Consider the following 144,179-nt stretch of genomic DNA (forward strand, 5'->3'; position numbering starts at 1 on the left):
TGTGAGGAGAACAAACACTCTCAATATTTTCACAGGTGCTTCTTAGCTTCAATAATTCAATATCAGCTTGATTCACGCTTGACATATCTATTAAATCTATCTCTTCACCGCTACTACTTTTCTTCTGACACACAACTGCTGACACAAAACCTAATAAAACATTTGTTTTCCATTGGTTTGAAGCTTTTTCTTGTTCTCTAATTACCAGACAGAATGGCTGATTATATAAGAAGCACAAAATCAAGACAAAAAAGTCATTCAGATATATAAAGTGCACAGACACACAAAAACCTAACACACACAGCCTGTGTTGCACGTGAGTGTTGCTGCTACACTGAATTTTTCATTGTTGTTTCATGTATTGTTAATCAGCTATTTGAAGCAATTAATTATTACAGCATTATTGAAAAAATATAAGATCTAACAATAGAGGACAAACACCCTTTTGATTTTTTTATGTTGAAAAGTATGTGTGCCTGCATGTGGAGTACATTAATTGTATTCAGTACACAATACATCTTAAAAACAGAATGACTTTTTAGTAACATTAAAATAAATGCACACTAACACAACTATTAATATCTTCTTTCTGAAACCATAAGGTTCACAAGGATGAAAAGAACAGTAACAAGAAACAGAGGTGTTTAATATCTCAAGTAGTTATTTTATTTTGAAATCTTCATAAAAAATCTTTTATATCACAGATATCAGAAACTTTGATTTCATCATTGATTACACTATGTGATGCACGTGCAGAAAAGAGTAAGAAATTAAATATTTACACTTATTACAAAAATTATTTTACGGTGAACTTGCCTCTTGATTAAAAACTTTAAAACTGGTGTGAATTTCATTGCCCTATCAGCTTTTTTGGAGCCCACATTGAGGGTGTACCTCTGCACAGCAGTGGTTGAGTCTTATTTTATCCAATTTTTAAAACTGGAGTGGGAGGGGTTTTACCCGTCTCTGTCTTGGAATCGGCATTGGGAATGTTTGTATCCGAGAATGTTGAGGTACCCCCCTATCTCTCCACATCATTGCTATCAAAATGTACAGACCACCAACACACTTACTTAAGAAATCCATAATTCCTAAGAAGTAAGGAGTCAGTACTTGCAAAAGAATTGTCAGCTGATGCAGGAATTTCAAAGAAAAAAATCCCAGTAGCTTCACTAAATGCAGAAGCCCTGCTAGTACAGTAATTAAAAGCACTGTTATAAAACAAACTGTTTTACTAACATTTTCTGTCGTCAACTCTGAAGTTATTCTATTTACTAGATTTTTGGCAGTTCCATAACTGAAAAAGTCAACAAGAATTGACGAGACTGATCTCAATGAGTTGTCCTCTTCCAGTTCATCTTTAGTTTCATTACCACTATGTTTGTCCTTTCTGTAAAAGAAAACAAGTTTTTATTTAAAATATCTCACTAAAATTGAAAGATCAGTTTATATTGATAGATACACTTTTTTCTGGTTCCAAGAAAATACATGATAAATATTAAAAAGTCGACCATGCAAAAGAAGCCCCTTTCCTTGCCTATGTATCACATTCTGATGTTACAGTGATAGCAATAAATTAACTGATGCTTCACCAAGTTTCACAGCGTTTATATGCAAGTTGTTATTGCCATTTCTGTATTTGATTTTTGATATAAACTGTTTTGTGGAGCCTGCACTGAGGGTGTACCTCTGCACAGCAGTCGTTGAGTCTTATTTTGTCCAATTTTTAACACTGGAGTGAAAGGGGTTTCTGGTTGAATAAGTTCTAATGAATTTTTTTTAACAAATGAGAATAACAATCTCCTGCCCTAACCATTCAAAAAAACTTCATGGGAGAACTTGACTCACTTTCCCTTTCTTTATAATTATCTGCAAAATGTGCTAGTCTATACACTTCTTAAGAAACATATCACATAAAAGTAAGAGGCCAAAGACTCTTCATCCAAAAGAAAATGCAGCTCTTAAGTTTATGGGACAAGGAAAAGTCACAGAAGCATGTATACAGTAATCACCAAAGGCTGATGTGTCATCTCACCAGAGTAAAATTTCATGGTCTGTGGACAGCGTCTTATTTGGCTTGATACAGGTACCCCACAGCTACACCGCTGGTTTCACATTCTAATGCCTATTGTTCCAGAAACTCCTGAGCAATTTAAAATTGTCACCTGAATGAAGTCTGAAACCCAATACCTTGTCTTTCACGGGCAATCCTTTTACTGACTGAGCTATCTGGGCATGACCCACAATCTGCTCTCACAGCTTAATTTCCAACAGTACCTCTCTCCTAGTTTCCAAACTTCATGGAAGTTCTTCTAAATACATTGCTGGACCAGCATTTCTACAAGAAAGCCTGCTGTGAAAAAATGACTTGGGGGATAGTTTTATCTTTGATCAACCATTGCGTTCCTTGCAGATTTTACAAGATACATGAAACAGAACACAGACAGAATCCCTCATGCCTGAATAGGCCCAACACATTTAGGTGAGCAGTTCACCATGATGCTGACTGATAACAAAAGTTTTACATATTTTTAACTATTTTTGCCATTTGGAGTTTCAGGTGTTTAAGCTATGATCTCTGTGGTTGCTGGAGTGCACAGAGAATTTATGCTAACAGAAAACTAGAAACACTGACCAGCTCACAGCTCAGGAAACCTGGGTTCCACAATTCTGTATACATCCATATATCACTGAGTTGCTTTAGGTAATCTGCAGTGTTGTCACTGTGTGATAAAAGAAGACTTCAATATTGATAAGTCAATGATGTGGGGCAGCCAGTTTGTCTCATATTCAGAAGTCAATACGTACTGAGTAACCAGCTGAATGGTGGTCAGAACAAGGTGGTAATTTCTCCTTTCCTTAGTGTTATATGTGCAAGTTTTCCACCATTAAGTGACCTCTCTGTTTCCTAGTGCTCTAACAGTAAATGCAGCATGAGATATGCACATTGCTCAGTGAAGTCTAAATGTTCATTCTGCATTCTTTTTGCTGCAACTGATCCAATATTTAGGGTGCCCTCAACCACTACAAATGTTGAAACTTCCTGCCAGATTAAAACTCAGGCTGTATACATGAACAAGGAAAAAAAAAAAAAATCCCAGATTTTTCCTGGTTAAAGATACACTTCCTCCCTGGTAAAAATACACTTTTTTGTGTTATGTGACAGTATACTTTCCGTCAGGACTGTAAAACTTATCAATCCTTTGAATGGTTATGGTTTTATGCAGCAGTGTAGAATTTCCCAGCACTATAGAAAACGAAACTCATTGTAAAAAACACGATTTGGAAAGATCTTTGATGTGCAGTAACATGTACACTGCATATTTTCGTATGATTTAAATCTGAATTCCACTAAACACCGCATCTTACTTTCTGAAGCATCGAAATCCAGATTGTGATGTGCCTTTGTAAGCCAGTCATAGCTCATCTCACGTGATCTTGCCAGACGATGATAGCGGATACGGTTCCAGACTGGAGCGCCTAGAACCGCTCGGCCACATTGGCCGGCAAATGAGAGTCAAATGCTCTGTGATTTAAGAAATTTATCATACATTCTTGCAGATAGTTCATCCTGCGTAAAAGGAAATTTACTTTGAAAGTAACGCTTTTCAAACCGCCATTCGCAATATTTTCCCCGCAACCTGTTAGAAACAGGTTTGTTCCAGCAGTTGCCAGAGTGTCAGATAGACATCACTGGGCTTGCGCAGATACGATGATGTAGGAAGCCCGTATGTTCGTTCGTATGTGTAAAACATTAAAAGATCTTAGATTATGTCATAAAAGAAATAAGACCTCAGAGGCTACTCCAAAAGCATCAGAATTTTGTGAACCAAACTACAATGCATGATCTGGCTTAAAGTGCACATTTGTATGTCCAGATTCACAATGAATTAGGCCTTGACAATATAGCAGGCTTTTCAGTGTGCTTTCCGGGATGTAAATTTTCTTGGAGCACTGGTATTGTATTATCTCATGTTTGGTTCTTTATTATGGCATAATGCCATACGTACTAGAAGCTGAAAATGTGCACTTGAAATACTGCGAACAGTTGAATCTAGCCAATAGTGTCGAATTAAACACTTCGTTTCAAATAAATTGACTGCCTCAGCAGAAATGATTAATAAAAGCAAAATTTCTGTAGCAAACCGACAAAAAAAACTTCACTGTCCAGCTAGGTGATTAATGCTAATAACACATATTAGCCTTCAGTAATTATGTGAATGTATTTTAATTCACTTGATAGCTACTGGCCACAGAAATCCATTCTGTTTTTATTTGAGTTCAGAGCAGTACACAAAGAGGAAACAGCAAAATTACTTAATGTAAACATGGGTCAGGTAAAGACTACCCACCTCCCCACTACAACTCAGATTGCTCTGCACATCAGCCCCGGATTTACGATATTTCTGAACCAGAGCAATACTACACAGTGCCCCCACCCCCTCCCCCGAGCGTTTGAGATAGGACTTTTAAAAAATATGTTCATTTTGCAGCACACATCTTTCTGAAGTGTCTGATACATAAAACATATATATTTGAGGACATGTTACTTTGTTTTAGGTGTGAAAAAGAGCAGCGACAAGCCCCTTCTATTGCATCTCACTGAATTTCGTTCTGTGGAATTCAAACGTGTATATTTTGTAATGGATGCCATCAAACTATATTCAGGACAGGTTTTAAATCCTACCCCTCTTCAAAAAAAACCTCGCAATTAATACTGGATGAGATGATTTGTAACCAGGAGAACAATAACTATTCAGAAAATTTGCACTTTTTAATCATCTTGTGGTGCAGTTCTTCTTGTTGTTTCCGTGGTTGTAATGAAAATGGGATGAGAAGTTCCGCCTAATGCAAGACACCTTTTTTTCCTGTTTTGTTCCACCCATACATGTTTCAGCACATTTGTGATATCGTCAGTGGGCTTAATTTTTATTTTTAACTTACATGATGTAATTGTCCATTTATTTTAGTAACTATTCTGCTACACAATATACGACTTGTCATAGTTTTGAAGTTGTGGTGCGTTCTCCTGTTCTGTTGGCGAAGTAAATAGGCTTACTTTATGACATATGGTTGCTTAGCACTGCACTTTTTCGATTTCTCAAAACATAGGCAGAGTTTTTGCTGCTATTACGACCTGTGGTCGCTTGGCACTGCACAAATCGAAAAAGTGCAGTGCCAAGTGACCATTGGTCATGAAGTAAGCCTATCTACAGCAATGTATTTAGAAGAACTTCCATGAAGTTTGGAAAGTAGGAGAGATGTACTGTTGGTAATTAAGCTGTCAGAGCAGATCTTGGGTCATGCCCAGATAGCTCAGTCAGTTAAAGGATTGCCCATGAAAGACAAGGTATGTTCTGGGGAAAAAAGGAAAGTTAAAGAGACCTCTAGTGGAAATAGAAGCAACTGTGTGAGTATCAAGAGCTTGAAGGCAAGCCAGTACTAAACAAGAAAGAAAAGTTTGAAATGTGGAAGGAATAGTAGAGGATCTATACATGGGAGACAAAAATGAAGACTACATTACAGAAATCGAAGAGGAAGTAGCTGAAGTTGACTTTGGAGGTAAGATACTGTCAGAAGAATTTGACAGAGCACCGAAAAACCTCAGTTGGAACAAGGCCCCTGGACTACATGATAATCCCTCAGAATTATTGAGGTCCTCGGGAAGGCCAGCCATTACAAAACTATTCCATCTGGTAAGCACGATGTATGAGTTACAAAATACCCTCAGACTTCAGGAAGAATGTAATACTTCATATTCCAAAGAAGGCAGGTACTGCGACATTTTTTGCTGTGATTACTTGGAGTATAATAGGTTCTGTGTTGTGTGAGGTGCAAGGGTGTTGATGCCATTCCACCATTGTTGAGGAATTCTTTCACAGACAGAATTTAAGTCTGGGCTATGATCTAAAGTAGTAGTAGTCTGACATTATGAATCAGCAGGGTATGAATAGTCTCTGCAAATTCTAGAACTGTCTGCCCAGCCTTGCCATTGCATTCCAACTCGAGACTTTTCATATGAATATTGTGGTAGCCTATAGGCAACGGCCATATTACAACATCAGGGGTTAAATTAACAACACACTGTGCAAATGCTGCATAGAATCTCAGCACGACACTCAGTTTGGTGAACCTGTTGTCATTTTTGGTTCTCCCCGTCTTAAGCATGCTGCACATTAAAAACATCTTCAAGATAGATTAGATTAGATTCAGTTTTTGTTCCATAGACCCAAAAAATGAGTTGATTCTCATGGGTGTGGAACATGTCAAAAAAATATAACATAAGAACATAAATCATTTGAATATAATACTTACTACCCTGATCATTTATCAGGAGATTGTCGAAATACGTGAATACAATGCGGTAAACTGGAACGGCTAGTACTTACAGAATTAACACACGGTCAGAATGAAACATTGTTATGCACTATTAATAACTTTATCATACACAAAATACCTAATCTTGACTGTTGTGACCAAGTGCTGTCAAATCTGAAATATAATAGACATTTTTACTTAAGCTAGCTTATCAGTCTCTGTTAAGTATTCATCTATAGAGTAGAAGAAGTTGCCTATCAAAAAGTCTTTCAAACTCTTTAAACCATGCTTTAGCTGAAAACAAGTTTTTAATTGTTGCTGGCAATTTATTGAAAATGCCTGTTCCTCAATATTGGACCCCTTTTTGGCAAATGTAAGTGACTTTAGGTCTTTATGTAGATTGTTCTTATTGCTAGTATTAATACTATATATCAAGCTATTGGTTGTAAAAAGAGGTATCTTATTTGCAATAAATTTCATTCAGAAATAAATATACTGAGAAGCTGTGGTTAGAATACTAAGTTACTTCAACAGGTTCCTACATGATGTTCTTGAATTTGCGTGCTAAATACTTTTGCTTGGTTTGATGAGTTACCCCAGAATATGATCCCGTATGACATAATAGAATGAAAGTAAGCAAAGTATCCAAGTTTTTTTTATTATATTTATATCTCCTATATCTTACATTACTCTCACTGCAAATACAGACTTGTTTATGCAATTAAGCAATTCTGTGGTATACCCTTCCCAACTGAATTTAATATTGAGTTGTAATCCCAGAAATTTAACACCGTCAACCTCTTCGATCTGCGTGTCTTCATATGTTATACGATGCTGGAAGGAAATCCCTTACAGGTTCTGAACTGCATATAGTGGGTCTTATCAAAGTTTAATGACAGTGAATTAGCTTTAAACCATTTATTAATGTCAGTGAAAATTTGATTAGGAGCTATTTCTAAATCTGTACTTGACTTGCTACTTATTGTAATGTTTGTATCATCTGCAAACAAAACAAACTTAGTATCTGGAAATGTAACAGACGAGAGGTAATTGATGTACACAAGAAGGAGCAATGGACTCAAGATGGAACCTTAAGGAACACCACATTTAATTAATTCCCAATCAGATGAAACACTGCTTACTGCACAGGTATTTCACAATGACACACTTTGTTTCCTGTTACATAGATAAGACTCAAACCATTTCACGGCATTACCGGTGACACCATAATATTATAATTTACTTCAGAGAATGCTGTGGTTCACACAGTCAAAGGCTTTTGACAGGTCACAGAAAATGCCAATAGCCTCTAATTTATCAGCTAATGAATTAAGTACATTCTCACTGTAAGTGTAAATAGCTTTCTCTATATCAGAACCCTTAAGAAATCCAAACTGTGACTTGGACAATATATTATTTGCAGTCAGATGCTTAAGGAGGTGCTTGAACACAACCTTTTCAAATATTTTTTGAGAAAGCCGGCAAAAGTGAAATTGGTCGATAGTTTGATGGTACCTCTTTATCTCTCCTCTTGTAATGAGGCTTAACTTCAGCATACTTTAGCCAGTCTGGAAATGTTCTGTTGGTAAGAGACTGATCACACAAATAACTTAAGACAGAACTCAACTCGCATGAGCACTCTTTGATTAACTTTGTTGATATGTTATCATACTCACTAGAATACTTAGACCTGAAGGATTTTATGATGGATGCTACTTCTTTGGGAGACGTGAGTGTCATTTGCATTTTACTGAAGTTTACTAGTGTCGGCTACTCCATTCCACTGTTCACCGAACCTGATAACCCCAAGCTGTCAGTAACAGAAATGAAGCACTTGTTTAAGAGGTTTGCAACACTACATGCACTTGTTACCAAAGTCTCATTTATTTTCAGAGCTATCCGTTTCTCATACAGTTTTTATTTTGTAATTATCATTTCAAGCTGCTTCAATTTCTGGATTACTTGCTTCAGTATTTTCCAGTATTCTTTGTAATGCATTACAATGCTAACATCAGAGCTGTTCCTAGATAGTAGATACAGTCTCCTTTTTGTCCCACATGATATCTTTATTCCTTGTGTAATCCATGGTTTATTTTTGTACTTCTGTCTGATTTGAGTAACTTACAGGGGAAAACAATTTTCAAAAGAGGAGGTAACTTTATTAGTGAATGCTTTGTATTTTCCATTTGAGTCAGAAGTATTCTGAAGATCTATCAAGTTCATGTCTGAGCAATTTCCTGAATTTTTCAATTTTTGACTTATTTATTACCCTGCTGTACTAAGATTTAATAGATTTTTTATCCTGACAAGTTTCAAAATATAACATGAGATGCTATATGTCATGTCATTTTTTCAGATAGCCCATTTATTATTGGTTTTGTGATATGACCTCTTTCCCTAGATTTGTTTATAGAGATATTATCAATAGCAGTCTCCAGAGCGTTTATGTATCCTAGTTGCAAAGTTCACAGCAAATTGAATGATAGTGTTACTGACTGCAATAATTGTTCACTGATAGAGCTTTTCAATAAATCCACATTAAAATCACCAGCAACAACTATTTCCTTGTTTTTTACTGAGAGATGGGACAACAGGGCTTCCAGAGTTTTTATGAAGAGGTTAAAATTTCCTGAATGTGATCTGTATATACCTACCATTATAAAGGACTTCTTATGAATACTACATCTGTTGCACAAGCTTCTAAGTGCCGCTCCGAGCAAAATTTATTAATATAAATATTCTTGAAATCAAAACAGTTTCTGACAAATGTGGCAACTCCTCCTTCCTCTATATTTTCTCTACAGAACTTGGATCCTGTAACATTTAACATATCTATACCAATGGTCACATGATGTTCAGAGAGGCAGATTAATATTTACTGATTTGCTCAACTCTAATTCTTCAACACATATAAGCAACTCATTAAGCTTAACCCTTCATCCTCGAATATTCTGATGCAATAAGGATAACTGATTTTGTGCACTGGCTGAATTACAACTCGATGAACATAATTTTCCTGTCATGTTTTGAGTATCTCTAATTTCCATCAGGGACTGTCTGCATGAATTGTATACATTAAAATTTGTTTTCTGGCTGCCTGTTTTATCAATGTGAATATCATTTTCAGCCTGTCTCTGAACATCGTTTGTTTCTGTCCTCTCTACCCTAAGAAAACTGCCCTTCTGTCATTTGTAACCACTGGTACTTTACCTCATGTGACAGTTTTCCCTTCCCTTTCCTGTTGAGGTGAGGGCCATGCGCAGTATAGTCCCACATGCTGACAGAGTCAACAGGAACCACACTGATATGAGACCCCATACCTGATCCAAGCAGCTGGTCCACCTCTAAATTAACTCTCCTAACAGGAGAGTTTAAATGAGGCTGGTCATGGTGCCTCAGAACAGACATGAGCCCAATACCAGTATGTCTCATTGCTGAAGCTATCTTTACCAGATCACTCTCAGTTGAATAATTAGGGTTCCTATCTATGCTGTTGCCTGCCCCACCCACTATTACCAAGTTGTCTTCCTTTGTAAAGTCTTTGCAAAGTGAACCTACATCCTCTATCATCTGACCCAGACTTGCACTAGGTTTAAAAAAACTTGTGACCTGGTAACCTGACCCTAGATCAGCCTGCAACAGTTGGCCCACAAACTACCTAACAACAAAACTTACTTTCTTCTTCTTCTTCTTCACAACTTATTCTGATTTCTTACTTTTAAAACACTTTTTAAAAGTCTGTTGTGTCCTGTCTATCACTAAATCTATTGGTGGCACAACAGTTTCTAACAGTGACAACAGATCAAACCCATTTTCCACATTCACAACAACACTGTCTGAGAAAGTCCAATTCCTTGTCACTTCCTATGTCTCTTTTCCCTTCTCTCCCTTAACCTTTCCAGATCTTGTTTCTGTAGTGTTGGCAGAAGAGCGAACACCGTGTTACTAGGGGAGGCCGAAATGCACGCGTTTTAGCTCACGCAGGCTGGCGTGAGGAGTGAAGAACTATTACTGACGTGAGGTCTGGAACATGACAAGGATTTAGAATTCAGAAAGTGGACATAATTAGTTTCATACTTAACTTTAATCCATTAATGATGAACGTCTCTCTTGACGGTACATGATTCACAATATTATCTGTTCAGAATAGTAACTGAACATGGCGCCTTGCTGGGTCGTAGCAAGAGACGTAGCTGAAGGGTACGCTAAACTATCGTCTTGGCAAATGAGAGCGTATGTAGACAGTGAACCATTGCTGGCAAAGTCGGCTGTACAACTGGGGCGAGTGCTAGGGAGTCTCTCTAGACTAGACCTGCCATGTGGCGGCGCTCAGTCTGCAATCACTGATAGTAGCGACACGCGGGTCCGACATATACTAACGGACCGCGGCCAATTTAAAGGCTACCACCTTGCAAGTGTGGTGTCTGGCGGTGACACCACAGTTTCACTTTATCCAGTTCTGCCTGAAGGGCAGCAATCTTCTCCTACTGTTCCACTATCTTCCTATCTCTACAGCATATCCTACACAACCAATGAGCCTTGTTTATTTCCCCAATTCCCACGCTGCTACAGTCACCCACATGAAAGAAACTGCAACCCTCACACCACACCCTGGAACTAACAATCCTATGGCACGTCACACACTTCTCACTCATGGCAAAGAAATTTTAGCTTTAGTATAAGTTAAAACAAGAATAACTTCCTAAGCTACTCAATTAATATATTAAATTTCTTAGCAAGTTTAGGCTGAAAGTTGGGATACTAATTCAAAACTTCTGGAGAAGGAGATGAAAGGAAAGCAGTCATTGAGAAGGGAGTGAGACATGGTTGAAGATTATCCCCATGTGATTCAATGTGTACTTTAACCAAGATGTGAAGAAAGCCAATAACAAATTTGGAAAGGTTCAAGTTGGAGGACAAGAAATAAAAACTCTGAGGTATTCCGATGACACTGTAACTCAGTCAGTAGTGACAAAAGACTTGGAAGATCAACTAAACGTAATGGACAATGCCTCAAAAAGAGGTTGAAAGAAGAACACAAGCAAAAGTATAACAAGGGTAATGGAATGTACTCAAATTAAAGCAGGTTACATTGAGGGAATTAGATTACAAAATGAGACACTAAAAGTGATAGATGTATTTTGCTATCTAGGCAACAAAATAAGTGACAATGGCCAAAGTAGAGAGGATATAAAATGCAAACTGGCAACAGCAAACAATCAGTTTCTATAAAAGAGAAATTTGTTAACATCAAAGTAAAAATTCAAATGCTAGGAAGTCTTTACTGAAGATATTTTTATGGATCCCTTATATGGAAGTGAAACATGGAAAATACACAGTTCAGACAAGAAAAGAATAGAAGCTTTGGAAATATGGTGCTACAGAAGAATGCAGAAGGAGGAGGAGATTAGTGTTTAACGTCCCGTCGACAACGAGGTCATTAGAGACGGAGCGCAAGCTCGGGGGAGGGAAGTATGGGGAAGGAAATCGGCTGTGCCCTTTCAAAGGAACCATCCCGGCATTTGCCTGAAGCGATTTAGGGAAATCATGGAAAACCTAAATCAGGATGGCCGGAGACGGGATTGAACCGTCGTCCTCCCGAATGCGAGTGAAGAATGCAGAAGATAAGAATGATGTAGTAGATAACTAACAAGGAGGTAATGGATTGAATTTGGGGGAAAAGAAATTTACGGCACAGCTTGTCTAGAAGAAGGTACAAAAAATTCCATTTACTTATCTTGGTTCATGGATGACATATTTTACTGTGTACATGAAATGTATTTGCAGTTTTGAATATGGACAACCATCAGCCGTGTAATGGAATGACAACAATGAAAATTTGTGTTGGACTGGGACTCTAACGCTTATCGTGAGTGGTCGCCTTACCATTTGGCTATCTGAGCATGACTCATAGCCAGACCCAAATTTCAATATGTCATCAACAATGTATTTAAAACCTGCATTCCTACATCCATTATGCATATTCCCACACACGGGAGACATTTTACTTGAAAGTCATTTGCCCGGTGTCAGCACATAAATATATTGCATCATAAATTGGAATAACACAAGTACTACAATATCATATTTTACTGTGATCTGGTTTCAATATCACTATGTTCCAGTCAACGCACAAGACAAAAATTGGCCACCTGAAGATGGAGTGGCAAGTGATGCAATGACATACAGAGGAAAGATGTAGTAATTCAGAGGGATGGGGGAGGTTTGTAGCACTGTAGTAGTAGTTGATGTATGTGACATGGCTTAGTATGGTCCATAGCTGCTTCAAGTGTTGTTAAGATAACTAAACCAATGTGGAGCTTCACAAACCCTTAAAATCCAGGTCTTTCTGACCCCCACCTCCTCCCTCTCTTCCATCACATAAATGCATGTTAAGTGCCAGCAGCAACACATTCATATTTTGAACTGCGAGCCACTCATTTTCCAACAGTACATTGTTTTTCTCCTAAGCAGTTTGGCAACAACATGCACAGTAGAGGAGGGGAGTAGGATGGGCTGGTAACATATCAGGCCATATTATCTCTGTAAGATTTGGAGTCAGCATGCTCATTTAAGTTAATTTGTGACACATCCCAGCAGAGCATATCAAACAATAATATCATTTTATTCCATCATCTTTCTGGCATGCATGCAGGACAGAGTATGTCTTCTGACATTTTGGTTGTTAATTGTACAGCCATCTTCAAGGTGAGTGCTCAAGCATGTCTATTTACATGCTGAAAAGCTAGAACCTCTCAATACAATGGTATACTGTGCAGTGAAATGCACATTGTCACAGATAAAACTATGCAGGGGTCACAGATAAGACCACTGGAACAACATATACAGTTTAGTAAGCACCTAGTCAATAAATCCACAGTGCTTGCAAATTATATGATTAATTATTAAATTGGTGTCAGGGGCTGAATGCCACGCAGTGAAGATTCAGAACAATAATTCTTCTGATGTTGTGAACATGGAGTGAGTGATCCTCCTCATGTCAAACTAATACATCCAAAAATGGTAGACAGCCATTCTTCTCCCATTCCACGGTAAACTTTATTTTTCATCAACTGAATAAATACACTCAAGAGTCCCCATAAATTTATCCTCATTTTGAGGTCTAAACTAGGACATGTGTCACCACCATACTTCTGGCACACAGCCCTTTTAAAAACTATAGATAAGTGCTTTTTCTTCAAAATCCTCCATAAATAAATCAACCATCAGGTGTGAGAGAGTATGGTGACAATGATCACATTTACCCATAAAAGGTCTCAACAACAGGGCTAAATATTTAGTCATTCAATAAGCAGGTGCTTCTGTCTTACCCACTATCAGACTGAAAGTCAATACTTTTAGAATCTGCTACAAGTGTGGTTTATGATTTCCAGTTTCCTCTGAATCAGTGTTTTGTTTCTGTGTAACTTTGTGGACCTTGGGAAGGCCATATAATCCAGGAGGCACTGAGCTGTGCCCCTTCAGTCTGTTGGTAGCCTCCTTGGGTACAAAGCTGGAGTTCAGGAGCAAAGCAGTTTTTCTTTGAACATGGGTAGTGTTGTCCTTGTTGATATTACAATATGTAGACTCATCGAGTAGGTTGTCCACCTTCTCTTTGTAAACACCAAAGCCATATCATTATCTTTATCTGCAGGAAGATCCACCATCTGAGAATAATTTCAGAAATTACAGAGTGCAGCTCTCTCAGACAAGGATATGTTGCTTTTTGTGGCTGAGATCTTATAAGTGCTCGGCATGCATCAAGGGGCATTTCCTCAGCAGCATCACCAGCAGTTTTCTGACAGATTCTTCCATTCTCTGATAAAATATGTCAGTAGCGTGTGTTTCAGTGTAGGAGTAAAATTCAAACACTTCCCTAAAACAACTTCCATCACATTGTCTGGATTGTTATTTGTTAATTTAAAAACAGAACATTTAAAAGAAGTTTGTTGCTGTTGCAGAATAACAAAGTGGTATGCCATCAGCCCACTCCCAGGAAATAGGAGGGAGACTAGTTGCTTATCTTCAGATGTAAGTAATGTAACTCTCCTGTGATCAAATCCAACTTTTAATGGGTATACCCAGTTCCCTCTTTAAACAGTGTCTAGCTTGCTTTGCAAATAATTTTATTCACAGAAGCAGTCTCCATGAAATGTAACATTTTGCTAAATTCAAAGTAGTTGTTTCACTGATTGTTCCACAGTGCCATGAAATTATGGTGACTGAGGTCAGGCAAGACCTGTTGCAATTATTACACCATGAGCCAACTGTACAGACATCTCTCACTGGAAATCAATTTTGACCTCAGTTCAGATCATGAACCCAGTTAACAAATTCATTATGTTGTGTAACACTGAACTAGGAAAAACTGAATTAAGTTCACTGCTGACCTGAAACAGCACAAGACATGCTCGGCAACACCCTTGAATAGCTATCAACATGATTATCACACTTCAACTGCAGTTGTATATCATGCATTGTAGAAATACAGTATTCATTATGATTTTGTGTTGTAAAGATGAAGGTAAATGATTGGAAGAAATTTCTCAAACTGCTTCAAGAAACTTCTTAAGACCAAAATCATTGAAATTGCCATATATCTGTAAATTAAACAAAACATAATAATAATAATTTTCAGCACTTAATGCTCTTGAACAGAGAATGCTGTTCACCACAATGGCCCAGAACATTAGGAAAAATGGTGTATTCAGGTGGTGCGGTTTCAAAACACAGTGCAGTCATAATTATCTTTATAATTAACACCATCAAAAATACACCATTCTGCAGCTGATAATTACATCCACCTGACATTGGCCTGCAAACACAAATGGTAAAAGGCAGTTGCTTTGCATCATGGTTTAAGAAGTTTGCTGAACACAATAAAAACAAATATAGCACACATCAAAACTTCCTGGATCAAACCTGTGTGTGGGACTGGGACATGAAGCTGGGAGCTTTGCCTATCATACGCAACTGAGCTACCCCAGTAGGACTTGTGACTTGTCCTCACAGCTTTACTTTATTTATTTATTTATTTACACGTCAAGTTCTGTAGGACCAAATTAAGGAGCAATTTGAAAGGTCATGGAATGTGTCAGTACATGAAATTACAACAAAAAGTAATAACAGATAAAAATAAAATGTTTATGTACCCAAAAAAGTCAAGTCATATGGTTAAATAAATGCAATCAACAGTATAACAAAAATCAGCTTAATTTTTCAAGGAATTACTCAACAGAATAGAAGGAATGGCCCATGAAGAAACTCTACAGTTTCAATATGAAAGTGCGTGGACTACTGCTAAGATTTTTGAATTCTTGTGGTAGCTTATTGAAAATGGATGCAGCAGTTTCCTTTCTGCACAAGAGTTAAGGAAGTTCGATCCAAATGTACGTTGGATCAACAATGTAACATAAGAATCAGCTTCATTTTTCAAAGAACACCTCAACAGAATAGGAGTGACCTATGGGAAAACTCTTCAGTTGAAATTTGAAAGTGGGTGGAACACTGCTAAGATTTTTGAATTCTTGTGGCAGCTTTATATATATAAGTCACCTTCATTCTGCCAACAGCCTTGTCAAAGAGGGTGCAAGAGCGGACAGAGGTTCAGGGCACTGTCTTGTCCTAGGGATGGGGAACTGTCCCTAAAGGTGGAAGAATCATCAATGATCAATGGCATGAGGATGCAGAAGGCAATAGAAACCACTGCATTAAAGACATCTAACGTGTATCCACAGGACATGTGGCCTGTAACTGAAGAAGTATCATGATGATCTCTCCATTGGCAAAAGATTCTGGAATAGTCCCCAATTCGGATCTCTGGCAAGGGACTGCCAAAGGGGGAGGTCACCATGAGAAAAAGATTGAATAATCAACAAAAGGATAACATTCTATGAGTCGGGGCATGGAATGTCAGAAGCTTGAACGTGGTAGGGAAACTAGAAAATCTGAAAAGAGAAATGCAAAGGCTAAATCTAGATATAGTAGGGGTAAGTGAAGTGAAGTGGAAAGAAGACAAGGATTTCTGGTCAGATGAGTATAGGGTAATATCAACAGCAGCAGAACATGGTATAACGGGAGTAGGATTCATTATGAATAGGAAGGTAGAGCAGAGAGTGTGTTACTGTGAACAGTTCAGTGATAGGGTTGTTCTTATCAGAGTCGACAGCAAACCAACACCAACAACGATAGTTCAGGTATACATGCCGACATCACAAGCTGAAGATGAAGAGATAGAGAAAGTGTACGAGGATATTGAAAGGGTAATACAGTATGTGTCGGGGAATGAAAATCTAATAGTCATGGGGGACTGGAATGCAGCTGTAAGGAGAGGAGTAGAAGAAAAGGTTACACGAAAATATGGGCTTGGGACAAGGAATGAGAGAGGAGAAAGACTAATTGAGTTCTGCAACAAGTTTCAGCTAGTAATAGCGAATATTCTGTTCAAGAATCACAAGAGGAGGAGGTATACTTGGAACAGACTGGGTGATACGGGAATATTTCAGTTAGATTACATCATGGTCAGACAGAGATTCCGAAATCATATACTGGATTGTAAGGTATACCCAGAAGCAGATATACACTCAGATCACAATATAGTAGTGATGAAGAGTAGGCTGAAGTTCAAGACATTAGTCAGGAAGAATCAATACGCAAAGAAGTGGGATACGGAAGTACTAAGGAATGACGAGATACGTTTGAAGTTCTCTAAGGCTATAGATACAGCAATAAGGAATAGCTCAGTAGGCAGTACAGTTGAAGAGGAATTGACATTTCTAAAAAGGGCCATCACAGAAGTTGGGAAGGAAAACATAGGTACAAAAAAAGTAACTGGGAAGAAACCATGGGTAACAGATGAAATACTTCAATTGGCTGATGAAAGGAGGAAGTACAAATATGTTCTGGGAAACTCAGGAATACAGAAATACTAGTCACTGAGGAATGAAATAAAGAGGAAGTGCAGGGAAGCTAAGATGAAATGGCCACAGGAAAAATGTGAAGACATCGAAAAAGAAATGATTGTCGGAAGGACAGACTCAGAACACAGGAAAGTCAAAACAACTTTCGGTGACATTAAAAGAAAGGGCGATAACATTAAGAGTGCAATGAGAATTCCACTGTTAAATGCAGAGGAGAGAGTGGATAGGTGGAAAGAATACATTGAAAGACTCTATGAGGGGGAAAATTTATCTGATGTGATCAAAGAAGAAACAGGAGTTGATTTAGAAGAGATACGGGATCCAGTATTAGAATCAGAATTTAAAAGAGCTTTGGAGGACTTAACATCAAATAAGACAGAAGGGTTAGATAACATTCCATCAGAATTTCTAAAATCATTGGGAGAAGTGGCAACAAAATGACTATTCACACTGGTGTGTAGAATGTATGAGTCTGGCAACATACCATCTGACTTTCGGAAAAGCATTATCCACACAATTACGAAACCGGCAAGAGCTGACAAGTGTGAGAATTATCACACAATCAGCTTAACAGATATAGTTGCCTACAAGAATAATACACAAACGAATGGAAAAGAAAATTGAGGATGCACTAGATGACGATCAGTTTGGCATTAGGAAAGGTAAAGGCACAAGAGAGGCAATTCTGACATTGCGGTTAATAATAATGGAAGCAAGACTAAAGAAAAATCAAGACACGTTCATAGGATCTGTCAACCTGGAAAAAGCATTTGACAATGTAAAATGGTGAAAGATGTTCAAAATTCTGAAAAAAGTATGGGTAAGCTATAGGGCGAGCCAGGTCATATACAATATGTACAACAGCCAAGAGGGAATAATAAGAGTGAACTACCAATAACGAAGTGCTTGTATTAAAAAGGGTGCAAGACAAGGATGTAGCCTTTCGCCCCTACTTCAATCTCTACATTGAGGAAGCAATGATGGAAATAAAAGAAAGGTTCAGGAGTGGAATTAAAATTCAAGGTGAAAGGATAGCAATTATACAATTCGCTGATGACATTGCTATCTAGAGTGAAACTGAAGAAGAATTACATGATCTGCTGAATGCAATGAACAGTCTAATGAGTACAGAGTATGTGAAAGTAAATCGGAGAAATACGAAGGTAATAAGAAGTAGTAGAAATGAGAACAGTGAAAAACTTAACATCAGGTTTGATGGTCACGAAGTAGATGAAATTAAGGAATTCTGCTACCTAGGCAGTAAAATAAATAATGATGGATGGAGCAAGAAGGACATCTACATCTACATATATACTCCACTCGCCACCAAGCGGTGTGTGGCGGAGGGCACAATTCACGCCAAAGTCATATTTCCCCCCCTTGTTCCACTCGCAGATTGCACGAGGGAAAAACGACTGTCTGAATGCCTCAGCACGAGCTCTAACAATGGCTAAATGTACCAGTCACGAATCTTGGCACTCTTCTTTGGACCTTCTCAATCTCTTGAATCAGACCCAACTGGTAAGGGTCCCATACAGATGAACAGTACTCTAAGACATCAAAAGCACACTAGCAATGGCAAAAAGAGCATTCCTGGCCAAGAGAAGCCTACTAATATCAAATATCGGCCTTAATCTGAGGAAAGTATTTCTCAGAATGTACGTCTGGAATACAGCGCTGTATGGTTGGTTGGTTTGGGGGATTAAAGGGACCAGACTGCTACGGTCATCGGTCCCTTTTTCCAAAACTTAAAAACACCCACAGAGAATAAAAGTGAACAAGGAAAGGATGACAGACGACAAAGGACAAGAGAAACTGAGACAAAGACCAGACAAAACGAAGTAAAATCACACAGAGTGTGACGGTGGTTGGCCGACCATAGAGCCAACCACCGAGAAACACATTAAAAACTCAGTCTAAAACCGTAGGCTAAATGCCAGACTCAACACAAAAAAGGACAAACACTTAGATTAAATGATAAAAGCCCCCTGCCCGAATAAAATGCAAAATGAAGCCTGTCATGGCAGAGTCATCTTTTAAAAGGGCAGGGAGTGTATCAGGCAGCACAAACGTCTGCTTGACCACAGCTAAAAGGGGACAGGCCAACAAAATGTGGGCCACTGTCAAAGCCGCCCCGCAGCGACATAGAGGAGGGTCCTCCTGACGCAGTAAATAACTGTGCGTCAGCCGGGTGTGGCCAATGCGGAGCCGACAAAGGACAACTGAGTCTCTGTGATTGGCTTGCATGCATGACCACCACACAGTCGTCGTCTCCTTGATAGCATGGAGTTTATTGGGTGTGGTAGTGAAACATGGACTGTGGGAAAACTGGAACAGAAGAGAATCAAAGCATTTGAGATGTGGTGCTATAGACGAATGTTGAAAATTAGGTGGACTGATAAGGTAAGGAATGAGAAGGTTCTGTGCAGAATTGGAGGGGAAAGGAACATGTGAAAAACACTGATAAGGAAAAGGTACAGGACGAAAGGACATCTGTTAAGACATGAGGGAATGACTTCCATGGTACTAGAGGGAGCCGTAGAGGGCAAAAACTGTAGAGGAAGACAGAGATTGGAATATATCCAGCAAATAATTGAGGGCATAGGTTGTAGTTTGCAAGTGCTACTCTGAGATGAAGAGGTTAGCACAGGAGAGGAATTCGTGGCAGACCACATCAAACCAGTCAGAAGACTGACAGGGGGGGAGGGGGTGGGTGGGGGGTGGGGGGTGAAGAGAGAGAGAGAGAGAGAGAGAGAGAGAGAGAGAGAGAGAGAGAGAGAGAGAGAGAGAGAGAGGGGGGGGCAATGTTGAGAATACCCAGACTAGTGAACAGGGGTCAACAAGAGGTTCGCGAACTTACACCACTTACTACCCGAACAGCAGCCCATACCTGAGCCAAAAATATCCTTTTAAAATGGGAAGAGTTACTCCAAAACATAATACCGTACAGCATAAGTGAATGACAATAAGCAAAGGAAACTAATTTTCATGTCGAACGATCAGAGACATGGCTTAGCCACAGCCTGGGGAATGTATCCAGAATGAGAATTTCACACTACAGCAGAGTGTGCACTTATATGAAATTTCTTGGTTGATTAAACCTACGTGCCAGATCGAGACTCGAACACCACGTCTCCGCACTATCCTTTCTTCCAGGAGTGCTAGTTCTGCAAGGTTCGCAGGAGAGCTTCTGTGAAGTTTGGAAGGTAGGAGACGAGGTATGGTGGAAGTAAAGCTGTGAGGACGGGGTGCGAGTCGTGCTTGGGTAGCTCAGGTGGTAGAGCACTTGCCCACGAAAGGCAAAGGTCCAGAGTTCAAGTCTCGGTTCAGCACACAGTTTTAACCTGCCAGGACGTTTCATATCAGTGTACACTCCACTGCAGAGTGAAATTCTCATTCCACATGATTGCACTTGAACCTGATGTGATCCAGGAAATTTTTAAAGTCAAAGGTGATCCTAGTTCACAGTGATACAACCTGAGATTAATGTCTGAAAAATACAGATTTCTGAGTTCAGCTTGATTCAAGTTCATTTTTTATGTTAATCTAAGATCAACTGCTCTATACAATCAGCCCTGGATGGACTACAATGGTTACTGGAATTGAAGCTTTTTGTTGTTTTTTGATTAGGATAGAATATGAATAAGAGGAGTGGTGAAGAGGAATTGGAGGAGGGAGGAGGGGGAAGTTGAGGAGTTGGAAAAGAGTCTGCTTGTTTTCATGCTCATCAGCACCTTTGCACAAATTAACTGAATGAGTACAATTCCACATAAAAGGAAACTGTTTCAATTTATCTTTTATGTCATAAACAGTCACAGTTCCCAAACCATAGTCCAACATGGATGATATAATAGTTACCAATACTGAAAAAAAAACTGAGAAAAATACAAATTCAAGTTCAAAATAATGCACACCATCAGCTACAGTAGAAAAATTACTAAATCTCCATTTTGTTGTTTAATGAGTAGTTCAGAAAACACAAAAACCATCAGTATCTTACCTCCTGCACTTCCTCAAGCTAAAAATGAGGAAATGTCTCTGCCAAGCTAGGAGCTCAAGAATAAAACACACTCAGTTAATGTGTCCCTCCCCCCTCCCCACAAACAACAACAACAACAAATTGGTGTATCTCCCCTTTGCAGAAAGGTATAGGTCTGTGAAGAGTGTGTACACAGAAGTGTGTCAAGAGCCCAGCTGAGCAAGCCAACTGTTGTTTGCTTGATGAGAGAATTGCTTAGAAGGGAGAGTGGAGGGTATACCCAATATATATGTCAATATACACCAAGTAGTCTCTCAAATGCCATCTGGGAAGAGAGAGGATCAGCTGTTGTAGGATTGTGGGTATGTATCCTGCATCTGGTTGGTACTATTATTTGCTATAGAAGGCTAGGAATTGAAACTTTCCGCTTGTATTTAAAATGTGGATCTACTGTTGATGTTTTTGTACCCTACAGACAAAACAAGTAACATGTGGAGAAGCTATTATGACATAAATAAAAAAACATACATTTTTACTCATAATAAAGAAGAAATATTGTTCACTTGGGCCACATCATTTGAACTTCTAAGTAATGGCTACTGCAGTTGATCATAGAAATAAAAATAGAAGGTCAGAGTATTAGAGATCAGAAGCAGCCATGTTTTCATAATAACAAAGCAATGATGAGGACTGTGACTGCCAAACACCTTGACACAGAAATATGTTAGATGAGATGAATTTTGTAGTCAAAAGCATCCAATAAAGGATTTACAGCCAAAGAAGAAAAATGTTTCTTCACATTATGGTACAAGCAAATGAAATTAGAATCCTGCCAAAAAATGCCATTAATTTTTCTACTGCATTGGTAGTGGTATAAAATAAAAGGAACAATTTCTCTACCTATCTGGATGTTGAAATCAAAAGATGCCCAGCCACAGTTACTAAGTTAGTTGTTACAAGTTAAGCTGACAGTTTTAGACATCGCATGAACCTTAAAGATTAAAAACACGACTTTTTTCATTATCTTACAGGGTCATTCAGAAAGTGGTGGTCAAATACTTTATATTAAGCTCTGATAAATTATATTAACATTAAAAATATAAATGTAAACTTCAGTATTTCTTAAATTAATGAGAGAAGTTCAAATAACAATCTTACCTGACACGTTTCAAGCTAATAACAACTTCACAACTCTGGGAGATTTTGATATTCTTTATCTGGAACCAGTACTTTCCAAATGGCATTTCATGTAGTTTCACCCACACGGCATAACCATTTGGTGCACCAACCACATCTGGACCTTTACACAATGAAAACAGAATCAATAACTAACAATCTTACGATTACAGATACAAAATATTGAGATATTACATAATACCTACATTTCTACTATGAACTGCCCCCCCCCCCCCTGCCCGCCCCCCCCCCCCCCCCCCCCAAACCCCTCACTGACCAATCCCTTTAAATTAAAACAGTAAGTTTCAAAAGGAGGAAGGAAGATTAAGGTTTATTATTCCACTGATGACAATGTCACTAGATATACAATCTGATGTCTTCCTGGTATATTTTTAACTTGTAGAATTCTTGGGTGTCTTCCCAGGTCACAATGTCAGTTCTCCACAATATTTTGGCAAACCACACCACCTTAACACTACTACTAGGTTCAGTAAAGGATAATCTAGGCCCTCACAAACCAGGGTCTATCAAACCCCTACTAATGTGGCAAAGTGTACATTGGGGAAACCGTGCAGACAGTAGAAGAGAGGTGCTGTGAACATAGGCACCATTCTGAATTACAGCAGACCACCATATCATCCATGGATGACCATCGTATAAAAACTGGCCATACTATAGATCACAACAAAACAAAGATATTTAGGCAATGCTCTTCTTTCTGGGATTGCATGATTAGAGAGGCCACTAAAATTAGGGTCCAAGGTGGTCTAATTAACAGAGACAGTGGCCTACAATGAAATCAGGCACAGAACCCTGTACTGAGCTGAGAAAACCAAAAGTGTTCCCATACAGTGACGTTTGCGTCAGATGATGATAGCGCAGACACTGGAGACCATATTTTGCAGCCAGGCATCACCACTTCCACCAGCGCCACAAGCACCATCACACCAGATGCAGGAACTGCAATGGGAGCATAGTGATGGAGGAGTAACAGTCAACATATATAGGACACTGACAAGAGCTGAGAATCGGTCATCAGGAACCACCTGCAGATGACAAGATACTGTTTGCTGAAATATTATGGGGAACTTATGACATTACCCATACAGACATTTGAGAATTCTACAATCTCACTAGTGATGGAGCACAGGTATGAACAGGACAAAGATGTGGAAATAAATTGGCTCTGTGTGTGTGTGTGTGTGTGTGTGTGTGTGTGTGTGTGTGTGTGTGTGTGTGTGTGTGTGTGTGTGTTTTTTTTCACAGGGGGAACCAACCGGGAATTCAGATTAATTTATTTAGAAAAGCCACAGTAATTATATCTCAATGGCCACATGAAGTTTTGAATGATTCTACATATACATCTACATCGATACTCTGCAAATCACATTTAAGTGCCTGGCAGAGGGTTCATCGAACCACCTTCACAATTCTCTATTATTCCAATCCCGTATATCTCGTGGAAAGAATGAACACCTATATCTTTCCGTACGAGCTCTCATTTCCCTTATTTTATCGTGGTGATCGTTCTGCCCTATGTAGGTCGGTGTCAACAAAATATTTTCTCATTCGGAGGAGAAAGTTGGTGATTGGAATTTCGTGAGAAGATTCTGTCGCAATGAAAAATGCCTTTCTTTTAATGATTTCCAGCCCAAGTCCTGTATCATTTCTGTGACACTCTCTCCCATATTTCGCAATAATACAAAATGTGCTGCCCTTCTTTGAACTTTTTTGATGTACTCCGTCAGTCCTACCTAGTAAGGATCTCACACCGCACAGCAGTACTCTAAAAGAGGACGGACAAGCGTAGTGTAGGCAGTCTCTTTAATAGGTCTGTTACATTTTCTTAGTGTCCTGACAATAAAACGCAGCCTTTGGTTAGCCTTCCCCACATCATTTTCTGTGTATTCTTTCCAATTGAAGTTGTTTGTAACTGTAATAACTAGGTATTTAGTTGAATTTACAGCTTTTAGATTAGACTGATTTATCGTATAACCAAATTTTAACGAGTTCCTTTTAGTACTCATGTGGATGACCTCACACTTTTCGTTATTTAGGGTCAAACTGCCATTTTTCGCACCATTCAGATATTTTTTCTAAATCATTTTGCAGTTTGTTTTGATCTTCTGATGACTTTATTAGTTGATAAATGACAGTGTCATCTGCAAACAACCAAAGACGGCTGCTCAGATTGTCTCCCAAATCATTTATATAGATAAGGAACGGCAAAGGGCCTATAATGCTACCTTGGGGAACGCCTGAAATCACTTCTGTTTTACTCTACGACTTTCCGTCAATTACTATGAACTGTGACCTCTCTGACAGGAAATTGCAAATCCAGTCACATAACTGAGACAATATTCCATATGCACGCAATTTTACTTGTGTGGTACAGTATCAAAAGCCTTCCGGAAATCCAGGAATACAGAATTGATCTGAAATCCCTTTCAATAGCACTCAGCACTTCATGTGAATAAAGAGCTAGTTGTGTTTCACAGGAGCAATGTTTTCTAAACCCATATTGACTGTGTGTCAATAGACTGTTTCCTTCGAGGTAATTCATAATGTTCGAACACAATATATGTTCTAAAATCCTGCTGCATATCAACGTTAATGATATGGGCCTGTAATTTAGTGGATTACTCCTACTATCTTTCTTGAATATTGGTGTGACCTGTGCAACTTTCCAGTTTTTGGGTACGGATCTTTCGTCGAGCGAACAGTTGTATATGATTGTTAAGTATGGAGCTAATGCATCATCATACTCCGAAAGGAACCTAATTGGTACACAGTCTGGACCATAAGACTTGCTTTTATTAAGTGAATTGAGTTGCTTCACTACTCTGAGGATATTTAATTCTACGTTACTCATGTTCGCAGCTGTTCTCGATTCGAATTCTGGAATATTTACTTCGTCTTCTTTTGTGAACGCATTTCGGAAGGCTGTGTTTAGTAAATCTGCTTTGGCAGCACTGTCTTCAATGGTATTTCCATTGTTATCACGCAGAGAAGGCATTGATTGTTTCTTGCCACTAACATACTTCACATACGACCAAAATCTCTTTGGATATTCTGCCAGGTTTCGAGACAAAGTTTCATTGTGGAAACTGTTATAGGCATCTCGCAATTGAACTCCGTGCTAAGTTTCGAGCTTCTGTAAAGGATCGCCAATCTTGGGGATTTTGCATCTGTTGAAATTTGGCATGTTTGTTTCGTTGTTTCTGCAACAGTGTTCTAACACATTTTGTGTACAACAGAGGATCAGCTCCATTGTTTGTTAGTTTATTTGGTATAAACCTCTCAATTGGTGCTGATACTATATCTTTGAATTTAAGCCACATCTGGTCTACACTTATATTATTAATTTGGAATGAGTGGAGATTGTCTCTCAGGAAGGTGTCAAGTGAATTTTTATCTGCTTTTTTGAATAGGTATATTTTTCGCTTATTTTTTGAGGATTTGGGGATTACAATACTCAATCTTGCTACAACAACCCTGTGTTCACTAATCCCTATATCGGTTTTGATGCTGGTTATTAACTCAGGATTATTTGTTGCTAAGAGGTCAAGTGTGTTTTCACAATTGTTTACTATTCGCATGGGCTCATTAACTAACTGCTCGAGATAATTTTCAGAGAATGCATTTAGCACAATTTTGGATGATATTTTATGCGTACCTCCAGAATTAAACATGTATTTTTGCCAACATATCAGGGGTAAATTAAAGTCACCACCAACTATTATCGTATGAGTCAGGTATGTGCTTGAAATGAAACTCAAGTTTTCTTTGAACCTTTCAGCAACTGTATCATCTGAACTGGAAGGTCGGTAAAAGGATCCTATTATTATTTTACTCCGGTTGCCAACAATGACTTCTGCCCATACTAACTCACAGGAAGTATCTACTTCAATTTCGCGACCAGTTAAACTACTTCTAACAGCAACAAACACGTCCCTGCCAATCGTGTTTAGCCTATCTTTCTGGAACACCGATACGTTCTCTGCAAAAATTTCGGCTGGGCTTATATCCAGCTTTAGCCTACTTTCAGTGCCTATAATGATTTGGGCATCAGTGCTTTCTATTAGCGCATGGAGCTCTGGTAATTTCCCAACACAGCTACGACAACTTACAACTGTCATACCAGTGGTTCCTGTATCTATGGTCTTCCTGTGTTCAGCCTGTACCCTTTGTGACTGAAGCCCATCTTGTGTTTTCCCGAGACCCTCTAACCTAAAAAAACTGCCCAGTCCACGCCACACAGCCCCTGCTACCCGTGTAGCTGCCTCCTGCATATAGTGGATACCTGACCTATTCAGCAGAAACCAAAACCCAACTACCCTTTGGCACAAGTCGAGAAATCTGCAGCCTACACGGTCGCAGAACCGTCTGAGCCTCTGATTCAGACTCTCCACTCAGCTCTGTACCAGAGGCACGCAATCAGTCCTGTCGACTATGCTGCAAATGGTCAGCTCTGCTTTCATCTTGCAAGCAAGACTGGCAGCCTTTACCACTTCTGTTGGCTGCTCAAAACCACAGAGAATCTCTTCTGATTCAAAGCGACACACATCATTGGTACCGACATGAGGAACCACCTGCAGTTGGCTGCACCCTGTGCTCTTCATGGTATCTGGGAGGACCCTTTCCACATCTGGAATGACTCCACCCAGTATGCACACGGAGTGCACATTGGTTTTCTTACCCCACTTGTCAGCCAAGTCCCTAAGGGGCCCCATAACGTGCCTAACGTTGGAGCTCCCAACTACCTATGGTCCCACACTCTGCGATTGCCCGGATCTTGCAGGCTGAGTGTTTTCCTCTGAAACAGGACAGGCAACAGCACCCGGCTCAGTGATCATGTCAGCCACAGACAGCACCTGGAAGCTGTTTGTCAGACAAACCAGGGAGGACTTACGTGCAGCCGCCTGGGAAGTTTTTCGCCGCCTGCTTCGCCCCGGGGCAACCTTGCACTAGACCACAGGTGAGGGGTCAGCCTCAGTGCGAGGACCGATCGGAGGACTCTGACATGCTGGACATCCGTTGGATCCCCACGGCCGGCCCACAACAGTGATGCCCATCCACTGAAGCCTCAAGCTGTGTAACTGCAGCCATCACAGTGTGAAGCTGAGAGCGAAGTGTCACCAACTCAGCTCGCATCCGCACACAACAATCGCAGTCCCTGTCCACACCAAAGACTGTGGAAAACTAAACTATGCAGATAAATGGACTATCGGCACGTGCTGCGCAACTCTAATGTAGAAGCTGGCGAAAACGCGCGAACTGTGTCTAGTAATACGCAGATATTCAGAAACCTAACTACCAAAGCACTCAGGTGAAAATAAATAATTTGCCCCTGATATGGAACTTGTAATACATCACAAAATCAATTTACTTTCTGATTCAAACGAAAACACGAGAATTGTGGCTATTAGATTTTAAATTTACACGCAGAAACTCAAGAAACTAAACTATTAAAGCACACACATGATATAATAAAATTCGCTCCTGGTTAGGAACTCATAAACGTCACAAAAGCGGTTTACTTATCTGTTGCTGCGTCTGTTGCGGTCGGCTACTACTGCCTGACTGACTGACTGACTGCTGAATGCAAGTTCAGCAGTTTAACCACAGTGTGCTCTTGCTATGTCACTATACTCCTTCTGTGCCATGATAAGAACACACACACACACACACACACACACACACACACACACACACACACACACACACACACACACACACACTCTCTCTCTCTCTCTCTCTCTTTTGTAAGTGAAGCATGTATACAAACAAATCTGAGGAAAGAGTAGTTAAATACACATTTATCTAGTAGTTAGCTATAAAGGAAAATGGAGGGATTTGTCGGATTTCAATATGGTGCATTATGTGGATGCAAGTACAGTTGGCACCTTCCACTGATAAAGATCTGTAACTAACTCCGTCAAAAGTGAAAACCGTCAAAACATGCTGTTTTAGTGGTATAAACTGGAGCTACAGTGATCATATTGGGCACACTAGTATAAAGGGTGTCACCATGTCCAGTCATGGGAAGCAGACAAAACACGATTGACATCAGTAAATTGTAAGTAGTTGTGGTAGCAAGAGATGGGAAGGGTCACCTTGTGCACTAACTGTGTACGACTCAAGACCTCATTCAACACCCTCTACTCTACTCTACACCTACACCTACACCTATATACACACTCACACTCCACAAGCCACCATACAGTGCATGCTAGTTGGTACCTTCTACCACTGCTAGTCATTCCCTCCCTCATACCACTTGCAAATGGAGTGAGGAAAAACTGACACTCTATATCAGGGTTGGTCATGGCGTGCAAAATTTCACATGTGCACCATGTGTTGAACGTGTGTGGCTCGAGGACTCGTCCATCTTGGCACGTCTTGGCTTTGCTCAGTCCTTCTCAGAACTACTCGGTGCAGTGCAAAATTTCATTTAGCAGTGTGACCCGACATTGTTACTTCTTTCATTTACTTTCATGGTGTCTACACTGTACATCCTTCACTATTTATTGATGATATATGGGAAGTCCACAATTCCAGTGGTAGTTTGCACAAAAAAAGAGGCAATCTAGTAATCTGTTGCCCAACTTTTAAAAAATGAGTGGGAATCACAGACCAGAAGGATGAGAATTACACAGTCACATAATCAAAGGATACCTCAAATCTGCTATGGAATGGCATTACAACACCATGCAGAAAGAATTTAAGAATCTAGCTGATGACAAAACAGCAAAAATTAGAACAATTGACAGACAATTCGTACACGATTCATTTTTCTGTACATCAAAAACCGCTTTGTCCTAAATTAGTAGCCATGGACCATATAACAAAAATGCTGGTATGATTAGTAAATTTTCTGAAGTCACACACATTATTACATTGGCAGTTGCAACAGTTTTTTATGGAACTGGACGAAGACTATGTAGACAGTATGCACTGCTGCAAAGAATATTGGTTAAGACAGAGGACATACTTTGAATGCATTTCTGATTTGAGGCCTGCTATTGTTGTGTTTCCGAAGGGCAAAAGGAAACCAGGAACAAAATTTGGAACATCCAAAATGGATTGCAGACCTCTCACAGTAAGTAGATTTGACTGCAGTCTACCCACAGTAAGAAATCACAAAGTGAGAAACAACTTATTTCTGATTTGGTGGAGATGCATTTAAAAAGAAAACTGTATTATGAAAGGGGCAAATTCTAACCAAAAAAATCATCCAAATCCCCGTGCTCACTGGCTTTAAAGAAAACATGAAGATCAAAGAATTAATCACAGCATTCAGCAGACTTTTTCATCGATCTGCCGAGATCTTGAGGTGGTGTCAGGTAATGTGCCGGATATATCACCACCATTCTTGCATGATATTTTGACAATATGCCTCATTACCCTCATCATGTGCTACCTGAGACTGCTCACTGAATAAAATGTAAAATGTTGCCAATTTTGTTTTATTACAGTATATAATTAATGTTTTGTCTTTGCAGAGTCCAAAAAATGATACTTTGGCCTGAATTTCACAATCTGAAAATATTCTGTCATGAACTGAAAAAGGTTTCAGAACCCAGGGATGCCACCTTTCTCACTTGAACGAATTATTTTTTGAGGTTGTAATTTGTGCCCAAAATGTCCGATAAAGATTTTTCTACTTGTGGTTTCCAATAAAGCTGTGATTTCAGTCTCTAGATTCCGACCTATAACCCGATGATGATATTTTTCATCCTCGGCATGCCACATACTCTTTCTTTCTTTGACTAAACTTATCAGTTTCTCAGGGTTCATGTTTCATGCACAAGAATGTTAGCCGATTCCACTAAACAAAACAAACTGATCTGAATTTCATCGATTGTTCTCCGACATCTGTATGTCTGGGTGACAAGATCAGCTATATTGTCATGATACACCTACTGGCATACTTATTTGAAAACATCAGCTGTCTTCGGCCGATGTCAGTCATCGGCAGAATCCACTGATGTGAGAGCCACTGTGACTGTAACCGAGAAAGAGAGAGAGAGAGAGAGAGAGAGAGAGACAGAGAAACTGTGGAGCTAAATTGATTTAAATGACGTCACACTTCTGTCAGCCTCTCAGATAACATGTTGCTATATACCATGTGATGTGATCTGCAAAGATTTAAAATCTAAGTTGGAGTGTACAATTCCAAATGTCTAATCACTACCAAAAATGTGTCAGTACAGTGTAAACACTGATAATCCATGCACAAGGCAGAGGTGAGTTGGCAACAGCTCCTCTCCATATAAGAGCTCGAAAAATCCTGCTACTGACAGTAGTGGGAAGCATCTGAAATTGGAGCCACAACAGTCAGCACTAGTACACTGACAAGAAAATGTTGCTGGTGTGATAAATACGCAAGGTGGAGCTGCAGAGCTTGCTGTTGTGATGGTGCTGAGGTTAATACAAGAGTTATTAAATGAGCTGCTGAAGGTAGACCTTACTTTTCCATCAAAATATGATGTCAACACCAGCAGCTCTACCAAGGTTTTCCTCAGATGTATGGTGGATGTCTGAGCAGTCCCCCAAATTCTCCTAAACTTAGACATACAGCCCCCTCCTTTCTGCCATCCTCATTCTGTGTCACAGTCGAAGAGAAAAAATATAGTTGCAAACAGCTTAACCATGCACCTGAAAGTGCAGTTGGAGAAGCCCTGAAGCAGGTTGTTCTCCTGCAACAAGTAAATGAGTAAGTATGAGGGACATTAAGTAATTAACCCTTTAACTGCTCTGGACGTGTTAACACGCGCATCTTTGTACCTGTCCCTGTGTGCTCTGAATGTGTTTACGCGCGCCACCAGTTCTTCTGCCTGGTACTCTGAACATGTCCATGCGTAGACATGTTCAGAGTACCAGGTAGAAGGACTGGTGGAGTGTGTAAACATGTTCAGAGCACACAGGGACAGGTACAAAGGTGCGCGTGTTAACACATCCAGAGAAGTTAAAGGCTTAAAGAGACAAATTTATTTAGGAAAAACCTGTGTATTTTTTACAAAATGAGTCACTTACACTTCAAACATAATCCCCATCAATATTAATATACTTTTCCCAACAATGAACTAGTTTTTTTTAACCACAATGCAAGGAAGTCTTTGCTTTGTTGTTTGAGCCACTTCCTCACAAATTCTTTGACCACCTTGTTGCAGAACATTTTTCTACATAATGTCTCCTTGAGTGCACAAAAAAAAAATCTGAGGGAGACGAATTTGAACTGTATGGAGGACAAGATATCTCCCAGCCTACTTTTTGAATGGTTTCCTGGGTCAGCTGGGTGGTGTGAGGGAGAGCATTGTCACATAACTGTATCATGCTATTTCTTTGATATCCGTGACATTTTTCTCTTATTGCTGGCTTTAATTCGTTGATCACCATGTCTGATTAGTTCACACTATTTATTGTACACTAATCTTCCAAATAATCACAAAAGATGACACTTTGGGCTTCCCAAAAGATGGTCAACATGATTTTTCCTGTTGATGCTTCCCTTCTGAATTTCATTCAGATAGGTGAGCTGGTGTGCTTCTATTTCATGCTTGCTCTTTTGGACTCTGGTTCAAAATGGTGAACCCAAAGTTTCATCACAGGTTAAAATTTGTTTAGAAAAGGGGTCATCTTCCCTTTCATAGCTTTCTTTCAAATTAGCACATACTACGAGTCTTTTTTCTTGTGTCGTTGCATTAACTCTTTCACGATCCACCTTGCAATCCTTTTTCTGTACACTAATTAGCCAGAACATTATGATCACCTACCTAGTACCCAGTTTGTCCAGCTCTGGCATGGATAACAGTGGTGACGCATCATAGCATGGAAGCAATTAGGCATTGGTAAGTCGCTGGAGGGAGTTGGCACCACATCTCCGCGCACGTGCCCCCCCCCCCCCCCCCCCCACACACACACACACGTCACCTGATCCATGAAAATTCTGGGGAGGGCAGTGAAGAGCTCTGATGCCACATTCAATCCCATCTCGGGTGTGTTCGATTGGGTTCAGATATGGTGAGTTGGAGGGAGAGCACGTCAACTGGAACTCACCACTGTGTTCCTCAAACCACTCCCTCACACTCCTGGCCTTGTGACATGGCACATTATCTTGCTGAAAAATGCCACTGCTGTTGGGAAACATGATCGTCACAGAGGGGTGTACATGGTCTGCAATCAGTGTACGATACACCTGGGCCTTCATGGTGCCTTATGCAAGCTCCACTGGACCCATGGTTGTTCATGTGAATGTTCCCCAGAGCATAAAGGAACCACCACCATCTTGTCTCCACCCCACAGTACAGATGTCATGGTGCTATTCCCCTGGAAGATGACAGATTTGCGCCTTCCCATTAGCATGATGAAGAAGGTATCAGGATTCATCAGACCATGCAATGGCCATGTGCCCATTTCAGCCGTAGTAGCAGATGTAATGGTGTTACCATTGGGACATGAATGGGTTGTCGGCTTCCCAGCATTAAGGTCTGATGTTGGTTACACAACAGTTCACCACCTGTCCTCTTTTATCAGTCTTCACAGCCTATGACATCCGACATCTGTAATGAGGAGTGGCTCCCCAACCACACAACATCTGGATGTGGTTTCATCTTGGTTTCGCCATGTGTTGAAGACACTCACCACAGCACTCCTCAAACATCTGACAAGTGCTAATGCTGAGCCTCTGTGCCATCACAATCGGCACTCTGTTGAACTCAGATAGATTGCACGCCTTCTACACATGGACAGCATGCTCACTGAAACTACGTGCGCTGTGCGTCAGCATGCTCACTGAAACTACGTGCGCTGTGCGTATGTCTGACTAGTAGTCATTCCTTGCCAGGTGATGCTGCTTTCACCTGGATGGGTTTACATCGATAGAAAATCAACGGTCATAATGTTCTGAATGATTGGTGTACTTGACCTTGCCTCTGATTGTGTTACGAACTGTGCCAACACTTACTGCAATCTTTTTTGCTATATGTCCAGCTGTAATACGTCAGTCTTCTTCTTAATTTAAGTTTTATGTGAAAGAGTTGACACTTCAGCTGGCTGGCCAGGACATTGCTCACTAGTCACTGAGGTTCAACCATTTTGATTGTTCTACCCACTTACAAAAATTTATATTGTTCATATAACTTTCCCCATACTGTAAATTCATTCGAGAAAAGATTTTAGCTAGTTTTTCACCTTTAGAAAGCAGAAAATGAATCACTGAATGTTGTTCAACTAATGTGAAAACTTCAAACAGACATGCCATCATTAAATGCAATATTGAGGTTATAAAAAAAAAACAATTTTTATGCATCTACTGTTCTCTGCTCATACCAGTGATGCCTGCCTAAAGTCATGAAAGTAGAAACTCTTTCTATAAATTGTTTCATTTCTACATAAATTTTTCTCTTTAATTACTGAATTACCCTAATAAATACAAATAAGACAATGTTGTCTTTTTACGTATCACTTCATTTTTTACTGTTCTTCCTTTGAAAAGTTCCTGTAATCTGTCTCTTTTATGATACAAGAAATTATAAAAAATTCTTCCAGAAACACTCAACAAAATGTACACATCAGTATGTAACAAATCACTGCTGTCCAGTACTCTGAAGCTGTCCCAGTGGCATATTAAGCATGCTATTTTGGTGTTTTAACACGTTCATAGTGCAGCTGATGGAAATATTAGAGAGAAAATAAAGTAATTTTTTTTTTTCAGAGAGAGGAAAGAATATTCACAAAATGAAGACACACTCATTTTCAACAGCATTAAAGTCTTGTAAAAGGAATTTAAAGGAGAAAAATAGTTCCGTCTTCAGAAAAACCAGGACAAAACACATCCATGCACTGACAGACCTTTAATCTCCCATAACTTTGAAACAACTAACACCTCATCAATTGGGTGTTGTCTGGGATGCAGTTAGTACAACGCAAGTTCCCTACAGTTAAACCAAGTATTGTGTATGGAGGCAGAAGTCAAGCACCTGAACTACGTGGTGCTTTTGGTACACGCTAGAAAACGAGTACATAATTGAAAAATAGTTACTGAGGACAAACAGCTTGAACATAAACCAAAGTATAATATAAAACCAACCAGTTTACAAAATAGCAAAATGCTCACTCCAAATAAATGTCTGTCTAGTCTGCAGCTTGTAACATTTGCAGACAGATGACCCAAGTACAGTCACAAAATTTATCAACCAAAAAGCTGGGTTAAACAGAAGACTAACCTTCCTGCTACTTACTTGGTATGATATGGTATTGAATCACAAAATATCTTCACTGCACATTACAGTGGTCAGTTGCTTCATCTTGCTACTCCCTCTTGTCTGGCAGTAAATGGGAACATAAAATACAGTTCTTTAAATTAGTACTGAAACCCAATCTACACACACAGTTTTGTGCATAACTGTGAGGAGTTCGATTTATAGTGAATTTAACATTTGTTGTTATCACATCATCACCTGCCACAAAGGTGTTTGAATAATGATAAAAAATGAAGATAGCCCTGGTTATATTTTACATTTTAAACTTTTTATTTTTCTTTGAACGACACATTTAATGTCGTCAACAATTTATATACACTACTGGCCATTAAAATTGCTACACCAAGAAGAAATGCAGATGATAAACAGGTATTCATTGGACAAATATATTATACTAGAACTGACATGTGATTACATTTTCACACAATTTGGGTGCATATATCCTGAGAAATCAGTACCCAGAACAACCACCTCTGGCCGTTATAACGGCCTTGATACACCAGGGCATTGAGTCAAACAGAGCTTGGATGGCGTGTACAGGTACAGCTGCCCATGCAGCTTCAACATGATACCACAGTTAATCAAGAGTAGTGACTGGCGTATAGTGACGATCCAGTTGCTCGCCCACCATTGACCAAACGTTTTCAATTGGTGAGAGATCTGGAGAATGTGTTGGCCAGGGCAGCAGTCGAACATTTTCTGTATCCAGAAAGGCCCGTACAGGACCTGCAACATGTGGTCGTGCATTATCCTGCTGAAATGTAGGGTTTCGCAGGAATCAAATGAAGGTTAGAGCCACGGGTTGTAACACATTTGAAATGTAACGTCCACTGTTCAAAGTGCCGACAATGCGAACAAGAGGTGACCGATACGTGTAACCAATGGCACCCCATAGCATCATGCCAGGTGATACGCCAGTATGGTGATGACGAATACACGCTTCCAATGTGCGTTCACCGCGATGTCGCCAAACACGGATGTGACCATCATGATGCTGTAAACAGAACCTGGATTCATTTGAAAAAATGACGCTTTGCCATTCGTGCACCCACGTTCATCATTCAGTAGACCATCGCAGGTGCTCCTGTCTGTGATGCAGTGTCAAGGGTAACCGCAGCCATGGTCTCCGAGCTGATAGTCCATGCTGCTGAAAACGTCGTCAAACTGTTCGTACAGATGGTTGTTGTCTTGCAAACGTCCCCATCTGTTGACTCAGGGATCGAGACGTGGCTGCACGATCCGTTACAGCCATGCAGATAAAGTGCCTGTCATCTTGACTGCTAGTGATACGAGGCCGTTGGGATCCCACATGGCGTTCCGTATTACCCTCCTGAACCCACCGATTCCATACTCTGCTAACGAGTCATTGGATCTCGACCAACGTGAACAGCAATGTCGTGATATAGTATACCACAATCGTGATAGGCTACAATCCGACCTTTATCAAAGTCAGAAATGTGATGGTACGCATTTCTCCTCCTTACACGAGGCATCACAACAACGTTTCACCAGGCAACGCCGGTCAACTGCTGTATGTGTATGAGAAATCGGTTGGAAACTTTCCTCATGTCAGCACATTGTAGGTGTTGCCAAGGGCGCCAACCTTGTGTGAATGCTCTGAAAAGCTAAATCATTTGCATATCACAGCATCTTCTTCCTGTCGGTTAAATTTCGCGTCTGTAGCATGTCATCTTCATGGTGTAGCAATTTTAATGGCCAGTAGTGTATATTCACTGCTTCTATGTAAATAATGCACCACAACTATGGCACAATATATGGTTCTCTTTTCTAATTTTTTTTTTTTGTATTTTGGCAACCTTTTTAAAAATATGTATTTATTTAAATGGGATAGCTTGTACAACGATTCAGCTGAAAATTGTAGATTAACTATATATGTGTATAAGAATGTGAGAGAAAATGAGTGAGAATTGGTCAAACAACTGAAATGTTCAGTACAGATTTTAGCATAACACAGAAAAACCTTAAACCATTTCAGGTACATTCATCTCAAAATATTCTAGTACAGACACAGGTAATCACACCATTGACTGATACTTCTCTACTACTGATTGCTGTAGGACTATGTTGTGCTACGTAAGTATGTAAAACACACACACACACACACACACACACACACACACACACACACACACACACACAGTCAGTCAGCAACATGGTCCACAAGGACATTGAAATTTGCTGTGTTACAAATGAAACTAGCATTTTCTAAATGATATGACCAAGTCTTACTTTGTTGGAGAACCACGTATGTACCACCTCAGACATAAAACCTGGTTTCTGGTTTGCTGCTGCAGAGTCTGATTCATTCACTTAAGGTGGCCAATAAAACTTGCCTCCCCTCAGAATTTGAAGTTCAGCCATATGAACTATCTGGAAATATCGTAAGGTGAGGAAGTGTTTGGACAAAATATTTCCTTCTTCTCAAGCTGCTACAGTGCTGTATCAGGCCATTGTCTAGTGGTAAATGTCACACAATGTTGCGAGTTCAAGTCCTCAATTACCATATTTTTTAAACCACATTTTGGTTGTGTGCTCAAGTAATTTGTCTGATGGAACTTCAAAGATAATTCACTTCACTTTGTAACCCACTAATAATAGTAAAAACTTCCAGAAATGAGTCCACGAAAGAGCTTGGGGCTGTGTTGAGATTGGAACGGTTTACGTTTGAGAGTTTCCTCGTCCTACTGTGGCCACTGGTTACCAGATATAGACAACAGGCCAGACGATGCCACACATCACATGCTGTCTGATTAAGCAAATGTGGCGCATTTATCAACTGTCACTTCCTTGTTTGAAGTTCTGGTATTTATCTTACAGTTTTATATTGGATTTTGCATACTTCAAACTTTTAAACATTGTTTAAGTGTTGTAAAATAGAGACACAAGTGGAAATAGGTATAACATGTGTGTCATATTGTAAGGTTCGGGTTTAACAGATGGGTGAAAGCAGTGAAGGCAGCTTGAAACCGCAGTATTGCGGGTGGGGTGAGAGATTTGGGAAAACACATTGAAAAAGGATTTTTCTTGTTTCCAGAAATATATTTCCAGCATGAATGATTTCCCACATTCAGGAAGTCTCAGTAACTGACATACACGTGATAAACTGTGTTCATTGAACCATGATGTGACATTTACATTCAATAGGCAAGGTTCAGAAGTTAGGTGTAGGAGTATCACATGCTCTAATTCAAAGTAAAAGGGGGCGGGGAATGAAGGAATGAGTATTACTGTATTTTTGCCTGATCATCATCAGTTAGGTCACTGAGCATTCCTATGCAATTTTGTTACTGGTGATGAGCTGTGATGCCTTTATGATAACTTCTAAAGAAGAACTTAATGCCTGACAAAAGAGAGAGAGAGAGAGAGAGAGAGAGAGAGAGAGAGAGAGAGAGAGAGAGAGAGAGAGAGAGAGAATGAATCAGAGTGCAGTGTAAACATATATTTTCTATCTGGTGCCTCAAAAAAGGTGCTGTGCACTACGAACATCTCCCTATCATTGTGTTCCATCACAGCTGGTATTTGTTGCCGACAACTGTGACACACTTCGGTCGTAGTGAAATAAAAATGATCAATGAAACTGCATCACAGGTTGCTACTACATGAAAGTGCACTCTGCTGAATTCAAAAATAAAACTATCCAGGACTTAGTTTGGGAAGTCTCACCCCTCATGCACTTATTCCTCTTATGTTATACCCTCAAATATTTACTTTGTTCAAACAACCATCAAGAAAATTCCTTTCAGGACAAAATTGTATTTCATGCTTGTGTTGATGACATCTTTTAACTCAAAACTAGCAGGTTTCTACAGGTGTGGAATTGGCATATTGTCTCCACATTGTCAGACTGCTTTAGAAAATGTGAGACAATATACTGTTGATGATTAATTTCACTCTGATACTCACTGTTGTGTTCAATAAACTAATCGAAGACACTATTAAAAGGTGTAACGTACTAGTACAAATTAAATACAACTTACCACAACAAGCTTACAAAGAAAGTCTATTCTAATTAAACATAACAAGAGTGTGCCTATATCAGCGTGAATTAGTAAGGTATTATTCACTTTGGTCTCTGGAACAGTCTGTGTTTACTTACTGTCCTGTGGCACACTCCAGAAGTATAGCATCACAGCATTTCATAAACAAAATAAGGCAGCAGAAGTGGAAAGAGGTATTATCACTTGTGGACCATCGTAATTTTGTACCATTATGCTATGAGCTACTAGAAGTAGCAAGACGACTTTTGATGAAATATTCTTAAGATTTCCTTACTGATTTTTGATCTGGTTGCCTGTAGCTCTGTCACAGAGTGGCTGAAAATCTGGTCTTCAGAAAGACCAGAACCGTGAGCCAAAGTAGCCTTCACTTTACAGGTGACCACTCTGCCTCACAGACAGCAATACGCCGTGCCAGTCTTATCTCCCTTATTGCCCCAGTGGTGGCTAGGACAGGTAATTCGTAACGTAAAAGATGAGATTAGTTGCAGTTTCCAGGCGGAACAACTTTCTTGGACCATAAATTGATAATGTTATATCACACCGTAAGTGAAAATCACTCAGATTATTCAATGGAAATGACACAAAAAAATCAAGGGAATTTAACAGGATAATTCTATATTGTTGCTAACATTCACTTATACTACCAACAGGAAGACTACCACTCAATGTGTTCCTTGATTAAGCTGTGAAATGACTACAGCTTGATTCTCTAAGATGAGAATGCCAAGGGCTGGAATGTCCAAAATATATGTCAATGAGTCTTATCTGCATTTAGATAACTAGCTCTAGAGCCTATTGCATAATTACTAATAATGTTTACATTCACTAACCGCAAATGAAACATCATAAATCAATAATTGTCATTATTATTTGAGTTTTTCTGTCTTAAGCATAGTGAAAGCTAAAAAGCTCATTCACCATACACGATTTACAATCTTGGAGCATCTCCAGTGACTATGCTGTAAACATTATAAGTAGGCAACATTTCTTTTGTATAGTTATAAATTTAGAAAACTTTTTCTTCACTGTAATTGGTATTAGTGCCAAAAGAGATGCACACAAAATAACACACAGTACAGCATTAATTGCAGAATGATAATATCCACAGGCAGACTTCATAAGCTACAAAAAACATTAAGTTTCAAATCAAGAAAGGCTACTGTGCAGAAAACCTACACAATGACAGAAAATGAAACCAGTAAATGTGTGTAGTTCTAGTTTGATTACAGCTTCTTACAACACAAAAGGAGAAGCAGATGTTTTAGCGTATTGAACAAAGGAACTCACAACTATGGCAGTAATGTGTAGAATAAGCTATCCTTAAGCAAAATTGTTATCCAGTCTATAAATACTGAAAGAATGAGAAGTGAAAAGCATCTAACTGCAAATAACATATTGTCCAAGTCACAGTTTGGATTTCTTAAGGGTTCTGATGTAGAGAAAGCTATTTACACTTACAGTGAGAATGTACTTAATTCATTAGCTAATAAATTAGAGGCTATTCGCATCTTCTGTGACCTGCCAAAAGCATTTGACTGTGTGAACCACAGCAGTCTCTTAAGTAAATTAGAATATTATGGTGTCTCCGGCAATGTTGTGAAATGGTGCGAGTCTTATCTATGTAACAGGAAACAAAGGGTGTCATTGCGAAATACCTGTGCAGTAAGCAGTCAGTTTCATCTGATTGGGAATTAATTAAATGTTGTGTTCCTTAAGGTTCCATCTTGAGTCCATTGCTCCTTCTTGTGTACATTAATTACCTCTCGTCTGTTACATTGCCAGATGCTAAGTTTGTTTTTGTTTGCAGATGATACAAACATTGCAATAAGTAGCAAGTCAAGTATGGATTTAGAAATAGCTCCTAATCAAATTTTCACCGATATTAATAAATGGTTTAAAGCTAATTCACTGTCATTAAACTTTGAGAGGACCCACTATATGCAGTTCAGAACCTGTAAGGGATTTCCTTCCAGCATCGTATAACATATGAAGACACACAGATCGAAGAGGTTGACGGTGTTAAGTTTCTGGGATTACAACTCAATATTAAATTCAGTTGGGAAGGGTATACCACAGAATTGCTTAATTGCATAAACAAGTCTGTATTTGCAGTGAGAGTAATGTCAGATATAGGAGATATAAATATAATAAAAAAAACTTGGATACTTTGCTTACTTTCATTCTATTATGTCATACGGGATCATATTCTGGGGTAACTCATCAAACCAAGCAAAAGTATTTAGCACGCAAATTCAAGAACATCATGTAGGAACCTGTTGAAGTAACTTAGTATTCTAACCACAGCTTCTCAGTATATTTATTTCTGAATGAAATTTATTGCAAATAAGATACCTCTTTTTACAACCAATAGCTTGATATATAGTATTAATACTAGCAATAAGAACAATCTACATAAAGACCTAAAGTCACTTACATTTGCCAAAAAGGGGTCCAATATTGAGGAACAGGCATTTTCAATAAATTGCCAGCAACAATTAAAAACTTGTTTTCAGCTAAAGCATGGTTTAAAGAGTTTGAAAGACTTTTTGATAGGCAACTTCTTCTACTCTATAGATGAATACTTAACAGAGACTGATAAGCTAGCTTAAGTAAAAATGTCTATTATATTTCAGATTTGACAGCACTTGGTCACAACAGTCAAGATTAGGTATTTTGTGTATGATAAAGTTATTAATAGTGCATAACAATGTTTCATTCTGACCGTGTGTTAATTCTGTAAGTACTAGCCGTTCCAGTTTACCGCATTGTATTCACGTATTTCGACAATCTCCTGATAAATGATCATGGTAGTAAGTATTATATTCAAATGATTTATGTTCTTATGTTATATTTTTCTGACATTTTCCACACCCACGAGAATCATCTCATTTTTTGGGTCTATGGAACAAAAAATGAATCTAATCTAATGTAATCTATCTTGAAGACGTTTTTAACGTGCAGTATGCTTAAGACACGGAGAACCAAAAATGAAAACAGGTTCACCAAACTGAGTGTCGTGCTGAGATTCTATGCAGCATTTGCACAGAGTGTTGTTAATTTAACCCCTGACATTTTAATATGGACAATGCCTTTATGCTACCATAATATTCATATGAAAAGTCTCGAGTTGTAATGCAATGGCAAGGATGGGCAGACAGTTCTAGAATTTGCAGAGACTATTCATACCCTGCTGATTCATAATGTCAGACTGCCACTACATTAGATCATAACCCAGACTTAATTTCTGCCTGTGAAACAATTCCTCAACAATGGTTGAATGACATCAACACCCCTGCACCCCACACAACACAGACCTATTATACTCCAAGTAATCACAGCAAAAAATGCCCTTTGCTTCCATCTTTCTGCCAATGACTTAATTTCTTTCACAGCAGACTTTCATTCCATTGCGGTGGCAATAAACAAAGTGTTGCAGTCTAGCATGCCATCATTCAACCCACTCCCTCACCCCATCCCCAAAGCTACGACACTGAACACAGATTTACGTCTACACTAGCGTCTTGGCAGTGACTTTGCCTACATACTCATTACACACATACTGAAAACATTTCCCGCTTTCACCTCTCTCTGTCCATCTCCCTGTCTCTGTCCACCTACTCCTTCCCACTTTCTCTGACCATCACTTCCTCCCTTTCACTGACCACTTCCCCCTCCTTATCTTGTATCTGTCCACTTCCTCCTCCTGTCTCCTCTCTCTGTCCTTCTCCTCTCTGGTCTCCTCCTCCTCCTCCCCCTCCTCCCACCCCGACTCTGATCACCTCCTCCTTCTCAATCTCTCAGACCACCTCCTCCTCCTCCTCCTCCTCCTCAGTATCTCAGACCACCTCCTCCCCCAATTAATAATTCTTTTCGCCTGTGTCACTGCTTCTATGGCAGCTAGAAGTTTCTAACCCATCACAGTGCTGATTCCAGATAGCAAGTAGTATGTGTACCAAATGTGGCTAAAATCAATCCAGTGGTTCTGGAGGAGATGCTGGACACACATGCACACACAGAAATGTTCAACAAATATACTGCACCATCTCCTCCTTTGCCCTCCTTTATGTCCACCTCTTCCTCTCCCCTGCTCTTTGTTTAGGAGATGTGGTATGTACATTTATTCCAAACTGTAATTGTTAATGATTTGTGTATGACGACGATTATACCTGGGCATACAGTATTGTGTACAATACACACAGCTGTGAGGAATGAAAGACATTTGGATTGGAATGCTATGTTGGAAGAAATAAGCGACAATTATCTATTTGTTATTACCTTGGACATTATCCAGTTGTTGTCACATCACAACATCAGGTGAGACGAATTTGTGAACATCTCTATGGAAATGTCTTTGTGTTGGTGGTGCTATGACACAGATATTATTTTGATTTTGCAGTCAACAGCATTTCCCAGTTGAAAGCTGTATGAAGCATTACCAATTATGAGTAGATCTCCTTACACTGTATCAACTATTGGGGTGCATTTTTGCCACAGTATATGTATCCATGGTACATTTAATATTTGTAGCATGTGTCTGTCCATCTCCTCCACCCCTATCTTTCTACCCATTTCCCCATCCATCCTGTCTCTGTCTGCATGCTCCCCCATGTATGTTTTCATGTCCTCCAACCCACTCTCTATATCCACCTCCTCCTCCACCCATTTCAGACTACCACCACCACCACCACCACCCTGTCCTTTCAAACTCATCCTTCCTTTCTTTCTGTCCTTCCTCTCCTCCCCCTTCTGTCAGCCATGCCGAGTCGCTTGCATAGGCCCTGCCATACATGCTGATACTACCTGCACATCATGTCTGTGGGGCATGGTGGCCTAAATGTCAGTGACCTTTTTACTGGTATCTTCATTCCTACAGGAGCTACAAGATCTAACCCCTTCACATCTCCACCACATTAGTCTCGCAGGCCCACTCTCACTCTCCCTCTCCCATCTATCTCTGTGCATTTCCTCCTCCCACTCTTTCTATGTTCATCTCCTTCTCCTCACTCTCTCTGTCCTTCTCATCCTCCCTGCTCTCTAGCTGTCCATACTGTCCTCCTCCCTCCCTCTCTGTCCAGCACCTCCTCCCCCTTTTTCTGTCCACCTCTTCCTCCCATCTCTCTCACTATCCACCTCCTCCCTCCACCCTTTGCCCATCTGCACGTATACCCCTGCAAGACATGCTTATACTACGATCACAACACACAGGGCAGCCTACATGCCAAGGGTTGAAAACTGCTTTATCACCCATATCTCTGCTCCTATGGGAGCTAGGAGGCTCTAACTGCACAGGGATGATTCTCATGTAGCAAGCAGTAAGTGTACCAAATTTGTTATTCTATAGCCGTCTGCCCATATCTGTTATGGCATTATAATCCAATAATCTTCATATGAACATTGTGGTAGCCTAGACGCATTGTTCATATGAAAATTTCAGGACATAAATTAACAACACACTGCACAGGTGCTGCATAGAATCTCAGCACAACACTCAGCTTGGGGAACCTGTTATTTTGGGTTCTCGCTGTTTTAAGTGTATAACACATTGAAAACATTTTCAATGTATGCCCTTTTTGCTTTCACTGACAATGCATCAACAGTGGGTGTCTTGCAACCATATCGAGTACAGTATACTTGACATTCTTTCAGTATTAATAGACTGGATGACAGTTTTGCTTAAGCATGACTTATTCTGCACATTATTGTCATTGTTTTGTGTTCCTTGTTTGAAGTTCTGATAACAACTGCTACTCCTTTTGTGTTAACGGAAGCTGGAACTGAATTTTTTCAGTAATTGTTTACGATCTCCGCACAGCAGCCTTTCTTGATTTGGAACTTAATGTTATTCGTATCTTATGAAGCCTGCTTGTGGATACTCACTTTTACAATCAATACTGTGTTGTTCTCTGTTCATCTGTGTGCATCTCTTTTGCAGATAATGCCAATGGCAGTGAAGAAAAATATTTTCTACACCTATAACTATAAAGAAAGATGCATTGCCTACTTCTAACATTCACAGTACAACTACCGGAAAAGCTCCAAAAATGTAAACTGCCTCAGCTTTTTAGTTTTCAGTATACTTAAGACAGAAAAAAAAACACTGATTATTGTGACTTACTGATTTATGATGTTTGGTTTGCAGTTGATGCATAAGATTATTACTAGTAACAATGCTCTAATCCCTAAAACTAGTCACAGAAATGTGAATAAGATTCACTGACATACTTTGGATATTCTGGCCCTTGGCAGTCTCACCTTTGAATTGTAAGCTGTAGTCACTTTCTAGCCCATTGAACGAATACATTGACTGGTATTCTTCCTGGTGGTAGTATAACAAAATCTTGACAACAATGTTGAATTACCCTGTTAAATTTACTTGATTCGTTGTGTAATTTCCACTGTACAATACAAGTGATTTTTACTTAAGATGTGACCTAAGGTTATCAATTTATGGTTCTGAGTTCAAGAAACTTGTTTTTCAAGGAAAATGTACCTAATCTCATCTTTTATGTTGTGATTTATCTGTCATAGCCACCACTGTGGCAATGAGGGAGATAACGACTGCCGTAGCTCTTTGCTAGCTCTTCAAAAATCAATAAGGAAATCTTAAGAAAACTTCTATATCAAAAGTCATCTAAGTCCCTTGCATATAGATGAAAAACTTATGACACTGCACAACTGATAATGCCTCTTTCTGCATTTGCCAATATAACTTCATGTATAAAATGCTATTGCACTTTTATACTAATTGAATAATTCGTGGCGGGTCGCATCAAACCAGTAAGTAGACTGATGGAAAAAAAAAACTAATTGAGTATGACACAGAACAGCAAGTGAATACAGGCTGTTTTGTAAGACTAAAGTAAGTAAAATCTTACAAACTCATGCTGATATATGCACACTCATGTTACAGATACATCAAATTTTATTACTACAGACTTTCACCTCAAGGCTATCATGGTGTTACTTCATTTGTATTAGAACAGTGCATATTTTAATGTGTGTTATCCATTAGTTTATTGAACACAACAGTAAATATCAGAGAAAAATTATTCATCAACAGATGTAGAAACCTATTGGATATGAGTTAAAGATGTCGTCAAACCAGGTTTGAAATGCATTTTCGTCCGGAAAGGAATTTTCTTGATGGGTGTTCAAAAAGGAGTGGGAAAGTTTTGAGGGTATAACATAAGTACAATAACTGCATAAGCGATAACTTCCCAAGCAAACTCCTGGATAGTTTTGTTTGTGAAATCAGCAGAATACATTATCCCATAGTAGTAGCATGTGATGCAGTGTCGTCAAGCATTTTTCTTGTAGTGCGACCAAGAAGTACCTCAGCTGTTGGCAACAAATACCGCTGCAATGGACACACCCCTGAGTATGAATTCATAGTTCACAGCACTTTTTGAGCCACCAGGTGCAAAATATTATGTTCATACTGCCCTTTCCTCGAATATATGTCTTCTGTTAGGATTCAACCCGTAATTTCTCCTTAAGAGGTTAAAAATAAGACATCTTAACTCATCATATATATATTGCATAGGAATGTTCTAATAGCTAACTGATGACATTCAAGCAAAAATGCACTAGTACTCACCATTTTGATTTTTTTTGCTTTGAATTAGAGCACACAACACTCCTACACCATATTTCTGAACCTTGCCTATTGAATACAAATGTCACAGTTCATCACACAACAGTTATAGAGATTTCCTGAATGTGGAAAATCACTCATGCCAGAATGACCTTCCTCAAAACAAGAAAATCCATTTTCGATGTGCTCTGCCCAAAGGCACTTGCACTTGCCCCACACACAATAGAAAGGTTTCAAGCTGTGGTCTCTTCACTGTGTTCACCATTCTATTACATTCAAAGTTAACAATATGTCACAAATGTCAGTCATCTTTCCCCTTGTGACTATTTTGCAACACTTAAACAATTTTCATAAGTTTCAAATATGAAAAATCCAATACGTAACTGCAATTATGAAAATGAGAACCGATAAATACACTCATAGCTGCCTATGCTTTACTGCTCAGTGCTCGATCAGTTTATTGAACTTAATCCAGACAGAAAATCAATCTAAAATAATAAACAATTTTATGCTTACCAGTGCAAGAGAAAAGACACGTCCAAAGCATGCTGCACCATGTTCACCTTGTCGGATGACACCTGACGTTGGGTGGTCAGTGGCAGATGGCAGTTTGCTGCTGTAGAGGGAGAAAATGTTTCTGGAAGGTTTTGCTATTACTGATTGGTTATAAAGTGAAGCAAATTATCCTTGAGGTTCCATCAGACTGACAACTTTAGCGATGGTCAAGACGCAGTTTAAAAAATTGAGGAAGGGGTGGATTCAAACTTGAGACTGTGTTTACAATGTGTGTGACATTTCCTACTAGACCACGAGCTGATACAGCACTGCAACACATTGAGAAGGAGAAAACACTTCAATCAGATACTTACGCTTCCTATAGTGTTGCCAGATTGTGCATACAGCCGGACTTCGAATTCTGGGGGGGGGCGGTTGATTTTATTGTCTGTCTTAAGTGAACGATTCAGAGTTAGTCTCTGTGCCAGGTGTCTGGTGGCCAGGTTTTGTGCCTAAGACTGTACATAAGATGATGATGAGGTCCCTTACTCCGAGGCGTGTAGGGAATGATGCGGAAGATCCGCACCGCCGAAGGATGTGAATTCAGCAGCTATGTCTTTTATTGAGTTACTGTTACAGTATCATAAGTAGTTTTAGTCAACATTCCCAATAGCCTACAAACACTCAATTCAACAGGAAAATTTTCAAATTTACCATTCCAATACCACCCATGACATCTCCTATCATCATAGTCATAACTCATTTGAGTCAAATTTTCGAAGAACTCATGACACGTCACCTCCGATTGCCTAGATACATGTACTCTGGCTGGAAAGGGCATCAGGAAGCTATTGTATCCTCTCCTGAGGCAAGCTGGTCCGCAACTGTTGTAACTGGTCTTTGATATCCTGGATACTGGCACCAGGACAGAGTTGACATCTACGCTGGTCCTGCACATTTTCTATCAGGGACATATCTGTGAACCTTGCTGACCATGGGACCACCTCAACATCACACAGACATTTCATAGAGACACATGTCATGTTGCTGGGTCTTGTCCTGTTGAAAAATGGCACCACAATGCTGTTTCGAGAGGTAACACATAAGGACGCAGGATGTCCATGATGTACCGTCGAGCCATTAGAGTTCCCTCAATCACTACCAGCCATTGCCCATCGGCTCCCAACATCACGATACCAAGAGTAACACTACCATACCCCTCCAAAATACTGAAAGGATGAGACCTCTCCCCAAAGTTGCAGTCACACTCACCGACAGTGATCACTCAGGGTAGCACAGAACCACAATTCATCACTGAACACAATGTGACACCATTCATCAACAGTCCATGCTTGCCAGTCACAGTACCACTCTAGATGCAGTCATCTGTGTTGTTGTGGTAACAGCAGCCTACACATGGGACAATAAGTCCCTAGTCCACCTGCTGTTAGTTTCTGAATGATGGTGCAGGATGACACAGAATGTTGCAGGGAGTCCATTACTTGTTCTCGGGTGGGTCACCAAGATGTGAAGGGGTTATGATGTGCTTGGTGCACAATATGGCGGTCCTCCCGCATAGTGGTCAGATGTGGTTGACCATTACCTTGACAATGAGTATTCCTGCCCTCACGTTCCCACACAGTCCAACAGCAGACCACTATCATGTCTGAATGCTCCACAAAAATAGATACTGCATGATTCGACAAGGTGGTCAGATGGATGCCCACAGTGAGGCCCCTTCAAACTTTCACAGGTGCTGATAATGCTGTCTCATGAGTCCATGGCATCTCCATGTCCTTCATGGTGACCACTCACCATCTGATGCTGTTCATGCCCCTTATACACACAACAAGGCCTGGAAACAACACTAAACATGAACAAAATTATTGTGCTCTTGTGACCATTGTACCCATCACATGGAATTTCAACTCTATAAACACTTACATGCCCAATGATGGTGTCTACATCTAACTGACCATGTCTTTTGTGTGCTTCACTTTCTTTTGTCACACAGTGTAACATGACACTCAGCATAGTATCACCTTCTGCCTGTACAATCCACAAAATAATCGAAGGAGGCCTTATCTGAAACCTGACATGATGCCAATCTGCATGAACTGTGTGTTTCATTTATCTGTTGTGAGGTGACACAGTTACAGTGGATAGTGAAGGTAGCCCCTCACAAATGAATGTCCATATGCAATTTTTTGTACAATAGATGCTGTCAGTACACACCAAGCTCACAGCACTACACTAATACTGTGAGAATGTTCAAGAAGGAGCTGCATATTCGCTACTGGCCTGCAACTCAGATGTGTGTCGTATTACTGTGCCATCACATTTTCGGGTTCACTACCTGATTTTAAACTGATTTACATTTCCCAAGTCCCATGTTACCACACTGCACCACAGTCATGACCATATGGTCCACACAAGTAAGAATGTATAAATCAATAAAAAATAATTTTTCATTGAGGAGGACTGTTTGCTTCATGTACATCATGGATTTTATTGGGTAAAAGTCTAGAATAGGGCCAGTGGTGTACTTACGTATTTTGTGCAGGAATAATGTCAGCACTTGCCGTGAGGTATGATGGGAACAAAAGAAGGTGTGTCAGCTGTTTGTGTTATGCAGCCAATGAGACAGCAGCAGGCAGACAATGTGTTTCAAACTTCAAAGTAATACCAGAATGAGAAACATCCGCCAGGCTGTGGCTAAGCCATGTCTCCTCAATATCCTTTCTTTCAGGAGTGCTAGTTCTGCAAGGTTCGCAGGAGAGCTTCTGTAAAGTTTGGAAGGTAGGAGACGAGGTACTGGCAGAAGTAAAGCTGTGAGGACGGGGCGTGAGTCGTGCTTGGGTAGCTCAGTTGGTAGAGCACTTGCCTGTGAAAGGCAAAGGTCCTGAGTTCGAGTCTTGGTCTGGCACACAGTTTTAATCTGCCAAGAAGTTTCAAAGTAATACATTTGGAATAAAGTGTGAAACATTGTTGTAAAACAGGATTTTAAATTTAATTGCTCCTTGTTTGAGTTAAGGATACTTAAAACTGTGCTAGTGTTTGCAAACCAAGGACAGTGTAAAAATCCATGGCATATTAAAAAAAAACAGTGAAATACTTCTTTGCTCTGTGTTGTTACGCAGTCAATCTATTTGAGCGCACTGAGTAAATGGCTCAATGTTTTTAATTAAATCATGGGAGAAGGTAGATGTATCAATGTTTTTGAATTAAATCGTGGGAAAAGGCAGGTATTGAATGTGCAACTCTATTATTAATAAAAACTCATCCACCTTCCTTTTTCCACGACTGAATTAAGAAAACATTGACCCATTTACTTAAACTGGCTGCTCTTGTTGCACTTACAGATGATTCCATGCTCACAAACCTTTGACTCTTAAAGAGTCATTTCACCACCACATTTAATATAGTTTCATGTCTCTGCAACTAACCCATAAAACATGTACCAACAGGCAACATCACCATGCAGAACTAAATCATTTAAATCAGTCCACTTTATAGCACTCACTAGCACAACCACAAAATCTCTCTCTCAAAACTCAATAATACATTGAAAAACAGCAAGACAATGGTTTCAGTTTCAGCACTAGAAACACATTGCCTCTCATTGGTTATGTTGGCTACACAAAACTGACATGTTGCTAACCTATGTGCAGTAGATAAGCACTGCCGAGACTGCTGTTCACCCTGACCTAGACTTTAGCCAGTTTTACTGTAGACTTCTACTAATGTTGGTAATACATACTGTCTACATATGTTTGATTTACAGCTTTCCAATAATATACAATCATTTATTAAATAATTAATAACTGTTAAATTGATACAGTAGTCATGGTGGTCATATTCAGTGCATAGAGCTAATCAAAATAGGTAGTACATTTGACTCCTGAACTGACTTCTTTTTATAAGCTTCATGTAACCACATTGACAGTATTGTAATGTCTAGATATGCACATTTTTTTCCTGGATTTTTATTCAACTTCTTCTCCCATTCTGTTTATAATTTCCTTTAAATTTAATCTCTAGTAATTTCTCTATGGGGCAATGGCCTTGCCGCAGTGGATACACCGGTTCCCGTCAGATCACCGAAGTTAAGCGCTGTCGGACGTGGCCGGCACTTGGATGGGTGACCATCCGAGCCGCCATGTGCTGTTGCCATTTTTCGGGGTGCACTCAGCCTCGTGATGCCAATTGAGGAGCTACTCGACCGAATAGTAGCGGCTACGGTCAAAGAAAACCATCGTAACGACCGGGAGAGCGGTGTGCTGACCACACGCCCCTCCTATCCGCATCCTCAACTGAGGATGACACGGCGGTCGGATGGTCCCGATGGGCCACTTGTGGCCTGAAGATGGAGTGCTGCTTTAATTTCTCTATGGAGCTGTAATTTTATGAAATAGCATTATTTGCGTATATTCTCACCACAATATTGCCTAGTTCTTCTGAATAGTATTACACTGTCTTCAAAACCTGCATGCTATGGCTGTTAAGAATTGGTCTGCATTTAGAACATCACAGTAAGAACTTGTTTGTAGTGCTATAGTCCTAACTCTTGTTAGATAGGTACTAGTGTTCAGCTGATCCGAGGATATTAGCAAGCATATTACATAATGACAAGTATTAATCCTGACGACAATGACCTGTGTATTTTTTTATTTTATTTTATATGTCATGTTCCATAGGATCAAATTGAGGAGCAAGTCTCCATGGTAATGGACCGAGTCAGTACATGAAATTACACTGAAGGACCAAAGAAACTGATACATTTGCCTGATATCATGTAGGGCCCCACGAGAATGCACAACAAGATGTGACATGATCTTGACTAATGTCTGAAGTAGTGCTGGAGGAAACTGACACCATGAATCCTGCAGGGCAGTCCATAAATCCATAAGAGTATGAGAGGGTGGAGATCTCTTCTGAACAGCATGTTGCAAGGCATCCTAGATATGCTCCGGCTGTAACACTACGTTCAAACTCACTTAAATCTTGATAACCTGCCACTGTACCAGCAGTAACCAATCTAACAACTGTGCCAGACACTTGTCTTATATAGCACTGCCGACTGCAGGGCCGTATTCCGCCTGTTTACATATCTCTGTATTTGAATACGCATGCCTACGTGCTTCAGTGTATAATAGAAGAGTAATAATAGATAAAATGAAATGTATATGAATCCTATGTAGATGACAAGACATAATTTTAAATCATCATAATCAATGACGTAACACAGGAATTAGCTTAATTTTTTACTTCTTCCATGAGTTCCTTGTCAGAATAAAAAGACTGAACCATGAGGTAACTTCATTTTAGACCTGAAAGTGCATGGGTTACTGCTAAGGTGTTAGAAGTCTTGTGGCAGCTCATGACAGCTGCTAACTCTTGGGAATAAGGTGATATTGTTAACAACAAATGACATTAAAGAGAATATGTATTTAGAGACCAATTTTGGAATTCTCAGACCACTGAACAAGGGTTGACATGAGGTTTACAAATTTACACCACATATTGCTTGAACCACCTGTTTCAGGGCCAAAAATTCCCCTTTTTGAACCAGAAGAGTCATCCTAAAAATAATACCATATGTCATAAGCAAATGAAAATAAGCAAAGTAGACTACTTTTTGTGTTGTACTATGACTTATTTTAAAGTACTGTCCTAATGGTAAATAAAGCAGTGTTTAGTTTTTGAATGAGATCCTGAACATGGGCTTTCCACTAATCATATGCCCATCAGAATGTTAGCTTTTGTTGAATTGCATGTTAGAAACTGTAAAAATTGAGTAGTACTGTGATTTACCATCCGTTTATTTTCTACAAGCCATGAACGTGGACAGAAAAGAGAATACAGCATTTTCAGTTGTTAAACCAAACTCTACATTTGACAGCAAATTATGTGAATTGAAATGATCAATTACTCTTGTTTATACAGCCTTTTCAATGACTTTATCAAACACTGATGGCATAGAAATAAGTCTAAAATTGTCTATCATAACAATGAGAGTCCTTAGTGTTTAGTGATTTAATTCTTGACTTAATCTTCCCATTGTTAGTATCATGTAGGACTATTTAACATAAGTCTCGAAAGTCATTATAGTTATAAGATTCCCTGTAGCAACTAAGCTTCTATTTAGTTAATCTGCTATATTCAGAAAGTCATTATTAAATATTGTACATATATCCAACTTAACAATACCTGGAACATTCCTACTATGTACTGACTTTATGTCCTCGACCTGGTGTTGACGACCAACACCTCCTTCACAACTGACCATATAGTTAGGATTTTATCGTGAGAATTAGCTACTCTATTTGCATACCACATACTTTTTGCCTTCCTAATAACAATTTTAATCACCTTAAAATACTGTTTGTAATGGGCTGCTGCAGCTCGATTGTGACTCCTCCTAACAGTTAGAAATAGTATTAGGAAATATCACAGAATCATGTTTTATATTTTCAGTCATTACGTCAACAAATGTCTTTGGTACAGCCACTTTCAAATTCTTAATTTGTCCTGATTCTAAACCAGACTAGTGCCCAAAGAATAGAACAAACATGTGGGAGTACATATGCTGTTCCATAGTCACCCATACCTAATATGACATTTTCTGTGTGTAGCAAGGGCTCTATGCCCATATTACTATGCCTTAACTTCTCACATTTAAAATATTACAAGAGCACTGGAATGTATGGTATTGTTTTAATATTGACTATTCCACTGGTAATACAACTGAATAGAAACACTAAACCAAAAATTCAATGGAAATGCAGCCTTTTCATCCATCAATTTTCTGTAGGATAAGCCAACATTTGCCTGACAAGATTTGGGTAAAGCACAAAAACCAAAATCAGGGTGGCTGGGTAGGAATTTGAAGTGTGGCTTTCCTGAAGGTGAGTCCAATTCTTTAACCCTTGAACTACTTCACTTGTTCTCTCTAGTTTCTGGGGATTTGTTGCTCTCTGTGATACTAATTTTCAACTATAACAGTTTCACTACGAAGTTGCTTACCTGGTTTCAGAGTTCTGCCTGTTCCCTCAGTATATTCTATATATACCAAATTTATTCAAACATTCCCCTCTTTCTTGCTATCACCACGAGTGTGTCATAATGATGGTTTTGTTGACTGGCTATTTGTTAGTACAGCCCAAATGGCCATCTGAACTGCCACAGGAGATAATCTGTCTTTGCAATAGAGTCACCCTAATCTCAGAAACTACCTCTACACAGAGAAGCACAAAGTGGCAGTAAGAAAACATAAACAACCAGGTCTGGTGGATGAGTGAATGGTAACAGTTGCAAATTGTCTCTTCTCAACAACACAAATTGCTCATTACAGTGGTGATTGACCCAATTCTATTAATTCATGCAGTTGAGGGTGTACCATTCCACTGATTCAGGTACCTATTACAGGCAAGAACCAAATGCTCTTTCCATGCCTTGTCCTAACATTTCAATCAATGACACTCCCTAAATAGAGCTCATATTTCACAATATTAATCTAATGGCAATACTGAGCAGTCTCACACTCTGGGTCCTCAATTTGCAAACTTGTCAGTATGACCATGAAGACTTGCTTGTTTGTACCATCAGGGAAGCACAGCAGGGTATAAATCATAAGGAATGCTATGAGGAGAAAAAAATAAAACTACAATACATTATAAATTAAGACTGAGAATCATCCTCATAACAATAATATCAGCAACAGACCGTCATGTCTAAACCTGAACAAAAAAAATTCACTTTGCAGGCTTTTCTGCTCATTCTGGAAATATCCCCATCGATTAATGTGGTGTTTCCTTCCATCCCTTCACGTTACCAGTCAATCTTCAAGTATTGCTCTCTACCCTGTACAAACAGATCATGACACGAAGAGTAGCTTTAATCAGGGTAGGTATGCATATTCAGATTTTCAGTTTCCTTGCTGTTTGTCAGTATTTCACTGCCACTCTGCTGCACCCTCCCCCCTCCCCACCCCTCCCAGAGAAAAGGAAGAAAAGTACTGTTTGCATACCTGTTATACCAATCCACGAAATACTGGGGCCACAGTATATTGCCATATGTTGTTTCACAATGTCCAGCTGTGACTTTAAATCACTTTCACCTTCGTCGATAAGAACAACATCTCTGAAGTTACAAAACAAGAAAAACGAAATTGTTAAATTAACATAGTAAATATGAAGATTAATTACTCTATAACTAATTAATGTTAATAAATAGCTAAATACACTTTCACAAGCCAAACTCTTGCTTCTTCATGAAGCAACTGTGATCACATGAATCCCATTTCACTTAAGTGTTCAGTTATTATTACATGCATTTACAAGAACAGAACCACGTTGACTGGTATTTCAAGAAGACCAATCATCTAAGGCTGACAGTTATTTTAAAATAAAGCAAGTAGTATTTTGATTAGCCCATCCCAAACTAGCTGTCTACTATTTTGAAGTGTGAAAATCTTGCAATTCAGATATCATTCCGATTATAGTAACAGTCAAAACTTTATTTCTTGGTCTACAATGCAAAGTGTGTCAATTAGCACAAATACTATACACGTGAAAGTTTGATAATTCCATTATTTTGGCAGTAGCACGTAATGTAATATTTTGAGGTATTGACTGCAACTTAGTACTTTCCTATCATTGCATAAGATACACCTACACAATAATGCTAGAGACATAGCCAAAGTAATATGTGCACATCAAACCATTTATTCCTGTGCATAGGAAAATGAGCACACATGTTTAGAATCAGTCGCGTCTGGAACAAATGTACAAATGTGCACACAAAGTAGCGAGATGCAGATTCGCTAGTTCCTGCAGTCCAGAATACTTCATACATTTCTGACCTAAATTCAGGCTTCACAGACACAGTATTAACAGAGGGATGTGGCTTTTTTCACTATTCATAATGATTTAGAATACTAATAACTCAGTTGAGAAGTGTACACTATTTTAAGTCTACTATGGTACAGAGTGGGGTACTGGGAGTTGGTTTCAATACAGCAATTAACACACAGCTTCTCCACCAAAGATCAGACAGGAGGATGTCAGAATGTTTTCACTGTCACCTCAAATAAATCAAACTGCGAAACCTTTCTTCTAAGTGTATTATAATATGAGCATTATAGGTTATTCATGACATGCAGAGTTGTTTATTGCTTTTTCACTTTTTCTATACTCAGCATCACTGAGATAATGATTTAGACTTTAATCATTTTTCTCTAGCTTTTTGTCTTCACTACCCAGCTGCTTTGTATTACCACACTATATTAGATACAAGTACATGCTACAAGTGTTGAAAGGCATTTGTAATTGTATTTCCATGCAACAACTGAATACTGGTGTTCCTCTCTTACATCTTTATTGAATGTGTCACACAGAAGTGGATACCTGGTATACAGTAATACTGTAACATGATTTTAATTGTGTGTCAGTCTTCACTTATGTAAAGCAGAAAAGGTATTGCCAACAACTTAGTACACATTATACTGCATATGCCCAATTATTCTGCGTTCCCATTAATTATCCAAAGCCTTGGATTTTATGTAAGGCTCAACAGATTTTTTAAAATTTTTTTTACCTGACTTGGAATCCTCAACAGAAAATGCTAAAACTAGTTGAGTGGTACAGTCGGCTATCACAATTCTCATTCTAATTGTATTGTCACCAAGGAATGGCAATGCTTTAGTTTCCCCCCTTGATATATTGGTAAATAATTCATTGGTAAATCATTTTTACTTTTACACAGTCTCTTAGACTTCATTCTCTGGTCTTTCTATTGCTCATGTGCCACATTGCAATGTTATATATCAGTAACAGGGGATGCCTTTCCCTGGTTACTTGGTTTATGCTGGCTATAAAATTATACATTCCCTTTGTTTTTAACTAAGACTATTACTTCCGTACAATGATTTTATTAATGTAATTAGTGATAATATTCCTCATGAACTAAATGTCCAAAGGTGTGGGTATTTCACAAGATTTCTTAGACATAAATTAAAATTACATCTCCTCCCACAGAAAGTTTTATTCACAGGTCATACAAAATGCAAGAAATAAAAAGAGAGAAAAACTGTCTAGACACATTCGACATTGTAACAAATTATCATGTATATGATCCATGGAACAAGAAAAGAGTAACTGACTAGTCAGTAAGTAGGTAGTTGTATGGTCGGCTGAGACACTGAAAAATATAATCTGGGCAGCAATTTCCCTTTCTGAATCAACTTTGGTTGTCTGTTATAAATGGTTTTTATAACTGACATGTCTTTTAAATAAAATTTCAGCACATATAATTTGCAACATGAATTCATCAAGGTTATGCTCCTACAAGTCATAAAAGGACTTTTGTCACATTTATTGTGATTTGGGAATTAACTGCTTCAATTTATTTGTTGGGATCATAGCAATGAAATCAGAACATATTTATAAAGCTTAACAGCCTATTGATGCAAGCTTGTAAAGAGGACTTAATCTATATCTACTTAATCTATATCTATATTATCAATTTTGGTGTCTTCTTATTTTTAGTTTTAATAACATGTGATGGTTATTTTTGTTGCTGTTGCAGTAACAATAATGGTTTCCTTTTCACTACTCATCCATAAATTTTGAAAACAATCTAACTGTGCAGATAACAAAGGTGCATTACTTGCAGAGAATCTATTATCTCCTTCATACCTTTTACAAATAGATAACCAATGTAAACATATTTGATGAAACAGGGAGATATTGTTTCACCACATTCACATACCATTAGCACAAAATTGTCAAATCAGAATTATGGTGAAATGCAAGTCATTTGCAGAAACAAAATCCTGTCCTATAACACAGAATCCACCTAGAAGAATATGTTTCATTCTTTTGAATAGTAAGTAAGACTCTGTGAAATTTATTGTTAATCTAACTGTTCTTACTACATCATGCAGAAATTTGACCAAATTTCAGTGTTAGATTCAAGCCAGAAGATAATTTTCATTCAGTAACAATTTGTGAGTTTTTATTATTGCTATTTATAGCTCACTTGGCAGGCAAAAATATTCCACTTGCTAGAGCATATCCATATGCCTCACTTTATACTATATATTGGAGTATTCAGCAGATCACATCACTGATATGTACAACAGTACTAACATACCACCACACTCACTGGCTTCAAAAGGAATTCACTAGCCTAAAAGGTTGCAGACAGCCTTTAGAAACTACCTCTAGCACTTTTTCAGGTATGTGCTTAACATTCTACAACCTTACACTTGCAGTAATTGACACAGTTGTAATAAGGAAATATTAGAACACACAAACTGTGCAGTTGTGGCAACATAGAGGACTATTTATTAACCCTTTTGGACATACAAACAGAAGACATGAATGTATCAACATGTGTAAAATTGTCAACTTGTGGCAACAGTGCCTGTGGTGGGGTAGACACCAATACCACAGGCTGGTTACAAGAAATTACATAGTGGGCTAATATAAGGTGACACAGCAGCTGGCTGTATCCTAAGACATCAAATATATGTACTGACACTGTATAACTTTTGAAAACTCATCAACTTACTAAAATCATTCCAAAATATTGTGAACATTATAGAGGAACGGGGATAAAAACTAAACTACTATACTTACAACATTAAATGTGAATCTATCATCTCTATTCTTTAGCTGTATGCTTGGGATAATGAAGGGGGGAAAGAAATAGTTAAAAAAAGAAATTAAGATATTGTTAGAGGGTAAAGATATAAGTTCGAATATACAATAACAGAATGAGCAACTTATTAATGACAAATGTCACAACAATAAATTAAAGAAAAGAATTAAAAAAGTACACACATACAGACACTGTGATCAATATGGTTAACTTGTTTTACTGCTAGCTGTTCTCCTCCCAAAAATTTTTCATTCTTCCTGACCTAGTTGCTCTTTCTTCATCAAGTTATGGTGTCTTCTTTTTGTGTGAATGATTTTGACTTACGCTTTGTGTGTTCTTCAGAATCTTCTGTTTTCAATTGGCTGAACTGTTATATTTTACTCTTCTAAACAGAACTGGACCTCTTTCATCCAGTCAGCGTGGATTTAATTTTTCCAAAAGTAACTGAATAGTTGTTCCATTAGCCTGGTTTCTAAAAATCCTAATAAATGGTATACAAAGACAACTCTCCTTTTTCGCATGTATCTCTCACTGACTCACTTTCATTGGGTTGTGTTGGGGGAGGAGACCAAACAGCGAGGTCATCGGTCTCATCGGATTAGGGAAGGAAGTCAGCCGTTCCCTTTTCAAAGGAACCATCCCAGCATTTGCCTGAAGAGATTTAGGGAAATCACGGAAAACCTAAATCAGGATGGCTCAACACGGGATTGAACCGTCACCCTCCCGAATGCGAGTCCAGTGTGCTAACCACTGTACCACCTCGCTCAGTACCTCACTTTCATGATACACCACTTCATTATACAGCAGTTCCCATTGCCCATCTATTTGTCATTTTTTTGTTGACGACTGTTCTGTCTGCCTTCAGTATTTTTTCTGTTGTTGACTTGGTGTTCAACTTGAATAGTGTTTTACATGCCTGTGTGGGGTTCAGATTTAACAATAGAACGACAATGTTTGAATTTCATGATGTGTTGTTGTTGTGGTCTTCAGTCCTGAGACTGGTTTGATGCAGCTCTCCATGCTACTCTATCCTGTGCAAGCTTTTTCATCTCCCAGTACCTGCTGCAACCTACATCCTTCTGAATCTGCTTAGTGTATTCATCTCTTGGTCTCCCTCTACGATTTTTACCCTCCACGCTGCCCTCCAATACTAAATTGGTGATCCCTTGATGCCTCAGAACATGTCCTACCAACCGATCCCTTCTTTTTGTCAAGTTGTGCCACAAACTTCTCTTCACCCCAATCCTATTCAATACTTCCTCATTAGTTATGTGATCTACCCATCTAATCTTCAGCATTCTTCTGTAGCACCACATTTCGAAAGCTTCTATTCTCTTCTTGTCCAAACTATTTATCGTCCATGTTTCACTTCCATACATGGCTACACTCCATACGAATACTTTCAGAAATGACTTCCTAACACTTAAATCAATACTGGATGTTAACAAATTTCTCTTCTTCAGAAACGCTTTCCTTGCCATTGCCAGTCTACATTTTATATCCTCTCTACTTCGTCCATCATCAGTTATTTTGCTCCCCAAATAGCAAAACTCCTTTACTACTTTAAGTGCCTCATTTCCTAATCTAATTCCCTCAGCATCACCCGACTTAATTAGACTACATTCCATTATCCTTGTTTTGCTTTTGTTGATGTTCATCTTATATCCTCCTTTCAAGACACTGTCCATTCCATTCAACTGCTCTTCCAAGTCCTTTGCTGTCTCTGACAGAATTACAATGTCATCGGCAAACCTCAAAGTTTTTATTTCTTCTCCATGAATTTTAATACCTGCTCCGAATTTTTCTTTTGTTTCCTTTACTGCTTGCTCAATATACAGATTGAACAACATCGGGGAGAGGCTACAACCCTGTCTTACTCCCTTCCCAACCACTGCTTCCCTTTCATGTCCCTCGACCCTTATAACTGCCATCTGGTTTCTGTACAATGAGCCACTCATATATTTGACAAGCTGTTCTGTATGCTCATACCTTCGTTAATGGTCTGCAGTGGGGCATCACGCCAAACGCTTTCCAGAAATCTAGGAACAGGGAACCTGCCTGTTGTCGTTCATTCGCAGCTCACAGTATACTGTGTGACAAAATACGGAAGTGTCCGATCCCGCCCGTCTGCTTTGACCCATGATGTCACAAATATGGCGGAAACAAAAACACACACACTTTCCACAAGAAGCCTAATGACACTAACGGGACAAGCGCTGGAAATGGGGTGTTTTGGGTGGGGGGCAAACTAAATATAAACAAATTTAGACGCCTTGCGTAGCTACAACGTGTAAGTGAAGGCAGCCATGCATGAATACCCACCCACCTCCCCAGGGGTCGTAACCCCTGCAACCCATAGAAGATAAAGATGCTTCAGTAGCTGATTAGTGTTTCTTGTCTTTTTAAAAAAAAAATCTCACGGGATAGAACGAACAGATCAGAAAGATAAATGTAATAAACTAAAACAGAAATTGGAGGAAACAGATAATTAAAATAAGTAATAAGTGTTTTTAAATTTAAAAAAAAAATCTCACGAGATAGAGCGAACAGATCAGAAAAGTAAATAAAATAAGATAAAACAGAACTGGAGACAGCCACACACAAACCAAACTCCGCGCCGTCATGACGTCACACACAACACCCTTACGTCACGGGTCAAAGCCGACGCGTGGGATCGGACGCTTCTGTCGACCCGGGTATGCTGAGTTTCACACAAGCAATGCTTTCTAAATTCTTGCTAATTTGTGGACGGAAGCTTTTCTGTCAAGGAAAATTATTATGTTCAAACTTCAAAAAAGCTCAAAAATTCAGCAGGAAAATGATGTTAAGGTCTGTAATTTTGCAGGTCCATTTTTTATTTTTTTTTACCCTTCTTATGTACAGGAGTCACCTTTTTTTTCCTTTTTCTTTTCCTGTTGGTTGGCACTTTGCACTAGTAGAGTTTTGTGATAAAAGAAAGCTATGTAAGGGGCCAATGCCAAAGAGAACTCTCTGTAAAACCGAATTAGGATTCCATCCAGACATCGTGACTTAGTTGTTTTCAACTCCTTCAGTTGCTTCTCAGTGCCTATTTCTACGTCCTTCACGCAGAGAGCTAAACAAAGGTGTATCTGTACGATCATCGTGCATGAATGATTAATTAAAAAAATACTTGAACTTTCCTTTCGCTATCTTGTATTGTCACACCAGATTGTTCTGTGAGTGACAACAGGAGCTACGAACCGCCTGGTGATATTGCGTAGGATCAGCATCTTCTCGTGGAGATCTTTCGCTTAAGCGTAACGATGGAAATTGTTGTAGACTTCGCGCATTAATCTTTACATAGACCCAAGAATTTCTACTAATTTTTGGCTTACAGCATTTCTGCATTCTTTTTTTGAACCGAGTGTGCAACAATTCTGTTTCCTCAGTATTTTGCAAATTTTGGTTTACATTGCGGTGTATCTTTTCTGTCTTTAAGCCATTTAATTGTTAGCTATTTCTCGAGAGCGTCATTTAAAATTAGTTTGAAGCATGACATAATTCCTCTACGACCATAAAACGAGACCTAAATGATTTCCATTCCTTGTCTATGTAGGATGCTAACAACAGCTTATCTACTCTTTCCAGCGTGAAAACTCTCCTATACTTCTTGACGGCTTTATATATCCTGTGAATATCGTCGCTATAATGACATCATGATCACCATTCTCCGTCAACAGGAGCAGACCTGCTTGTAACAGGTCTAAAATATTTCCACTGGCTGCCATACCACCTACAATGACCATCACAGTCAACAACGATGGAGACTTAACACACAATCAGTTTCCGGGAAGATAAGAAAACTGTCATATACTCCTGTGTTTGATATCAACACAATTTCAGTATGAGTAGATCCCATGCGTATTGTCGGTCAAACACAATTGTCAATTAAAAAAACTGTTTCTGAATCGGTAGTATGACCGATGGAAAATGTCATACCACAGAGTCGTCGGCTCGAATACATTCTCACCTGTACGACTTTAATGAATCAACATATCTTCTCTCTTGATAATGTCCCATAAACACTTTATTGCACAAAAGTTTTTTTGCAAATATAAGAGCCTGCTCAGGTTCTAGAACTGCAGAATCTTTACGAACCATTTTTCATCTACTGCACTGTCATAACAATTCCAACATATCAAGCCGACAATGACATATCAAAGATAAACACAGCAAAGAACTTAAATATAGTACATCTGCATCAACCAAGGACGTTAGGATCTCTATTGAAAGAGGTTCCCTCGCTTCTTCTCCTTGAGTTTAAGATTCTGTGGCGAAAACTAGTTTTAATGCAGCCGAGTACCCTTGAAGATCAGAAAAATTTAAATTATTGAAACTGAAGTTACATATTTCCAGGCAAATTCTTTCATTTCTTCCAACCTGAAGATGCACCGATATACGTTGCGGCTCTCGTTGTCCGTACCTTTTGTGGCACAGCTAAAAGTGGCGTCACTCGAGCGGAGCCACAAGACTGCCTGTTTCCACAGTCACCTTTCGCGATCCCACACGAGTGGCAACCAGGTCGCCCTTATTTTATATTTTTTAATTTATTGGCTTCCAGCATACATACTTTTTAACCACCACAAATTAAGTACATCGCAGTTTTATGCTGCAAACCTGCTTATCCACCAAAATAAGATGGTGATGGTGAAGGTAAAACCATTGCTTATATTTCTGAGAGAAATAGTGTGATATCACGTGGCATCTCAATTGCTGGATGATTCCGAGATTTCACCTTGAGTGTCATACAGGGCCAGTTATCCAAAATGGAGGAAAAAGGTTCTGGTAAGGCATTCTGCTGTGTAAGCCACATCCACATCCAAATTCTTAAAGACGGTTTACGCTATGTGTGCTCAGTCCTGGCTTGTGAAAGAAATTACAAGGAAGATGCACAATGTTCAAGTAGATACCATGTGGGTGACACTATTTTTGAATTTTATGGCTTTTATGGTACTGTCTCCCCAATAAATTTTGATACTTACCTAAATTTGAGAAGCAGAGTCCCTAGATGTCAGTCCACGATTACAGCCGCAAGGAAAGCAAGTTAGATGATGTTTTTAATACACATAAAATTATTGAATCCCTTCATTTTTCTAATTTCGCTAGTGAGGATGAGAAACACGTAGATTTATTGATATTTTATCAGGGTGAGAAACATCACTATATCTGGCAGAAGAACATGGCTCCCATAATTTCCTCCCAACTGTCAAAACATTGTGGTATACATCATATCTGACCTAGGTGCCTGACTCTATATACTTCGTGCAAACGATTAGCAGTGCATTTGTTGGATTGCTCTACACACGAACATGTACATGTGGAAATACCCACTGAGCAAAATAAACTTTTAAAATTTGAGATTATCTACCACTAGTTGCAAGGGAACAGATATTTTTTTCTTCTGGGGGTTTCAGTTCTGTTCAAGTACAGGATGCTCATTCACATAAGGGCTGCAAAGTATGAGGAGCTGAACTGTCTTAAACTGTTTCAACTTTTGGAACTGGAACACAGGTTGTCTCTACCGAAAATTCTGTTACTATGGTGGTAGTTAGGTTTGGTGGCCCCGTGTTGAGAGGTACAACAACAATCAGGGAAATATCTTTATTAATCTCATAAAACCTTAACTAACAAATCTAAATCAAGAGATCTCCCAGTTTACCATACAATACAGTACAGAGCTTATAGGGGCCTCAACATTTGAAAAAATACATAGAAGAGAATTACTTACATAGAAATCTATCAAATTGAATTCTCACAGTAGCCAGTTATCGATTCCGCATATAAATATCAAAAAATCTCAATTATATGGCGCTATTTACCATTAAACAACGCACATTATTATTTGAAATCCAGTTAAATGCTTAAAAGAAGTAGTGATCACCAGAAACTTAAAGAAACACAGTATAATCAAAATATGACCACCAAAAAAACTCAATACTCAGAACATTAGGAATGAAGATGGCTAATAATTATCACAGATGAGGAAAAACCACAACTTTTGCCATTCAAATGGTAACAAAAGTTAATGTGGAACTGCCATTGTGTCAGTGACGAAGAGACAACGTCTGTAGAAATAAACAATACAATCACTTTTATACCAGTCACGTACAAAGTTTATCAGACGCCCATAACTGAGTGCTCCTGACACCCAATTACTTTCTAGTAAGCCAAAAATTAAATGCACTTGAGCTCCATTTCATACATACCAAACTGTGCCAACACCAACCCAAGGTAATATGCCAGTGGTAAATCACATTGGTAAGTGGAACTAGATGGCAGGTCAAGGCGCATGAGCTATTCCATTCCAGATCGACTGAAAAATGAGGAAATTGATCTCATATTTTTTTAAATCATTAGTAATAACTTCTACACACTTCAAGTACTGTAAAAAAACTTTCATAAAGATAGCACTCACATGTTCACTAGTTTTCAGATCAAAATTGGTAAGGTTTGCATTATTTTCGAATGAGACAATTTGTGTGCCATGTAACTCAAAAACCTTACATTAGATTTTAGTGAACTATCATTCATTACCACCCCCCCCCTCTCCAATCATGAACTATGGACCTTGCTGTCTGTGGGGTGGCTTGTGTGTCTCAGTGATACACATAGCCGCATCATAGGTACAACCACAATGGAGGGGTATCTGGTGAGAGGCCAGACAAGCACATGGTTCCTGAGGAGGAGCAGCTGATTTTTCAATAGTTGCAGGGGCAACAGTATGGATGACTGACTTATCTGGCCTTGTAACATCAACCAAAACTGTCTTGCTGTACTGGTACTGCAAACAGTTGAATGTAGGGGGAAACTACAGCTGTAATTTTTCCCAGGGATATGCAGCTCCACTGGATGATGGCATCCTCTTGGGTAAAATATTCCAGAGATAAAATAGTCTCCCATTCAGATCCCCAGGTGGAGGCTACTCAGGAAACAAAACTGGCATTCTATGGATTGGAGCATGGAATGTTGGATCTCTTCATCAGGCAGGTAGGTTAGAAATTTTAAGAAGGGGGATAGGTAGGTTGAAGTTACATATAGTGGCAGGAGGAATAGGACTTCTGATCAGGTGACTACAGGGTTATAAATGCAAAGTCAAATAGGGGTAATGCTGCAGTGGGTTTAATAATGTATAAAAAAATAGGAATGCAGCTAAGCTATTGTGAACATAGTAGTGAACACATTATCATAGGCAAGATAGGCACGAAGCCCACAGCTACCACAGCAGTACTAGTTACATGCCAACTGGCTCTGCAGATGATGAAATGATGGAAGAAATGTATGCTGGGGTAAATTAAATTGTTCAGGTAGTTAAAGGAGACGGAAATATGATTCTGATTGGGGACTGGAATTCGATAGTATGAAAAGGAAGCAAAGGAAAAAAAATGTGAATATGGACTGGGGGAAGGGAATGAAAAAGGAAGCTGCCTGATAGAGTTTTGCACAGAGTATAATTTAATCACCGCTGACATTTGGTTAAAGAATCATGAAAGAAGGTTATATACCTGCAAGAGACCTGGAGACCCCGAAAAGTTTCAGATTGATTTTATTATAATGGGTAGACAGTGATTTAGGAACAAGATTGTAAATTTTAAGACATTTCCAGGGGTAGATGTGGGCTCTGACTACAATTTATTGGTCATGAACTATAGATGAAAACTGAATAAATTGGAAAAAGGTAAGAAATCTAGGAGATTGGACCTGGATAAGTTGAAAGAACCAGAGGTTGCTGAGAGCTTCAGAGGGAGCATCAGCAAATGGTTGACTATAACAGGGGAAAGGAATACAGTAGAGGACGAATGGGTATTGAATTTAACTGATGAAAGGAGAAAACTGAAAATAAAGAAGCAGGTGAAAGGGAATACAAATGTCTAAAAACGAGATTGACAAGAAGTGCAAAATGGCTAAACAGGAATGGCTATAGGACAAATTTAGGGATTTAGAAACATATTTCACAATGGGGAAGAAAAGTACCATCCATAGGAAAATTAAAGAGGCCTTTGGTGGAAAGAGAAGCAGCTGTATGAATATTAAGTGCTCAGCTAGCCTATGCAAAAGAGATGAACTTGAAAGCAATATTATAGAAAAGGCAAGTGGATGTAGATGAAGATGAGATGGGAGATATGATACCGTGAGAAGAATTTGACAAAGCTCTGAAACACCTAAGTCAAAACAAGGCCCCACAGTAGAAGATGTTCCATCACAACTATTGATAGTCTTGGCAGAGCATGCCATGACAGAACTCTTCCTTCTAGTGTGCAAGATGTATGAGACAGGCAAAATACCCTGAGAGTTGATGAAGAATGTGATAATTCCAATTTCAAATAAATGATTTGCTACCAGGTGTGAAAATTATCACTTTAATAAGTCACAGTTGCAAGTTACTAACACGAATTCTTTACAGAAGAATGGAAAAACTAGTAGAAGGATACCTCAAGGAAAGTCATTTTGGATTCTAGCATTTGCAGACTTAGAGAAAGCTTTTGACATGTTGACTGGAGCACTCTATTTGAAATTATGAAGACAACAGGAGTAAAATACAGAGAGCGACTTGTACAGAAACTAGATGGCAGTAATAAGAGTTGAGGGACATAAAAAGGCAGCAGTGGTTGAGAACGGAGTGAGGCAGGTTTGTAGCGTATCACCAATATTATTCAGTCTGTACATTGAACAAGCACTAAAGGAAACCACAGAAAAATTTGGAGTAGGAATTAAAATTCAGGGATCAACAACTTAGTATTTGAGGGACATGGGGGGAGGGGGGGGGTGAAATTGGTAGAGTGAGACCAAGAGATGAATATAGTAAGCAAATTCAGAAAGACATAGGTTGCAGTAGTTATTCCGAGACGAAGAGGCTTGCACAGGATAGAGTTGCCTGGAGAACTGCATCAAACTAGTATTCAGACCAAAGACTGCCACATGATTCATTTTAAAGTTTAATGTCCGCTGTTGATGGAAATAATTATCAATAACATCATCATAATTGATACTGTTTTTGAAAACCTTCATATCATATATTAAGCATAAACACAGTTTTCATAAAGATCAATCTTTACAGGCTTCAATCTCTTTTTATTGAACACGACTTCAGTTTTAAGTTTTACGGAGCCTCTTGTATGAAATGTGGAAAAAAAATTAAACAGTATATAATTACACTTGTGCTGTAGTTGGGTTGCAATAGGCTCCCATGTGCCACTTAACAGTGTAAGAGACCTCACAGGTTGTGTTGCATAATGTGACTCATGCAGCCACCAGGTTTTTCAGGTATTTCTATTCATTTTTTTATTTTTTCTACAATTTTCCATTGAAGCTGAAATAAAAATGTTGGCCAATACTATTTTTAAGTCAAATGCTTATTGATATGGCATATATTTTATTCAATTAAATTTTTTTGTCAGAAAATATGTGAACCATGATGAAAATTACATCAAATTTAAGTTCTAGAGATACCGTATAAATATCACCTCAAATTATAGAATATTACCTTCCTTTTGAATTCTATTTGAGAATGTTATATTGAATAGTTCCTGAGATATGAGGCTTAGAATCGTGTAAATTTATTAAATTATGGTAACTTTGACCTTTATCAAAACCCAGAGGCAGTTGTTTATCACAGCTGAGATTTTTCAAAAGATATTTACTTAACATCTACTTTAGATGACAGAAAATTGAACCCCCACAAAACTGCAAGGTTTGCTGTTGTTCAAGTTAAAATGGAGCAGCCCACTTGGCGCCCACAACCCACAGGCGGCCAGTGTGATGACAGACAGTATTTCCTTGCTGATTGCTCGGAAAGCCATGCCATCGGAACAGGTCTTGGAGTGCCCCTCGCAGCAGTTCTAGCGAGTGTGTGTACTTCTCATGCGGCCCACTGGGGCCGTTCAGCTGCTGTTCTAAGCATCTAGGCGACGTGACGGTATAGAACTGTCAAAATAAAAATTAGTGGAGATGAAAGAACTGTAGTAGAAAAATTCTGAAGCATATTGATGTCGATATTAATCACGAGTATTTAGCGCCTATAAACTGCATGTTATGCGACAGTCCACTTGAAATGTTTCCCTTCTCAGCATAGTTGACCTGGGAAGAAAGCACTTTACAAGACATCCATGCATCTGAATAAAGGGGCACATCATTTGTCAGTGTGAGGATTAGTGTTTCTTAAAAGTGTTTTAGTACTAAATATAAGAAGCATTGTGTGACTCATTGACGACATCTGTATGAAGTATGTTGTTCTGCAGATGAATAAGTCAATAAACTATGGATTAAAATAATCAAGAGTAAAACCAAGGTACCAGCAAATAATAACCATCTTCCCTATAATGGCATATCCCATTTCTTCTGTCTCCTGGCGAAGTTGGCTATCACCTCCAGTGGTGTAATAGGTACTGAATGATGAATGGACAGGTGGGCTAATCCATTTATCTTCCCTGAAACGAGAAACATATTTATCAGATAATTCAACTGATGCTGGAGCCTACATTACTTATTTTTAGAACTTGAAAATAATAATAAGTGATAATACGAGGTGCATTCAAGTTCTAAGGCCTCCAATTTTTTTTCTCCGGACTGGAAAGAGATAGAAACATGCGCATTGTTTTAAAATGAGGCCGCGTTCATTGTCAATACGTCCCAGAGATGGCAGCACCGTACGGCAGATGGAATTTTACCACCAGCGGCGAGAATGAGAACTGTTTTAAATACTTAAAATGGCGACGTTTTCCTTACTTGAACAGCGTGCAGTCATTCGTTTTCTGAATTTGCGTGGTGTGAAACCAATTGAAATTCATCGACAGTTGAAAGAGACATGTGGTGATGGAGTTATGGATGTGTCGAAAGTGCGTTCGTGGGTGCGACAGTTTAATGAAGGCAGAACACCGTGTGACATCAAACCGAAACAACCTCGGACTCACACAAGCCGGTCTGACGACATGATCGAGAAAGTGGAGAGAATTGTTTTGGGGGATCGCCGAATGACTGTTGAACAGATCGCCTCCAGAGTTGGCATTTCTGTGGGTTCTGTGCACACAATCCTGAATGACGACCTGAAAATGCGAAAAGTGTCATCCAGGTGGGTGCCACGAATGCTGACGTGTGGCATGTTGCCAAGCAATGTTGACGCGCAATGACAGCATGAATGGGACTTTCTTTTCGTCGGTTGTGACAATGGATGAGACGTGGATGACATTTTTCAATCCAGAAACAAAGCGCCAGTCAGCTCAATGGAAGCACACAGATTCACCGCCACCAAAAAAATTTCGGGTAACCGCCAGTGCTGAAAAAATGATGGTGTCCATGTTCTGGGACAGCGAGGGCGTAATCCTTACCCACTGCGTTCCAAAGGGCAATACGGTAACAGGTGCATCCTACGAAAATGTTTTGAAGAACAAATTCCTTCCTGCACTGCAACAAAAACGTCCGGGAAGGGCTGTGCGTGTGCTGTTTCACCAAGACAACGCACCCGCACATCGAGCTAACGTTACGCAACAGTTTCTTCGTGACAACAATTTTGAAGTGATTCCTCATGCTCCCTACTCACCTGACCTGGCTCGTAGTGACTTTTGGCTTTTTCCAACAATGAAAGACACTCTCCGTGGCCGCACATTCACCAGCCGTGCTGCTATTGCCTCAGCGATTTTCCACTGATCAAAACAGACTCCTAAAGAAGCCTTCGCCGCTGCCATGGAATCATGGCGTCAGCGTTGTGAAAAATGTGTACGTCTGCAGGGCGATTACGTCGAGAAGTAACGCCAGTTTCATCGATTTCGGGTGAGTAGTTAATTAGAAAAAAAATCGGAGTCCTTAGAACTTAATGCGAGACAAAAAACTTCAAAACTTGTCTGTTCTGTTGAATTTCGCTGGTAATACTTGGTTCACTCTAAATTGGAGAATGAACTCTCCTATATCTACTACATATACATACATACTCCGCAAGCTACCGTAAGGTGCGTGGTGGAGGGCACCCTGTACCACTAACAGTCTTTTCCTTTCCTGTCCCTCTCGCAAATGGCGGATGGAAAAACGACTGTCTGTATGCCCTAATTTCTCTTATCTTACCTTGGTGTTCCCTCAGTGGCGGCAATAGAATCGTTCTGCAGTCACCTTGAAATGCCTGTTCTCTAAATTTTCTATTCAGCATCCCTCGAAAAGAACGTTGCCTTCCGTCCAGGAATTCCCATTACAGTTTCCAAAGGATCTCCGTATTACTTCTGTGTTGTTCGAACCTACCAGTAAAAAATCTGGCAGCCACCTCAGAATTGTTGCGGCGTCCCCCTTCAGTTCGACCTGGTGTGGATTCCAAACACTGGAGTTGTACTCAAGAATAAGTCGTATTGGTGTCCTGTACGTGGTCTCCTTTACAGACCAACCACACTTTCCTAAAATTCTCCCAAAAAACCGAAGTCGTCCATTCGCCTTCCCTACCACATGCTTGTTTCATTTCATATCCCTTTGCACCCACAGAGGCTGACGGGAAAAAATCGCAACACTAAGAAGGAGTTGTGCGAAATTAACGAAAGGCAGTAGGTTTGTTTCTACATCTGAAGTATGCTGTATATTCAAATTTCGTGTCAGTCGCATAAGAATGGCGCTCTTAACGCCACTATGAGGATCCAAATTAGGTTTGCTTCAAATGCACGCTGTAACGGTTGTAAATGTTAATTACCTTTGAGATTAGACGTGGTGAGTTGATGTTGGACAAGAATGACATTAAGGCAACAAAGACGCCATTATCAATACCTCACTGAGTTTGAAGGAGATCGTGTAATTGGCTTACGAGAAACTGGATGTTCCTTGTGTGATATTGTTGAAAGACTTCGCAGGAATGTAGCCGCTGTACATGACTACTGTCAATTGGCATGAAACTCACTCCCACAAACTGACATCCGGCACCTGTACACGTTTGCATGCTTGCATGCAACATTCTGGCGGTTACACCGGTTATTAATGTACCAGCATCTGACATTTGCTATGGCTTATCTTGCGCTTACATTAATCTGTTATCTTGCAATGTTAATCGCTTAAATACGTTATCTAGACAAATTTCATTACTCTGCATTAATTATTTGTTGGTGCTGTGACTTTTTCCGTCAGTGTATTTAAACTATGTGACTGTGGCAAGCGTGACACTACTAATGCTGTGTTCCAACATTACAGGTTTGTTCTTTCTACTCATCCGCATTAAGTTTCGTTTTTCTACATTTAGAGCCAGCTGCCATTCATTCACCAACTAGAAATTTTGTCTAAGTCATCTTGTATCTTCCTACAGTTACTTAACTTCGACACTTTCCCGTACCCCACAGCATCATCAGCAAACAACAGCAGACTTCTGCTTACCCTGTCTGCCAGATCATTTATGTGTATAGAAAATAATTGCGGTCCCGTCACACTTCCCTGGGGCATTCCTGACGATGCCCTTGTCACTGATGAACACTCGTCGTCGAGGACAACGTACTGGGTCCTATTACATAAGAAGTTTTCGAGCCACTCACGTATCTGTGAACCTACTCCATATGCTCTGCAGTGGAGCTCTGTGTCAAACGCTTTTTGGAAATCTAGGAATATGGAATCTGCTTGTTGCATTTCATTCATAGTTCGCTGTATATAATGTGAGAGAAGGCAAGCTGAGTTTCACACGAGCGATGCTTTCTAAAACCTTGCTGCTCCATGGACACAAGCGTTTTGGTCTCATGGAAATTTATATATTCGAACTCAAAGTGTGTTCAAGAATTCTGTCGCAAACAGATGTGAAGGACATTGGTCGTTAATTTTGCAGGTTCGTTATTTTACCCTTCTTATATACAGTAGTCATCTGCACCTTTTTCCCAGTCGCTTGAGATTTTGCGCTGGGCAAGAGATTCGCGATAAAGCAAACTAAGTAAGCAGCCAGTACCGTAGAGTACTCTTCGTAAAACCGAACAGAGATTCCATCCGAACCTGGCAACTTATTTGTTTTCAACTCTTTCAGTTGTTTCTCTATGTAGGGTATGCTTATTACTATGTCGTCCATACAGGAGTCTGTCCAATGGTCAAATGACGGTATGTTTGTACGATTCTTCTGTGTGAACGATTTCGTGAACGCGAAATTTAAAACTTTGGTTTTCGTGGTAAGCTCAGCGTGTTCGGGTCAAAGAGCTGACTGGTCTCTGTAATAAAAAACTGAGCGAAGGGATCAATAACGAACTTCAGCGGATGTCATGTGGCGTCCGCGAACAACAACGAACAAAATGAAAAAAAAAGAGCGCAACGGCCAAAGTAACTGGCTGGAAAGCGGAGAACCCACGTTGGAATCTCGAGGGAACTGTATGGTTTTCATTTCTTAAATTGTAGTTTTTCGTATCATAATTCGTAGGGATAGGAGGGTTAATAAAGTACGCAACTCAACACGGAATAATAATAGCAATAAGGTAGGAAAACTAATTTCCCAAACGACGTGAATTAGTAAAGACTTAAACTTTAAGCCTTGTCAGACGAAAACAACTCCGAATAAGAGTGCAGCGAATTCCTTACGAGGGACCACAGATAGTCAACCGCGCGCCGCTTGTTTATAGCGAGGCACGGGACAGAATGCACGCGGGGAGAGTTATGTTGTCCCGATCGCCTCTTCGTCATATCATAGTTGTGAACCTCGAAGAGTGAGGGTGTCCAGCACGAACCTTGTAGAAGTCTATCGGAAAGAGTTGTTTCCCGTCATTAGGCTGCCGCGGAAACTCGAGGATACATGTAATGATTAATCATCGTAAAACCCCCGAATAAAATGTTTTGTAAAAGAATACAGAGATATTCCGTAACTAACATATGACTTGTACTGTATGTAGTTTGTAGTAATTAGCTTTTCTGTTTATGGCCTAGTAACTAGTTATTGTTTGTTGGGTCATATCTTTCAGTTGCACAATCTGAATAATGGAAGATGTGCAACCTTCCACCAGCGCTGAAATATATACACACATCAAAGAAAGGTCTGCATCATCTCGGTTCCGAGAGTTCCGGAACCTCTACAGAAAATTGGGATAGAGATCAACATAAACATCATTTCCGCACTTCTTATTGCTCATGAAAACCACACATTGCATGTTGTACCATCATACAGCGAGACCGTCAGAGTCGGTGGTCCAGATTGCTGTACACACCGATACCTCTCCACTAGTTCATCAAGGCAGTGTTGGTTCAGATTGTCCCACTTCTCAACGGCGATTTGGAGTAGATCCCTCTGAGTGGTTGGTGAGTCACGTCGTCCGTAAATAACCCTTTTCAATCTATCCCAGGCATGTTCGATAGGGTTCATGTCTGGAGAACATGCTGGCCACTTCAGTGGAGCGATGTCGTTATCTTGAAGGAAGTCATTCACAAGATGTGCACGATGGGGGCGCGAATTGTCGTCCATGAAGACGAATGCCTCGCAAATATGTTGCCGATATGGTTGCATTATCGGTCGGAGGATGGCATTCACGTATCATACAGCCGCTACGACGCCTTCCATGACCACCAGCGGCGTACGTCGGCCCCACATAATGCCACCCCAAACAGCAGGGAACCTCCACCTTGTTGCACTCGCTGGACAGTGCGTCTAAAGCATTCAGCCTGACCAGGTTGCCTCCAAACACGTCACCGACGAATGTCTGGTTGAAGGCATATGCGACACTCATCGATGAAAACAGCGTGATGCAATCCTGAGCGGTCCATTCGGCATGTTGTTGCACCCCATCTGTACCGCGCTGCATGATATCGTGGTTGCAAAGATGAACCTCGCCATGGACGTCGGGAGTGAAGCTGCGCATAATTCAGCCTATTGCACACAGTTTGAGTCGTAACACGACGTCCAGTGGATGCACGAAAATCGTTATTCACATGGTGCGTTGCTGTCAGGGTTCCTCCGAGCCATAATCCCTAGGTAGCGTTCATCCACTGCAGTAGTAGCCCTTTGGCGGCCTGAGCGAGGCATGTCATCGACAATTCCTGTCTCTCTGTATCTCCTCCATGTGCGGACAACATCGCTTTGGTTCACTCCGACACGGCTGGACCCTTCCCTTGTTGAGAGCCCTTCCTGGCACAAAGTAACAATGCGGACGCGATCGAACCGCGGTATTGACCGTCCACTCATGGTTGAACTACAGACAACACGAGCCATGTACCTCCTTCCTGGTGGAATGATTGGAACTGATCGCTGTCGGACCACCTCCATCTAATAGGCGCTGCTCATGCATGGTTGTTTACATCTTTGGGTGGGTTTAGTGACATCTCTGAACAGTCAAAGGGACTGTGTCTGTGTTACACAATATCCACAGTCAACGTCTATCTTTAGGAATTCTAGGAACCGGCGTGATGCAAAACTTTTTTTCATGTATGTAGTTGGGAGCCTGTCATAGACGACGGCAAGCAGGAAGTTACCGACGCTGTGTTTTGGTTTGTAAAAGTGTTGCAAGACATGTATTATAAATGCACTACTGGAACCAGGCAGATCTGTTTGTCGGGTTCCAGATTGATAGGAGTGGCTATCGTCGAGCAATTTTTGGAGCTGACGAACGAAATGACTTTTGTTGATACTGAAGATCTATATCATGAAGGCGAAGCAGAGATGATTCAGTGGAAGATATCACAACTAGTGAATCGCAAAATGGTCATAACAGTTTGGAAATGTCCACGCCGCAGGCAATCTGTGCTTCACCTGTTCCCGATGAGTGTTATGAACTGGTTAACGACTGAACTACAACGCTATACCGCTTGAAGTAAAAGTAAAGGCGGTAGCGCTAGCCAAGAATCATCTGAATTGGAACCTACAAACACTGCAAAAGAATGGGGCAACAACAGCCCTGAAAAGCAAGAAGGACCGAAAATTGTGGGAAAATGATATCGTTAAAGGAGGGACGAGATACGACAAATACCAGGCGAAAAATAAGTGGACATGACCGATTTGTCGAATCTCACCGTCGTAACGAGAATGTAACAACGAGAATACTCCAGGAGTGGACTGCACGTGCAGCGCTTCAATATACGACCAACAAGGATTTTACGTTTGCTGCATCGTTATCTTGGGTAAGCAATTTCAAATCGGAATGTAAAATTCGTGAACGGCACGTCACTAAATACGTCTCCCAATAGGAAGTAGAAAATATAGAAGATACGCAGAAAGTGGTGGCCCTTTTCAGCACGCAAACGCGTCACTTCTGGCCGGTTTTACTCGTGATTACGTGATCAACACTGACGAAACAGGATGCGAATATCGGCTGAACATTCGACACACGTTATCGTAAAAAAAAAAAAAAAAAAAAAAAACACCTAACACATTCGTAGGCGGCACAATATGCCATCACAGGCTCTGGAAAAGTGTTGCCTAAGGTTTTCCTTTGTTAGCAAGAAACGAATGTTACATTTGGTCCTCGGGTTATAGAAGAGGTCAATGGCTTAACCGACTCGTCGGAAAATGTTTGCATTACTTGCTCCAAATCCGGGAAATTCAGAACGCGATTTACAGAACATTTCTTCAGAATGTTTTAAAACCACGCGTTGCTGATAAGAAGTTTTTGTCTAATATTGGATTTCTGGGGCGGACAAACTAATACTCTAATGTGACACCATGTTTATAGATGACGAGGGTCAGCCAACATCCACTTTAAAAGTAATACCGCCAAACTGCACACCCGTGTGCCAGCCGTGTTATGTTTATTTCTATCACAGGTTAAAAACTTTATTTCGAGGCTTCAGAATTGCAGTGTGCTTCTGGAAACCCAGCGAGAATTGCACAACTGCACGATGCAATAACTATTCACATCATAATTCATAACCAACTTTCAGCGCCGGTTTTTCGGGAAATGATATCGTATATGTGGTAAGCATCAAAATTAATTTCCGAAAAAGACATTTTTAAATGTAAACCAAGTTAGTTTTCCGCCGACTCTTCGGAAGGAACAGTGTAGCTGTCGAAAGACTGCATTCATTAGATGTTCCTGGTGCCGCCGATTTTTGTTTCGAATGTTTATATGTACCATCCATCTAGTTGTTCGATGAAATGTGTGGACACGTGACAGTGACTGGAAGAGCCATTGTAAAGTGACCAGGAGTAACATTTTAGTTGTTTACTATCCCAAGAGGTTTGAGAAATTTATTTGCCTATCTTTTTATCATTCTTTATTATTATCAAATGGCTCTGAGCACTATGGGACTTAACATCTATGGTCATCAGTCCCCTAGAACTTAGAACTACTTAAACCTAACTAACCTAAGGACAGCACACAACACCCGGTCATCACGAGGCTGAGAAAATCTCTGACCCCGCCGGGAATCGAACCCGGGAACCCGGGCGTGGGAAGCGAGAACACTACCGCACGACCACGAGCTGCGGACTATTATTATCAATTGAGATACGGAAAAATACAAACGAGAAGAATAACATCCGCTAGGTTTCCTCGAGATTCGAACCCGGGTTCCGCCCTTCCCAGGCAGTTATCATGGGCGTTGCGCTATTTCTTTGTAAATCTCATTTTGTTATTTAGAGATCGTTCTACTTGTTCGGGGCGGACGTCCCATGATACTTGTTCTCTTTGACTGAACACGCTGAGCTACCGTGCCGGCAACACTATCGGTGATCTCGGCGAAAAGCGTTTGTCATGTGGGTACATAAGCGGCATCTGCAAAAGTTGCTTTCCTCGATTTCTGGAAAAGTTTGCATTTGTTGACCCCATATCTGATGATGAAAAATGCTCTATTTACAATTATCTATCGATCCCGCCAATTTTGTGTCGATTGCTCGTCATAACCTTTAGCGGTAATTTTCTCAAAAACAGGAGGGTGTTGAGCCAAAATATCTTAGAGTCCTTCGTTTTAGATTGTACACAAGCGACCTGCCAAATCTGAGCCGAATCGGTTGTCCGTGTCTGAGGCCTTCACCTTGTTAGACCCGCTTAGCGATTTTACATAGGGTCAGAATTTTCTCGGGTTCTCAGCAAGATCTTTTGCTAAGGTATGACGGTGGTATAATGTGCAATGAATACCGTGGCCGGTAGATGCGCTGACGGCGGGTCCCGCGTAGGGAGAGCGTAGTGGTGGGGGTTACGGGCAGGCGTTGTAGGGGGAATACCGAGTGCTGGAAGTGCCGTTCCAAATGAAGCTTACGCTCACATTTTCTGTAAATATTAAATGGGAGCGATCCACATCCACACTTTCATGGTGGCCATTCAAAAAGGCCTACTGTCACCTCTGATTTGGTTAGTATCTAAAAAGAATTTCGCCAAAATTGCAGTGATTTATTTTCGCCTGGCTTGTTAACAAATAAACTTTCAGAGAAGCGTTATGAGTGGCGAATTTTGAGTAAAACCTACACAGTTCCCTGGTTGCCATGTTAAAATTTGCTTCTTTTGCCAAAACACAGCGGATTTTACACAGTCTCGTCTCACTAACATGTTGTGCAGTTGCAGTTGCAAAAGAATTCTTAAAAAGTGGTTTAATAACTTTATTAAGTGAGAAACTGAGGAAAAGTAAGGACAATAGCTTGTGAAGAAGCACATTCTCGGTGCAAAATAAACGTGTAATGTCCTCACTTATGTTGTTCTAAAACCCATAGCATTTTTCGTTTCACAAGCTACCGATGGCCCTTAAAAATTGTATTCTATCATCGAAAAAGTCTGTAGTTTGTGGAATAACACGGTAGATATTGAAGTTTTGCATAATAACCATATCGCAAAATAATTTCCTCTTGCGTGCTATCATTTACCAAAATCTCATTTCGATATGTCAAACCGTTTATGAAATATGAAGGATGTTGTGGATTTTTCACTCTGGCTTTATCGCTGGCGCGTCGCGATCGCAAATGAATGTGTTACATCAGATCAATTTTCTCGAGATTGGTGACAAATAGAGACCTCCACCCAACTCTAGAGGAAAATTCAATATGTTAGCTAAATTTCATATGCTGCAACATGTTATGTAATATGCACCAAACACAAAATCACGGCGAACTCAACTTTTCATTGTAAACTTTTTCGAATTTTGCGCAGTATCTCACTTCTGTGTAAATATCTCAATAACTATGACCATTAACGAAATGATAAACATGTCATCATGACCCTGACATATAAATCTATAAGTCGAACAAAAATGATTTTTTTTCCAAATACACTACTGGCCATTAAAATTGCTACACCAAGAAGAAATGCAGATGATAAACGGATATTCATTGGACAAATATATTATACTAGAACTGACATGTTATTACATTTCCACCCAATTTGGGTGCATAGATCCTGAGAAATCAGTACCCATAACAACCACCTCTGGCCGTAATAACGGCCTTGATACTCCTGGGTATTGAGTCAAACAGAGCTTGGATGGCGTGTACAGGTACTGTTGCCCATGCAGCTTCAACATGATACCACCGTTCATCAAGAGTAGTGACTGGCGTATTGTGACGAGCCAGTTGCTCGGCCACCATTGACCAGACGTTTTCAATTGGTGAGAGATCTGAAGAATGTGCTGGCCAGGGCTGCAGTCGAACATTTTCTGTATCCAGAAAGGCCCGTACAGGACATGCAACATGCGGTCGTGCATTATCCTGCTGAAATGTAGGGTTTTGCAGGATCGAATGAAGGGTAGAGCCACAGGTCGTAACACATCTGAAATGTAACGTCCACTGTTCAAAGTGCTGTCAATGCGAACAAGAGGTGACCGAGACGTGTAACCAATGGCACCCCATACCATCACGCCGGGTGATACGCCAGTATGGCGATGACGAATACACGCTTCCAATGTGCGTTCACCGAGATGTCGCCAAACACGGATGCGACCATCATGATGCTGTAAACAGAACCTGGATTCATCCGAAAAAAATGACGTTTTGCCTGCACCCAGGTTCGTCGTTGAGTACACCATCGCAGGCGCTCCTGTCTGTGATGCAGCATCAAGGGTAACCGCAGCCATGGTCTCCGAGCTAATAGTCCATGCTGCTGCAAACGTCGTCGAACTGTTCGTGCAGATGGTTGTTGTCTTGCAAACGTCCCCATCTATTGACTCGGGGATCGAGACGTGGCTGTACGAACCGTTACAGCCATGCAGATAAGATGCCTGTCATCTCAACTGCTAGTGATACGAGGCCGTTGGGATCCAGCACGGCGTTCCGTATTACCCTCCTGAACCTACCGATTCCATTCTGCTAAAAGTTATTGGATCTCGACCAACGCGAGCAGCAATGCCGCGATACGATAAACAGCAATCACGATAGGCATCAATTAGACCTTTATCAAAGTCGGAAACGTAATGGTACGCATTTCTCCTCCTTACACGAGGTATCACAACAACGTTTCACCAGGCAACGCCGGTCAACTGCTGTTTGTGTATGAGAAATCGTTGGAACTTTCCTCATGTCAGCACGTTGTAGGTGTCGCCACCGGCGCCAACCTTGTGTGAATGCTCTGAAAAGCCAATCATTTGCATATCACAGCATCTTCTTCCTGTCGGTTAAATTTCGCGTCTGTAGCACGTCATCTTCGTGTGTAGCAAGTTTAATGGCCAGTAATGTAATTTCTGTGAAATCGTTGAAGAAAGATTCTGTCATTGCCGACCAGCCGAAAGGTTTTACACACTGTCGGCCTCCCCTTCCGAACATATGAATGAACTTTCCCCGCACTTTGGACGAAAATGGTCACTGCACATCGGCCAACGTATCCTGAAAAGGCTATAGTCGTATGCTTCGTGCATATGCCTACTAACGTTCCCCTGTCGTTTGTACGTTCTCTTTTGAACCGAAAGTGTGACAGCCTTTGCTTCCTCAGCATTTTCCGAATTTCGTTGTTAAACTATGGTGGTTCTTTTCCGTCCCTAATCCACTTACAGGGCACATATTTCTCCGCAGCACGATTTACAATCTGTGCAAACTTTGCTCATAATTCCTCTACGTCCATCATAGTGGAACTAAATGATGCCACATCTCTGTAAGTACGTCTTTATACTGCATAGTTTCGGGACATTAGCTGTTCAGTATAAACGTCAAATCAATACCTTTTCAGCTGTCTAAATTTTGACAGCTGAGGGTGTTTTGATTTCACATTTTAAATGACTTCAATTCATTGCCTAAATGAGATATAAACAACACTTTATCTGCTTTTGCTAGCAGAAACCCTCTCCTAGACTTCTTGACTGATTTATTAACTTTCGTAACCATAGTCGCTATGATGACATCATGACCACTGAATCCCATCTCTGTACTGATGCTGTCGATTAGTTCAGGCCTGGTTGTGACTTCAAAGTTTAAAACACTTCCATTGCGTGTGGGATCCCGAATTAGCTACTCAGGACAGTTTTCGGAAAACGTGTTCAGAGGTACTTCGCAGGACTCTCTGTAACACCTGCAATTAATTTATAGACGTCCTAGTCTATATTCGGTAGGTTAAAGTCGCCTCCTACTAGTATTGCGTGATCGGAGTATTAACGCGCCACTAACTGTTAAACTTTCTTCGAATGACTCTAAAACTGTCACAGTGGAAGCAGATGGCTAGTAAAAATATCCAACAATTAATCTGATTTCAGCTAGCCCTGTTATAGTCGACCACATAACTTCACTGTCACACTCAATTTCAGTCTCAATAGAGACCATATTTTTGTCAATTGTAATGAACATTCCTCCTCCTATGACGTCCAGTCCGTCTTTCCGATATAAATTCCACGAATCGCAAAATATCTCACAACTTTCTCTGGCAGCTCTTGGTCACAAGAATAATTTAAGCGCGAGAACTTTCCTGGAGGACAGTGAATTCGGAAACTTTGTTAAGAATTTTTCGACAGTTTAGTGATAAACTTTTGACAGCTTAAGTGTCTTTATTCTTAAGACGGTCTAATTTTGCTACCTGCGTATTGTCTGCCGAGTATTCATTAGAGCACCTCAAACTGCCGCCTGGCCTAAAATACCCACCATGAGCAACCCACACGTACTCTGCTACTCGAGTAGTTGCTTCCGTTGTGCAGCACACCACTGACCCATCAACGGGAGTTCTGCATTTCCCCACGCAGGCCCCATTCATTTCTGTTTCCTCTTGATGGGTGGCGTATTCCCCAGTTCTGGTTATTTAGTGGTGGAAAATTTGTCTGTACAGAATTTACTGGTGCTCTCTCTTCTCCACTCCTGTCGTATCCTAATTCACACAGTAGCTGCTGCAGTCCTTTAACGTCCTGAGTATTTCTGGCAGCGATCCTTATATATCTTTGAATCTGACGTGGGAACTTCGCAGGCAAAGTTGTATTATTTCCGATGGTTCATAAAGCACGTGTATAAATCGGTTCCTCTCTACCATGTCTTTGAAAAATTTGCACGAGATCCTGCCACCTCGTTATCGTATAGTTCTATGTCATCGTAATTCTAGTTTTATTTGTTCTTGTTTTCCGTTACACGAGTATTCTTCCAAAAATGCACGCATAACTTCGTCGTATGTCCTGCACTGCCTAAGATTTCTCGCATTTTCTTCGCTGCCGCCTCCCTGAAGTGGGCACATACAAATCTAATTTTCAAAACAGCTGGCTAAATTTTTGTAACGTCTCACGGAATTCTTCGATCCATAACGTAGCGTTTAGACCCCGGTTGTCAATCGTTTTTGCTCAGGAGCCAATACTGACATTGTGGGGCTGCACTTCGGGCTGCATATGATACGGTCTTAGTAGTGACTGATTGGTAACCGACACAAATTAATGTTCTAAGAGTGATCAATGAACTTGTTGCATTAAGGGCGCGACAAGTTGGCCACCGGTCCCAGAATACTGATCGTTATACGTCGGTACCATTGAGAACACTTCGTGTCGACTGTTCTCTCTTTCAGTTTGCTTCCACCTTCACCGACTCCAAAGTTGTGACATTCTACTTGCCTGATGAAGTGTTGCTGTGCTGTCTGCGTGACCAGGCGGTTTATTCGTTAATAACAGTAGCATTAATTACATTTAAATGCATTACACAATATGAGACACGATCACAGACGTTTGCTAAATGTCTTGAAAGTCATTTTTCTTCTACTTATAGCATTGTATTACTACGGCCTTAATTTAATTTCTTATACCTTGCTACAAATACGTACCGAATTTGAAGATGACCGTCTCTACAATGCGCATTCTTGAATGCAAGTTACTTCCGTGTCAAAATTTATACTATAGCAGTTGATCGATAGGAGCTGGGCACATCCACGAGTTGTCAGTACTGGAAGACAAAACAATAAGACACCCCCTGTCACATCCTCTAACGCCGCAATGGCCACGCTACTTGCCCCTCTGCTGCTGAGCTAAGAGGCTGACTTGTTCACGGCCGAATTCACCAACGTCATTTAAGATGAAGCGCGCCTTTAAATATTACTCCCTTTGCAAGTATTTTTGTTTGTTACTGAGCAGTAAAACTACACTCTAAGAACCTCTTAACGTCAGTTGACGTTTTGGATTAGGCTGTTAGTTGCTACACGCATATACAGGACTATTCAAAAAGGAGGAACAGATTTCAAACATTTATTGCTTCCAAGCTACAAAAGATAGAAACACAACTCCAACTTTCCTGGAAGAGAGAAGTTGAAATTTTTATGCATTCAATGTGAGCACCATGTGTTACACGACAAATCTCAAAACGGTGGCTCGTTTCCTGCCACTCACGAAGCAGCTAGTCTCTCGTTATCGAATTCACATCTTCAAAAATGCGATATCGTGGACTTTGAAGAGTGTCAGGCAAAGGTCTTTTACGTAAACCCACAGATAAAAGTCACATGATTTGAGGTCCAGAGACCTGGGAAGAGCAGAAGATGAACTTCAGTGGTGCAGACAGTTTGCGGTATCCGCAAACCGTGAAATTTCTTTACTGACACGAACTACTTCCTTTCTCCTCTTCCTCCAAGTCGCAAGTTATTGCATAGGCAGTCACGGTGGTAATTATTGGCGGATCAGGGCGTGACAGCTCTCCTCTGATGCGGCGTAATCTTTAAGTCAATTTGAGACTCTTTGTTCTTCTCTGTTACGTTCTGCTTTGCTCTGAGTTATTACACTCTGTCTCCCGCTATTGCTTGTTGAAAATCTACTACCCTCTTTGGTGAGTGTGTCCATTATCTTCTTATTTCTGCGATTTACGGTTTCTTGCTCATACATAAACTGAACCAAATCTCATATCTCAGTCTATTCATTAACGTTTATCGATACCGTTATGTTTTATTACCATTTCATGACAACTCACGGTTATGGTCAGTACTTCCACTCCTCCATGAGGCCTGAGGGGCCGAAGACCCTCAAAAATTCGTTTGGGGGGGGGGGGGGGCGGAGTCCCCCAATAATTTGAGAAAATTATTAGTTATATTGCGCTTGTAAAATCACAAAATTATGTTGGAATTTTTTAGTTTCCTTGTTTGACGATAGTTACCTTTTAACACATTGACTGCCATGGTATAGTTGGGTTACCGACCCCTTGGAGCCGTTTACTTTTTTGTCAATATCCTGCTTTAGTTTGCTCCAAGTAAACTTGTTAAGTGCAAATAAAGTGAAAATATGGCATTTTAGTACCTTTCAAAAATTTTTTTTGTATGAGTTACACATGACTCACACGGCCCCAGAGTAAAGGTACCTGTATGTCATTTGCTATGCCACTATTAATTTTAGGTTTGTACTCCTGTCAGTTTTTCATTCCACAGCATTATTTGTGTACAGTTCCATTATTGCTTTCGTGCATTGTTGCTACAGTCTCTATTCAGTGTTGTTTGCTCCGTAACAAAATGATATTGTGGCAGAAGAAAATGTCTCGTAGAAGTTATGAACATGAACAAAGGCACGTAAAGCAGCTTTTAGATAAGTTATGGACATAAGTGATGAAGATTCTGCGTCTTTATTTTGTGATAGCTCAGATGAATTTTTACCAGAGGAGACCGTAAGCGAAACCGGAAGCTCTGATGAAGGAATCACATCAGTGAAGGTAGGAAGAAGAGTTTTATGTCCACATTCAGTCAAAGAACCAGACTTCACAGCTGTAAAAAACCAGACAACAAAGCACAACCGTGTTAGTGCCATAACTACTGCAGTTGATTCAGGTTCAATTGAAGTAAGTGTAATATCAGAAAGTTCTGAAGATGAAGATGACACACTGAGAACAAATTCTAATGAGATTGTCTGGGGGCCAGTTACGGGAAAACTATGAAAGACTTTACATTTATTCATTCCAGTTCTGGTATAAATGCTTCTGTTGCACTAACTCTCAAAGGAAGGACACCATACGATTTCTTCAAATATTTTGAAAACTTATGAAATTTCAGAATGTGTGACTCAACAAACTAATTTGCACGCAAAACAAGTCTTAGAAAGTCATTCAGTAACTGTTAATTCACGACTGAAAAAGTGGACTGATGTCAGCGAAACAGAAATTGAACAATTTTTAGGATTTTTGTTATGGATGTCATCAAATGTAAAACCGAGGATTCCAAATTATTGGCCAAGAAATATGCTCTATCACAACAATGTAAAAAATGTTATGTCATGCAATCGTTTTGAACTGCTTTTACGTATGTGGCATTTTTCCGATAACAACCAGTGCCAACCGGGAAACCGCTAAATTCAAAATTCAACCTCTTATTGATAAATTACTGCAGAGATTTCGAAGTGCAGAGGTGCCTGAGAAAGAAGTTTGCATTGACGAAACACTTGTGCCATTTCGAGGAAGACTAAATTTCATTCGGTATATAAAGAATAAGCTCCATAAATTCGGAATTAAATTTTTCAAACTTTGTCTAAAGGGTAGCTACACCTGGAATATGAAAGTTTACTGTGGGAAGAATGTGAATCCTGGTGTTCCTCTTGCCACTTCTGCTGTTATGAGCCTTATGAGTGGATTACTAAATGAGGGTAGAATCTTATATACAGACAATTTTTACACAAGTGTTCATCTAGCACACCAGATTCTTGAACAATCAACACATATAGTTGGTATTCTAAGATCAAACAGAAAACTGAATCCTCAAGATGTTGTACAGGCAAAACTGAAGAAGGGGAAACACAAAGCAAAGGAAAGTACCGCAGGTGTAGTAGTACTGAAATGGAAAGGTAAGAGGGATGTTATGATGCTGAGTACTGTTCACGGAGAAGAAGAAGCAGAAGTTCAAACCAAGAAAGGCACAATGAAAAAACCAGCAATGATAATTGCCTATAATCAGTCAAAGTCTTTTGTAAATCTTTCTGACCAAATGAAGTCGTACTCGCATTGTCTAAGGCGGCGTGTGAAATGGTACAGGAAGCTTGCAATTGAATTGTTGTCAGGGTCAGCATTGGTAAATGCTCATGTGATTTACTGAAACATTAACAACAAGAAGATCTCAATCACAGAATTCAACAATCACAGAATTCAAAGAGGAAGTGACTTTGAGACTACTCCATACAGAAGATGCCGAGAAGCCTGAGACATCTCTCACCAAAGCCACCGCATTACCTGCAGATTGTGCACTTGTGAACATGGGAGCAGCCAGATGTAGGTGTACAGTGTGCTACGAAAAAATGAAGAATGAATTTGGACGAGAGCAAGCTGTCAAGAAATGCAAACAAACTGAATGGAAATGTAAGACTTGTGACTCATATTTCTGCGTAGAGTGTTTTTTCATAAAGCACAGTGCATTCAGGTGTTAGAGAAACAAAGTGGAATGGTCCAAATTTTTCTGTTTCATTGTTGTTGCAATTAGAGTTGAAGAATGTAAATAAAATTGTATATGATTTGCAATCTACTGTGTAAGTAATAAAAAAGATCTCTCCGTCTTCAGGCCACGAGTGGCCTACCGGGACCATCCGACCGCCGCGTCATCCTCAGGGGAGGATGCGGATAGGAGGGGCGTGGGGTCAGCACACTGCTCTCCCGATCGTTATGATAGTATTCTTGACCGAAGCCGTTACTATTCGGTCGAGTAGCTCCTCAATTGGCATCACGAGGCTGAGTGCACCCCCAAGAAAGGCAACAGCGCATGGTGGCCTGGATGGTCATCCATCCAAGTGCCGACCACGCCCGACAGCGCTTAGCTTCGGTGATCTCACGGTAACCGGTGTAGCCACTGCAGCAAGGCCGTTGCCGTGTAAGTAATATGTCAAACTAAATAACCAATAAATAATAAAAAGAAGAAAAGTCCAATACGACTGAGCCATGTGAGTTATACCTTTTGGAATCCAGTGTATCATATTTAAGGATTATATTGAACGCTTAATAATAATATCCATGCAATAAATGTGACAATAATGAAAAATTCATCAGACAGAGCACAATTTTGGGTGCATGTAACACAAATTTGATGGGTACACAGTCAATACTTGTGTAAATGTGACAAATGTTATATGTCTATATTTTCAGTCTGAATGTGCTGTTCCTCAAAATTATTTATCTAAGTCCAAGTTGAATTTTCTAATGGGAAAGCAAATTATGACAAATTATTACCAAACAATGGCAGCGTAACTACCAGCAGCAACATTTTTGACAGGTATGGACACGCTGGGTGTATAAATTTTTGGAAAGGTTAGAACACGTTACCGTATGGAAGAAACTGACTTTCTGCAAAATCGAACTCACTACAAGCTGCCAATCTCAGAAATTTTGCCAACTGAACTGCAACACGTTTCACTGGGTACTACTGGGAACTTGACGTGACGAAGTGCGTGGTTTGAGAGGGGACGCTGACTCAGTTCAGATCAGATATCCACTGAAACATTTAGCCGAATAACCTATATAAAATAATAAGATCTACATCTTTCATGTCTGTAAGAGGATCTTAGTATTAAAACATAGACTTTTTAATTTAAATGTTTGTTGTGCGAGCCTCTAACTGCAGCCTAAGTAGGCGTGCGTAAATGCGGTCCTAATGGAATTAACAAGGTTGTTCATCGGGTACAGTGGTCGTGTCTGGGATCGGTATACCACTGCCGTCCAACACCAGGATGACGAAAAAGTTCACTGTTTTTAAATCACCGGCAACAACTCTTATACGTAGCTGATACTCAAAACCTGTTACACTCTCACAGAAATTCATTGGCATGAATTGTCAGTTCCGGCCTGGCGACCATATAATATTTACTGAATCGGTAGTATGCTCGAATCGACAGACTATTCTTTCTGTAAGTTAAATACAGTTGTTAGGAATTCAACGATATTATGCATTGCATGTAATTTCTGCATCGTACACTGCAGATCAATGGCTTCAATGCAATTTATGTCCCTTGAAAATATAGCATCTGAAAACATCCTTACTGACCGGGAACGGAGACGGGTGTCATGTCTTGACAAAGACATCCGATTTCAAACCTGACAGGAATTGCTGACGTTACTGAATGTACGTCCACCTCAACAAGTTTCCGAGTGAACATTGCGGACAGAACGCAATGCGGTCCCAAGAGTCGCGAATTTTCTCTTTTCAAATAAAGAGAGGCGATAAATGCACCGACGGCCCCCTGAGTCGTTTAATCCGCAGTACGTGGAGAGTACAGTTCAATCCACAGGTGGTTTTGTCATGTTTTGGAGGCGTTTTTCGTACCATGACTTGGGCGCAGTCATTCAGTGTACCGTGAACATGACACAGGGATGTTTATTCAACATTCTCTGTGGTCAGGTTACCCATTCCTCTACGTTTTCATGTTGAATATGTTGACTCAAACTACAGTTATGAGATTACAAAAACATTCGTTTATTGATATAATTAGCTCTCGTTATTAACTTGTACTCCGCTAAGTCTGTATCCCAAATACTTTGTCCCTCTTTGAGGGTCTATTTTTGCAGCTTGGTTTTTTGTGTAAAATAGCTGGTAGGGGATGATTGTCACAAAAATATCACATGTGAGAATTTATCCCGGCAGGCTAATTAATAGTTTTTCGCTTGTTTTAGATATATATTTTGAGAAATCACAAAAAAAGACACACGAGGAGAAGTTTCTCGAGACATAACGCTTGCAGCAATGTGGAAAGTAAGAAAGGAGGGATTATCGATTCGTACAGCTGTATCTGATTATTATATCGGTTACAGAACTTTAACAAGATATAGTAAGAAAATTCCCCACAGTGAAATTTTTCGACTTACCACCACCATTGGTTTTTCAAATAGAGACGTTTTTTTCTGATGACGACGAGAAGGAATTAAAGTGATATGTTCTTCAAGACCCGATGTTTACTGCGAGTTAATGCCAAAAGAAATAAAAAATTCTGGGCTATAGTATTTTCAAGGCAGATTCTATTAAATGTTGTTGGCAGGATAATGGTGTCCTGGAGATGAGTGGTTGGCTGATTTTTATGAAGAGACGCAAAAATCTTTGATTACGAAAACCCGTGACGACGAGGTCTGCACGAGCTCCTAACTTCAACTGAACAAACATGAATTTTTTTTTCAATAATTGGAAAATAGATCTTACGATGTGTTTTCCAATCTCGCGGACTCTGGGACATGTCTAAAACGGGAATTAGTACTGTGAAGATTGTTGCTTACGGTAAAACTGAAGAAAAACGGATCCAGCGTACAGAATTAAGAAGTGGCTTTCGAATAATGCTCCCCTGGGGAAAATGCGAGTGATATACATGTGAAAATTGTGAAACTGCACTCGAATGTGCCTAGTCTAATATGGGATAGTTTCTTACATACTTAATTACTATTTGATGACTATTTGGTACTAAGTAATATCTGTGAAACCCTACCCGAAGTCGGGGCAGGAGGTCACAAAAATTCCCTCTGAAAGAGCTTTTTTTCTGAAAAATCAAATGCTGCTATGGCCTCAAATTTGACGGAAAATATTGCGAAGAAATTCAGTAAAATAATAAGTCTTAATAGCAAAATGGTTTATCCACAGTAACGGATTTCAGAGGTTGAAGATCATCTTCAGACCACACGAATGTGCCCTCTGGGATATGTTTTTTGTTCCGCTCTTCGACTCCGCAGATCACTAAAGGAGACACTTAATGGTCTGACGATGATCTTGAAAGAGTCAAACCAGTTACCATGAACAAATTATTTTGCGATCAATACTTATTATTTTATTAAAACTCAATTTAGATAGTTGATTTCCAACCACGTTTTCAAAATTCATAACCAAGAACACGTACTACGCAATATGCTAATTGTAGAAAGAGAAATTGTAAACACTGTCTCTTAAAAAATTAAAAATCTCGAATTAAGGTCTACCCCAGTCTCCCCTAAATTTCTTTGGCGTAACTTTCAAGATATTGCAATTCAGAAAAAAATGTAGCCTTTGAAACGCATACGCCGAAAAATTGGAGAATTACGGGTTTTACGCATTTAATTTAAGATGTATAATAGCATCAACGTATCATCACTTCGACAGCGTCATAATTTATTGAATATACAGTTTAAGTGTGCACTTCCAATTATCAGTTTTGGCCAAACATTATGATTATGAACACTGTTCTGTAAACTATGGCTGTACGAGCGTGTAAATGAAGGGAACGCAGTTTCATTCAGTCGTTTCCGGCTACCTCTGGGAAATCAGTTTTTTCCGAGGTTTTTCGCCTTTCGGTCTTGCATTACCGTACTCGATTTCCTGCGGTCTGTGCACTCCTTTTTTCGAGATTTGGTTTTCATGCTACGTCTTTCTCTGAAAGTTAGGTGTGAAATTTGAAATGTTATTTACAAGGCGCTTAGGAAAATAACTAGAATTTCGTGTGTTTTATTAGTTTGTTTCGCGCGATTTTCTCGTTACTGTGTTGATAAACATACAGGGTATTTAGTCGGTTGTCAGCTGTCGAAAACGTTTCGTCTGTTTTGGCAGTAGCAGCGATTCTTTATTTTGTATAAAAATGAATAAGGGAATTTGTATTAAAATTTACTATAAGAACAGTTTAAAGTGTAGCAAAGTTTAGAAACGTAAGTAAAAGAAGGGCTTACAAGTGGTATAAGCATTTCGAAGAAGAGCCTAGAAATGTTAAAGACGACGAGCGCCCTGTGTTCCCCAGTGCATCATCAGCCGATGAAATATTGAAACCAAGCGTTAAAAACGAATACAAACGGTCAACGAATCGCAGTCAGAGATGTCGCTGAAGATGTTGTAATTATGAGTTCACCCGTCCCGGAACATATTTTCGAATTTTCTCGATATGAAACGTTTGATAGCTAAATTTGTTCCAAAACTGTACAATTTGGAAGAAAACAGCGTTGAATGCAAGTAGCTCAGAAGTCGCTAGATGAAGTCAACAATAATGCACAGCTACTTGAACGTGTCGAAACCAAGGCTCGATCGCACCAATAGAAGGGTTAGGGATAGCCAGACTGGAAAAAGAGCGCCAAACACGGTCAGACATGCAGGTTAAGCTGAGTGTATTCTTCCCGACAGCTCGTGGCTCTGTGGTTTGCGTCGCTGATTCTCGATTACCGGGCCCCCGGTTCTGTTCCTGGCCGCGTCGGGGAGTTGCTTCGCTCGGGACTGGGTGAATGTGTTGTCCTCGCCATCATTTCATCATCATCGACGAGCAAGTCACCGACGTAGTGTCAAATTAAAAGACTTGCAGCAAGCGGCCGAACTCCCAGAAGGGGGTTGCGGCCAAAAAATGCCATACGCACATATTTCACTGTGTTCTTCGGTAAAAATGAAATGTCGTGTGACGAGGGCCTCCCGTCGGGCAGGCCGTACGCCTGGTGCAAGTCTTTCGATTTGACGCCACTTCGGCGACTTGCGCGTCGATGGGGATGAAATGATGGTTATTGGGACAACACAACACCCAGTCCCTGAGTGGAGAAAATATCGTTAACGGCGTATTTCACCATGAGTTCTCACCATCATGTCGAATTATCAGTAATGAGTATTACTTACAAGTACAACGCTACCCGTGTGAAGCAGTTCGAAAGAAATACCCGAATTGTGGCGGAACAAACTGCTTGTTAGTAATTTTTTGACGTAAACAGTAGTGCAATAATGTGCCAGCATCCAAAGTCGCCAGAAACGGCCCCGTGTGACTTTTTTCTATTCCCAAAAATAAAGAAAACATTAATTGACCTTCGTTTTGCAAACATAGATGAGATTAAAAACACATCGCTGAGACAACTCAAAGCTATCTCAGTGATCGAGTTCCCGAAGTGCCTTGGGGATTGGAAAAAGCGCTGGGATAAGTGTATAAACTCTAATGGGCCCTTCTTTGAAGGGGATAACATTTATCTGGAAGAATAAATAGAATTCTTTGGAACGAAACAAAAAAATTGCCGTTAATTTTTACTCATATCGTAAGTAAAAATATAAATGCTTCAATAAAAAAAATCATCAATGAGTGGCCTCAGCTGCAAGTAGCACACATCAAGAAACTTATATAGACTCTCTTCCTCGCCGAATTGAGGATATTTTGAAGGACAGAAGTGGAATTATACGATACTGCAGTGACGTCCCCTGGGGGTGATTAATTTTTTGTTGGGTACGTTTATGTGAAGTATTTCTATAACAAGTTGTTTCAAATCGCCAGAAAAAATTATTTTTCTTTTTATCGTGTTCTATCAAGGATCAATAAAGAATTCAATCGATGTTAAAAACTGATTAGAATCACTTGCTTACGAAATTTGGTTAACTATAATTTCCAGCAATAAACTCAGTTACGCAGCGGGAAAGCGAGTCAATGCATCCGGCAGCTCGTCCTCACCTGGTATTGATTTTTCTGTGTGGACCCGGGCGCAGCCAATTCCTAGAAGTGGACCCCGGGCAGCGGACGAGTCTATCGCGCACGTTGGTGGGGGAGGCGGCCCTTATAGTTACCTAGCGCGCCCCAACTCTGGGAAAACTAAAGCATGGGCAACTGCCTGCCTGCCTGCCAGTCCTTATGTAAATGTCAACTGTTCCATCTCGCTAAACAATATACTAACGAAATTTAAGTTTCATTTGTTAATGATGCACATAGCTGTTTTGGTAATAAGGTTTTTGTTATTAAAAGTTTCACGTACATTCCACACTGTCAATACCTGACAAAGTGCAGATTTATTTTTTTTACTTTTCCTGTTACTTTATTATTATTCAGTGCATAAAACTTTTCAGGGATAAGGAGAAAACATTAGTTCAATCCAATGAGTGACAAATAAAGGAAACAGACGTATTCCTTTTCCATAAGGGAGGAAATCACTAGATCGTCAGTGCATAAAATTTACTGTCCCAAGGAAAATGTATTTTTATTGAAAGGATCTAACTTCGCGGTTTAGTCAGTAGAAGTCATTTTAGGCAATGTTACTCTTAATTATCCGATTACAAACATGAGCAGTGAGGTTTGGCCACAGATCACGTACCTGACTCAATTTTAAGAGTAAACGTACAGCAAAGGATGGTCTGGCAGCAATAGAAAGTTTAACACGTGCTCTGAATGTGGGTAGAGGAGGCATTGGGTGGTGAGCTCTGTAGCCATTTCCACTGCCATGCTTTGAGGAAGGCAGTTGGTCCCTCTGTAGTTTCAATCCTATCTTCCATAATGGTGTGGTGGATAAGGGGTTGGGATGACCATCAAATCAATAACAGAAACAATGAACAGCTGTCTATCCTTATACAAATTAATTTCTTTGTCTCTGTTTCCAGATTTATAAGTATATCATGCCATTTTGGTGTAAAGTGCGCAGTGATTACTCTATGTGTACACATACATGTGGGAATTATTGTCAGTGGTTGCATTGTTGCTAACCTGTATCTGTGTTGTAGGTTCAGAAGGAAGGCTGTTGTGGAGTGTAGGTGGTAACATCTGTGATGATTTCAAATGAGTTATTCAGTATTGGGTGTGTTACACAGCCTCACTTAGGGAGCGGCATGTGGCCTCGTCACCTTCAGAGTCCATGTGCAATTTATTGATTGCTGCTAACTGATTGTTGACTGAGAAACGAAACTGTGGTAGCTTGCACACAGGGGCTTGGAATGCTTCTGCATGTTTTCAAGCAGCTTACATAAAAGGTCTCCCAATCATACCCCGAGTGCCAACACCAGATGTTCTACAGAAGAGCAGTCTGTCTCGTAACAGGAGTGGAAAATTGCTGCATTTGAGGCTGAGTTAGAAGAGGCTAGGCGAGAACTGGGCAGGTTAAGGGGAGAGAAGGGTAAACAGGGGTGGGAAGTGGCAACAGGTGTAAGGAAGAGGCCAAGAAATTCTTCTTACAGCTTTGTTATTAATGTACAAAATAGGTTTGACCCGTTGCCTCAGTCAGGAGCTGATGAGCCTCTCACAGAAGTAGATGTAGACAGGGCTCAACAAGCTTTCAGCAGCAAATTGAATAAGAATGTAGGGAAGTCTGCATAGAGAAAGAAAGTCTTGTTGCTAGGTAGTTCGCATGCTAGGGTGTGGGCCAACTTCTGCAGGATGAATTAGGGTCAGAAGAGCAGGTCACAAGTTTTTTTCAAACCTAGTGCTGGACTGGGGCATGTTACAGAGGATTTAGGTTCACTATGTAGAGGCTTTACTAAGGAAGATACCGTGGTTACTGTGGGTGGGCCAGGCAACAGTTTTGACATAGATCTGGGGTACAGCATAAGTGTGACCTGGCAAAGATTGCATCAACATCGAGTCATACTAGTGTTGGGTTTGTGTCGGTTCTGGAGCGCCACGACTGACCTCATTTGAGCTCTTCTGTCAGGAGAGTTAATTTGGAGTTGGAACGGCTACTTGGATCTGGTGCAGGGTCACACATTGGTGTGGTTCCTGTTGATTCACTCTGTAGGTGGGACTATACCAGACGTGGCCTACACCTCAACAAGAAAGGGAAGGGTAAACTGGCTGGGCTGATAGCAGGAAATTTAAAGGGGGGAGTAACTACATCTCATGGTGGAAACTCTTTTTAGTGTAAGATCAGTGTCCAGTGGGAAACTCAGCCAGGCAAGTACTAAAGATGTTAAAAATTTCAAGATACAAAAGTAAAGTGATAAATAATATTAGTATATTTCATCAAAATATTGGGGGATTGAAGAATAAAATTGATGAGCTTCTGCTTTGTTTAGGAGATATAGGAACTGAGAATGTAATAGATGTACTATGCCTGTCTGAGCGTCACATGTCACTGATATGCAAAAGGTTAGCATCAATGGGTGCAAATTAGCTGCACACGTAAGTAGAGATAATATGATGAGAGGAGGAGTTGCCATATATGTCAAAAGCTTCCACAATGTAAAAAATTTAGAAACTAAAAAATTTTGTGTAGAGCAACACGTGTAAGCATGTGCCACTGAACTTAAACTAAATGATGGCACTTTCATAATTGTAACAGTGTATAGGTCCCCCTCAGGGAATTTCCAGCTATTTCTAGAAAACTTGGATGCTTTGTTGTGCTATCTGTCAGACAGGGGGAAGCAAATTATCATTTGTGGGGATTTCAATGTTGATTCCCTAAAAGAGTGTAATAGGAAGAATGGCCTTGTAGTATTACTCAGTTCTTTCAATTTGAGCTCCATCATTGATTTTCCTACTTGGATAACAAAGAACAGCAGTACATTGATAGATAACTTTTTTATAGACCAAGATAAGTTTAAGGACATAAATGCTTATTCTGTTGAGAACGGTCTTTCAGATCAAGGTGCAGAGCTAGTTACATTACATGACATAGCTCCCTGCAGTATATCAAATCAGACTTTCAAAGCAGTGCATTCAATTAACAATATAAATATTGCAAACTTTAGGGAAAGCTTACAGCAGCTAGACTGGGATGAAGTGTATAAGGAACCCGATGCAAACTTGAAATATAACTTATTTCACGATACATTTTTAAGGGTATTTGAAAATTGTTTTCCCAAGAAAATAGTTAAACATAATTCCAAGAAAACATATAAAAACCCTTGGCTAACTAAAGGAATAAGAATATCTTCCAACCGTAAAAGAGAACTGTATCTAACAGCAAGAGGGAGTACTGACCCCAAAATTGTTCAATATTATAAAAACTATTGTGCGGTACTAAGAAAAGTTATTAAAAAGTCCAGAAGCATGTGTATCATGTCTGAGATCAGTAACTCTGATAATAAAATTAAAGCAATTTGGAATATTATTGAAAGGGAAACCGGGCAACCAAGAGCACAGGAAGACTTTAGTGCCATAAAACTGAATGACAAGTGTACTAACAAACAATCAGAAATTGAAAATATTTTCAATAATCATTTTTTAAACGTTGTGGAGAAAATAGGTTCTAGATCTTCACTAGAAGAGGCAAGGCTACTAATAGAAGAGGGCATACCTGTGCAGTTTGAAACAACTGTAATTCCACCAACCTCTCCCTCTGAAATCAGTAAAATAATAAACTCACTGAAAAGTAAAAGCTCTTACAGAATTGATGGCATTTCCAGCAAGGTACTTAAAGCTTGTTCCCCACAGATAAGTAGGATTCTCAGCCACATATGTAATAGCTCTTTGGAGCAGGGTGTTTTCCCCGATAGACTGAAATATGCCATAGTAAAACCAACAACTACCACCCAATCTCTCTTCTGACAGCTCTATCAAAAATTTTTGAGAAAGTAATGTATTCAAGAGTAGCCTGCCATATTTGTAAAAATAAAGTACTAACACAATGTCAGTTTGGGTTTCAGAAAGGCTTTTCAACAGAAAATGCTATATACGCTTTCACTGATCAAATATTAAATGCTCTGAATAACCGGACATCACCCAACGTGCTCTAGAAGGTGTAAGTCAACTACCCTGGCCAGCAAGATCTCTGGATCTGTCCCCCATTGAGCATGTTTGGGACTGGATGAAGCGTCGTCTCACGCGGTCTGCACGTCCAGCACGAACGCTGGTCCAACTGAGGCGCCAGGTGGAAATGGCATGGCAAGCCGTTCCACAGGACTACATCCAGCATCTGTACGATCGTCTCCATGGGAGAATAGCAGCCTGCATTGCTGCGAAAGGTGGATATACACTGTACTAGTGCCGACATTGTGCATGCTCTGTTGCCTGTGTCTATGTGCCTGTGGTTCTGTCAATGTGATCATGTGATGTATCTGACCCCAGGAATGTGTCAATAAAGTTTCCCCTTCCTGGGACAATGAATTCACGGTGTTCTTATTTCAATTTCCAGGAGTGTACATTAATGACTTACCATTCCACATTGATGAAGACGCAAAGTTAGTTCTTTTTGATGATGATACAAGTATAGTAATAACATCCAAAAACCAAGAACTAATCGATGTAATTGTAAATTATGTTTTTCACAAAATTATTATGTGGTTCTCAGCAAACGGACTCTCTTTAAATTTTGATAAAACACAGTATATACAGTTCTGTACAGTAAATGGCACAACTCCAGTAATAAATATAGACTCTGAACAGAAGTCTGTAGCTAAAGTAAAATTTTCAAAATTTTTAGGTGTGTCCATTGATGAGAGGTTAAACTGGAAGCAACACATTGATGGTCTGCTGAGACGTCTGAGTTCAGCTACGTATGCTATTAGGGTTATTGCAAATTTTGGTGGTAAGAATCTCAGTAAATTTGCTTACTATGCCTACTTTCATTCACTGCTTTCGTATGGCATCATATTCTGGGGTAATTCAGCATTGAGTAGAAAAGTATTCATTGCTCAAAAACGTGTAATCAGAATAATTGCTGGAGCCCACCCACGGTCATCCTGCAGACATCTATTTAAGGATCTAGAGATCTTCACAGTAACCTCACAGTATATATATTCACTTATGAAATTTGTTGTTTATAATCCAACCCAGTTCAAAAGTAACAGCAATGTGCATAGCTATAACAACAGGAGAAAGGATGATCTTGACTATGCAGGGTTAAATCTGACTTTGGCACAGAAAGGGGTAAATTATGCTGCCACAAAAGTCTTTGGTCACCTACCAAACAGCATCAAAATCCTGACAGATAGCCAACTAACATTTAACATTAAATTAAAAGAATTTCTAGGTGACAACTCCTTCTACTCATTGGCTGAATTTTTAGATATAAATTAAGGGAAAAAAACTTAAATATTAGTGTCATGCAATATTTTGTGAAATGTAATATCTTGTACAGAAATCTTATATTAACCTGACACGTTCCACATCATTACGAAGTGTTGTATTCATGATCAATGGAACAAGCATTAATCTAATCTAATCTACTCTAAATCTGAACACAAATGAAAGTTGTGGAGAAATCTGCTCCGAACAGAGACTGATTCACATCTGCTTGCATGGAAGTCCACATGAAAATCTGATTATTGTCAACGTAAATATTACGAAAAATAATCAGTATGTTGTAATAATCGATCCATTCGCTGCCTTGAGTTGAGATGTGATATGTGCAGTGCAGGAAGAGAAATGGTGTTTGGAGTCATGCTGATCTCAAACCCTGTGTTAACCAAAAATTGCTGGTTGACATTACAGTCACATACATAGAGGTGGCCTTTGCATTCAGATGGTAAAAGCAGAGTTATCTGGTTCACATAGAATATGTCTTGGTGTATTCTCTTAATTCCATGACCTCTGATGCAATGCTCATGAGAAGTGAGTGTATGTTAACAAGGGAATGTGCATTTGTGTGTTGCTGTGGAACCAGCACCAACAGGCGATTTGTCAGCTGCTGTCTGTATCCTGAAAGGTGAGTGGCGCCTGGTTGTCTGTTGATGTCTGCTGGGCATGGTGCGTATTGGTCACCTGGGGTTGATAACCCACAGTGGCAGTGTCAGGTGTCTTAGGGACTACTCGGTACTGTTCCACCATTATCTGTTGGAGTGGAGGGCAAGATGGCAGGCACCGCTCTGTGCATGGTGCGTCAGAAAGCCTTAGGTACAGTTGGCACTGCTCTCTAGCTGCTTGCCATGTCAATGCACAATATGGCTGCCAACTATGTGTACTGCTGCTGCCTGCTGGGTAGCAAGGGCGTCCATCTTGTAATGTAAAGATGCGATCTGGTAACTGTAACTTAACATCTTGTGGGAGCCTTAAATAGCATGAATTGCTGGGGGCAATTTGCTTACCCATATGCCGCACAGTGAAATGTCAGACATTAATACATGATCCGCTAAAGTTAGTAGAGGGCACTAGAACTGTGAGTGTGTCCATCTGTCTAATTGTTCCAAGAAAATTTTTTGAATTTGCTGCTCATGTGAATTGCGCAGTCTTTGGAATAATTCAGCCTTGGCTGCCTCAAACTTATTAAAAGGAGGTGGTAATGGGATAATAACGTGGATTGTAGCAACATGCGTACTTGTGTGACACAGTGATTCTGAATATTTCGCCTTACTTTCAAGAATGTTGTTAGAAGTGAACACTGCTTTGGCAATGGCAAACCAGGTTTCTGGCTGGTCTAATAAGAACTGGGGTATTTCCTGCAACACATGTTGTACAGGAGAAAAATGTCCATAAGGCACAAACTGTCACCTCAAAAACTGTTGTGGAAGCGCACCTCAGATTGGGGAAAGTGAGGAAGTGGTGTCGCACACAAACGCTGGGATTTAATGGAGGGTCAGAAGTACTTGCAGGAACCAGGTTTTGTGGTTTCTCCATTGGATATAAATCAATCAAATATGATACATGGAGAGATGTGATAGATGTGGCCATGTGGAAACAGGAGACCCATTTGCACACATGGGTGGAGGTAGGTAGTCATTCTTATTAGCATTTTTGTGCTTAATTTGGTCCATATAGTTTACTGCACTACGCAATCCATGGGAAACACACTCAAAAGGTGTGAAATACCCGAATAACCTCTGATGATTTGTGATATCTATTGTATTGGTGATAATGCTGTGTGGCACCAAGTATGTGGAAAATGTACACTTGTCTTGGGTCACCAGTGTGGGAATTCTATAGTGGTAAGTATGGCAAATGAAATTCAGATACTGTTTACACAAATCACACACTTATTGTTGCGATTACATATAAGATAATCACAGAGAATTTTACACCAAAGCATACGACATCATACAATGCCGGAAACAAAAAGAAAAACACAATAATTTGGATAATGGTAAACACTTTTCATTGTTTCTGTTATCGATTTGGTTGTCGATGACGATCTCAGCGATCGCTGCCGCAGCATAACTATCTGCCAAGGGCGAACTTTCGCTCGAAAGTAATTTTCCAATGAGTAAAATCAATTTTGCATTACTTTTGACTCACATTTCTTGCTCTATACGGAAGTCTAATTCATGTATTGTAATCACACCCAACAGGTATAGTAATCACACCCAACAAGCAACAATCACCGGAGGAAATTGCAAATAATGTCTTTCAGAAAATTATTAAGTGGTTCTCTGCAAATGGACTCTCACTAAATTTTGAGAAAACACAGTTTATACAATTCTGTACATTAAATGGCATAAAACCATTGATAAATATAAACTATGAACGGAAGTCTGTTGCTAAGGTAGAATACTCAAAATTTCTGGGTGTGTGCATTGATGAAAAATTGAATTGGAAGAAACACATCGACGATCTGCTGAAACAGTAGGTTCAGCTACTTATGCTACTAGGGTTATTCCAAATTTTGGTGATAAACATATCAGCAAATTAGCCTACTATGCCTATTTTCATTCACTGCTTTCATATGGCATCATATTTTGGGGCAATTCGTCATTAAGAGAGAAAGTATTCATTGCACAAAAGCGTGTAATCAGAATAATAGCTGGAGCCCACCCAACATCACGTTGCAGGCATTTACTTAAGGAACTCGGGATATTCACAGTACCTTCACAATACATATATTCACTTACAAAATTTGTCATTAATAACCCATCCCAATTCAAAAATAACAGCGAAGTGCATAGCTACAACACTAGAAGAAAGGATGATATTCACTGTTCTGGATTAAATCTCACTTTAGCACAAAAAGGGGGGAATTATGCTGCCACAAAAATCTTTGGTCATTTGTCAAATAGTATTAAAGGTCTGACAGATAGTCAACCAACATTTCAAAGCAAATTAAAAGAATTTCTGAATGACAACTTCTTCTACTCAATAGATGAATTCTTAGATATGAAATAGTAACTGTAAAAAATTAATTAATTAATTATTTTGTGTAAAGAAAACTTATGTTAAAGTGACACATTCCACATCATAACGAAATGTTGTATTCATGATCTATGGAACAATAATTAATGTATGTAAGCATCATACCATGCCAGTGGCTTATGGCAACTGGAGACACTTTGTCACTCCAATGCACATATGGCATTCCAAAGTGTACTTTTCTAAATTTTTATGTTTAGTGCTGAATGCTGTCTACAGTACACTGAAGGTACATTAGAAGGTAAGGTTTTTCTGTCAAGAGCTCTACTTTGTTTTTATTTTTAAAGTTAGTAAAAGTTCTGATACTGCAGGTCACAGCTAATATAAATACACTCTAAGACAAAAAGAGACGCATCGTGAAGGAATTATGCGAATGGGACAGGAATCGGCACATGTGATATACAAGTACAGACAGACAAATGATTACAATTTCGGAAAAATTGGATGTGTTATTCAAGAGGAAAAGCTTCACAAACTGAGCAAGTCAATAACATATTGGCCCACCTCTGGCCCTTAGGCAAGTGGTTATTTTGCTTGGGATTGATTGATGGAGTTGTTGGATGTCCTGAGGGATATAGTGCCAAATTCTAACCAATTGCTACATTAGATGATCAAAATCATGAGATGGTTGGAGGACCCTGCCCATAATGCTCCATATGTTCTCAATTGGCGAGAGATCTGGCGACCTTGCTGGCCAAGATCGTGTTTGGCAAGCACAAAGACAAACTGTAGAACCTTTCACCTTGTACAGGTGGGCATTATTTTTCTGGAATGTAAGCCCAGGAGGGCTTGCCATGATGGGCAACGGAAAGGGATGTAGAATATCGTCGACATACTGCTGTGCTGTAAGGGTGCCATGGATGACAATCAAAGGGGTAGTGCAATGAAGAGAAATAGCACCCCAGACCATCACTCCTGGTTGTCTGACTTTTTGGTGAGCGACAGTCAGGTTGATATACCACCACTGTCTGGGGCATCTGCAGACACTTCTTCAGTCGGGAATCTGATTGACTGCAGTAGAACTGTCTTCAGTGATGGGTCCTCCTTCAAACTGAATCCTAATGGCCAGTGAACACTTGTCTGGAGATGCCCTTTGATTGTCATCTGTGGCACCGTTACAACACAGTGGTATGTGGACGATATTCTATACCCCATTTTGTTGTCCTTCATGGCAAGCCATCCTGGACTTGCGTTTCAGCAAGACAATACCCGCCCACACATGGCGAGAGTTTTTACTGCTTCTCTTCAAGTTTGCCAAACCCTATATTGGCCAGTGATATCGCTGGATCTCTCCCCAGTTTGGAACGTTATGGGCAACACCATCCAACCAACTCTGCATTTTGACGATCTATGGCGCCTATTGGACAGAATTTGTCACGATATCCCTCAGGAGGACATCCAACTTCTCTGACAGACAATGACAAGCCGAGTAACTGCTTGAATGAGGGCCAGATGTGGACCAACATACTATTGACTTTGTTCAATTTGAGACGCTCTTTCTCTTGAATAAATCATCCAGTTTTTCTGAAATTGTAATCATTTGTTTGTCTGTACATGTAAATCACTTCTACTGATGTCCATCCCATTTGGATAATTTCTTTGTAGTGCATTTTTTTAGGTGTATGATGTGTCCTTTACTGGTGCAGTGCTTACTTTAGTAACCAAGTTTTGTACTGCTCTGCAGAACAGTCATTACTTAATAACTGCACCAGTATGAACACTGTTGCTTAACACTGGATTTTATTGAGGGTCAAAAGTAGCGTTAAATCTCTAAAGGCACAAATAAATTTTGTATTTCCACTCCACCAGTACATTTACACTCAATAACTAAGGCAGAAAATTATCATTATCCTTAAATAAAAAGTACCTTTACAATTTTGACTGTTCTGTTTCTTAGCGTGTTACAACATCTTTCGATTCTGTACCTCCCGTCAGACGATGCTGTGTTACTTCATCACAAATATGTGTTTATACGGAATTGATTAATGTTAAACTGACATTTCTATCATATGGTTTAAGAACAGTTTGCCGCTTTACGAACTATTTAATTATTTACTTGAAAACTAAGACTATTCCTTTGTCGCAACGCTAACTTTTCACGTACAAAAATAAATGGTCCAAGTCGTGTGCTGTGCAATGTCCGAGAGCAGATCCGCCTATCGGCAGTTATTGAAGCTCGTCGGCGATGTTGGTGGAAGCGATTTCGTGTGATAAAATTACAAGCGTTACAACTTCGTAACTTACGCCTAAGTTGGCATGACAGTGTACAAGTAGGTAGTTCATACAAGTAAGTTTTCTTACACGAGTGGTAGTGGGGACATGTACGAGTGTGTATTTCATGCCCAAGTAAACTCGGCTACTGCTGCTCTTTACACTCGCTGTGATTTTGACTTTTCCGTGTCTCGGCGACGAATGGCGTCACTTTTGTCGCGTTTGGAAACCCGACTTTAAGCCACACTGTCACAGGTCCAGCGATGTCGATGTCACAGACCGAATGCGATATCTTGACGTGCCCAACTTTGCCTGTTTGGAAACTGCGTACTGTAATAGCAGCGGGGGGGAATGTGTTATTGTTTTGTTGTGTATGATGTTGTTATCCATAATTCAGAAGTCTAAAGCGTTGCTTGGTGTTGGAGCCAATACAGAAGGTTTACTAAACACCGTGGAAGGAGCAAAAGGACAACAGAATGATGTGCCCAAGCAGACAACGAAATTTGCACCGGAAATATCCACCGAACAACTCAAGGAAATTGTTTACGGTAAGATTTTGTGAGCTTTGAAATAACAGTGACGTAAATGGGATTACTTATATAACCTCCAAAAAATACGACTGACCGTACAGACCACACAGTAGGGCAGCATCTTCGAATTCTCTTCAGGCGAGACGAAATTGCATCATTTGGTTCTGATTTTGAAACTTAAATTGAATGAAACAGATAGAGCTGCCATGCATGATATGCTCCAAATAGGGCATGCATAACTATATTGGTTGCTTGAAGAGTACTAAGCCATTTTTCAATATTAATTTTCCAACCTGCTTGGTCTTTGTGATCGTGCCACTCTGTAGAGTGTAGAACATTAGTGTGCAACCATGGCATTGCAATTGTTTGAGACCATATGCCAACGTCCGTCTATGGTTAGCAATAAAATGCTAAACTCGCCTTCAGCAGGTTGTATTCACTGTAGTCAAAGTGCTTAACTGGTGTTGTAAGTTGGAAAATTGGATAGAACAAAGGTAGTACATTAATGGAGAAGCCAAATAACGATCATGGAAACACTGCATCGCAGTGTAACGAAGTAAAAAGTTATCCACGAATAAGCAGTTCTGCTAGAGCAGATTTGTGTCGTTCTATAATATTCCTCTTTCTTCATTAATTTTTTTTTTTTTGCGACGTGACAAATGTTCATGCCAGTAACATCTACACAGGTAATTGTAGTTTTAGTTAAGGGCTAGCGCGGTAGTAGCACTAGTACCTTGTATTACCTTGAATGGTGCTGTCTACACTGACCCAGATGCCGCGAAATTTTGCTGTGCATTATGCTCGAGCCTCTTTGTCTGACAATTAGCAACCTGCCTTTCATGCCCTAAAACAGTGTGTAGAGCAAAACCCATTATCTTTTATTATACACCACCTGGAGCCATAAAATGGTCCATTCTGTGAGTGGGAACCACTGTCCTGATACAGCCCTAGGACCGGACCGCACCTACAATCAAATGATCAAGCACCTTTTTTGGTGGATTGTCAGCGTCATACCCTTGCTGTCTTTAACTGCATCTGGAGCAAGCGTGAGTTCCCATTGCAATGGCGAGAAAGCATTGTTGTCCCAGTACTGAAACCAGGTAAGCACCCTCTAGAGATGGACAGTTATTTTCCAGTTGGTCTCACCAATGTTCCCTGTAAGTTGCGTGAACACATACTAACCGATGGCTGTGTTGGTTCCTTCAGTCTCAAGGTTTTTCTGATTCCGTTCTAGGGTGGTTTTCATCAAGGCCAATCCACTACTGGTAATCTGGTTTACCTGGAGTCTGCCATTCGAACAGCTTTTGTCCAGTTTCAACACCTTATAGCTGTCTTTTTCAACCTGCAAAAGGCTTATGACATCATGTGGCGACACCACATCCTCGCTACCTTACACGAGTGGAGTCTCCGCGGTCCGCCCCCAATTTTTATTCAGAACTTTCTTTCGCACTGCACTTTCTGGATCCAAGCTGGTGCTTCCCACAGTACTCCCCATATCTAAGAGATTGAGGTCCTCAGGGCTCTGTACTGAGTGTACCCCTGTTTCCAGTAGCCACTAATGGTCTAGCAGCAGCTGTGGAGTTCTGAGTATCACCCTCCTTGTATGCTGATGACTTTTGCTTCTACTATTACTTGTCTAGTGCAGGTGTCACTGAACATTGACTGCAAGATGCCATACAAAAGGGGCCTCACTTATGGCTTTTGGTTTTCAGCCGCCAAGATTAACGTCGTGCACTTCTGTTGAAGTTGTACCGTTCACCCACAACCAGAACTTTACCTCGAGGAGCAACTACTCAGTGTGGTGGAGACTTATCGCTTTTTAGGACTGGTCTTCGATTTTCAGTTGATGTAGATTCCCCATCTTCACCAGCTTAAGTAAAAGAACTGGCTGCACATCAATACACTTAGCTGCCTGAGTAACACCACCTAGGCTGCAGATTACACTACCCTTCTGCAGCTTTACAAAACCCTGATACAATCCCATCTTGATTATGGGAGTATCTCATACAGTTCGGCATCACCCTCAGCATTGCAGATACTGGATCCGATACACCACTGCAGGGTTCGACTTGTGACAGGAGCTTTTTGAACTAGTCGTGTGAACTGCTTACTTGTGGAGTCTGAGTACCTCCATTGCGGATCGGGCACCAACAACAGCTTGTCAGTTATGCCACCCACATTCGCAGCTCCCTTAAGCATCCAAACTACTATCTCCTCTTTCCAAACACAGAAATCCACATCCTGCTATGACAGCTTGTCAGCCTACCGGCAGTTGTGCCCTTTTCTATATAGACAGGCAGTTTGCTATGCCTGCGATGTCATGATTGTGGATGAAGGAATAGGTCTGTGATGACAGCACCACTGTTCAGTGGTGTGCGTGCATTGAGCAGGAAAGCAGACACCTCTAAGGGGGAACGCCTTTGTATCTTATAACTAGGCTGCCTGCAAGGCACAGTCGTAATTGCAGAGGTATTTTGTCCAGGAGACTGACCAGATACTATATACATGTAATCTGTTGTCACCACTTGTATGAAGTAAATAGATTACATCAGAGGTCAGCCACATAGGGAGCTCTTCATCCTTGTTGGAAACATGATTTACTGCTGGAGTTAAAAGCAAATGCACTAGAGTCACTTTTGTAATCCAAACACACTGTATTTTATTAATTCCAGGGGTTTTGAAGTACCAGTTTTTTAACTGCTTGCTGCATATGTTTCGTTAATGATACCCACTGTCTCCCCAGCCAAAGAGATATTGCTAACTGCATTTTGTTCTTTATTCAACCACTGAGCTTCCTTGTTGAAGCTTTTAGAGTTTTCCCAAATATCTGTCCAGAACGAGTGAGACTCTTTACTTTGTCAATAGTAGGTAGTTGACTTCCCCCCATTAAAGGCTATGTAGAATTTCTAGAAGATTGATTTAGTAAGCTAGCTTCTTGCATCTCCTATCTCCTAATTCTCTGTACATACGCTAGATGATTCTTGAGAGTTAGTTGTTGTGATATTTTGCTTTCATCCAATATCTTGAATTTGATAATGAACTTTTATTGTCCAATTAATGATAATTGTCTCTTCTGTCAAGAGGGATGTGAGTGATGTATCTGTATCTTTCTCCTTTCCACCTTAATTTCAATGTCTCATATTGTCATAAAGAACAACATGCCTTGTTGAAATAAGAGAGGAGGGGAAAAAATAAGAATTCAAATAATTGACCCCTCAGGGGGCTCAGCATTTAGTTGCTGGGTACGGGCTTGGTTACCCCGGGGTCCCTGAGCTGGGGACTGGGAAGCGCCACCAGTCCTCAGTACCGTAAGCTCTGAGCGTGCTTCAACGACCACCGTAAGGCACGACAGTGGAACGTTGTACGGTACAGAGCCTGGGGATCTTGGCTTAACTGCCTGGGTCACGAGGATGGTATAAACCTCTATAAAAAAAAAAACCCTCAATCTCAAGGTGTGCTGCGCGCAAAGGAGACGCATGGCTGTTGAGGTAGAACAGTTGCTAGCGGGCAACCTCTGGGGAACGTGCCGCCTCCCGGTTGTATTAGGCTTACCCAGGCAAGCGGGGCTCTGTCTGGGTGGACATTCCTTCCCCTAGCTGCTCGTGGGACCACCATGAAACGAAATACGAATAGTGCGCAAGCACGAGTCTCTAACAAAGGAAAGTTCAATGCTTTACAGTATGACCCCCAATTGTTCCCTTCCCTGTCCACACCAGGGGAGGAACGACGGTCTAAATTACCTGGTGAGACGTATTCTCCTCGATTTCTGGTTTGCAGCCGAACAGATGGGGACTCATTTCTGACCACAAAGCCTCAGTTTTTTGTGGAAAATTTAGAGGACAAGTTTGTAGAAGTTGAAGGCCTGTCTAAAATGAGGTCTGGAGCAGTCCTCATACAGACAGCATCCCCAGCACAGTCACGGGCATTGCTTGCTTGTGACAAGCTCGGTGATGTTGCAGTCTCCATTACGCCTCATAAGAGCCTCAATATGGTTCAGGGACTTATTTTTCATCATGACCTGTTGTTGCAGTCTGACGATGAGCTTCGTGCAAATCTGGAATGCTGCGTTGTCCACTTTGTACGACGTGTCTTCAGGGGACCTAAAGATAGTAGGGTCGCCACAGGCGCCTTCATCATGGCTTTCGAGGTAGACACCCTGCCCGAGAAGGTCAAGGTGATGATATATCGATGTGATGTTAAGCCTTACGTCCCTCCTCCCATGCGCTGCTTTAAGTGCTGGAGGTTTGGGCATATGTCATCAAGGTGTGACGCCAACCCTACCTGTCGGGATTGTGGACGTGCCTCCCACCCCTGTTTGTGTCAACTGCAGACAGAAACATTCACCTTGATCGTCAGACTGCGCGGTTTATCAAAAAGAACTGAAGATTATGGAGTATAAGACCTTGGACAGGCTCACCTACACAGAGGCTAAACTCAAGTACGACAGCCTTCACCCTGTGCGCATTTCATCGACGTTTACTGCAGCAGCTTCGATGTCACCGTCCCTGGCGACGAGCCCCCAAGCTCGGCCGCTTTTTGTGGGCCCTCCAACCTGGCCGTCTATTCCTGCCCCCCAGGTAGTTGTGGGAACACCCTCTTTCGTTGCTCCCCTGTTATCAACATCGGGAGTTACAACCCCTCCTTCTTTGGGGACTTCAGTCCCCACCTCTGCGTCAGAGAACTGCCTGCCTCCTCCGGCTCCCCTCGTGCGGAAGGGATCGCTTGGTGCCCTCCCTTCCATGGTTATTGCCCCTCCAGATGTCAGCCAGTGGCTGAAAAAGCCACCACCTTTGGGCCGTAGGGCTTCCAGGTCTTCCTTGGTCCATGAGACTGGGTCGGAAAAGCCCACCCAGCCTGATAGACCGAGGGACAAACGGGACCCTACCAAAAAGAAGAAAAAGCAAAACGAGAAGGACATAGAGACAGAAAAGGATTTTACCACTGCACCTGAAGATGATGTGAAGCATCTAGCGTCCCCTCAGGAGCTAGATCTTGCTCGACATGCAGCTCCTATGGAAGTTGATCAGGCTACTTCGTAATCGGTGGCGGCTGGCGGCAAGAGCTTCTAAGGCATAACCTATCCCCCCCCCCCCCCCTCCCCCTCCTACAGGTTCTTTCATGTCTTCACAGTCAGATACCATTATCCTTCAATGGAATTACTGTGGTTCTTTCTACCACCTTGCTGAGTTGAAACAGCTTTTGTGCTGCTTCCCTGGCACTTGTCTGGCCCTACAGGAAACCTGGTTTCCTGTTCGGCGGACCCCCTCCCTCTGTGGCTACCGGGGTTACTATAAGAACCATTTAGAATACGACAGGGTGTCTGGCGGTGTGTGTGTTTATGTTCTTGCCACTGTTCCTAGGGCCCCAGTGCCACTTCACATGGCTCTCGAGGCTGTGGCTGTTGGATTCCGGGCAGGAATGGAGCTTACCATCTGTTACCTGTACCTTCCCCCGGATGAGGTTGTCCCTCTTGCCGACCTAGCTGCCTTGTTTGCCCAGCTCCCCCGCCATTCCTCCTTTTGGGGGACGTTAATGCCCACCACCCTTTATGGGGTGGGGCCCAGATCTTGGGCCAGGGTAGGAATGTTGAGGCTCTCTTGGCACAGCAGGACATTTGCCTCCTTAACACTGGTGCTCCCACATATTGTAGCTTGACTCATGGCACATACTTGGCCATTGACCTCTCTCTTAGTAGCCCAGGTCTTCTTCCATACCGCAGTTGGAGGGTCCACGACAACCTCTGTGGTAGTGACTACTTTCCTATCCTGGTTTCTCTTTTTCAATCCCAACCCCTTGACCAGCTGCCACGATGACTCTTCGTGGAGCTGAGTGAGCAGCCTACACCTCGGCTACTATGACCATTGCTCCGCTTCCTGGTGGCATTGATTTGGCCGTGGACGAGGTCACTATGGCCATTGTTTCTGCTGCTGAGGCAACTGTCCCCTGCTCGTCAAGTACCGTAAGGTGTCAGTCAGTCCTTTGGTGGACACCAGAGATTGCAGAAGCTATCCGGGACTGCCGGCGAGCCCTGCAACGACACCAGTGTCATCCTTCCCTAGGGAATCTGGTTGCCTATAAACGGCTGCGGGCCTGGGCTTGGCAGTTAATCCGGCGGAGCAAACAGGACTGCTGGGAACGATATATTGCCACCTTAGCTTCTCGCACCTCCCCATCTCAGGTGTGGTCGTGGGTTCGGCGCATTTTTGGCTTTCGCCCTCATGCGTCTGTCCCTTGCCTTTCTCTTCGGGGTACACTTTGTACTGACCCAATCGCCATCGCCGAAAAGCTGGCAGAGTACTTCGCTCATATTTCCGCAACAGCAGGCTACAGAGCAGAATTCCGCGCCATTAAAGAGCAGGATGAGCGTATGCAGTTGTCGTTTCGCGAGCACCGTTGGGAACAATACAACGCCCCATTTGGTGAATGGGAGTTCCAAAGTGCCCTTACAGCTTGCCCCTATACCTCTCCAGGTACAGACCGAATTCACAACCAGTTTCTTCGCCATCTATTGGCGCACTGTCAGGGTGAATTACTCACCCTGTTTAACCGCATCTGGACGGAGGGCGTTTTCCCAACTCGTTGGCAGAATAGCATTACCATTCCAGTGCTGAAACCTGATGCAGATCCGCTGGTGGTTGATAGCTATCGCCCTACCAGCCTTCCCAACGTTATGTGCAAACTCCTGTAATGGATGGTGAGTCGACGGCTCATGTGGATTCTTGAAGCTCGGGGCCTCCTAGCCCAGCAACAGGGGGGCTTCCGTCAGGGCCGCTCAGCGATCGACAATTTAGTCTTGCTAGAGTCAGCTATTCGTACAGCTTTTACTCGGCGAGAACATCTAGTTGCTGTTTTCTTTGATCTTCGGAAGGTGTACAATACCACCTGGCGCCATCATATCCTTGCTACACTGCACGAATGGGGCTTACGGGGTCCACTTCTGACTTTTCTATGGAATTTCCTCTCGAATCGCTCCTTTCAGGTTTGAGTTGGCACAAATTTTATCTCTGCTCATATTCAGGAGAACGGTGTCCCACAGGGCTCGGTTCTCAGTGTTCCCCTCTTTTTGGTGGCGATTAATGGTCTTGAGACTGTGGTGGGCTCATCGATCTGTTCCTCTCTATATGCCGATGACTTTTGTCTTTATTACAGTTCCCCAAGCATCAGTGTCACTGAACGGTGGCTGCAGGGAGCTATCTGTAAGGCACATTTTTGGGCATCCAACCATGGTTTTCAGTTCTCAACCTCTAAGACCCGAATGATGCATTTCTGTCATTGTGGCATGGCCCACCTCCATCCAGAGCTCTACCTTGTCAATGATCTCCTTCGTATTGAGGAGATGCATTGCTTCCTTGACATGCTGTTTGATGCTCAGCTCACTTGGACACCTCATCTTCACGAGCTTAAACAACGGTGCTGGCGGCACCTCAACATCCTTCGCTGCCTCAGCCACACCGTTTGGGGGGCTGCACGAACAACCCTCCTACAGCTCTATAAGGCCTTAGTCCAGTCCCGTCTCGAGTACGGGAGTGTGGCGTACGACTCAGCAGCACCTTCAGATTCTCGACCCGATTCTCCATTGTGGGGTCAGACTGGCGGCAGGTACCTTCCGCACTAGTCCGGTGACTAGCCTTCTTGTAGAAGCTGGAATCCCTCTCCTAGGATTCCACCGACAACAGTTGCTTGTGTCATTCATCGCCCGCGTCCATGCCTCGCCCGTCCACCCAAACCCCAGGCTCCTTTTTCCATCTTCTGCACTCCCCTCCCCACGATGGCGGCCTAGGTCGGGTCTCCCGATCACAGTCCGCATCCGTTCCCTTCTCTCATCACTCGAGTCCTTTCCCCTTCCTCCATCCTTCCGGCCCTCTTCTTCTACCCCTCCTTGGTCCCTCCCTCGCTTGCGGCTTTGCTTGGATTTGTCCTGCGGCTCCAAGTCCTCCGTTCCACCTGCCAGTCTTCGTCAACAATTCCTGGCTCTTCTTGCCTCATTTTGCGATGCAGATGTAGTCTACACTGATGGTTCTGTGGTCGATGGACGTACTGGGTTTGCTTTCATCCACGGTGACTGCGTTGAGCAGCATTCCCTGCCTTGTGGGAGCAATGTTTTCACTGTGGAGCTGGTTGCTCTTTATCGTGCACTCGCTCACGTTTCCTCCTGCCCTGGGGAGTCATTTGTCATATGCAGTGATTCCCTGAGTGGATTGCAAGCACTCGACCAGTGTTTTTCTCGGGACCCTTTGGTGTGCGGTATTCAAGATGCTGTTTTTGCTCTTGCCGAGTGTGGTCGTTCAGCGACGTTTGTGTGGACCCCGGGCCACATCGGCATTCCAGGAAACGAACATGTCGAGCGGTTGGCCAAGCAGGCCACCACTTCGCCACCCCTGGAGCTTGGTCTCATGGAAAGAGACCTCTGGTCAGCTCTGCATCGCAAGGTCCGTGATGTCTGGAGCTCTGAATGGTCTGTCTTGAACACGCCAAATAAGCTCCGCATGGTCAAGTCGTCCACGGCCGTATGGAACTCGTCCATGAGGGGCAGGCGTAGGGACTCAGTTGTTCTCTGCCGTCTCCGAATTGGACATACACGGTTGACCCTCAGCTGTCTCCTTCGTCATGAGAACCCGCCCAAGTGTCGCTGTGATGCAGGGCTGACAGTGGTCCATCTTCTGGTGGACTGCCCCCTTTTAGCCCCCTTGCGGCAGTCCTTTAATTTACCAGCTGCACTTCCTTTAATTCTAGGTGACGATGCCTCTATAGCTGACTCAGTTTTACGTTTTATCCGTGCAGCTGAGTTTTATCACTCGCTCTAGTGTAGGTGCTCTCGCATGATTTCTCAGGCTACACCCACTCCAGCAACTTTTAATTGTGACTTGGATACTGAAATGGTGTCTTTTATGATAACAAGTTGTGTTGGTACCTCTATCAACGCTTTCCAGCTGGAGGTTCTTCATTTGTAGTTACCTGATCCATCAACCACTGTAGTCTGTTTTACTCTAGTCAACTATTTGCTCTGCTCCTTTTAAGTGTCCTCTATGTTTTACTCTAGCCAACTATTTGCTCTGTTCTTTTTAAGTGTCCTCTATTTTGTGTTTCTGCGGTGTTCATTTTAGCTCCGTACCCCTTGGTGTTCCCTCCCTCGGGGTGCAGAGGTTATGCTTTTACTGTATAGGCCTTTTACAAGTATGTCTGTTTGGAACTGGGGACTGATGACCTCGATGTTCAGCCCCCACCAAACCCCAAAACCAACCAACCAAATAATTGAGGTCAGCATTTTCCCGTCGCAGCCAATCCTTGATATGCATCCTCTCGAATCTGTGTCAGTATTAGTTATTAATTAAATTACACACAATCAGTTTAGGTTTTATAAATATTACTTCTTGTTCGGTAATCCTCATTGAATAACCCTTACGATTGTGTGCAATCTTGGTTGCAGTAATTATTAATTGCCTCTCTACCACTGACTTCTCTTTTTTTAGATCACATAAAGACAATTCGGGATCCTGAGAAGCCAGCCACCCTGGAAGATTTGCATGTTGTTGATGAAGATTGTGTAAGAGTAAGTAGATAATGATACCTCGCGATAACCATTCCTTCGGGTTTCATGTTTTGTAATTATGGCATAAATGACAAGATGTTACATGTCGTTATAAGCGTTAAGGTTTGACAACAAACTACAACTCTAGGCTAACAGGCTATGCTGTCAATCATACACACTGAGGTGCCTGTGCGATAGCCATGTTGCTTTCTGAATTTCTGATAAAGATCATTCTTGATGATACAGGAATGAGACTAAATCTTGATATGATGGTGTGAATTTTTCACTGGAGGGTGTACAGTATTATTTTGATTGGAACAATTTGTGCAGTGAACCGGACACGTTTTTGTTCCCACCATAATTTGTCAGCTGCTCATGCAAGTTTCCAGTTTAGAGACGTAGAGTAGCCAATTGTCACTTCAAAGAAAAAAATTAAAGTGATTGAAAAACTGGGCACTTACACTAAAACCAATAAGATTTTAATGACAGTGCAACCACCTAGTTTCAGTACATATTTTGCATTCACAGTCGTAACTCAAAATTGACAACCAATGTCTCAACACAAACAGGAAAGTCTAATCCTGATATGCATGTGCAGATTCACTTGTAGTGTCACAAGGGGGAACTGAGAGAAAGCGTAGGTGGTGGTGGTATTATTAAAGATTGCTTTGTGTTGGAGGACCTTAGTGTCAAAAACTTGTATCAAGGCCTCACAGTTGTTTCTGATGTTGTATTGTGTTGGCAACAAACTTATGGAAATTTTTGAGTAGAACTATACTAGAAAACTCAACATGCACATGTTCCCTTGGGGCCAGGTAGCCAAGATGACAAAACTTATAGGGTGTGCTGATATTGATGGGCACAGAGTGTTCAGTACCCATGCCTATTGCTTGCCAGTGGGCACAGTGGAGAACCAGGCTGTTCATTCTGAACGTACTCCAGTCTCCTGCATGTAAAAATGATAGGATCTGAATACCTCGGGGAATATGCCATCGAAACAGAGCTAGACACCACCTTGAAGTACATGCAAGGTGTTGTGTCATTCAGGGATGTTGTGGGCAGATGTCCTTGTTCTTATATTTGATAGTACAACATGTCCAGAGCATATAAAGGCAACTTTCATTCATTTAAATGTGAGGCCTAATGTCCCCAACCCAGAGCGCTTTTGGCATACTGCACTATTGTGTACGGGACAAGCCACTTGTAGCAAATGTGTTAAAGCTGCCCACGATGAAGTTGTTTGTTCATCTGCTACAAAGTGTGTTAATTGTTCTGGGGCTCACCTTGTCTGGAGTAGAGAGTGTATACCTTGAAGAAAGGAAGATATCGGAGCTAAAAACACTGAATCCTATCCCGTATGGTGTTGTGAAATAGATCTAGGAGACCATATAACCACCCAGTCACTATTACATTTGCTTCAACACTTAAAAGCGTATTAAGAAAACCAATGCCTGTACAGAATTGGAAGTTGCCAGTGTCTGCACTACTACCTGCATTTGTCAGTGAAGCTGTAGGGTCGCTGCTGTTATGAAATATATAGCTCTGCACAGGACATCAGAAAAGGTGTCAGTTGCAAGGCTGACCTAACTTGGGAAACAATCAAGGGAAGGATAACTGTGTTTGTCTATAACAAACATCACTCCTGAGATCATCTTAGAAAGCTTTAATAATGTTAATTTTTCTGTTGTTGGATTTATAAGTTAAAGGCTTTTATTTTATTACAGATAACCACATAAAATTTACTTCATCACCAACCCATTTTTGTCCATTTAAAAACTTTGCAGAGGTTGGCATCCTTTTGGGATTCAGCTACAACTATCGATTAATGTCTCCCTTTGCAAAAATTGAGGCATCATACGTGGCAGTGGTGATTGAATGCTGGACGAAGCTAGCAACGGTATGTAGTCCATTACCAGGTGAAATTGTACCCCATAGAGGTACGTGTAGATTTTCTTCAGTATGTGGACTTGAAATAGGGCCCCTTTCACAAATTGAGAGAAGTTCTACTGGGCAGAATTTAGTGTTTTCAAGATAAAGGTTATGGAATGTTCAGTCCCATTTTCCTGCTTTCGTAAAAGAACTACCCACCTCTGTACTGTGACATCTCAGTAGCTAGTATTAATGGCTTTCTGGTGGATTGTGGTTCCAACTAAGGATTGCCAGAAATAATTGTTGTAATTGAAGAAAATGCTGGGATTTTCTGGAACAACTGTTGAAAGTAGCATTATAAGGTGGCAAGGGCACTTGAAATGCCAAAAGATAACCAGTGGTATTTCTCTAGGCCAAATAGTGGTTTTGAACTATAACTACTAGGAGGTGTGATGCAGTGGAATTTGTAGATGATTGTTCAAAAAGTCAGTCCCTCAGCAATATTCTCCACCTTTTAGCATAGAAAACAGATGTTCTGGGTAGGGTAGGTGCCAATGACTCGTGCTTTTGCTGCTTTGAAGTCTTCAGATAATCATAGAAAACCATTTGGTTAATGCACCACCACCACCACCAGCAGGAATGCCTATCACTGGAAGCTATATGAGTGAAATTGATCCACCACGTTGAATGGCACAAGAATTGAAAAAAAGATTCACTTTTTCATCAGTTTTGAAACCATGTTGGGAAGAAATCTAATATGAATATGTTTTTTGCTTCCAGGGAATCTATGGAAAAAAGGACAGTTTCTTTGCATCCAGTTTAAATATAACATCAATGTCAATTTTTTTGCTTGTGGATAGCATTTGGCTACTGTAAGATATGATGTGATTATTATGTGGTTATAATACTCTCATACCTAGTGTCAAGTATTTTTTGCACTTAATGTAAGACACTGATGTTCCCATATCTACTTTATAAAGTGTGTTGTCTTCAAAATCTGAAAATCAGTCAGTGTCTATGGTTTATCAAAGGATTGCACAACATTTGTACTGTATGCGTCATGCTATTTCTGCTCTGTATGCAATTATTGCCTTTCCAGCATGAACTGCACACAACATGGACATTACCATTTTTCATATGGAAGAAACAAACAGCATTTTTAAGAGAACAGTGCTATTTTTCATGTTGCTCAAAACAGTCTGGAAGAGAAGGAAAAGGATTCTGTGAGGAATGAACAGGAGAACTGTTTACAGTTTTGAGAAGATACTGAGTCTGATTTGTAAGACCGCTGTTTGCATTGTTGTATGTGATGGAGATGCCATGCCTTTGGTTATCTCATGGGCTGTTCTGTGTGCCTGTCATCACCTGACCTGGCAAATTCGTGGTTTGCTGAACCGGGTGTTCCTATTTATCATTTGGCTCAGTGGTCCATTCACAGTAAGATTCATTTTATTGTGTCATGCACCTATAAACTGAGAGGCATAAGAAGAAGGGCTGACCTTTTGTGTCATAATTCGACAACACTTCACTTGTTCTCTTAAAAGACAGTTTATCCAGATCCTCTTGGGGGCACAATTTCCTCCATAGACACAGTATGTCCTGTGATGGCAATGCTAAAAATAGAAATTTCTGGATATCTGGATGGGTGTGTGAAGCAGTGATGCAGTTGACATTGCTATAGTTCTCAGTTGTACTCCATTTCAGAAAAGATGCAAATGCTGTATTAGTCAGTGTAGGCAGTGCCATGGCTAGTGACATTGCTAATTTTTGCTATGGTCATCTGCTGAAGCTGTAGTTCCTTGTTGATGTATTTCCATCATCATTGTTGTTTTCCCGCCAATGCTGCATCTATCTTGAATCACATTAGCTTGCTAAATCCTCTTTGTCACTGTTGTGTTGTGGATACGACATGATGTATTTGTACAATACCCTCAAATACAAGATCCGAGTTAAAAGTCCAAAATCACAACAATGGCCAGTCGAAAAGCCAAGTATCTAGACTAAGACAAAAACCAACCCCAGTGCATCCCACAGGTGAAACAAATCCATTACATAGTCTATTGTTGTAGTGTTAGCTTTTAGCTGAGAGTTAGATACAGAGTGTAGTTGTGTGCCCCTGCCCCCACTGCTTCTCGTGCGTGTGCGCCCCCCCCCCCCCCCCCCCCACACACACACACACACGGAATACTATAGTTGTCATTGTTGATGACACCTTATTCCTTTATATACTGGAGACATCTAGGGGGGCATTCCATGTGATATGACATGGTGGCCAAGGATGTGTGGAGGCTCACTGTTTGATGCACTGCCCATAGTATAAGTGAGCAGTTCATCTATTCCTTGTTGGTGTATGTTTTGTTGTCAGCTGCAGCAGCAAGGATGGTGCAAACATCTAAGAAAACCCACTCGACCTCAGTCATGTGCTGTGTATTGATGGTGTCTTCCTTTTAGTTTTCACCTCCTGATGACTTTGAGGTGAAACAGTTGCTAGAGGCCAACCTCTTGGGTACCTGCTGCATCCCATTTGTGTAAGGCTTACCCAGGCAAGTAGGACTGGGTGGAGTTTTTAATCTGTAGCTGCTTGTGGGTATATGATGGCACCCACAAAATCACCAGCAGTGAGATGGTTTGATGGACAATAAAAGCACGCTTCAACAAAGTGAACTTGCAAAAATAGTCCTCCTGAGTAGACTTCCTCCAGAGGTGAATACAATCTACTATAACAGGGCACCCCCAGTGTGTCAAAATGTATGTATTGTGATTAGAAGAGAAGAATGCATATCTGAGAAGAAACCACTGTATTCAAAATGGCTTCAAAACTTTAGCTTGGTCCCAAAAATCTGTTTATCTGACTGTGTAAAATCATTACTTGTAGAAATGACAAATTGCAGCAAGCCACCAAGCTACTGGGGATCAAAACAGTTGGGGGAGTGCCATATTGTAATGGAACTGAACCTTGCCCTTAATCACAGAAAACTGATGATAGCATGCAGTGACACAATCCACATCGGCAATGCAGTGCTTTAGGAGGAGTTGGCCAACGAACAAGTTGTGCAATGAGTAAATGGAAAGTTAAGGAACAAGCAGCTGTATTTACATTCATGGTCAGGTTATATTAAAGCTGGATTTATAAAACTGAAAGTAAGCTTATACATTTCAAACTGCATCAGGCATTTCAAGTGCCAGAAATTCAACACCACCATTGTTACACATTAAAGTCTGGCTACCTTCTTTGAAATTCAGCCGTGCACCTACCCTAACTTCTGTTTTAATTACTTTGGTAGACACTCAGTGTGGACAAGGGGGTGTACTGTCTTGCTAAAAGAAAAGAAAATCCAGGAATTCAAGGTGATAAAGCACACACCATACACTGACATGAGAAAGAAGTAAAAATCTTTTGAACCATACCTTTGCAACATTGTGGTAATGGTAAGGTAAATATGGGGAGAGAAGTTCTTCCACACAAATGCAACTCCATAAACAAAGTAATGGAAGAGTGTGGTGCCACCTCCAGACCAGCTCCAGTTATCAGCAAAGCTCCAGCATCTAAGGTAGAAATAGCATTATAATGGAGATTACTAAAAACAATGTGTCTCAGTCTAAATCAACTTCATTGAACCAGGAGGTGAAAACTAAAAGGAAACTTAATGTCAAGAAAATGTAAAGACCATAAGATACACTAGAATTCCTGCTCATTGTGTTCCACTTGAGTGTAACCATGAGTCCTCTTAACAGAAGAGAAAAGGTGTAGCAGAAACACTACTGATAAATGACTCATGTATTATAGGGGGACATAAGTGGGTTGTGAACACATGTGGAGAAATTGAAACTGTTATCACAGGTTTGCTAGTGTCTACGGGAGACATATTTTAAACTTGCTGACATCCTTGTGCTCATGAGATGTTTGTTCTCAAGGAAGACAACACAGCAAGCTGAAAACAAATGTTAGAAGGATCGACAAGATACACAATTAGCAAGCATAATTACTAAGTTCCATAAGTCTTTTTTTAATGATATGTTACAACCAAGACATAATAATAACAAAATTTACTAGAGTGGGACACATCATCAAGATCATCAGTGTAACAAAGACCACAGAGAAGGCCAGTCTTGCTAAAAAGGAAAATAAAAAATTGCAATAAAAGAGAGATAGAAAGAAAAAAAGAATCAACATACAAGAAGAACTTTATATGTCATTTCAGAAGAACTGTACGATGTACATCTACAGATGACGGCATATCTTTTTCAGCTGTCCTGGAAATGGATTGACTGTGAAACCTGTGCTAAGTTCGAACAAGGCTATAAGCATGCAGATACCAAAATTTGATCACCTTGTGCCACAGCAGACAGTGCTAGAGTAGTGTGGTCAGTATCTCGAACAATTGAAGCACCACCTTTGATAAGTTTGGTCAGTGTTGTTGCAGAAGCTGTGTGACACCTTTCATTGGAAGCTGCAAAAGACACTAGACAAGTGACTTTCTGTGTGCTTGTGAAATTTTCTCAAATACAAAGCAACATAACGTCTGTAGTTAGGGTGCATTACACATTCTCTGAGAAGACCCAGATGTAGTGATACTCAAGGCCCATAAGAGTAATGTTACAGTACTGTTATATTGCAGCCTCTGTGTCTATAAGCTGTATGGTTTTTTAAGTGACCATGCCTATCAGAAATCAAATGTAACCCTAGAGGATGAGCAAAATGAAATACATCAGCACTCATGAATTATTCTTAGTTACCTTGAGCTATCATCAAAAGATAAAGACAACATAGTTGTGTTCTATCCAGAATGCATGATATTCTTAAAATTCATAAAGAGATCTAGTTTTACGGCCAATAGTAAGCAATAATTGGTGCTCCTACATATGATGTACGTAAACATTTTACTCTCTTATTGATTACATTTGTTGGGAAATGTTCACACCACATATGTAGCTCAGCAGATTTCATCAACAGACTTGAAGTACTTCATGTAAGCAACTCAGATCACTTAATCAGTTGAGATGTAGACTCACTTTTTACAAGGTTACCACTTGCAGAGTCTCTGGCACTGACTGGCAGTGAATTTCACGTGGACATCACAGGCCCAGAATAGCATACTCTTACCTCAACCTTTTTTATGTTTAATGAGGAATTTTTGAACAGACTTATGGGGTCACCAGAAGGTAACTCCCTTTCTCCCTTGGTGTCCAACTAGTTTACGGAGGATTTTGAGGAGAGAGCTCCGGAATCAGTGACCCTAAAACCAACGCTTTTTATGAAGATACGAGATATGTTGATGGCAATTTCATAGTATAGCCCCATGGTGTGGACAGGTTGAGTTTTTACAACAACCATATTCATGAATATACTTAAGACACTTGTACATACAGCACATACGGTTTCCGATGCTGAGAGTTTGCCTTAACTCTTCCAAGAGCATTCATCAGGTAAAATGGATACTCTGCTTGGCAGATCGATTGGGTACTATCAGTTAAAGCAGAAAATCAGCAACAGGATGAGGAGAGCAGTAAATCAAGAAAATCCGTAGTTTTTCTTTTATTTGTAAGCAGCATCTTGCACAAGGTAGGCAGCATTCTCCAGAAATTACAAATTATAAGTCATTTTTTGTCCACCATCTGAGACCACAGACTTTCTTCAATCAGTGAGCAACAGTATATTATTGTGAAAGTCTGGAGTATATAAAATACATTGCCAGTGTGGTATTGCTTAGACAGGGTGTCCCAGGGGGAATATCAATATTCAGGGATGTGATGAGTATTCAAAGCAAAAGGTCTAGTAAACATGGGCTATAAAATGCATACCTGAAGAGCTATGAGCACTTCTTTAGTAGAAGAGCTGTTTTTCACTGTACAGAGATAAACAAGTGCTCATATCTCTTAAGGTATGCACTTTGTAGCCCATGTTTATTGGACATTTTATCCCCATTTTGGTATGTATTACCACCTCTCAAAATACAGAAAGCAAAGAGGTTGCAGTAGATGATATCTGTTTCACAGTATTAGAGACGAAGTGTTCATAACTGTTAAGGTATGCAATTTTTATCCCATGTTTACCAGACTTTTTTGCTTTGAATGATCATTCCTTTCATATCCCTGAATACTGCCCATTCCTCGTGGGACATCCTGTCATCCTGTATAGGTCAGACCACACATCCCATGGAAGAATGTTGTGTGGAACAGCAATGCTGTACTCATCTTTTGCAAACCATCAAGTCTGTCATTGCTGAGTGTTGTATATCCACTGGGCATACTATGGTATTTGATAAAAAAAGTTGCATACCACAAATTCTTTTTTAGGATTCCATTATTAGTGTGTCCATGAAGGTACACATGGCAAAAAACTGTATTTACTGAAACAGCAGTTACCAGTTTCCACGATTTGCTCCCAGTGAAGACGACACATTACGCCAAGGCCCATGCTTAGCAGCATTCCATCAGGCAGCTGTTTTTTTCCCCCACCTTTGAGAGCTCTGTATGTTGGCACTATGGTTGGTCTTGTGACTGCAATCATGATACGTGCACAACAACCATATATAATGGACTAGTAAATAGTGCCACATGGGTAGCTGATGTCAGTCTGCAACATTTCATGTAAGTCAGTTAAGCCATGTTTCCGTAATATCCTTTCTTCCATTAGTGCTAGTCCTGCAAGGTATACAAGAGAACTTCTGTGAAATTTGAAAGGTAGGAAGGTACTGGTGGAAGTCAAGCAGGGTGGGTTGTACATCATCTTTGGATAGCACAGCTGCTAGACCGCTAGCCTGTGAAAGTCTAAGGTCCCATGTTTGACGCCCAGTCTGGCACACAAATTTAATGTGACAGAAAGTTTCAAATCAGCGCACACTCTGCTTCAGAGTAAAAATTCATTCTGGCGTGATATAGCTATTTCTTCAGATGTGTATAAATTTAAATTTCCCCAAAAATATTAATAAGCTTTTCTTTATCTGCTCTATGTATATTTTTAAAGTTTTTCTTCTATAATTAAGGGTGTGTTCATAATTTATGAGGTGCAAGCTAAAGGTGGATTGCTGTCACTTTCATTGGTATGTTCTCTAATGGTGCATTTATGCTGTCACCTTGCTGCTCACTGGTATGGACCAGCAATGATGCAACAAGATCAGTGAGTCATTTAATCTGCAGCACAATTACTCACAACAAACCTCGTCAGCCAATTATATCAAGCTGGTTTGTGTTTCACACTGTGCCCATAACCGCATATCCTGACACTTGAGCCATGATTGGCTACTTCAAGAACATTCCAGCAGTGCCATGTTTGACTCTGCTAGCTATGTGAAAACCTGCAGGGTAATCACTGCCGGCAAGTAGCAAGGCTGTGGCATAAGGCTCCTGGCGAGCAGTGAGTTGTGATGCACCAGTTGTGAGGCTGCGGCATAAACCTTACCAATATATTTGTTGCATTCATTGAAGTTACTTGTTGTTGGCAACAATAAATTTGGACAAAGTGGAATGCTGGTATAACCATGGTTTTATCATTTGCTCACTATGTGGCAAGTGCAGAACCAAACGTGAACAAAATACTCCATTGTTTGTAGTTCTGTGAGGCAGGGAGTATCCTCATAATGTTGAAACTCAGTTGGCGATTATTTTCTTTTTTTGAAATGCACCATTCGTGCAGTTACAGGAAAGATGTCATATCAAGTCCATGGCCGTATGAACGTAGACTTCAGAGAACTTCTAGAAGAAAGGTAAAATAAAGGTGAAAAATGTGAAATAGTATGAATGCTGAAATGGAAGAACATTTGCCTAGATACTCACCTTCAGTTTGTGCATCTGATAGTTCATCTGTATGTCTCAAATCCAATGCACCTTTTCCAGTTTTCAGAGCTTCAGGTACACAGTTCTTGGGTATAAGGGGAAGCGAACCTGTGGAAATGGAGCCTGGATGCTCGTGATTGAGGCTCATCATACTCAGATTCACAAGTATTTCATCAAGTGTTCAGGCAAATGTCTGGTGTGATGATAGGAATGCCTAGCTTTCTTGGAGGAACAGAAGACTCAGAAACTGCATATGACGACGCATAAATTTTGTCAAGAAATATCTTCAAAGCTAAGCAACTTACAGTGTTTCCAGCCATTTCATTTTCCTCTGTTCTACGAAAAATCAGTTGCAAAGGCAGATGCCTCAGCACAAGCATACCATGTGTATGCACATCCACCTGCACATGTAAAAACCACTTTACATCAGAGTGAACACAGGTGAATGCACATTCACAGTCAATACACAAAGGATTCACCTGTGCACACCAACAGTGACCTGTAACTGTGAATAAGCATTTACACTGGAGCGAACAGGTGAGAATGCATGGGAGTGAATGCCGAAGCATAACCAGTAAAGTTGCAAAACTTATTCCGTACAGCACATTACAATCATGATGGAGAACAGGGACATAGAACTTGCCATAAGAAAGGAAGAATTTAGATGTCTTAGTCTGTTCGTAAATGTGAACTGCGTGGAGGTAGTGCACGTAACACCTTTAGAGGGCAGGTAGTGTAATCCTGAGTAAACCATTTTTATTTATTGTCAGAAATCTCTAACATAACAGTGATAAATCAACCACATTATTGCAGGTACCATGAACGTAAGCAATGAGAATGATGTCTTGTGTATATTTTTAATTTTAATTGACATAATAGATACGTATTTGCTTTTGTTTACTTTCAAGGAAATTTATTGTGCTTTTCCTTTTTAATGTTAAAAAGAATTACAAAGCTGCTCCTTATTTGCTCCGTTCTCACCTGGTGCAAGCACACAATGAATTTATCATCTTTCTCACATTCCCTGTAGGATCTTGGAGTGCTTGAGCAATTTCCTACCAGTCATATTTCTTTTCCTTAGGCATTTACACTGTGAATCTCTTCGATCGTTGAAGCGTGTGTGTATTCTTTCATCAGCAACACTACATTCTTTTCAGACTACCCATCACTCGTGCAAATTGTTTCAACAGCAGCAAGAGTAGACAACATAGTGGACCTAAGCTTTCTGTATTGCAAGTGCTAAAGCAGAGAGGCTGTGAATTTCTTATGATGGCTCAATGAAGAACTGACAACCAGCAGTTTCGCTGCTGCAAATTTGCTTGTTTGCTTTGGTGTAAGGGGGGCTTAAAGGTGTTACTACAGCTGTAGTTACTAAGAGCAAATCAGCAGTGAATGGATATTAAGCTCTCAAATTATGTGCAGAAATAAGGCCTGGAAACAGGATAACTCCATCTACATCCCCTCTACCATCTGAATAGGAGAATTATATGAGTAAATTGCCATCATGAAATATTGTGGCATTTACACAACGTGATCTGGCAGTAAACACAAGAAGTGTGGATTTCGAAGTGTACCCATATGTCTAGCAAAAAATATTTAGCTTTGCATCAGCTCCTGCAGTAATGAATAAGGAGGTGTGAGGGGGATAAAGATCATCATTCATCACATTTGAGGGCCATTTCTTTACAATAATCTCACTCAGTTGTTGACAGCAAAAACCTTACAAATTTTTATTGGCTTTATCAGCCTGGTACTGATGCGGAGGACAGGAGCTAAATTTACTCATGCATAATGTGCATGCTTTATTCATATAAGAATATAGATTTAGTTTGTGATTAATTTAGTCTTCTTCTGAAGGCTATTTGTTATTAACGCAGGTAGAGATTTTTTATAGGATTATAGACTGTGTTTAGAAGGATAAGTATTGTAGATACATGGCAAGAGAGAAGTGCTGGAGGAGAGTAAATACTTCAGATATAGTATATTTAATTAGTAAATGCTTCAGATGTAATTTGTTTAGTTAGACTGATTCAGGTGGTTCATATTATAGTGTTTAAGAGAAAGTAAACAGGTGTTTTGGATATAGCTGCCTTGATCTGAGACAGCTGAATAACACCTAATGCAAATAATAATAATAATAATAATAATAATAATAATAATAATGCTGAAAAGAAAATAAGTGGATGCTGAGAAATGGAAGGAGGAAAACTATTGAGGATAAAAGTTAATAACACTGTACTTATTTGCTAAACATTCGACACTTTCAAAGACGTCTTGTTCTCTTATTTTGCATTTTTATTTATTTATTTATTCATTCATTCCCATTTTACCTAGGGCTTTTCTTCGTCCTGCAATGGGACTATTTATGGTATTTGAATGAAAAGTCAGTTAAAGATACAATTTTTGTTTGTTTGTTTTAGGTTGAATCTAGTCCAGATAATGATGTGTACTCAGTTCATATTGAGTTTATTCCTACTGTGCCTCACTGCTCATTGGCTACTCTTATAGGCCTTTGTATTCGCATAAAACTGGAAAGGAACCTTACAGAAAAATTCAAACTGGATATCAGCATAAAAGAAGGGACACATTCTACAGAAGGGGAAAGTAAGTACAATCTTCTAAGGCAGTTGCAGTTATGCTCTATTTTCTCCATATTAATATACACGAAGGAGCCAAATCACTGCACATTCATTGTTGTTTGTTTCAGAAGTAGCCGTGTAACTAATAGTGCGGAGAACCTAATTTTTGTGTTATTAGTGTCTAACCCACACCGGAGGTTTTCCAGCATGATCTCATGATCTGAATTTGTACACTATTTCCAATCTGGCTAAAACATGGTGAACAGATAGATGAGAGATGCAATCAACACACTAGTGTACACAAAAGTTGTCTGATGGGGCTTGTGTCAGGGTGTTTGAGTGTCCTAATTTGTAAGGCTCACAGACAGTGACAAGCTATGCTGAAGAATAGGTTGAATGAGGATTTTGTAAGATACATGTTTCACGAGACAGTTACATTTCCTTAGGATTTTCCAATGACTATGTGGCATCAGCTTTTTATACAAGTAGTTGAGCATGATTATTCCACTTTCAATGGCTGTGGCTGCATAGTACTACTTTTTTATGTCATCAATTAAAACTAATAAGTCTCAGCATAAATCAGGGGAAACAACTCCAGACTATCACACTATCTCCCCTAAATTTCATTGTGAACACAATACACTAAGATAAACCCTTTTTACTACATTTCTGCTAGATCCACACCCACCCACATGAGAGTGACATCGTGTACACCCATTCAACAATACTTTCTCCCAGTATTGAAAACACCATTCGTGGCATTCAGTGTACCACTATAAATGATATCTCACAACCATTGTTCTTCTTGCAGATTCCAAATGATAAATAATCTGTGTGGAGTTAAGTATTAAAGGGAGGTCACACACATACTTTTTTATAGGCCACATGCCTCAGGAGATATAGTGACAGAATGCTTCACAGAAAACTCGTAGAATATCATTGATAAATTTAATGATCATGCCATGGTTGTAGATGGAGATATCAGATTGCGAGTGAAAGACTGTTGTGTCTTACTGGGGAAAGAGATTCATACAAGTTTCTTCTGAACCTCTTGTCTAAAAATTAACTTGAGCAGTCAGTAGGAGAACTGACTTCTTTTTGGATTTGGGGGGGGGGGGGCAGGGAGGGAAGGGGGGGGTAATGTCTCAGATACCCTGGCAACTAATGGACCTGATCTTTTTATTTAGTTGATGTTGGGGTGAGACTCAGTGACCATAGGAATGTTATAGCATAAATGACTTCGGGTGTTGAGAGATATGTTAAGAAAGGTAAGTAAATATCTCTGCCTAGAAAACGCAGTAAGAATCCAAGTCATCACTGGGGAAGAAATTGTGATGTCAGTTGATAAAATGCAAGAGTATTGCTGAATATGCTATAGCCATGTATCTGGGGAGCAAAGTTGTGAAGGACTGGAAAGACTCACTGTAATAGCCATGTTAGAAAGTTCTTATGAAAGCAGAGAGATTTAAATGAAGTGATCATTTTGTGGAATGAAAATCTCCTTTGTAGGAAATCAACTGCTGTCTCATCATCTGCCATATACAGCATCACTTGGATGCAACATGGAGGAGCACGGGGTCAGCTTTCCAGCCCATGAAGGTGCTACTGTATACTTATGATCTGATGGATGGCATTTGAAACTGTGCAAACTTGTATGCAGATGATGCTTTGTACATAGGGAAGTCTGAACACCAGAATAGCGTTGCATTGTGCATAAATAGCTGGGAAAATTGTTAGTGTTTAATGAAACAATTGATAAGTAATAAATGGAAATAGATATAACCTATAAATATCAAGGAGTATAAGTCCAAGTTACCTTCATGAACCTAGGAAAAGTCAATTTCAGACTGAAATTTGTTGTAAAAATTTTAATCTACACTACTGGCCATTAAAATTGCTACACCAAGAGGAAATGCAGATGATAAACGGGTATTCATTGGACAAATATATTATACTATAACTGACATGTGATAACATTTTCATGCAATTTGGGTGCATAGATCCTGAGAAATCAGTACCCAGAACAACCACCTCTGGCCATAATAACGGCCTTGATACACTTGGGCATTAAGTCAAACAGAGCTTGGATGGCGTGTACAGGTACAGCTGCCCATGCAGCTTCAACATGATACCACAGTTAATCAAGCGTAGTGACTGGCGTATTGTGACGAGCCAGTTGCTCGGCCACCACTGACCAGACATTTTCAATTGGTGCGAGATCTGGAGAATGTGCTGGCCAGGGCAGCAGTCGAACATTTTCTGTATCCAGAAAGGCCCGTACAGGACCTGCAACATGTGGTCGTGCATTATCCTGCTGAAATGTAGGGTTTCGCAGGGATCGAATGAAGGGTAGAGCCACGAGTGGTAACACATCTGAAATGTAATGTCCACTGTTCAAAGTGCCATCAATGCGAACAAGAGGTGACCGAGATGTGTAACCAATGACACCCCATACCATCATGCCGGGTGATACACCAGTATGGTGATGATGAATACACGCTTCCAATGTGCGTTCACGACGATGTCACCAAACATGGATGCGATCATCATGATGCTGTAAACAGAACCTGGATTAATCCGATCCGAAAAATTACGTTTAGCCATTCGTGCACCCAGGTTCGCCGTTGAGTACACCATCCCAGGCGCTCCTGTCTGTGATGCAGCATCAAGGGTAACCGCAGCCATGGTCTCCGAGCTGATAGTCCATGCTGCTGCAAATGTCGTCGAACTGTTCATGCAAACGTTTGTTGTCTTGCAAACGTCCCCATCTATTGACTCAGGGATCGAGACGTTGCTGCACGATCTGTTACAGCCATGCGCATAAGATGCCTGTCATCTCGACTGCTAGTGATAAGAGACCATTGGGATCCAGCACGGTGTTCTATATTACCCTCCTGAACCCACCGGTTCCATATTCAGCTAACAGTCATTGGATCTCGACCAACGCGAGCAGCAATATCGCGATACGATAAACCGCACTCGTGACAGGCTACAATCGGACCTCTATCAAAGTCGGAAACGTGATGGTACGCATTTCTCCTCCTTACATGAGGCATCACAACGACGTTTCACCAGGCAACACCGGTCAACTGCCGTTTCTGTATGAGAAATCGGTTGGAAACTTTCCTCATGTCAGCATGTTGTAGGTGTCGCCACCGGCACCAACCTTGTGTGAATGCTCTGAAAAGCTAATCATTTGCATATCACAGCATCTTCTTCCTGTCGCTTAAATTTCGTGTCTGTAGCACATCATCTTCATGGTGTAGCAATTTTAATGGCCAGTAGTGTAGTTTAATTCATGAAGTTCCATGGGATCAATGTAAGCCAAAGCTACTTGGTTAGGGAATGAGTAAGTGCATAATTCACAGAAAGCTGAGAAGAAAATTTGAACGACGACCCACACAGAGTTCACAAATTGACTCCATCGATTGTTGCAAACATACGTAAAGTAAATAACTAGTTAACTCCTCGATCAGGCCTAGAGGATCATATGATGTCAACTGGTCACCACGTCATACTCTGCCGTATTGCTTCATTTGGATGTGGTATGGAGGGATTCATTGCTCAGTGGTAAAGTGCCAGACTGTGGATTCAAAGATCTTGTGTTCAGTCCCTGGTCAGTCATGGGAATTTTGTGTGTCACTTATCACTTCTTTTACCTTTGCCCCAATTGCACTATGGTTTCTAGTCCACAGTAAGATGTAGGACTCCATAGAACTGGCTGGGGAGATCAGCTCCAAGGTCCAATAGGGCTATTCCTAGTGAAGCACTGTACTGTTCAAACCACTTTCAGTTTGATGACAACTTTATCCTATGTGGAGAGGCATGGGGTCAGCAAATCTTTCTCCTGGCTGCTGTCAGCTTTCCAGACTTTGGAGCCATTGATTCTCATTTGAGTAACTCCTCGATTGATTGATTTCACAAGACTGAATGCATCCTGTCCCAGTCCCCCAACCAAGGAAATCCCTGGCAGTTCCAGGAATTGAAACTGGGTCCTCCACAACTTAATCAGAACATCACAGCTCAGCTACAGAGGCAAACATGTAAAACAGCTTTCATATTTTCATGTTAAAGATGGTTAGTTTCTGCACAAGATCGTGAATGTTTCACTTCCAAAAGCACTAAGGAAATGTAGTGCCTCATGACACTCATCATTCTCCAGCAGTAAGTCCATGCAATGTGTTTGCCCTTATTTCATCAATGGCTGAAACTTTCACCAGAAAAAGGAAGCAGGTGTAGGAAAATGGAGTGAAAGTAGTATATTCTGAACACATTATATGAACTTAGATTTTAATTCTTCTTAAGATAGTGTGAATTAATACCTAAATTGATATTTGGTGATAAATCAGCACATTTGATCTATGTTTCACATGCTTTTCATCAACTTTTCCAATACACCAGTGTCTTAACACTTGTACTCCTGAAAAGTAATATTTACACGTAAATTTTTGTAAAGACGCAGCACCCTTTAATGCAATGAGCACCTTGCTAATGAAATTTGTACTTTTACAGTAAATAAACAAATCAACGACAAAGAAAGGATAGCTGCAGCAATGGAGAATCCAAACCTAAGGGAAATTGTTGAATCTTGCATTGATGACGAAAAAGACTGAAGTTATATTGTAAATGGACTGATGATTTTGTTTTTTAAAAAAATAATGCGGATGTAAGTTATTTTCTTGATTAAAAGTGTGAGTTAACCTAATCACTCTCTTTATTTTCTTTCTCCTAAAACCTCAGAGTTGCAGATTGTGTTATCTAAATGTGCTAAAATCTGGAAAGATAATGCACGTAACAAAGAGTTAGTTGCTCAAAACATAGATTAGTAACTAGCAGAGAAAGTATTTAGAAATCTTTCACTTTTCTGCATTACAATATCTGAAAAGGGAAATTAAGAGTATCAATTTGATCTTTATTCATTCTTTCACATAGCACATGCCACAGTGAATATGGAGTACGTGCGCTGCTTCCCTACTCCCTCATTCCTACTGCTTCTCCCCTTCCTACCACTCCCCTCAGCTTGCACTCAGTGCTGCCACTGCTTCTTGCAGCTAGCCTGGCAGCTGCCGACAAGAGGCAGGGAAGTGTGAGGAGTGGTTTGTTTTTGGAAGAAGAAAATTGTGTCAGTTGCTGCCGGTTTGCACATTATGTACTCGTATATTTCTCGAAAGAAAAGCACTCAACACCTGTAAAATAGTAGATATAACACAGTGGGTAATAACTGACAGTAATGAACATACTAGAACCAAAATTTTTATTACCTACAGTGTTGGTTTACACAATTGTTCCCAGCCTTTTATGCTTGTTTCAAGAGGCGTACATTTTTCCGAGGTTATTTCTGAAATCAGTGAAGGTATTTTAAATCGATCTTGTGACTCCAAGGAAATGCGTATTTTTGTCACCAAATGTGTTTTGTTTTATTGAAATAAAATAACATCGGTGGTCTTAGTGAAACACACATCCCATTTGGCTTGCTTCCTCCATCTAAAAACAGTTCATTACAAAAGTTGCTGATGTTAGTACTTAAGGTTTTTGCTCATGCCAGGAAATGCCATTTGCTTGCAAGTGGTGTTTTTTTATAGATATTTCCTCATTTGCATTATTGTTTCTTGTATCATAGCTGCAAAGACAGGTTGTCAACTTATTTCTTAACTTACCCTTCAGATCTAAAAATTTGTCAGGCAAAAATGTTCAAACTTGTCTGGAAATCAGGGAAATATCAGGGAATTTCACTTGGGGAAACTTGTGGAAACCCTGATAAAGAAAGTTACTGGGAAAATTGTTGTCAGAAACAGGTGTGCCAATAAAAAGAAACGGCAGTGTCATGATTTTGAAGCACATACCACACTCTCATATCCTAACAAAGGTGACATGCCACGGCATGAACTTCACAAGACATCCATTAACCCACTAAGATGTTATTTAAATAACATACTGTTTGCTAGGAAATCAGGTTTATACATATTAGCTAGTATGATTGGTGGGTATGGTAGACATTTGAACAGTCCTCTAAATGTAGAGCACCACCACACTTACACTGCCATTCACTGCTTTTTTTTCTCTTGGGGAGAACACAATACACCTTTTTGTGACTTTTTTCTTCTCCGGTAGGGAATCTGCATTGGGAAAGGAGTTCATGTTTTTGCCTAAAGTCTCATAGGAGCACTTTGCTGATGTTTGCCTGAAGAGTACTCGGGTAGCCATGCACATTAGCAGTTGCTGTAAAATGTTGGTCATGAAGTCGTCGTAGCAGGTTTATTCTTTTCACCGGTCTTATGATACACATTTAAATGTTGAAAATCCACACACTAAGAAAATAAAAAAAAAAATATCTTTCTTTACCCCTTCATCGTATGTCATATGGTTGGAAATAGAACTGTCATCTGGTCTTGAAGGTCTGCGCCACTCATTCCCTTCTACTGTTCAAGGGCACATGTAGGTTTTATCATCTCCTGTCTTGATGTTTGATACTTCACACACAATATATTTAAGAGGACCATCTTTTGTGCTCTCTATGTTTCAGTTTTGCTTTGGAGATGTCCTGAGGCATACTTTTTCTGTTATATCATACAGTTCCTACAACGTTTGTGTGCCTGTCTGTCAGTCTCCTAAATAAATAAAGGGAAGAACACCAACAGCACTACATTTTTGCTAGCCAGAATGGCAGCATTTGACTCATTATCACCAATATAAATTTTGAAAGTGAGAAGGTGAAAGTAACCATAACTAGATTCACAAATTTTGAAGAATTTTACACGAAATCTTACATCCTTAGATTAGTTGCATTGAACGTCTGAAAGAGTGTCTCTGAATTTCATTAGAGTTTTGCCTAGATCTGGGTTCTAGTAAGGAGAGTATAATTGAAAAAAATTGTCAATGGAATGCAAAATGCATGATATAAGAGTGGATCTGGAATGAGATTTTCATGCTGCAGTGGAGTGTGCACTGATATGAAACTTCGTGGGGATTTGAACTGTGTGCCGGACCAAGTCTCAAACTCGGGGCTTTTTCCTTTTGTGGGCAAGTGCTCTCTACTGACTGAGCTACCTAACCACGGCTCACGAACCATTCTCACAGAATTACTTCTACCAGTACCTCATCTCCTACCTTCCAAACTTCACAGAAGCTCTCCTGTGGAACTTGCAACACTGGCACTCCTGGAAGAAAGAATACTGTGGAGACATGGCTTAGCCACAGCCTGGGGGGCATTTCCAGAACGAGATTTTCACTCTGCAGTGGAGTGTGCGCTGATGTGAAACTTCCTGGCAGATTAAAACTATATGCCAGTCCAAGACTCAAACTCAGAACCTTTGCCTTTCATAGGCAAGTGCTCTACAACTGAGCTACCCAAGCACAACTCATGACCTGTCCTCACACCTTCATCACTTCTCTTCCAGGAGTGCTAGTCTTGGAAGTTTCACAGGAGAGCTTCTGTGAAGTTTGGAAGGTAGGAGCTGAGGTACTAGCAGAAGGAAATCTTGAGTCGTGCTTAGGTAGCTCAGACAGTAGACCACTTGCCCATGAAAGGTGGAGGTCCTGATTTCAAGTCTCAGTTTGGCACACAGTTTTAATGTGCCAGGAAGCTTCAAGCGTGAATATCTCTCTCTCTTTCTCTCTCTTTCTCTCTCTCTCTCTCTCTCTCTCTCTCTCTCTCTCTCTCTCTCTCTCTCCATACAGATTGTTTCAAGAAAAATAGGTGTTTGCAAACACCTGTTTTTGCTCCAGTCTAATTGGATTCTAGATTTTCATACTTGTGCATCAGAAGAATCAGTACATAATATGCCCTAGTCGCATCTTCTGTAGTTTCAAACCACTTATCTTATAGTTTTATCTGTCTTTATTGTCTGTTGTTTTCTTGCATAAGCATCAGTCTCTACACAGATCAGTCTGAACAGTGGCCCCATGTATTCTAAAAAAATATGTACACGCAGGATGTGGTTTGTATTTATTTCACAAATCTTCACAAACCCCGCTGTACACATTAAAGTGGAAGACAACTGGGTTCTTACAAATCATTTTCCCATCCCATTCTCTTTGCTAAGCCTGTGTCATTGTATGAACACACTTCGAACAGGCTGAAGTACACTTGTCATTATTGCCACTTGATCTTTACTTTCAGAACTAGACTCACTCCGAACTACTGCTTGCAAATCTTCAGGTTCTGTATCACTGGAAGACAAAACACTTTCTTCCTTATGACATTTTATCTCTGCATAACTACTACACCCTACATATATTTGAACTTGTTTACTGTGTTCAAGCCATGGACTCCCTCTGCAGTCTACGGCTGCCGCCCCCCTCCCCTCATATATATATACATTTTGCATGTTAACTATTCCTTGATATGTCCTGTCAGTTTATCCCTTCTTTTTGTGAAGTTCTTCAAAATATTTTTCACTCAGATATCAGCATGGAATAAAGTTTAATTTTAATTAACCAGCTCTGTACATTTTCTACGGTACTCGAAACTCCTCATAGAAAGTAAATGGTGGAGGATGACAGTGTAGTCAGCCGGGAAAGTGTGCATGTGTATATTTTGTAGTCCTGAAAAGGAATTTGTCTGAAAGCTAGCAACATTCTCAAACCTGTGACAACTTAATGCCTTGACTATTCGGTGAACCTATATGTTTTATTTAATTGAATAGTAGTAAAAATCTTCTCATATTCGTTTTTCAATAAAAATTAAACGAGGTTTTAGCCAAAACTTCAGAGTAAATAAATAATGACAGACACCTTGTAGAACAAGTTTAGATATCCATCTCCTGTTACAGACTTAACAACTTTGTTCAAATAATAATCACTTTTCTTTACTCATCAGCAATCCAATACATACAAAATACCAATATTTTATATTGAATATCGCACAACAATACTGTAAATAATCATCATGGAGCTTCTTCCTTGAAATACTGTTAATGCTTAATGTTTTGTCTTTTAAACATGAATGATTAATGTTCTTATAAACAGACTTTCTGAATTCATCCACAGTTATCAAACATAACTGAAGCATTTTCAAGCTGTAAAAATGTGCGACCTGAGGAAACATTTGTCACATTGTAACCTCAACAAATTCAAGAGCAGGGTTGTCCACAGTCGATCTGCATGTCGGAACTGTAGAAGGACCTCATATCTAGGATATGGATGTCTTTGTGCTTTTGTGTCCTTGAGGAAGGGTCATAATACTCTGTTTTGAATGTGACATCTGACAAGTGAATAGTCCCAGTTCCTGCACAGGCTTAAAAATCCATACAAGTCTCCTGAGCTTATCTTACTGGCTGCTGCTTTGTGTTACCAGTAGGTAATTTTGGTACCTGCTTCTGTCAATGGCATTCCTTACAGTGGCTCATATGGTATCTAGGGTATCAGTAGAGACCTAGCCAGAGTTAACATGTATCTGATTCTGTCTAGAGTCTTCATGATCCCAGATGACCAGACGTTGGATCATTGTGGAAATATTTCAGGATAGTTAGCCGTAGATGAGCTGGGATGATAAGCACCCATTTCCACTATATTGGATCGCAGTTCCTCTTTTGTCTATTGGAATGTTTCTTTTGCTGGTTCCCCCTTCTTCAAGGCTTGTCTGGTTGTCAGCAATACTGGATCTTCTCTCTGTTCAGTAGCAGTGTCATTTAATGCAGTGATGACTGAGATTTCACCCCTGCTGCTGTGTTCTGCCAAAGAATTCATTGAAAGACTGTCAGCATGCTTGTTTTGGTGTCCACTTATGTATACCACTGTGATGTCATACTGTTGAAGCCTCAGTGCCCTGGTCGGTCAATGCGATGGAGCCTACAAGCCAGTCAGATAGCATAGAGAATAGTGATCCATTACAGTGCTGAATGGTTTGCCAAATAAATACGGCCAGAACTTGATGGCACAAACAACTGCAAGGGACTCTTTCTCGGATGTAGAGTGGTTCATCTCAGATGTGAAGAGTTCTATGTTGCATAAGCAATCACCTTTGCAGCACCTTTGTGTATTTGCTTTAGAAGGCATTACATAGTTCAAACAGTGCCAGCAACCTGTCTACATGTCCATAGTTGAGATATATTGTGCTCCTTTCAAGCAGTCCAAGGTGTCATAAATGAGTGGCAATGTACAGACTTTTTTTTTGTGATTTTGTTCATTCATTAGTTGTCAATGCTGGAAGGCCATTTGCCATCCTTCCCCTTCACAAGGACCACAGGAGAGGACCAAAGACTCTCTGAAGGTTCATTGATGTCATATTACATCATCATCTCCACTTCCTCCCAAATTAGGTGTTTTACCAAAGATTGTGTGGTCTGGTTTTTTTCTCCACACCGGAATTGAAAGCATCAGAAAACTGGTGCAGAATGGCTAGCAGATGATGATCCTTGGTCTGCCCAGATCCAATTGGCCGTTTGTTATCACTACAAACAACACAGGGGAGGAAGCTAATATCAAAGCATGTTTCTTTGTCGATGGCATTGAGCTATTCATCCTGAACTGGATCGGCTGTTCCTACACATATACCTTTATGGATGAGATGTGACTGCTCATGGCAAATAGTGATCCAAAGTTCTTGACCACCTGCAATGCTTATGATCACTGCTAGTTTATAGACTTTTCTTGCGAACCTGAGTAAGTTTTTGCGGTCGACAAAAGCTTAACATTTTAACTGAGCATCTATATTGATGACTGGAAATCATCTAATTAATGATGGCAAGGTAGTATTACAATGTCTTCAATGCCAAACAACTGCCAACAGCACTCTTTGTTGCATGAACTTGTTGAAATAGCTTTTGTAATTTGGAGCTATGATCATCCAGTCTATGACTGCTTCTGATGTTGGTAAGAAGTCCAAACCAAGAATGACATTATGACTATGTTCTGATAAAACGGCAAATTCAAAGGATCGTTATTCTTGCAATACCTGTTGCTGTCAGCTGGGTATATCTCCTATTTATGATCTTCAGCACAATCACTTTTGTATCACAGAACATACCATGAGCCGGCAGCAATAAGCATTCAGCATTACAGAAAAAGGAGCCCCATAGTTGATACGTGTTGGCTGTCAATGAAGTTTACTGACATTGTGGTGTCTGATGTCCATAGAGGAATTGCATCTGTGGCAGCCTGACCTTTGTAGATGGTCACCTTGCTTAATTTTTCTTGATTTGGTTGGTAGGTGAGCAGCTGACACCTTGGTACAGCAGCAGGGAATAGCTATTGTGTGTTGGGACCAACCTTGTCAAGGATAGGGTGATGGGCTTTGTCCCACAAGTTGATTATAATTGTATGTAGTTGACTGTTGTTAATAGGGCTGTTGCAGCATTGTAGTTGTTGATCATGTGTTTCTTTCTCTGCACTGGCAAACAACGTGTCCAGGGCATCCACAGTGAAAACATTTATCTTCATCCACATGTACATACATACTCTGAAATCAACCGTACAGTGCATAGTGGAGGTTACCCTGTGGCACAACTAGTCAGTTCCTTTCCTGTTGCACTTGCAAACAGAGCCAGGGAAAATGCCTGAATGACTGTCTGTATGCCTCTGTATGAGCCCTAATTTCTCATATTTTATCTTTGTGGTCCTTATGTGAAATGTATGTTGGCAGCAGTAGGATCTTTCTGCAGTCAGCTTCAGATGCCCGTTTCCTAAATTTTCTCAATAGTGCTCCTCAAAATGAACATCGCCCTCCCTACAGGAATACCCATTTCAGTTTCCAAATGATCTCTGTAACACTTGTGTATTGTTCGAACCTACTGGTAACAAACCTTGGAGTTGCTTCAATGTCTTCCTTTAATCCACCCTGGATAGGTCGCATTAGCATACTGTTTGTGGTGTCCTTTACAGATTAACCACATTTTACTAAAATTCTCCCAATAAACTGAGTCAACCATTTGCCTTCCCTACCACAGCCCTCAAATATTTGTTCCATTTCATATAATTTTGCAACATTACACCCATATATTTAACGGTGTGGCTATGTCTAGCAGGATAATACTAATGCTATATCCGAACATTTTGGGTTTGTTTTTCCTTCTCATCTGGATTAACTTGACATTTTTCTACAATTAGAGCCAGCTGCCACTTGGTCTAAGTCATTTTTATCATCCTACAGTCACTCATCTTTGACACCTTCCCGTACACCACAGCATCATCGGCAAACAACCCCAGATTGCTGTCCACCCCGTCTGCTAGATCATTTATGTATACAGCGTGAACATTAATAAAACTGACAAACTGCAGGGTCAGATTCCTGACTGGAAATGGGGAAAAAGGTCCTGTGAACATGTATCTGGAAAAGAATCATTGTCATGGTAGATGATGCTGACGAATGAAAGTTCCTGTGACCACTTGCCATGTGTTCCTTGTGTGTTGGAGACTGTGTGATTGACATAGGATACTGTAAGCAGCAGAACTGTCCAGTATTCATGTCAGGAACAAGCCAAGATGGTGTTACCATATGGCCACGGAGATGCAAAAGGTCAAGAGGCAGAATCCGGTCCTCCAAATCTAGTGTACAGTCAGTCCACTGCCTCCTTGCATGTTAGTCTGTCTGAAAGGACCCATGATCACACAAGTGCCCAAAAAGGGCTGGAAATGTGTGGTGTAGCTGGTGTCTGTGAGTATACTCGTTTTGGTAATAACAGTGGTCCCTCTCAGCTGTTTCTGTCTGCTTGGCCGTACACAAACACCATCTCGGCATGTTCCCATCATGAATACCTGACCATTCTGCTGCTTACAGTACGCTGCATCAGTCACACAGCCTGCAATACACTGGCAACAATGCATTTCCTGAAAATAATGGCGGTCTTATCACACTTCCGTGGGGCTCTCCCGACTATACCTTTGTTTCTGATGTACACTCGTGATTGATGTCAATGTACTGGGTTATATTAATTAGGAAGTCTTCAAGCCACTCGCATATATGGGAACTTATTCCATATGCTCGTACCTTTATTAACAATCTGCAGTGGGGCATGGTGTCAAATACTTTTCGGGAATCTAAAAATATGGAATCTACCTGTTTCCCTTCATCCATAGTTCGCAGTATATCGTGAGAAAAGGGCAAGCTGATTTTCTCCTGAGCGATACTTTGTAAAATCTTGCTGATTCATCAATGTAAGCTTTTTTGTCTCTACAAAATTTATTTTATTCGAACTCAGAATATGTTCTAGAATCCTGTAACAAACCAATATCAAGAGTATTGGTCTGTAATTTCGCAGGTACAATTTTTTTTTTACATCTTATACACTCCTGGAAATTGAAATAAGAACGTGAATTCATTGTCCCAGGAAGGGGAAACTTTATTGACACATTCCTGGGGTCAGATACATCACATGATCACACTGACAGAACCACAGGCACATAGACACAGGCAACAGAGCATGCACAATGTCGGCACTAGTACAGTGTATATCCACCTTTCGCAGCAATGCAGGCTGCTATTCTCCCATGGAGACGATCGTACAGATGCTGGATGTAGTCCTGTGGATCGGCTTGCCATGCCATTTCCACCTGGCGCCTCAGTTGGACCAGCGTTTGTGCTGGACGTGCAGACCGCGTGAGACGACGCTTCATCCAGTCCCAAACATGCTCAATGGGGGACAGATCCGGAGATCTTGCTGGCCAGGGTAGTTGACTTACACCTTCTAGAGCACGTTGGGTGGCACGGGATACATGCGGACGTGCATTGTCCTGTTGGAACAGCAAGTTCCCTTGCCGGTCTAGGAATGGTAGAACGATGGGTTCGATGACGGTTTGGATGTACCGTGCACTATTCAGTGTCCCCTCGACGATCACCAGTGGTGTACGGCCAGTGTAGGAGATCGCTCCCCACACCATGATGCCGGGTGTTGGCCCTGTGTGCCTCGGTCGTATGCAGTCCTGATTGTGGCGCTCACCTGCACGGCGCCAAACACGCATACGACCATCATTGGCACCAAGGCAGAAGCGACTCTCATCGCTGAAGACGACACGTCTCCATTCGTCCCTCCATTCACGCCTGTCGCGACACCACTGGAGGCGGGCTGCACGATGTTGGGGGGTGAGCGGAAGACGGCCTAACGGTGTGCGGGACCGTAGCCCAGCTTCATGGAGACGGTTGCGAATGGTCCTCGCCGATACCCCAGGAGCAACAGTGTCCCTAATTTGCTGGGAAGTGGCGGTGCGGTCCCCTACGGCACTGCGTAGGATCCTACGGTCTTGGCATGCATCCGTGCGTCGCTGCGGTCCGGTCCCAGGTCGACGGGCACGTGCACCTTCTGCCGACCACTGGCGACAACTTCGATGTACTGTGGAGACCTCACGCCCCACGTGTTGAGCAATTCGGCGGTACGTCCACCCGGCCTCCCGCATGGCCACTGTACGCCCTCGCTCAAAGTCCGTCAACTGCACATACGGTTCACGTCCACGCTCTCGCGGCATGCTACCAGTGTTAAAGACTGCGATGGAGCTCCGTATGCCACGGAAAACTGGCTGACACTGACGGCGGCGGTGCACAAATGCTGCGCAGCTAGCGCCATTCGACGGCCAACACTGCGGTTCCTGGTGTGTCCGCTGTGCCGTGCGTGTGATCATTGCTTGTACAGCCCTCTCGCAGTGTCCGGAGCAAGTATGGTGGGTCTGACACACACTGGTGTCAATGTGTTCTTTTTTCCATTTCCAGGAGTGTATATAGGAGTCACGTGCACTTTTTTCCAGTCGCTTAGGACTTTGCCCTAGGTGAGAGATTCTTGATAAATGCAAGCTAAATAAAAACAGAATTGGGATTCCACCAAGACCTGGTGGCTTTATTTGTTTTCAACTGTTTCAGTTGCCACACCAGTCTGGCAATGTTTCCGCATTGCTAAACACACTGGACCTATACCTGGAGTTTTGTCTGTGGTGCGATTTTGTTTGACATCAGGTGCACTCTTGTGGTTATCCCACACCATCTGACTGCAAATTTGTGTGTCAATCTGGAGATTTGACCTGTTGTACTGCTATTCATGAACAGCATTCAAAGGGATGTTTTCCAACAGAATAACACTTTCCCACATACTACTGCTGTAACCCAGCATCCTCTGCAGAGTGTTGACTTGTTGCCTTGGCTTGCTCGACTGCCGGATCTGTCTCCAATCAAGTATATACAAAACGTCTTCTGATGACAACTCCAGTGTCATCTGCAAACAGCAGTAACTGTCCCTGTATTGACGAACCAAGTGTGATAGGAATGGACTCCATCCTGTAAACTGACATCCGTCACCTGTACAACACAATGCATGTACTTTTGCTTGCTTGCATTCAACATTCCGCTGGTTACATCATTTATTAATGTACCAGCTTTTGTGTTGTCTTGTTATCACTGTAGGCTTGTACCATGGGAAGCAATGAGAGGACATCGTTTGGTGGCTGGTATCCTCTTTCTATAACACAGACTGCATGCATATATTAACAAGGTTCATTATTCATAAGAACAAGAAGTTACTTGATGTAGTCCAAGTGTTGTGGTTCAGGCTCTTCCATAATAGCGTCACAAGTACAAGTCCCGCTATGCACACTACTCTGGTCGCTATGACCTGCCTGAGATGAAGACTCTGTCTGTGACAGCAAGAGACTGTGCTGTGACTGAAGACTCAACTCGGTGACGCATTGGATGACTGACTGAGCCATTTGTTCTGCGGCGGCGATCTAAATACCGGCAGCCAAGAGGGCATTGGCAGTGTGTTTCTTGCTAGTCTGTCTTCTGCCTCTATCGATCTTCTCGCAACCTCTTTGCTGCCTGGTGTGCTGGTGATAGCTTACACCAGCACGCCAGCATTTCACACTTACAATGGTGTATCTTGCACTTACATTAATCTGTGATCTTATTGTGTTAATCACTCAAATATGTTACCTAGGTAAATGTGTACCTGAAATTTCAGTTTTTTCCATCAGTGTATTTATTGACTCTATAGCCTTGATCTTTTGCTGTTGGCCAGACAGTTCCTTTAGTGATGACCATATGGTTTTAATTTTATCCTGAGAACTAGCTACTCTGCATACAATGTGCTTTTGCCTTCCCAATGACATTTTTGAGCACTTAACAGTACTCTTTGTAATGAACTATTGCAGCAGCTCGATTGTTACTATCCATAACATTTTGATATAATTCCCAGTTTGTTCTACATGATATCCTTATCCTATTAGTCAGCCATTCAGGTTGCCTGCTAGTTCCTATTTAAAATCTCTATTGCCACTGGATTAACATTTATAATTCATTGTTAAAATTTGTGCATCATGGCCTGAAAGTCCAAGGCCATATACCCTTTTACCAACAGGATGCCCCCCTAGTAATGAAGAATGAACAAAAATATTGTCTATTATTGTGCTACTGTCCCCCTGCAGTCTAGTTAGAAAGAACAAAGTCTGCATCAAATGGAATGAATTCAGGAGGCAAACACAATCATATTAATTTTATATGTCACCACACAAACTAATTCTTGGTACTTTTTATGAAGCTTGAACAGAAGTGCTGTGAAATCAAGAGTGGTTAAAATATATATATATATATATATATATATATATATATATATATATATATAAAAAACAAAGATGATGTGACTTACCAAATGAAAGTGCTGGCAGGTCGACAGACACACAAACAAACACAAACATACACACAAAATTCAAGCTTTCGCAACACTGTTGCCTCATCAGGAAAGAGGGAAGGAGAGGGAAACACGAAAGGATGTGGGTTTTAAGGGAGAGGGTAAGGAGTCATTCCAATCCCGGGAGCGGAAAGACTTACCTTAGGGGGAAAAAAAGGACGGGTATACACTCGCACACACACACACACACACACACACACACATATATCCATCCACACATATACAGACACAAGCAGACAAATATGTGTATGTTTGTGTTTGTGTGTGTGTGTGTGTCGACCTGCCAGCACTTTCATTTGGTAAGTCACATCATCTTTGTTTTTAGATATATTTTTCCTATGTGGAATGTTTCCCTCTATTATATATATATATATATATATATATTTACTGGGGCTTCAGACCTCATTGACTCTGGCTGGTCCAACACCGTGATGCTGTCTAGTTTGAGTTACATGGAATGCACTGATTGCTATCTTCCGCATCGTCTTTATAATGGCTACTAATCTGTTGGCTGCTGCATGCAATATGTGTGTTGCCATGACTGCACAGAAGATGCAGTAGCCTAAGGCCACCTTTCCACTGCTGCCCATTGTGATCACTGCCATACTGGCCATGAAGGCGCACATGATTATGTTGCCTGTATAGGTTTGCACTGTCTAATCTAACCAAAACTATCTGTGTTCTGAACAACATGCTAAGCAACTTTCCACTGAAAATGGCAATTCAGTGTGGGAATACTGCATGCCAAGCCAAAGGAAGTTCAATACAGAGACAATAAGTTAGAAAATATGGACAATTTCATGCTATATTAACTGACAGAAGACTAATTAATTTGAGTAGTTTTAATAACATTGATTACTTTCAAATGTAGGACTGAACATTTTTAACAAACAGTTTAATTGTTAAGACAGTTCAACGAGAAAGAAAATTAGCTTTACATCACTATTGAAAACAAAGTAAGTCGCTCATTTTTTATTTAACATAATGACACTTGCTTGTAATTAGGAATAGTTATAGTATCTAAAGCCAGCATTCCGGCTCGAGATGCTGGAGTTGGTCGTCGTGTGTGTGTGTGTGTGTGTGTGTGTGTGTGTGAGAGAGAGAGAGAGAGAGAGAGAGAGAGAGAGAGAGAGAGAGACGTGCATACTTTGTGTGTGTGTGTGTGTGTGTGTGTGTGTGTGTGTCATCTCTTTACTGATGAAGACTGTGGCCAAAATCTACATGTGAAAGTCTTTTAATCATGCCTGTCTGCATCTTGACGTGTCTTCTTTATGGTAAGTAGCAATCTATCTGTACCTACATTGTTGATGTTCCTTCCTGGAGTTTCCATTGTTTGGTTAAAACATTATTTATGTGCACCATACACTTAAGAAAACTGGAAGAAAGGTTTAGTAGTTGTAGTTTCAACTGTGTTGATTCATTATAGTTCTACTAATTTCTGCTTACACACATTATAACTTGGCACTTTTCGTGAGGGTTGCTTTGAGCATAAGCCATCAATTGGTGCCTAGCAGAGGGAGGAGACTGTGTGTGTGTGTGTGTGTGTGTGTGTGTGTGTGTGTGTGTGTGTGTGTGTGTGTGTGTGTGTGTGTGTAAGGGGGGGGGGGGATAAGCCCTGCCGCCTCCTCCTCCTTATAGGATAAGCACTACACTGGGATCAGCGTTGCATTCACAGTACCTACTGCGATTGCTATGGCACTATGTGTTGTTTTCTAGGTAAAACTGGCAACAAACACAAACAATCCATACCAGTCTGTAGATATCTGACTTCACCTATTCCTCCTCTCCCAGAAAAGTGCTAAGTTAACAGTGTGTGTATAGTAGGTCACTGTAAGAACTTCATGTTTGCCATTCATATCAGATACAAGTAACTCACACTTTGACAATTTATCACAAAAGGTCCAAAATTGCATTCCTGCCCATTTCTCTGTGGTAATCTTCATCTTGCAAGTTTTCTGCGTGTCATGCAGATGTTGAGATGCTGCTTAGTGCCTTGTGTGCAAGTCTGCAGTTCTAAATGTACAGTTCTTCTCTGCAATATATCATTTCACCTGAAGTAGCTCAGCTGCACTATAGTGACAATGGTTTATTGGCCGCCTCATAACACAGTGTCGACACGTCTTGCAATATCATTTATCTCATAAATTCAGTATGTAGGCTTGTGGGTGTTGACAAGAACCCGTAATTCTGCTCAGGTCTATGACAAATTGAGATACTCCTCTAGAGGATAACCATGGAATAATGTCTGTCTTTCTAGTACTAATAGTTGGGACTTTGTTTACTTCCACAGACTGGATACTTGCATTGTCCAAGACAATAACCAACATGCGTGAAGATACAGCAACAATCGCTCATTAACATCTACATCCACATGGTTACTCTGCAATTCACACTTAAGTGCCTGGCAGAGGGTTCAGCGACCCATTTTCATACTAGTTCTCTACCATTCCACTCTCGAACGGCGCGTGGGAAAAAGGAACACCCAAATCTTACCGTTCAAGCTCTGATTTCACTTATTTTATTATGATGATCATTTCTCCCTACGTAGTTGGGCGTCAACAAAATATTTTCGCATTCGGAAGAGAAAGTTGGTGATTGAAATTTCGTAAATGGATCTCGCCGCAAAGAAAACCGCCCTTGTTTCAGTGACGGTCACCCCAACTCGCGTATCATATCAGTGACACTCTCACCCCTATTGTGCGATAACACGAAACGAGCTGCCCTTCTTTGCACTTTTTAGATGTTCTCCGTCAATGCTGCGTGGC

The 144,179-nt window shown here is 40.6% G+C and overlaps 3 protein-coding genes and 1 pseudogene across 3 annotated transcripts; 3 read left to right on the forward strand and 1 right to left on the reverse strand.

Annotated features, from left to right (window-relative positions):
* Window positions 1-643: 643 nt before the first annotated feature.
* Window positions 644-62,609, reverse strand: LOC124723135. The gene is made up of 4 exons (XM_047248323.1): window positions 62,422-62,609; window positions 54,796-54,908; window positions 22,375-22,516; window positions 644-1,390 (listed from the first exon to the last, which is right to left on the reverse strand). Exons 1-4 carry the CDS (start codon window positions 62,550-62,552, stop codon window positions 934-936), a joined length of 843 nt encoding a protein of 280 aa, XP_047104279.1. The 5' UTR covers window positions 62,553-62,609; the 3' UTR covers window positions 644-933.
* LOC124723248 lies at window positions 50,822-50,939 on the forward strand (annotated as a pseudogene).
* Window positions 62,610-85,180: 22,571 nt separating the features above from the next.
* Window positions 85,181-85,717, forward strand: LOC124722366. Its single transcript, XM_047247539.1, has one exon. The coding sequence runs from the start codon at window positions 85,181-85,183 to the stop codon at window positions 85,715-85,717; it is 537 nt and encodes a 178-aa protein (XP_047103495.1).
* Window positions 85,718-102,639: 16,922 nt separating this feature from the next.
* On the forward strand, window positions 102,640-129,518 carry LOC124721779 (cytosolic iron-sulfur assembly component 2A-like). The gene is made up of 4 exons (XM_047246893.1): window positions 102,640-103,078; window positions 112,531-112,610; window positions 124,655-124,838; window positions 129,326-129,518. Exons 1-4 carry the CDS (start codon window positions 102,814-102,816, stop codon window positions 129,424-129,426), a joined length of 630 nt encoding a protein of 209 aa, XP_047102849.1. The 5' UTR covers window positions 102,640-102,813; the 3' UTR covers window positions 129,427-129,518.
* The last annotated feature ends 14,661 nt before the right edge of the window (window positions 129,519-144,179 follow it).

This window comes from Schistocerca piceifrons, chromosome X, assembly GCF_021461385.2.
Source record: "Schistocerca piceifrons isolate TAMUIC-IGC-003096 chromosome X, iqSchPice1.1, whole genome shotgun sequence".
Taxonomy (NCBI): Eukaryota; Metazoa; Arthropoda; class Insecta; order Orthoptera; family Acrididae; genus Schistocerca; species Schistocerca piceifrons.

Coding starts and splice junctions, on each gene's coding strand:
- LOC124723135 (XM_047248323.1), bottom strand. CDS start 62,552: ATGGTTCGTAAAGATTCTGCAGTTCTAGAACCTGAGCAGGCTCTTATA. Junction 22,517..54,795: donor TTCGTGGATTGGTATAACAG/GTATGCAAACAG, acceptor CATTGTGTAAAG/GTCCAGATGTGGTTGGTGCA. Junction 1,391..22,374: donor ATTAGCTTGAAACGTGTCAG/GTAAGATTGTTA, acceptor TTTCTTTTACAG/AAAGGACAAACATAGTGGTA.
- LOC124722366 (XM_047247539.1), top strand. CDS start 85,181: ATGAAAGTTTACTGTGGGAAGAATGTGAATCCTGGTGTTCCTCTTGCC.
- LOC124721779 (XM_047246893.1), top strand. CDS start 102,814: ATGCGATATCTTGACGTGCCCAACTTTGCCTGTTTGGAAACTGCGTAC. Junction 103,079..112,530: donor ACTCAAGGAAATTGTTTACG/GTAAGATTTTGT, acceptor CTCTTTTTTTAG/ATCACATAAAGACAATTCGG. Junction 124,839..129,325: donor ACATTCTACAGAAGGGGAAA/GTAAGTACAATC, acceptor GTACTTTTACAG/TAAATAAACAAATCAACGAC.